The 144,179-nt window shown below is 40.6% G+C and overlaps 1 protein-coding gene across 3 annotated transcripts; it reads right to left on the bottom strand.

Annotated features, from left to right (window-relative positions):
- Positions 1–28,159: 28,159 nt before the first annotated feature.
- Positions 28,160–123,802, bottom strand: LOC124605278 (inositol hexakisphosphate kinase 2-like). Of its 3 annotated transcripts, none has more exons than XM_047136849.1 (8): positions 123,456–123,802; positions 72,130–72,274; positions 67,186–67,312; positions 60,681–60,783; positions 58,419–58,656; positions 51,690–51,895; positions 38,337–38,598; positions 28,160–33,009 (listed from the first exon to the last, which is right to left on the bottom strand). In XM_047136849.1, exons 2-8 carry the CDS (start codon positions 72,241–72,243, stop codon positions 32,821–32,823), a joined length of 1,239 nt encoding a protein of 412 aa, XP_046992805.1. In that variant the 5' UTR covers positions 72,244–72,274; positions 123,456–123,802; the 3' UTR covers positions 28,160–32,820. The 3 variants fall into 3 exon arrangements, with proteins under 3 accessions (XP_046992805.1, XP_046992806.1, XP_046992804.1); XM_047136850.1 differs by lacking the exon at positions 123,456–123,802 and adding an exon at positions 73,216–73,419; XM_047136848.1 differs by lacking the exon at positions 123,456–123,802 and adding an exon at positions 73,066–73,184.
- Positions 123,803–144,179: the final 20,377 nt, after the last annotated feature.

Raw genomic sequence — 144,179 nt, 5'->3', positions numbered from 1 at the left:
CTATATAAAAAACTAAGCTCAGCAATTTACGCTATTCGTGCGATTGTTCCTTCAGTGACTTAAATACTTTGAAAGCTGCCTATTTTGGTTATTTTCACGCCCTGATGGCCTATGGAATTATATTCTGGGAAAACCAGCCAATGGCAAACAAAATCCTCATAGCCCAGGAAAGAGTCACTTGGATTTTGTGTGGTGTCAATTACAGACATTCCTGCAGGAAACTCTTCCAAGAGCTGAGAATACTCACAACAGTATCTCAGTACATTTTCTCTCTCATGTGTTTCTTGTGTAAAAACCATTCCCTTTTTGAAATGAACAGCATGTATCATAACTGTGACACTAGAGTAAAAAATGATCTACATCTCGAACAAAAGTATGGCACACAAAAGAGTACACTACTCTTGCATAAAAATATTTAATGCTCTCCCTCTGGCAATAAAAATGTCAGTTACTGATCCACCTACTTTTAAAGATCAACTTAAACAATATCTTCTAAGTAAAACCATTTACTCAGTGGACAAATTTGTTGTTGTTGTTGTGGTCTTCAGTCCAGAGACTGGTTGATGCAGCTCTCTCTGCTACTCTATCTTGTGCAAGCTTCTTCATCTCCCAGTACCTACTGCAACCTACATCCATCTGAATCTGTTTAGTGTATTCATCTCTTGGTCTCCCTCTACGATTTTTAGCCTCCACGCTGCCCTCCAATACTAAATTGGTGATCCACTAATGCCTCAGAATATGTCATTCCAACCGATCCCTTCTTCTAGTCAAGTTGTGCCACAAATTTCTCTTCTCTCCAGTTCTATTCAAGACCTCCTCATTAGTTGTGTGATCTACCCATCTAATCTCCAGCATTCTTCTGTAGCACCACATTTCGAAAGCTTCTATTCTCTTCTTGTCCAGACTATTTATTGTCCATGTTTCACTTTCATACACTCCATACAAATACTTTCAGAAAAGACTTCCTGACACTTAAATCTATACTCGATGTTAACAAATCTCTCTTCTTCAGAAACGCTTTCCTTGCCATTGCCAGTCTACATTTTATATCCTCTCTACTTCGACCGCCATGAGTTATTTTTCTCCTCAAATAGCAAAACTCATTTACTACTTTAAGCCTCTCATTACCTAATCTAATGTCCCACAGCATCACCTAATTTAATTCGACTACATTCCTTTATTGTCGTTTTGCTTCTGTTGATGTTCATCCTATATCCTCCTTTCAAGACACTGTTCATTCCATTCAGCTGCTCTTCCAGGTCCTTTGGTGTCTCTGACAGAATTACAATGTCATCGGCGAACCTCAAAGTTTTTATTTCTTCTCTTTGGATTTTAATCCCTACTGATTGCTCAATATACAGATTGAATAACATTGGGGATAGGCTACAACCCTGTCTCACTCCATTCCCAACCACTGCTTCCCTTTCACGCCCCTCGTCTCTTATAACTGCCATCTGGTTTCTGTACAAATTGTAAATAGCCTTTCGCTCCCTGTATTTTACCCCTGCCACCTTCAGAATTTGAAAGAGAGTATTCCAGTCAACATTGTCAAAAGCTTTCTCTATGTCTACAAATGCTAGAAACGTAGGTTTGCCTTTGCTTAATGTATCTTCTAAGATAACTCGTAGGGTCAGTATTGCCTCACGTGTTCCAGCATTTCTACGGAATCCAAACTGATCTTCCCCGAGGTCGGCTTCTACCACTTTTTCCATTCGTCTGTAAGAAATTCGTGTAAGTATTTTGCAGCCATAGGATTATAGCTGAACAGGAGGAGAAAATTAGAGCCCTTCAGGCTGATTTGGATAGAGCGAGGGAGGAACTGAAGAGGTTAAGGGGGGAGGAGGGTAAACAGCGGTGGGAAGTGGTAGCTGGGAATAGGGGCCACAAAAAGAGGACAGTGTCTGACAGTTTCCCAATTCGCACAGCCAATATATTTGCCTTGCTACCACAGTTAAGTAAGGAAGAGGCTCCAGTAGAAGTAGATGTAGTTAAGATGCAACAGAATCTCACTAGGAAACCAACTGTTTCAAAAAATGTAGAAAGTTAGAGGAAAGTTCTGTTGCTAGGTAGCAGCCATGGAAGAGGTGTGGGCCAGATTTTGCAGGAAAAATTAGGTAACACGTACCAGGTCTCAAGCTTTTTCAAGCCAAGTGCATGTCTTAGCCAAGTGGTAGAGGATATAAGTTCCTTGTGCAAGGGTTTCACAAAGTAGGATCATGTGATGATAGTGGGTGGAGTGGGAAACAGTATTGATAGGGATCAGGGCTACAGTATTGAGTGTGACCTGGTGAAAATAGCCTTGGCAACGACCCATACCAATCTTGGGCTGGTGCCTGCTTTCGTGTGGCATAATCAGCCCCAGTTGAACGGCTCTGTCAGGAGGGTAAATATGGAGTTGGATCAGCTGCGTATGGCAGCCACTCTGTCAGACATTGGATTGGTTCCTGTCAAGGCTATTGGTGGGGGGGGGGGGGGGGGGGTGTTCACAAGGCATGGCCTGCACCTCAATAGGTAAGGGAAGTGTAAACAGGCAGGGTGTTAGCGAAATCCATAAGGGGGACACTACTACTCATGGCTGTATCTCTTTTTTAGACTAATATCAGTGTCCAATGAGAAGTTCAGGCAGGCAGGTGCTAAAGAGCTCCAAAACTCACAAAATTCTCACAACAGGAAAGTAAATAATAATGTTACCATATTTAACCAAAATATTGGTGGATTAAAGAAAAAAGTAGATTCTCACTAAAGTAAAGTAAAAAATAATGTTACCATTTTTCACCAAAATATCCCGGGACTGAAGAATAAAGTAGATGAGCTCCTGGTTTGTTTAGATGACATTGAATCTTATAATGTAATAGATACACTATGCCTGTCTGAGCAGCACATTGTGTCTGATATGGAAAAGGTAAATATCAGTGGTTATAAACTAGCTGCACATGTGAGTAGAGAGAATAAGGTGAGAGGAGGAGTTACCATATATGTCAAAAATTATCACTGTGTAGAAAGCTTAGATACAAAAAAGTTTTGTCTAGAGGAACATACAGAAGCATGTGCCTGTGAACTTAAACTGAAGGAGGGCTCTTTTATAATTGTAACAGTATATAGGTCCCCTTCAGAAAACTTTCATTTATTCCTGGAAAACTTGGATGCCTTGTTGTGCTATCTGTCAGGTAGGGGAAAGTAAATTATTATTTGTGGAGACTTTAATGTTGATTCACTGAAAGAGTGTAATAGGAAGAATGATCTGGAAGTCTTGCTCGGTTCTTTCAATTTGACATCTGTCATTAAATTTCCTACTCGGATAGTAAAGGACAGCAGCACATTGATAGATAACACCTTTACAGACCAAGATATGTTAAAAAACATAAATTCTTGTCCTGTCGAGAATGGCCTTTCTGATCATGATGCTCAACTAATTACATTATATAACATAGCTCCATTCAGTAATTCAGAACTACCCTCTCAATTTGTGTGTTCAGTTAATGACTCAACAATTAGAAATTTCAAAGAAATTCTTCAGCAGTTAGACTGGGATGAGGTGTACAAGGAACCTGATGCCAATTTAAAATATAGCTTATTTCATGATACACTTGTAATAGAGTTTGAAAACTGTTTCCCCAAGAAAGTAGTTAAGTCTAATTATAACAAACCATGCAAAAAACCTTGGCTTACTAAAGGAATAGAAATATCTTGTAACCACAGAAAGGAAGTGTATCTAACAACAAGAAAGAGTAATGACCCAGAAACAGCCAAATATTATAAAAACTACTGTGCTACATGAAGAATGGTTATTAAAAGGTCCAGAAGCATGTGCATCATGTATGAGATTAATACCTCTGATAACAAAATCAAATCAATTTGGAATATTATTACAAGGGAGACAGGGCAACCAAGAGTACAAAATTACGTGCATTACCATCAAAGCGAATGCAAACTTGATAAACAACAAGCTGGAAGTTGAAAACATTTTGAATAATCATTTTTTAAATGTTGTAGAGAAAATAGGATCTAAATGTTCATTAGAAGAAGCAAGGCAGTTAATGGAAGAGGCCTTACCCACACCATTTGATACAACTGTAATTCCACCCACCTCTCCTTCTGAAATTAGGAAGATAATAAACTCTTTTAAGAATAAAAGCTCACATGGAATTGATGGCATTTCCAGCAGCATAATAAAAGCTTGTTCCCAAGAAATAAGTGGGATTCTTAGCCACATATGTAACAGCTCTCTGAAGCAGAGTATTTTCCCAGACAGACTGAGGTACGCCATTGTTAAACCACTGCATAGAAAAGGGGATATGTCTGATGTCAACCCCATTGGGATTTTTTGTGATCTATCAAAAGCTTTCGATTGTGTGAATTGTGGAATACTTCTAGATAAGCTCAAGTACTGTGGTATGAATGGGACAGTGTTCAAATGGTTTAAATCATACCTAACTAGAAGAGTGCAGAAAGTTGAAATAAGCAGTTCACATAATATATATAAAAAAAACTGGTGATTTCTCAAACTGGGGAACAATCAAGAATGGGGTTCCGCAAGGTTTGGTCTTGGGTCCTCTGCTGTTCGTTATATATATTAATGACTTGCCATTCTATATTCACAAAGATTCAAATCTGGTGCCTTTTGCCAATGATACAAGTATAGGTATCACACCCAACAGACAAGAATTAACTGGTGAAATTGTAAATGATGTTTTTCAGAAAATCATTAAGTGGCTCTCATATAGACTTCGATCAGAAATCGGTAGCTAAGATAGATAATTCAAAATTTCTAGGCGTATGCATTGATGGGGAGTTGAACTGGAAAAAAATATACTGAGGATTTGTTGAAACGTTTGAGTTCAGCTACTTATGCTATTAGGGTCATTGCAAATTTTGGCGATATACATCTCAGTAAATTAGCTTACCATGCCTATTTTAATTCTCTGCTTTCGTAGCCCGCATCTCGTGGTCGTGCGGTAGCGTTCTCGCTTCCCACGCCCGGGTTCCCGGGTTCGATTCCCGGCGGGGTCAGGGATTTTCTCTGCCTCGTGATGGCTGGGTGTTGTGTGCTGTCCTTAGGTTAGTTAGGTTTAAGTAGTTCTAAGTTCTAGGGGACTTATGACCATAGATGTTAAGTCCCATAGTGCTCAGAGCCATTTGAACCATCTGCTTTCGTATGGCATCATATTCTGGGGTAACTCATCATTGAGTAAAAGAGTGTTCATTGCACAAAAGCATGTAATCAGAATAATTGCTAGAGCTCATCCAAGATCATCCTGCAGACACTTATTTAAAGAGCTAGGGATCTTCACTGTAGCCTCACAATATATATATATTCACTTATGAAATTTGTTATTAACAATCCGAACAAATTCAAAAGTAATAGCAGTGTACATGGCTACAACACTAGGAGAAAGGATGATCTTCACTACTCAATGTTAAATGTAACTTTGGCCCAGAAGGATGTAAATTATGCTGCCACAAAAGTCTTTGGTCACTTACCTAGTAGCATCAAAAGTCTGACAGATAGCCGTATAGCATTTAACATGAAATTAAAAGAATTTCTTAATGGCAACTCCTTCTACTCATTAGATGAATTTTTGGATATAGTAAGTGGGTAATGTCCCTAAGCCCCACAAAAGATGAAAATTAAAAAATAAAAAATTAAAAAAGTTAAAAATATTAAGTGTCATGTAATATTTTGTGTAATGTAATATCTTGTATTGATACTTTTTATTAACATGACATGTTCCACATCATTACGAAGTGTCATATTCATGATCTATGAAACAAGTACTAATCTAATCTAATCTAATCCTCAATTTACCACCTTTTTCAGTTTCTTCAGTTTTAATCTACAGTTCATAACCAATAGATTGTGGTCAGAGTCCACATCTGCCCCTGGAAATGTCTTACAAATTAAAACCTGGTTCCTGAATCTCTGTCTTCCCATTATATAATCTATCTGTTACCTTGCAGTATCTCCAGGCTTCTTCCATGTATACAACCTTCTCTAATGATTCTTGAACCAAGTGTTAGCTATGATTAAGTTATGCTCTGCGCAAAATTCTACCAGGCGGCTTCCTCTTTCATTCCTTACTCCCATTCCATATCCACCTACTACGTTACCTTCTCTTCCTTTTCCTACTGTCGAGTTCCAGTCATCCATGACTATTAAATTTTCGTCTCGCTTCACTATCTCAATAATTTCTTTTATCTCATCAAACATTACATCAATCTCTTCGTCATTCTACGAATTTATGTATGAGAATATGTGAATTGATTTTGATGTGTTGTAAGTCTGTTCAATGTAATTTGTAACTTTTTACAAAAAACTTCTTGTAAACATTTTTTTCTATGTATTATAAACAAATGTCTCATACTATTGAAATGACACGTTCTACGCCCAAGCGATTTATCGCTAATGGGTCTACAGAACGCGAAATAAATAAATAAATAACGCTAAACAAGTGTGCCCGTTGCGTGAAGTGTGTTCTGGTTGGTGTAAAAATTACATGTACTTCTGTATTCTCTTTCTTTGAAAGTGAGAACGTGTCAACTATATACTAGTTATTTAGGTACCGGTAGTGATATGTATTCCAAAAATTACTTGAGGAGAATATTCCGCAGTGCTAAATAAATGTGCTGGTTGTGTGAAGAATGTTCTAACATGCGCAAAAAATTACAATCCATTCCCAGGAAAATAAATTTCTTCCTTCCCTCTTGAAAGTAACTGAAACAAGGAGAAAAAACACCAGCAGAAATATGCCTGCACCATTACTACAATATGTTTTGTACATATATGAGCTTAATTTGAAGACTCTTGTTTGGAAAATAAGTCTCCTAAAATAACTAGCTGGTAAATTTTATTCTTAATAGGCGACTGACAGTGAGACTAAGTCACCTTTTAATTCCTTCTCACACTTGTCAGTCTTGTTTGCTTTGGTTCTGATGATGAGTGGTAGCTTGTTTTTAGCAGATATTCAGTGTGTTATGAATCTTCACTCTCACTTCCGTATTTCATGCTTAATTTGTAAGTGACTGACAATGACAAGTCACAGAATCTGTCAGAAACGTGAAGACGAATATTTACATTTTTGCGGATGGCAGGACGCGAACCAAAAATTCCGTACATGCAACTGAACCATATGTACATTCGGTACCCACTACTTCACAGCAGTGATTAGTAACTTGCAACTTTTTTTGTCATATACCTACTGAAACCTTTAAGAGTTGATAACTCAATATTTGACATTCAGTGTCAATGTGCTAGTATTTAGGAACATTATTTATTTACAGGACGTAAATTATAAGTTGGTTATAGTAAAAAAATACACCAAATACGAGATTGACGAAATCCAACATGGCCTCATCCTGGTGCATCAGCCAAAGTGTAACCTTGAAAGGAACGCAACCACAGTTCCTCTCGTGATGTCCTGTACATAGAAATAAATTCTCGTTCCTTGGCAACACGCGGAGCTAACCGCGGTCAAATTTCCGGTTAGCTGAAAACATTTTGCTAACCGCATTTAATGGTGGTGCAGCGAAGAGACAATTTAATCACTATTAAACTTTAACCGGGATCACGGGTCTCTCGATTATCTTGCTTTTTAATGTGCAGTTGGCCATTAGTGATGTTGCAAAGATAACTGGTAATTATTATGAACATTAAAATATGTTACAAATTCGAGGGAATAGTAATGTATTAGACGCATAAAGAAGTTGACGCTCCGCGCTCTGGCTGTTGGTAGCGGCTGTAAATGGGAAATGCCTTTGCCGTCGCTCCCATCAGCTACCGCGCCGAGTGTTAACTTTCTTTGCGCGTACAATAAACTGAAATTCGCATTGCAAATTACAATTGGACTGTTGCGTATTACTGTTTTGCGCATACGCTGTCCGCAGACAGCGGTATGCATTTCACCAGCTGCCTGGTGTACCAGGAATTTGACAATTTTCAACTTTTATTTTTTTAAATACTTGCAGTATGTCGTAGCAGCTAAAATTTTGCAGTTGTGTTTCTTTCTGTGTATTCTTCTTGTGTAAAAAAAACATCAGGCCAGGTTTCGATATGTTGGATTACAATCACCCTGTTAGTTCACAGCCAAATTCATCAATCTTAGTTAAAATTAAACACATCTTAAAATACTGCAGCATCTGTAAATAATTATTGTTTGCTCCTCAGCAGGAAAGCTAGTCTCTTAAGACTACATGTATATTATTATAAAATATGGATGAGACCATAGCCCACACAAATACCTGATTAGAGTGACATGCGGACTGTGGGCTCCAGTTTGACAACCATTGATTTATATACATTACAAACAGCAGAGATCCTATAATACTTCCTTAGGAACACCAGACATTCCTTTTGTTTGACTCGTTAACCTTTCATAAATTACTGCGAACTGTGAGCTTTCTGACAGGAAGTCACGAATCCAGTCACACAACTTAGACAACACTCCTTAAGCACTCAATTTGCTTAGGAGCAGCATCAGAGGAATGTTATGGTAAGCCTTCTCAAAATCTAGGAATATGGAATCAGTTTGAGATCCCTTGTCGATAACACTCATTACTTCTTGTAAATAAAGAGCTAGTTGTGTTTCACAAGAAAGTTTTTCTGATTCCATGCTGACTGTGTCAACAGATAGTTGCCTTCAAAATACAATAGTTCAAGATGTTCAAACAAATATATATACCAAAATTCTACTGGATATTGACATCAGTGAGATGGCCCTGTAATTCAGGAAATTACCTTTCTTGTGTTTGTGTGCTCTGTGCAACTTTCCAATCCTTAGGTGCATATCTTTTATCAAGTCAATAATCGTATATGATTGCTAATTATGAACATTTTATGTTAGCATACTTCAAGAGGATCCTAATTGGTATACTATCTTGACCAGAAGACTTGCCTTTATTGATTTGTGTTACTTCAATACACTGAGGATATCTACCTTTAAGTTACTCATGTTGACAGCTGCATTGTAGAAAGTTTGCTTCACCTCCTTTGGTGAAGGAATTTCAGGGAAAGTAGCTCTGCTTTACTGGCACCATCATCGGCAACATTACCTTTGCTATCATACAGCGAAGGTATTGATTGTTTTGTGAGTTTTTCAAAGCCTGTATTTAGCTTCATCTGACAGTAGCAGTCAGAAAGACCAAGATTCTTATAAATATTGTACAGTATTCCTTGTTAATATCCATAAGTGTGAGGTCTAAGACTGCTGCTGAACTTTTTTATATCCCAATAGTAGCATTTGCCATTAATGCGATGCAAAAAGTATTCAAAATGTATTCAACCAGTGACAAATCCCGGCTTCACTCAGTAGCACCAAGTATCTTTGGTCAGGCAACTTGTCTGGTGTAGCAGTAATGTATATGCACAAACTGTTCTTGTGAATCAGTCTGTCTATTAACGAAAACCATATCAAAATCTTGATAGTATTTTCTGAGATTGGCCTTCACGTAGACAGAAAAATGCAGTGGGTGTTGAAGTGATTCATTTTATTCTTATTATAATTTTATTGTCTAATTGATGTCCATTGTGATCTATTTTTAAATGGTGGATAAAATAACAACAGATGTAACTGAAAAATTGTGCCATTATCTATATACCAGTGAAACATTTTTGTAATTCCAATGTACGTTCACACTGAGAGAATCCTCTAGAACTCTAAATGAGCTCATTTTTTCACAAGGATAACCGTTCTGTCTCCTTATCATTTAATCAATTTATATTGCATCTTTTAAATTGTTTCACTGAAAAAGTAGGAGAGGGTGGTGGTGCATTGTTTGGAGGCAAATGACCAAACACCAACTGTGTTCTTTTGTTAATTGCATTAATAGAAAGTAACAAACCGTCTGAGATATTTTACCTCATCATTTCCTTCGTTGTATGTAAAATTTTAGTGTGTGAATTGCGTGAGTCTGTTGAACAATAACACCAGGCAGCCTGCTCACTGGCCTGATGAAATCCCAATTAAAAGAAAATTTTCTGATGATGGACCATAACCAGCTAATATTTCAGTTAAAGCAAGAGAAGTGTTAATGAACTGTTCTGCGTGATGCTACTTAAAGAGATTGTCCATCATCAATGTGGATTCCCTCCATGCCACAGCAGAGGTCTGATGTGAACTTCCATTACTGTTCGTAATTACATTAATGTGTTTTTTTCTGTTTTGTGCTGATGATCAATACTGGAGCAATAATCCATGTTGTCTGAAGAAAAACATAAAACAGAGACACTGTATTATGAAAGTAAAATAGCAATATTCAAAAAGGAATTTTTATTGTTACAGAAAGAAGTATAATACAGCACAGCAGATAAGTGTAAGGATACTGGTGTTCGGTTTGCTTGCATTTTGTGTGTCAAAATTTTTTCTAACAAATGACTGAATATTTCTTAACTCAATTTTAATCATTATAAGGCTTGTTTTAAAAGATAGCTAAAAAACCAGTAAATTACATTGTTGCAAAAAAATCGTGACCAAGATGTTAGCTATTGAGCAGTGTGAACACAAGATGGGTATATGATGGCTCTCTGTTGTCTTGAGTTGTAGCATTCATCTTGCATTATTGTATGCTAAGATAAATTTGCTGTATGTAGTAGTAACATTTACTATTTTCACCATGAGACGATTAGTATTAACACTAGGACACCCAGCCGTTCCCTGCCATTTCTGATGCCCAGAAGAGTAATTTTGACCCCTGCTTTTTGACAATAATGTTTCTAATTATTATTTCAACATTATGGACAATTATTATATTTTAATGTTTTACATGATTTGTATGCCAATTAAGATATAGAATTGTGAATAAAATGCAACAGAACACAAATAACATCAGTTATTAAAAAATAAACCCAAACAAGAGTAAGAAAGAGGAGGGGTTTTTCTTAGTTCTGAATGCATAAAAAAATCGAATTATTATTAATGTTTACAGCGATTTTAGGTAGTTCATATGTCTACTGAACTTACACTTTTGTATTCAAGTTTTTATCTTTTTCCCAGTAACAGCCCTGAATACTACAGATATACTTATTTCTGCTAGGTAAAGAGTATTGTAGAAGGGCGATAGTGGCCACCTTCTTGAGGAGGCCTTGACTGACTAATGCCTGGCCATTTCGTCTATTGTGTCAACCCTAAACTTTGTCTTGATGGAATGACTTACAGTTTCGGGAGTTTTTTTCCTCACTTGTTCTTATAGCAGCCCTAAGCTGAAGGCAACTCATCGCTAGCATATTGCTTACTTTCTTTCCATGACAGACATCAAGGAAATATCATCACATTTTAAAGTTTTGTTGAATAAAGAGGAGCCCTGGAAGACTTCAGAGCATGTTGTATTTTTCTTCTTGCTCTATTTACTGTACCTACAATGGAAGTTGACTTTTCTTTCAATTTCTTGACAGAATGAGATTTTCACTCTGCAGCAGAGTGTGCGCTGATATGAAACTTCCTGGCAGATTAAAACTGTGTGCCCGACCGAGACTCGAACTCGGGACCTTTGCCTTTCGCGGGCAAGTGCTCTGCCAACTGAGCTACCGAAGCACGACTCACGCCCGGTACTCACAGCTTTACTTCTGCCAGTACCTCGTCTCCTACCTTCCAAACTTTACAGAAGCTCTCCTGCGAACCTTGCAGAACTAGCACTCCTGAAAGAAAGGATATTGCGGAGACATGGCTTAGCCACAGCCTGGGGGATGTTTCCAGAATGAGATTTTCACTCTGCAGCGGAGTGTGCGCTGATATGAAACTTCCTGGCAGATTAAAACTGTGTGCCCGACCGAGACTCGAACTCGGGACCTTTGCCTTTCGCGGGCAAGTGCTCAACCAACTGAGCTACCGAAGCACGACTCACGCCCGGTACTCACAGCTTTACTTCTGCCAGTACCTCGTCTCCTACCTTCCAAACTTTACAGAAGCTCTCCTGCGAACCTTGCAGAACTAGCACTCCTGAAAGAAAGGATATTGCGGAGACATGGCTTAGCCACAGCCTGGGGGATGTTTCCAGAATGAGATTTTCACTCTGCAGCGGAGTGTGCGCTGATATGAAACTTCCTGGCAGATTAAAACTGTGTGCCCGACCGAGACTCGAACTCGGGACCTTTGCCTTTCGCGGGCAAGTGCTCTACCAACTGAGCTACCGAAGCACGACTCACGCCCGGTACTCACAGCTTTACTTCTGCCAGTACCTCGTCTCCTACCTTCCAAACTTTACAGAAGCTCTCCTGCGAACCTTGCAGAACTAGCACTCCTGAAAGAAAGGATATTGCGGAGACATGGCTTAGCCACAGCCTGGGGGATGTTTCCAGAATGAGATTTTCACTCTGCAGCGGAGTGTGCGCTGATATGAAACTTCCTGGCAGATTAAAACTGTGTGCCCGACCGAGACTCGAACTCGGGACCTTTGCCTTTCGCGGGCAAGTGCTCTACCAACTGAGCTACCGAAGCACGACTCACGCCCGGTACTCACAGCTTTACTTCTGCCAGTACCTCGTCTCCTACCTTCCAAACTTTACAGAAGCTCTCCTGCGAACCTTGCAGAACTAGCACTCCTGAAAGAAAGGATATTGCGGAGACATGGCTTAGCCACAGCCTGGGGGCCGAAAGGCAAAGGTCCCGAGTTCGAGTCTCGGTCGGGCACACAGTTTTAATCTGCCAGGAAGTTTCATATCAGTGCACACTCCGCTGCAGAGTGAAAATCTCATTCTGGAAACATCCCCCAGGCTGTGGCTAAGCCATGTCTCCGCAATATCCTTTCTTTCAGGAGTGCTAGTTCTGCAAGGTTCGCAGGAGAGCTTCTGTAAAGTTTGGAAGGTAGGAGACGAGGTACTGGCAGAAGTAAAGCTGTGAGTACCGGGCGTGAGTCGTGCTTCGGTAGCTCAGTTGGTAGAGCACTTGCCCGCGAAAGGCAAAGGGCCCGAGTTCGAGTCTCGGTCGGGCACACAGTTTTAATCTGCCAGGAAGTTTCATATCAGCGCACACTCCGCTGCAGAGTGAAAATCTCATTCTGGAAACATCCCCCAGGCTGTGGCTAAGCCATGTCTCCGCAATATCCTTTCTTTCAGGAGTGCTAGTTCTGCAAGGTTCGCAGGAGAGCTTCTGTAAAGTTTGGAAGGTAGGAGACGAGGTACTGGCAGAAGTAAAGCTGTGAGTACCGGGCGTGAGTCGTGCTTCGGTAGCTCAGTTGGTAGAGCACTTGCCCGCGAAAGGCAAAGGTCCCGAGTTCGAGTCTCGGTCGGGCACACAGTTTTAATCTGCCAGGAAGTTTCAATTTCTTGACAGGTTTGAAGAAAAGGGAAATAGTTATCTGTAGTTACATTTCTGTCTTTTGATAGAAATGGTTCCGTAAGACACATCACTACCTAACATGAAAAACTTTTGTTTTGTCTGTGGACCGTGCAGTATCGTTACCAAGATAAGGGAAAGCACTGAGAATACACTTGCTTTCAATGTCTACAGCTAACCAGTACTTTTGTCCACACATGTCAGGCATCAAAACCATGACTTGGAAAGAATTGCTTATCTATCTGTGTAATAAATTGTGAATTTTTCTAAGAATTTGTTCCAAACTTATCCTGCCCACTGTCCTTCCCACCCCTCCCACAGTGGTATTCCGCCATCCACTGAACCTACACAATATACTCCTCCATCCTTACACAACACCTGCTCCCAATCCCTTACCTCATGGCTCATACCCCTGTAATAGACCTAAATGGAAGACCTGTCCCATACATTCTCCCACCACCACCTACTCCAGTCTGGTAACTAACATCACCTATCCCATCAGAAGCAGTACTGCCTGTGAAACTGGCCATATGGTCTAAAAGCTAAGCTGCAAACACTGTGCTGCATTCTATGTGGACATGAGAACCAGTAATCTGCCTGTCCACATGAAAAGCCATCGACAAACTGTGGCCAAGAAGCAATGGACCACCCTGTTGCTAAACACGCTGCCAAACATGATATCCTCCATTTCAGTGACTGCTTCACAACCTGTTCCATATGGATCCTTCCCACCAACACCAGCTTTCCTGAATTGTGAAGGTGGTAATTTTCCCTGCAAAACATCCTACATTCCTGTAATCCTCCTGGCCTCAACCTTTGTTAGTCACTGTTGTCACCTATCCAGCCCCCTTCCCTGTTCCCATTCCAGCACTACACAGCTGTCATTCCACCATCACACCCAGCGTTTTTATTTCTCTCCTTTTCCTCTACCCCCCGCCCCTCCCGCCACCACCACCTCTCTCCTGCCCTCCGTCTAACCTGCAGCACTTCACTATCTGCCACCCCCACCATATTATACCTCCCCCTCCCCACCCCAGCGTTCTTGTTACCTCCACCCAGTTGCCACTCCCATCATGTGCTGGTGCTGCTCCTCGCAATGTGGTTTCATTTGCCTGAGGCTGTAGTCATATGTGTGAGTTGTGTTTGCGTGTGCGTATGTGTGTCTGTTGTTGACAAAGGCCTTAATAGCCGGAAGCTATAATGGTGAGATTCTTTTTGTTGTGCCTGTCTATGACTCAACATCTCCATTAAATGGTGAGTAGGAACTTTCCTTCTCATAAAATATTACTTAAAAACAAAAAAATGTCATTTTCATCCCTCTGAGTATTCTACTGTTAGATAACATTGATTATTGTGTGGAATAACAAAGACTGGAAGGACAGTACCAATGGATACATTACGTGAGATGAATGCTAAATCTGATGTTAATGGCCGACAATAGAGAATATGAACCCCACCAATTTTGAAGCAGAATTGAATTTACAATCATCACCTAGTGAAGAAATTCCAGAAACTAGTGAAATGTTGATCCATTTATGACTTTGTTTAGAAAAAATAGCAGCAATGATAAATAAGGCTGATCAAGAGTTAGTGACATGAATTTCTGTTCGGGTCAATACTACAATTGCAGAGAATTTCTGCTCAGGTGAGTGCTACACTTACAGCGTGCAATAAAGAGTCAGCAACACAAATGGAAACACCCAGATAAACAACAATTTGTCAAATATTTCAACTGAAATTTCAGATTTAAAGAAAACTTACCTGAAGCCATAACAAAATTAGCAAGTTATAAATTATGTGTCCCTTTGGAAGTCAGATCTGGAAGCTGGAGAGATTGAATAAGAGTCTCTGACCATTCTTTCCATCAACCTGTCGTCTTCTAAAGTTGCCCCCCCCCCCCCCCTCTCCCCACTAGCTCAGAAGACAGCTCGTTGGTCATGGGATCTTCAGTGGAGGCTGCTACACTGTCAATTCAAACCTGTGATTGTGCTTTTTGTGGGATGTGACTTGCACAGGTTAGTCTTTGAATCTACAGAGGGCAAGATCTATAGTATTGACAATGAAGGTAGGTGACACTTCTCATTAATGTATCCTGTTTGGTTATTATTCAAGTATTCACACATTTACACTGTCTTTTACAACACTCAAAATAGCTATGTTCATTGTGTGGTAACTCTTCCACCCAAATTCCAAAATATAATACACATATCCGGCTTTCCAGTACGCACTAGACAGAGTGAGTATTACACATGCACAACTAAGTTACACATGATACTGACATACATGCCAGACCCTCGAGAACGCCCGAAACAGAGGTGTGTGTGGCCCTCCAGAAAACCTAAAACAGAGACTGGTACATACTGTACCATCTGTCACTTGTACTTCACACCACTTCTGCACCATATGCGCCTTCACATGTATCAGGCTGCATCAAGGCGAGCTTCTAGCAAAATAAAATACTGGTGGCCGCAGCGAGGAATATCACAAGGTGATGTTCAGATATTGTTGACAGCTCAGGCTACAAATGAAAGTATAGTGCAGCACCTGTCTCAAGAGTTGAAAATTTAGTACTTGAACAACAAGAAGTGGTATGAGAGCACGTAAGTGCTCAAGGACAAGGATTTTGCAATGCATTTATTAAATGGTTGGATAAAAAGGACAAACTTATCATTGAAAAATTAAATACCCAGTGGAAAGATGCTATACAGAGAACTGGTGCTAAAACATCACCAGTATTAGATACTACAAGTGGAGCTATTGAGAGCAAGTTAGAACACACAAAGCATGTGACAGATTATGACGCAGTGAAGTTCAGAGGATCCATAGCCCCCACCTTTCCAATTAAAACAGGCTTATGACAGGGAGATGATCTTTCATGTGTCCTCTTCAACCTTGCATTAGAGAAAGTGGTACGGGAAAGTAATTTACATCTATACAATGGTCTCCGATTCGAACACAGTGAAGTAAAACTCCTGGCTTATGCAGATGATATAGTGTTGCTGAGTGAAACTGAAGAAGAACTGAAGGACATGTACAGATCTCTCAGGCACAGTGCCAGCAAAATCGGGCTTTTGATTAACCAAGAGAAAACTGAATATATGGAAATAGGTAGAGTCATAAACCCAAATCCTTACTTTGAAATAGACCAACATTCTAAATTCAGAAAAGATCTCCAGTTTAAATACCTTGGATCACGTTTCAACAGTAAAAATATCATAACAATGAATATAAATGAAAGAATAGCCTCAGGGTCAAGAAGTCTGTACTCACTAAGCAACCTACTCAAAAGTAAAGCTTTGTCAACACCACAAAGATGAATATATACAACACTATTATCTGCCCCATAGTACTGTACGGTTCAGAAAGCTGGACGCTTACAAAGAATGAAAGAGAAAAACTGAATGTTTTTGAAAGAAAAGTAATGAGAAAAATCTGGGGACCTGTGTTGGAGAATGGCGTATGGAGAATTTGAAAGAACAAGAAATTTATCAGTTAATGAAGCAACCCACTGTCATCCAGAAATTAAAAAGTAGGAGACTGCAATGGGCTGGACATGTAGCCAGAATGGGAAACAACAGAATCACCAAAAAAGCATTTGCAGGAACTCTCCAGGCAACAAGGCCATTGGGCTGACCTCGTACAAGGTGGAAAGATGACATAGCGAAGGACATCGCAGCATTAGGAATTTCCGCAGGGTGGAGAGAGGCCGTGAGAGATAGAAGGCGATGGAAGCACATCGTTGATGCAGGGCGTGGTCTACAGGGCCTGTGATCGCTGAGATGAGAGAGAGAGAGAAATTCTCTGTTCATGTCACCGACCTTCATCATGAGGTCATAGCTACAAAAGGACTGCCACTTGATGGGTCACCAGCCCATGAAATGTATGAGGCAAGTAGTTCCACCACTGAACTCATTGTGATGAGGCAGGGCGAGTTGGTGCATATACAACTGAATTCATCGGGGGTGACACCCACCTTGAGAGTGATATTTTGAGAAGAAAGTTTATTGAAGCATCACTGGTTTCAAATATTTTCACCAAGAAAGATGTCTCCACATCCAGGTATTTTTATAAAAGCTTTTGGGGATTTACTGTGCAAGTCTTGGAGCAAAAGTAGAAGTTTGTAACGGGACATCCTCCTCTAGCTATTACTTTTCTTCAACAGTAATGTTGATACTAGAAATACTTTTCAAATTTTGGACAGGTCAGTATTATCTCAGCTGTTTTTCTGAAAAATTTCATACACAATAAGTTATATTTCAAGCTAAAATGTATGATAAGGAATTACTTTATTTTTGTTATTACAATCGATATGTACTTGCTCTGAATGTAGACCTAAAATTGTTTTTTTAAGAAACATTTAAAATTACGAAATATTTGGCACACTTAAAATTTCTGTTATTAATTATGCAATCTAGTACTGTTTATTATGTTTGTTTCTGGATTCATTGATGAAGTAATAATCAAAATTAAAATTCATTTGTCAAGAAAAATTGTAAACCCTTTGGAATATTGTTATTACCACGGAGTGATGTAGCAGTAAGCATGCCTCTGTTGTAATCGGACATATTTTTGTATTTTGGGCAAACAGTGTATTTTTCGACTTTGTTAATATGAAAATTCGAAAGCCAGTGTGACATACAAAAATGTGACAAAATAAATTAACATAAATTCTGCAGTGACAATCTTCAAAATTACACTCCTGGAAATGGAAAAAAGAACACATTGACACCGGTGTGTCAGACCCACCATACTTGCTCCGGACACTGCGAGAGGGCTGTACAAGCAATGATCACACGCACGGCACAGCGGACACACCAGGAACCGCGGTGTTGGCCGTCGAATGGCGCTAGCTGCGCAGCATTTGTGCACCGCCGCCGTCAGTGTCAGCCAGTTTGCCGTGGCATACGGAGCTCCATCGCAGTCTTTAACACTGGTAGCATGCCGCGACAGCGTGGACGTGAACCGTATGTGCAGTTGACGGACTTTGAGCGAGGGCGTATAGTGGGCATGCGGGAGGCCGGGTGGACGTACTGCCGAATTGCTCAACACGTGGGCGTGAGGTCTCCACAGTACATCGATGTTGTCGCCAGTGGTCGGCGGAAGGTGCACGTGCCCGTCGACCTGGGACCGGACCGCAGCGACGCACGGATGCACGCCAAGACCGTAGGATCCTACGCAGTGCCATAGGGGACCGCACCGCCACTTCCCAGCAAATTAGGGACACTGTTGCTCCTGGGGTATCGGCGAGGACCATTCGCAACCGTCTCCATGAAGCTGGGCTACGGTCCCGCACACCGTTAGGCCGTCTTCCGCTCACGCCCCAACATCGTGCAGCCCGCCTCCAGTGGTGTCGCGACAGGCGTGAATGGAGGGACGAATGGAGACGTGTCGTCTTCAGCGATGAGAGTCGCTTCTGCCTTGGTGTCAATGACGGTCATATGCATGTTTGGCGCCGTGCAGGTGAGCGCCACAATCAGGACTGCATATGACCGAGGCACACAGGGCCAACACCCGGCATCATGGTGTGGGGAGCGATCTCCTACACTGGCCGTACACCACTGGTGATCGTCGAGGGGACACTGAATAGTGCACGGTACATCCAAACCGTCATCGAACCCATCGTTCTACCATTCCTAGACCGGCAAGGGAACTTGCTGTTCCAACAGGACAATGCACGTCCGCATGTATCCCGTGCCACCCAACGTGCTCTAGAAGGTGTAAGTCAACTACCCTGGCCAGCAAGATCTCCGGATCTGTCCCCCATTGAGCATGGTTGGGACTGGATGAAGCGTCGTCTCACGCGGTCTGCACGTCCAGCACGAACGCTGGTCCAACTGAGGCGCCAGGTGGAAATGGCATGGCGAGCCGTTCCACAGGACTACATCCAGCATCTCTACGATCGTCTCCATGGGAGAATAGCAGCCTGCATTGCTGCGAAAGGTGGATATACACTGTACTAGTGCCGACATTGTGCATGCTCTGTTGCCTGTGTCTATGTGCCTGTGGTTCTGTCAGTGTGATCATGTGATGTATCTGACCCCAGGAATGTGTCAATAAAGTTTCCCCTTCCTGGGACAATGAATTCACGGTGTTCTTATTTCAATTTCCAGGAGTGTATTTAGATCGGTTGAAGCATGAAAACCTAAAATGTGAGAATTTTAGATTCAAGAAACAGACCCCCAGACAAGAACAACTGGAGCCACCTCTACAAGAAAAGATAAGTAAACTAAGAAGTTTATTGTAATCTTACTTCTGTCAAATCTTCAGAAAAGACTTCTCACATTGGTGAACAAGAGCAGCAACTAGGAAGGAGGGGGGTAGATTACAAGTTTCAGTGTGCCACAGCATATATACAGTGTCAGGTAACATTAAGGCTGACTGAAGCTGCTGAGAATTGCATGACATATGATCAGTTTGTGAAATAATTCCCAGCCAAGTACTGGTCAGCAAAATGACTTAGGAAAGAGGTTTTTAACCCAGATACACACAATCCAGAGCAAGGTAGCTTGAGGAAATACTTTAAATGATACATTAACAAAACTTGCTATTGGGACATCCCGTAACCCACAAAGATGTGCTGTGAGTTTTGAAGGCTAAATTATCTATCAACATTCATGAATAGTTAATTACAATACCAATCCATAACCTGGAGCATTTTTTGTTGATCCTGAGTTTGATCAACTTTGATCCAGGAGGATTTCAAGTGCTAACAGCAATGGTGGCATGCAGCCTGTGAATTCCAATGTGCATGCCAATAATCACAGGCTCAGCAATGGCTATCAAGGCAATTGCATGGTGCCTCAGTCTGGACCTGCAAATAAAAACAATAATGTAAATATGCAGAACTTACTGTACTCCTAGAGGTGGCTGATGGATAACAACCCAAGTTCAACCTGGGGTATCGTGCAAACCAAAATACACCCCACCATAACCAATGACACTTGAACTATGGCAACCACTGGTGCCCTAAGGAAGGGAATTTGCCACTGCATCCTGTTCTTAACTGTGAATTGCTTGTTGGGCATGGGCTTCCTGTAAGAAAGGAATCTGCAGAACCCAGCTTCCAAGCGGCCAGTACCATTCGATAGTGGATTACAGAAATGTTGTTTAAAATTTAATTAAAACCAAGACACATTTAGGCAGATCCTGTCAAGGAGTTAGAGTAAAAACCATTCAATCTTGGTTGCTATGCTTGCACAATGATCCTGACTATTCGAGAACTGAAACGATTTCATCAAGTTGTGAGGATGTGCTACGTGAACCTGCCTGCATAAATGAGAAAATCGAGGAAGCTGAATGTTTGTCAGAGGACTAGAGACTTGAGCTGGAAATTTTGTTATTGTGTCATGGTAGTGTCTTCTCCAGTAGACCTGGAGTAAGTAAGGGACATCAGTATCATAAGTATGTGGTTCCCCGTAAGACATATTGTCATGTGACGTTTCCTGCTCTGTGGCAATAGTATGCTGTAGGAATTGTTATTTTTTCGCTTTTTCTTTCTGGTTTAGGCTGCTTATCTCCAGATATTTAGAATTATCTTCAATAATGCTGGGTGTCTATAATCATAAGTTATTCACTATTTTCAATAATATATGTTTTATTACTAACTTTTGTAACTTGCTGAAAATAGGAATTTTATTTCCTTTATGTGTCTTAACATTATACATTTATCCATTCCTTTCATTTCATAAATAATCCTTTTGTATATAAGGCAACTGTTACTTTCAACTATAATTAGGCTAGCAGTGACCTGTATATGTGAAAAATGTCAAGTTGCACCATGGTTCGGAGTCCACTTTAAACTATATACCATCTGTAAATGGAAGCACCTCCAGAAGACAACTTGGTTAGTGAAGCCTTATGGTGTTCTAATGAGCACTCAGATTAAGAACAGCTTCATTTTATCCAGGAACAGCTCAAACTGTTGGCAAAATGAACAAGCAGTGTATACTACCTTTCGCAAACTGATAGTAATGGGGTTCAAATGGCTCTAAGCACTATGGGACTTAACATCTGAGGTCATCAGTCCCCTAGAACTTAGAACTACTTAAACCTAACTAACCTAAGGACATCACACACATCCGTGACTGAGGCAGGATTCGAACCTGCGATCGTAGCAGCTGCGTGGTTCCGGACTTAAGCACCTAGAACCGCTCAGCCACAGCGGCCGGCAGTGGTGGGGTGTCACAAGAGCAATTACTCGACTCAGATTTCCATTGGAGTAGTTTATTTTTGTATGCAGTGTCTCAAGAGGTAAGCTGCAACTTCAGTGTGTTATGGAACCTGAACTAATTAAGATATCTGCACCATGTTTGTCTTCTGTGACAGTCAAACTCACAAAATTTTGTTTGTGTATGTTATAGGCTGTTGTGAGTGAAGCATAATGGCAACAGTTCAAGAAAAGGCTAAATGTGTGGAGTGGTTTATTTAGACCAATTTGGACACACAGGTTCAAAGGAACTTCCAGTCATGGTTTAGGAAGTGCCTACCTTCAGAGATGTCTAAATGCAAGTGATATAGGAACTTTATGCAGACAGGACACATTGACATACTTGTTAGCCTGGAACAAGAGAAGCTGACACTGAATGGATACATTGGCTTTTTAATGTTCGCCATGGAAGTCGCTTTGGAGGGTGTCACAGGAGTTGCAAATCCTTAGGGCGACCCTGCACAGGGTCCTTCAGAAACATTTACAGATGTTTCAATACTGACTGCAAGTGTTGCATGCATTGAAACCAAATGACAAACCACAACACATACATATCATTGTGAACATTCCTCATAATTTAGAGGAGAATGGAAAGTTTCTTAACAACCTACCATTTTCTACCAGAGCATCATATGTGGTAAGGTAAACATTTTGTTTGCATATGGGGCACAACCAATCTGCATACTATGGTGGAAAAGGAATGTGGCAACCCAAAAGTGAATGTGTGGTTGTGTACGAGGGTTGATCGCATTGTTGGACCCTTTTTTTTCCAGAAAAAAAAGCAGTTAATTCTACCAATTACCTTGATATGCAGCAGTTGTTTGTGTTACCACAACTGGCTGACTGCCAAGAGACAGTCATTTTCCAACAAGATCACATTGGGCTCAGACTGTGCAGGATGTTCTAGACCACGTATTTTCAGATTACTGGAGTGCCAGGGATGGTCCAATTCCTTGGCCTCCTAACACTACAATGATGGACTTCTTTCTATGTGGGTGTGTCAAGGACAGAGACTACCCAAACACCTGTCAACCACATCAGAAATTTAAAGAATCGAATTGTTTCTACCATTGGATTTCGATGGTGTTTGTGCCGCCGAAGGCACACATGCTGAAATTGATTGAATGGTATGAAAACTTTGTGATATAGTGTGTTACATAAACCAAACATGGTATGATTATCTTAATTAGTTTGGAGGCTACAACATGTTAAAGTTGTACTGTGCTTTTTGAGACATTCTTTATTAACTGTGGTGTAGGAGATCACCACAGTTCTTGAAACAGGCATGAGCATACACTGGGATTGTAAGCAAATATTCAAAACAGCAGCTTAGGCACTCCCTTCACCAACAGCCTTACGAGGATGATGGACCCTGGAAAGCTTTATAAATTCACTCAGAATGTTTTTCCATTATGTCGTATAAACTCATCTGGTTATCAGTTTGCCAAATTAGGTTACATATTGTTCTGAAGTGGCAGCAACAAACAGAGATTTATAATACCAGTTAGTGAGAAATGAGCCAAGTATTCTGCTTCTAGAGCACGCAACGGGTATGAAGCCTAAACGTGTAATAAATTTCAGGAGTTGCTTTGAACCTGTGAAATCAGTTGCAGACCCCACAGAGGGAGAAAATGTAGGTCTTGCAGGACCAGAGTGCCTAGTGTTGTCTTAAGTTCTCAGCTTCATAGAAAGCTTTATGACTTTAGTACAGTTGTGCATGGCAAAAACTTAAGTGTGTGGCTTACAGCATGTAAACGGTATCGAGATATTACGATATAATTCGTATGTTTTTAATCATAGGTGCTGATGCCAGAGTTAATGATTCAGTGACTATAAGGAAATAGGTAGCAATCAGACGACCCTACCTGTTGAGGTGGAGATTTAGAGTTCCATGGAGCAGGGGTGCAGAAGAACGAGCTTCGTGAAACCTAAGAACATGAAATGTTATCAGTTATGTATGTAGTACAGATAGACAATATTCGAATTGGTAGCTGTCCTCATTTCTCATGTATTGAGTTGGAATTTTGCAGATAATATAAGAAGGTGAACTGCACCAGACTTCTTATTTATTTGTGGAGCAGATGAGAATGAGAAGTTAATTTTCAGCAGCTTTATTTGCAGTCTGTAAGGAGGTGAAGTCTGAGCCAAAGTTGGAGGAAGAAGCTGCATGGATTCAGGGCATAGACTAGCAGGACCCTGATTAATAATACTTAACGGTGACCAGATATTCAGTAAGCAACATTCATTGTGTATAAAAAGTGTTTTCAGGTGGCAACTTATTTAAGTGTTTGGTGCATGACGTGTAATATAACAAACTACCATACACTCCAAGCCAACCAAAACCACTCCATGTGGTGACCTTAGCAGCTAAAAGACAGAAAAAGTGTAACTAAAAAGCCGAATCTCGAGAAAATTTCGTAAGAAAGAGCCAAGGAGGAAACACATTGCCAAGGGTAACAGGAATAAAGCAACAAGACCTTCAATAAAATACTGACATAAAACTGAATCAGAAACAAATAATAAAATTAAGTGAAAAAGGAAGAACTCTGTTGGGGAGCAATGGACCAGTATTCATCTGATGACAGTGCGCCATCTACAAGCAGTCGTCAAAAAACTGCAGTGCACACGCAGTTATCAGCACACTGCAGCCAACATGCAGTTTGTTGGCAGCATGCAGTTGCCCACAGAGTGCAGGCTGCACACAGCACGTTGGCAGCACGCAGGTGTGAGCAACTAGCAGTCGACACACAGTCCATCAACAGAATGCAGTATAGAGATAATGCTGAGCTGCAATTGCAATCACTTTAAAAAGCTGTGTGTGTTGCAAGTGAAACAAGACAAGACAAGACAAACAAGACAAGTATAGAATACAATTAATTTTAAAATTAAAAACATTAGTATAAACAATAGGTGAGTTGAGACGAGAAATAAAATATTTGTCAACGTCTGTCATCACAAGAAAGATGACCACATCAAGAGAAACAAATTGGAAATGATTTTGAAAAATTTTAGAGAGATTAATAATAAAGTACAGTCATCTACAGAGGAGGTCCTTAACAGTAATAATGACAGAATTGCTCAGTTTGATAAGAAACTTGAGGGAGTATTTAGCAGATACATTAGATCATAAATTAAATGTTTTTAAAAACAAAATTCATACTGAAATGCTTCAACAATGTGACCTTGTACATAATGAAATTCAAGAACATATTGGGGGAATTCATACTGATGTAGATAGTTTATGAGAACTTGCAGTAAATGAGTGTAAACTTGTGCAAGATCAGATTTTGGATGCGCAGAATTGTATTGAAATTTTAGAGCAAAGGAACAAGAATGAAGATTCCATTTCTTCTCATGATATCTTTACATGTTTGGAGGAAAAAGTACAGGCCTTAGTAGATCAAAAATTTCAAGAAAGTGCACAAACTTTAAAGTGTCCAGCTTTCCTGTGATGAAGTAACTCATCCAAATACCAAATTTAAACAATTGTGGGATGAGTTAGCTAAAATGATAAAAGAAATCACAGAAAAGTCAGCGTAGAGGGAAATCTATAGATACTTTATTAGAAGAACTACAATTATGCAGTAGCATGAACCTATATAAGCATTTCCCAAAGTTTAAATCTGACAGATGTACACCCAACATACTTCTTATGAGTTTTTCGAAATCTTTGCTTCAAAAATTGGAGGATTCTCAGAAAGTAGATTTTGCATTAAGTTATGTAGTAGGGGATTCTGCTGGATGGAGGAATGCTCACTCAGAAGAATTTACTTCATGGATGGATTTTCAAGAGAAATTTAGACATAAAAACACACACACACACACACACACACACACACACACATGCACAAGCACGTACACGCAAGTTGTTTACAGTCATGCACATGATGTCAAGCAGGTGTGGGGAAACATTATAGGAGTAAATTTTTTTTTTTTTTTTGGGAGTTAGTCTTGTCACTTTTTAGAGGGTAGGAATGAAGGGGCCAGGTGTCAGAATAACCCGAAGATAAGAGCGACAAAGTAACGTGCAGAAGGAAATGGGTTTTGGAGGACAGTAGCAATAGGAAGAAGAGTCAGGCTGGAGAACTGTCTGGAGAAAATCAGAAGTCTGGTGGGGAATGCAGAGATAGAAAAAAGAAAAAACAGAAGGGAGAAATATTGGACTACTCAAAATAATAGTAAAGAAGCTATGTGATGCAATTTATGGAAGTTTATGGGTAAGTTACCCCAGAGAAGGGAATTTATATGAGGTTCGGGTGGACCCAAGGGAGGGAGGGCTCCAACCATTTTATGGAAAGACAGGTACATCATGATAGCAGGGGTACAAAGTTAGAGGGAACAGTATTTAACCCCTCAAAGGGCAGTGTTGAGAAATATTTATGAGTACTATTATTTCAACAAGGGTAGGGACTCTGGATAAGGGAGCATTTCCACCAGACTGATTAAATGAAATTATTAAAGTTAAGTAAGTTACCCATTTCTGACAACACAATGTAATCTCAGAGTGCTCTGACTTTGATCCTAGAATTATAGATAATATTTACCTTCTCCAAGGAATAAAGAGATTTTCGTGATAAGGTATAATGAAATATGCGTTAATGGTAAAACAAAAACACAAAGAAATAGTTACTGCAATATTGAACTTCAAGAAAAACTTAAAGTGATACCGAAGCCATCAAGTCTATTTACTAACACTTCTATAATAATTAAAGCTGAATGTGTATTCACTACATCTTTTCTCTTAGTGGTGTGTAGTGATACATCCCACTCCTTGAATGAGTAGTATCACATCCTTAAATACGTATGTCAGAGAAAAGATGTTCGTGACAGGAGTAGTCGATAAGTGGTGAGCAGCCCACTGTCGGGAGATGTTTTAAATCGTAGGTGCTGACACCAGAACTAATGATCCAGTGACTGCATGGAAATGGATAGCAGTCACATGACCCTATCTCCTGAGGTGCAGATTGGAGTTCGAAGGAGCAGGCGGGTTGGAAAAAAAAAAAAGAGGTCCATGAAATCTAAGGAAGCTAAATGTCAAAGATAATAAATGTATCATAATTGTTTATTATCATGTTGAATATCAGATCTTATGTACATAGTACAGAGAGGCAGTATACGAGTTGGTAACTGCCCTCGATTATCATGTATTGAGGTGTAATTTTGAAGATAATATAAGAAAGTGATTTGCATGTCACATCTTATTTATGTGGTGGAGTGAATGCGAATGAGAACTGGGCCCTGATTAATAATACTTAATGGTGACTGAACATCCAGTAAGCAACGTCCGTTGTATGTACAAGGAGTGTTCAGTTGGCAATCTATTTACGAGTTTGGTGCATGAGGTGAAGTATAACAAACCACCATGCAGTCCAAGCCAACCTAATACATTTCAATTGTACATAAAGAATTAACAACACGAAAGATCTGCGCAAGATGGGTATTACATGTGTTGAATGTAGACCAAAAATTAATACGGAAATAGATTTGTTAGCAATGATTAGACCATTTTACAATGAATCCATCTGATTTTTGTGTGTCAAATTCTTTGTAAAGACAAGATATGCATGAAGTTTATTTCATTCATACAAAGGATTTTGGTCAATGAATACCTTGTATATAGTATTAAGAATTACTACTACAAAGCAAGTCTTTTGAAACAAGTGTATGATAAAAATATATAAGAACAGGTGTGAATTGCAAAATAAGTTTCAGAAAGAAGATGCACCTGTTTTAGCTTTGGTAATGGGAAAATTGAGAGGTAAAATGTGATGTGCATAGTGTTGAAATACCCACATCTTTCTCTTGTCTGCCATCCTGTAATTTCCACCAGTTCCTGTGTCTAAAGAAATCTGTCTTAAGAATATTTTGAGTGTTATGAATATTTTATGCAACCACAAAAAAGAAAAACAAACAAGAGGTTTCAGAGCTTCCTTAATTTTACGTCATGGAGAAAATCTGCTTCACTGGATAAATATGGGTAAAGTGAATTGTCCTAAAAATAAAACAATACAAAAATGCAAGTGAATTTTGAAAGTAAAAAAAAGTGGGCTTATTTATCCAAGTTTGGATTTTGAAGCTTTAAATTTCCTGACCTATTAATGTACCCATCAAATTCAATGATAAAGATGAATGTGCATGCTGACAGTTTTCATTAAAACAGGCGTCCATGTCACTATATGTGGTTCAAAACCCTGGGTGTGAAAGATATGCTTTTTATAAACTGTCTTCTTGGTTCAAAATGGCTCTGAGCACTATGGGACTTAACATCTCAGGCCAAAGTCCCCTAGAACTTAGAACTACTTTAACCTAACTAACGTAAGGACATCACACACATCCATGCCAGAGGCAGGATTCGAACCTGTGACCGTAGCGGTCGCGCGGTTCCAGGCTGAAGCACTTAGAACCGCTCAGCCACCATGGCCGGCTGTCTTCTTGGTCTGACTGAATAATGTATAGCAGAATTTAAGCTTTTACAGACTGAATGCAATACCCCTATAAGGTAATATATAAGCTCTTTAAGTTGTTATGTTATTACACATACGCTTCCTTCCACCATTCCATTGCTTCAAATGTCAACCTATCTGCCCTTCTCTTCATATGTGAGCCTTTACTAATGTCACTCCACCAAGTAGTTAGAAAAGGTTAAGAGGTACTTTTGTTTTCATTTATTAACTTTTGCAAGACAATCAGAAACCTTTGAAAAATATTGTATTGCTTTTAATCCATTCCACAGGACAGACACAGGACTGTAATACACAAATTAAATTATATGTACAATAATTTACCTTAAAGTAGGCAGGTACAAGCACACAGGCCTTCCAAATGCAGTCAATCCTCTTTGCATTGCACAACATGAACAAAGTGATGAAATGCAAAGAACTGCAATTGGGCGGCAAGATATGTGACCACAAATACAGTTTGGGCACAGATAAAAAGAAGAAGAAGAAAAAGAAACAGCCACTGCTCCAGATTTGAGTCTTTGAAAAAGAAACTTTATGTAGACTTATTATATTATACCATAACAACTGTCACATAGTTTGAAACTGTAATACACATTTTTGGGCTCACAATTTTTTATATAATGCTTTATTTTAGAATAATGTCCATTATATTGGACAGTGGCCTGCAATAGTGATCATATTCTTTCATGTTTCAATTTGAGAATGTAATGACATAATTAGCTAAATTCTAGAATTATAGATCTGACAAGCAGTGCATCAGAAGCATGTATAATGTGTACACATGTCACAATAAATGATTGAAATCATATATTAAAAGTTTCAAAAATCATATCTGGACAAAGAGAAATAAGGATCTTCATAACAATGTTCATGTTTCTGGGATATCAACATGATTTGTTATCTGTTCCTTGAAGAAAAACAGCTATCACTTCAAATTTGTTTGAATCTGCAACTAACACTTTTGTATTATTTGGTCTTGAAAATATTTTACTCAACTATTACAGCTAATTTACTCTAACAATCAGCAAATTTAAAAATAAAAAAAGTGCAAATTATTGCCCAGGGTAAAAATCATGACACGTGACCATTACAAATGTGCTCAGTTGTTTATCACTGATTTGACGTAGCAGTAAAATATCACAGCACTAGATACATTTCATCAAATTCCTCTGGTTTAGAAGATTGGATAACATGCAGCTTTTTCCTCCAAAACATATCAAAAGTTTTAAAAGAGAGAAAACAAACCAATATGGTATACTAAATTACTTAAATACCACTAATAAAGTTTTTTGTTATGGAATGCTAACACAGACAAATTTAATATCCTGTTTCTAAAAATATATTAAGGATTCATGTTCTGATAACAGCAGCATTAAAAATTTAGTGTGGTAATGCAATTTTGAAGTTAAACACTAGTCATTTGAGAAATTGAATAACTTTATATCTCTGTCTATACTCTGTTGCAGAGGAAGAAAACGATTAGTGACTTCTGTTTCATAGGTGGGAAATGGGAAGAAGCTGTGGCTCTTTCTTTTATCCTGTTTTTACAAAGAATGGTGCCCATAAACAGGTTACAGTCAGCAAACATTTCTCACAGCATGACCAATGCATTATCACTGGTTAATGCCCATTACATCATATATACAGCATTATAAAGGATAAGTTTTTATAATAGTACAATAATGAAAAAGATGTGTATACTACCACTAGTCAGTACTTCTGTGAGAAACTTAAAGTCTCTTAAAGCCATTGCTAATGCAGCATAATTTATCTTATTCACTGAGACAGAGTTACTGTAGGAACAATGGGGAAGAGGTATAAAACAAATATTTGTAGACGACAGACAGTTACAAAATGCAGTACATGTATCACAAAGACATTATTTAATATTATCATTATTTCAGCAATGAGCACACAAACAGTTTTACAATCAAATGTGGTCCCAATATGGGAATTAAGTATGTCAGATTAAAGTGAAACAAGTATGAGGATCATTACAATTTTAAGCACCACAAGATACTTAGTAAATACAGTACACAAAAATGTGTCGAGATTTTAAAAAAATAATAATTCACAACAAGGCTCCTTCTGAAAACATAGCGGTTCCAGATCCAGCTGGTTAACTATTTGTATATACATAATCTAGTAACCAATCTATACAACCTCTTTAGAATTTCAAAATCATAACTACAAACAATAAATGCAAATTCATGAAGGAAGTGTTCTCAGATCACAAAAGAGATGTTCAAAACACTAAGTGGTATTAAGAAACATTATACATATAGTATACTTCCAACACACATAACTAGGAACAATTCCTGAACTTAAGTAAAATTTAGCACATACATCTTTTTAGAATACAAGACAAATAAAAGTTCAGCAGAAATTTCCAGTGCTACAGTCTAGTTTATCTTATTTGTGTATAACGTTCAATAACACCCAAATGTCAATTGCTGATGTAGTATTAAAGAAATTAATTCAAGCACAAGAACAATGATTTGTACATTAGATGTGATAATAGGGCAAGAAACTGCAAGACAGGAACTTAAAATTGACTGGCTGACAGTAACAAAAACAGACTGGACATTTCCGATGTCACAAAGGGGAAAAAGTAAAGGAAGGTGAAATAGTAAACATTAAATTACTTAGCACATATAGCCAGCAATTATTAATTTGTTTGTTTTCAATTATAATCACATCATTTCAGAAATGAAGCACATTTTGTTTTTGATACATAAAATATCCCTAATCATAAATAAACATCAATAATTCACATCTGAGAGACAACACCTTGACTTTTTAAGTGGTTGCTCTTTAACTGATAGTATTATGTACAGCTTCTAATCAGCTAAATCTACTCTTTATATGCTCTCGTGTTCTAAGCACAAAAACAGCACACTAAAAGGAATGTCTACCTTGATCTAACAGGACACAGAAGAGAGAAATATCCATAGAAAATTCCTGAAGTATGAATTTACAGGAGCAGTCTGTGGTCATAACAGTTATGAAGCTCTTAGGCATGCCATTTGCAGAGTCTTGTCTGATGTCAACCCAATGCTAATGCTAATAAACTATATATATGTCACAATGGCATACCTTGTAAGAGATAACTGTGATATATTTAATGTTTTTTATTTTGTAAACAAGTACAGGATGAAAACTGCATCTATACTATATATTTTTATATCATTATTACCAAAAGGCATGAACCACAAATACTGTACTGAAGTCAATGGTAATTTCTCCCTATTGCCCTGATACATGAACAAAAGAAACTTCTTTTCATACTACAGAAAAGTAGGCTACACAGTTTTGCCAAGGACTATATTCTGTAGGACATGTAATAATATGCCCAATGATATTTCCAATAACGTTTTGGATGTGCTGTTTTGAGCCCGTTTTATGTGATGTCTTTCTTATCTGAATGAATGTTTACTATTTGAAGCAATTTACCTGCACAATGTAATAAAATTTTCTTTCTTTTGTCATGTTAAGTACCTCAGTATAAAGCATAAAATGAGTTTAACCTGTTACTAATAGACTATAAGAAACTTAAACAAAATAACATTCCTACCACGATGAGAAATGAACATGATCATTTATTTGTGAAAATGTCAAAACCTCAAAATTAATATTCGTATAGCATTTGTACAAGACACAGGAAGTCCTTATACCTACTCAATTAGTGCAATGGAAGACACAGACGCTCTCATTTCTCTTCAGATTTCTCAGTTTTTCTTATCAGAGAAGGAAGAGTACTTTCCGTAGCACACAAAACACACAGAAATTGTTTCATCACGAAAGCACTCTGTGTCGAGCTAAAATTAAGGAGGGGAGGGGAGGGGGGGGGGGGGGGAGGAGAAGAAGAAGGAACGGCTACTATTCAAAGTCACATGTAGTCCAGTTAAAGAAACAGTTTCAGATGAAATTTAAAATTTCTTGGCAGTATATCTCATGCTGCTCCATTTCATACTTGACAAGATCACCTGTGCTAATGATAAACTTGAATAAACACTGAAGAGAAGCCACTGCAAGCACTTTCAATCCTGCAACCACTTGATTGCTAAAATGCTGCCAAACTTCCTTCACTACAATCTTAGTACTGAACACAAAGTTCATTCTGGATGTGTTCACTGAAATTGTCAAACACTTTAAACTTCACCAATGTGTCCACCATTCTATAAAAGGAATGTTTTTTATGATAAGTTCAGACAACAGCTGAAACAACATATAACTGCAGCGAAACAACATATAACTGCACGAGGTAAAGTACAAATTTAAAACGAGATTCAAATGAACAGAAAGTGACACTACTGTAAATCAGATAAACAACACAATACAGTTTTAGCTGAAGTTAAAAGGCAATCCTAAGTTGATTTCACTGACACTGGACATTAAAAGTCATTCACCACACAATGCATGAAAAATTACAAACACAACCTACATTTTATTGCATTAATTTTTATATGAAAGTACTTGAAGTGCAGTCTTCACAACGGCTAAGAATGCCTTTGTGTAATTCATCATTTTGATGCAAAAACTTCTGGGCTCTTTCAACATCTTATTGAAAGTGCTCAGTTAATGAAACTGTAACACAGAAAGGAACTGAAACTTAACAGAGTCAATATTTTGAAATAGAAGCATACGGAATTTTGCTCTGAACAAACAAAAATGATTCGTGTAATCCTGTTTGAGCTGGATATTAGTGCCAATCAAGCTAATTTCAAAGAGCAGAATTATGATTAATCACAATGAAACTTTGATGCACTTTTCATGTTACTCAGAAGTATATGCAAAAACAAATTAAGGGGGGAAGCAGACTACCCAATTTTTTATTGTTATATGGTGTATATCCAGATCTGTGTGAACTTAATTCTTTTACATCAATGGTTTAGCCTTCAGCTAGGATTTCCAACAAGAGACGGCGCAGGCTATCCAAGCCAGTCAAGAAACCACAATCTGGTCCCTGATGAACTGTTGAGCCTTGTCTTCGACCAAAAGTTGTGTGTGCAAAGTCAATTACACGGACATCGACTTTTGAGTTCTGTTGCATGTGTGCACCACTCTCATCAGGAAACACCTGTATGAAGAATTACAAATATTTATAAGTGAAATACTGATCATTACACTGATGAATACATAAAACAAATCTCTCTTTCTTTATTCTGTGAATTCTATCAATAAGGGAAGGTAATTATTTTTACTTTGGTGAGATTATTAATATTAATTAATAACATTTTACAAGGAATCTTATTTACCTACCATCTAATCTTAGTTTGTAGTTATCTTATAATGTCCCTTTTTCATCTTCTGCTCATTCTAACATTAAGGACTGGCCACTGTCTAGATGATTAGACCTTAGTTCCAATTGTGTACTTGCTGAATAACAATATATTGGTGGCAGTTCAATTTACAAGGAAAAGGAAAGTACATGTTAAGATTATTTCTCGTCTTTTTGCGAAGGCATACCACCAACGAATTACAGAGTATTTTCAATTCAGTTCAAAAAGGAGAAGCCGTTCTGTGAATAATATTTCAATCTTGAATCAAAAGTCAATATTTTACATTTCATGGAACTTGTTTCTATTGCAAGAGGGGTTTCTGACATCCAGTTACATCATTTTATTTTTAAAATTTAAAATGGTGTTGAATGAGCAGAAAAGGTGGTGTGTAAAACATCTGAAGGAATGCACTTTGTTGATTTCCAGTTCTTGACAGCCTTTGTCTTGGGGTGTCAAACTCTGCTTCGTGAATTCTGTGATGTTGCTTTTGACATCGAGAACACACACTTAAATATACACATTCAGATCTGTTAGTATTCTGAGTCAGGTAAAAGGATGGCAGTGTTCCACAGAACTTGCCTTATATGTTAAAAAATTTTATTTTATTATTTTATTTATTTTTTTAAATTTTACTAACCATACTTATCAGTCTCCACATCAGATATGAGACCTCAAAGAAATCCTTTCACAATCCTGGTTATCATATTCCTCCCAATTAAGTTTTGAGTCAATATGATGTTCTGTAAGTCTGTCAAGTTTAATTTCTATATCTTCAAAGGAATCTAATAGAAGCTGTCTGGTATACAATGGAGTGTAACTGACTGCAGACCATGGCCATGCAGAGTCAACTGATTCCAGTATTCATTATCAAGTACTGAGATGTTGTGATGACATTAAGTGAAGTTATACCGCGAGCGCCCCCCCCCCCCCCCCCCCCCCCCCCCCCCGCCATGAACCATGGACCTTGCCGTTGGTGGGGAGGCTTGCGTGCCTCAGCGATACAGATGGCCGTACCGTAGGTGCAACCACAACGGAGGGGTATCTGTTGAGAGGCCAGACAAACGTGTGGTTCCTGAAGAGGGGCAGCAGCCTTTTCAGTAGTTGCAGGGGCAACAGTTTGGATGATTGACTGATCTGGCCTTGTAACAATAACCAAAATGGCCTTGCTGTTCTGGTACTGTGAACGGCTGAAAGCAAAGGGGAAACTACAGCCACAATTTTTCCCGAGGGCATGCAACTTTACTGTATGGTTAAATGATGATGGCGTCCTCTTGGGTAAAATATTCCGGAGGTAAAATAGTCCCCCATTCGGATCTCCGGGCGGGGACTACTCAAGAGGACGTTGTTGTCACGAGAAAGAAAACTGGCGTTCTACGGATTGGAGCATGGAATGTCAGATCCCTTAATCGAGCAGGTAGGTTAGAAAATTTAAAAAGGGAAATGGATAGGTTAAAGTTAGATATAGTGGGAATTAGTGAAGTTCGGTGGCAGGAGGAACAAGACTTTCGGTCAGGTGAATACAGGGTTATAAATAGAAAATCAAATAGAGGTAATGCAGGAGTAGGTTTAATAATGAATAAAAAAATAGGCGTGTGGGTAAGCTACTACAAACAGCATAGTGAACGCAGTATTGTGGCCAAGATAGACACGAAGCTCACGCCTACTACTGTAGTACAAGTTTATATGCCAACTAGCTCTGCAGATGATGAAGAAATTGATGAAATGTATGATGAAATAAAAGAAATTATTCAAATAGTGAAGGGAGACGAAAATTTAATAGTCATGGGTGACTGGAATTCGAGTGTAGGAAAAGGGAGAGAAGGAAACATAGTAGGTGAATATGGGTTGGGGATAAGAAATGAAAGAGGAAGCCGTCTGGTAGAATTTTGCACAGAGCATAACTTAATCATAGTTAACACTTGGTTCAAGAATCATAAAAGAAGGTTGTATACATGGAAGAATCCCAGAGATACTAAAAGGTATCAGATAGATTATATAATGGTAAGACAGAGATTTAGGAACCAGGTTTTTAATTGTAAGACATTTCCAGGGGCAGATGTGGACTCTGACCACAATCTATTGGTTATGAACTGCAGATTAAAACTGAAGAAACTGCAAAAAGGTGGGAATTTAAGGAGATGGGACCTGGATAAACTGACTAAACCAGAGGTTGTACAGAGTTTCAGGGAGAGCATAAGGGAACAATTAGCAGCAGTGGGGGAAAGAAGTGCAGTAGAAGAAGAATGGGTAGCTCTGAGGGATGAAGCAGTGAAGGCAGCAGAGGATCAATTAGGTAAAAAGACGAGGGCTAGTAGAAATCCTTGGGTAACAGAAGAAATATTGAATTTAATTGATGAAAGGAGAAAATATAAAAATGCAGTAAATGAAGCAGGCAAAAAGGAATACAAACGTCTCAAAAATGACATTGACAGGAAGTGCAAAATGGTTAAGCAGGCATGGCTAGAGGACAAATGTAAGAATGTAGAGGCTTATCTCACTAGGGGTAAGATAGATACTGCCTACAGGAAAATTAAAGAGACCTTTGGAGAAAAGAACCACTTGTATGAATATCAAGAGCTCAGGTGGAAACCCAGTTCTAACCGAAGAACGGAAAGCAGAAAGATGGAAGGAGTATATAGAGGGTCTATACAAGGGCGATGTACTTGAGGACAATATTATAGAAATGGAAGAGAATGTAGATGAAGATGAAATAGGAGATACGGTACTGCGTGAAGAGTTTGACAGAGCACTGAAAGACCTGAGCCGACACAAGGCCCTGGGAGTAGACAACATTCCATTAAAACTACTGACGGTCTTGGGAGAGCCAGTCCTGACAAAACTCTACCATCTGGTGAGCAAGATGTATGAGACAGGCGAAGTACCCTCAGACTTCAAGAAGAATATAAAAATTCCAATACCAAAGAAAGCAGGTGTTGACAGATGTGAAAATTACCGAACTATCAGTTTAATAACTCACAGCTGCAAAATACTAACACGAATTCTTTACAGACGAATGGAAAAACTGGTAGAAGCCGACATCAGGGAAGATCAGTTTGGATTCCGTAGAAATATTGGAACACGTGAGGCAATACTGACCTTACGACTTATCTTAGAAGAAAGATTAAGGAAAGGTAAACCTACGTTTCTAACATTTGTAGACTTAGAGAAAGCTTTTGACAATGTTGACTGGAATACTCTCTTCCAAATTCTAAAGGTGGCATGGGTAAAATACAGGGAGCGAAAGGCTATTTACAATTTGTACAGAAACCAGATGGCAGTTATAAGAGTCGAGGGACATGAAAGGGAAGCAGTGGTTGGGAAGGGAGTGGGACAGGGTTGTAGCCTCTCCCCAATGTTATTCAATCTGTATATTGAGCAAGCAGTAAAGGAAACAAAAGAAAAATTCGGAGTAGGTATTAAAATCCATGGAGAAGAAATAAAAACTTTGAGGTTCGCCGATGACATTGTAATTCTGTCAGAGACAGCAAAGGACTTGGAAGAGCAGTTGAACGGAATGGACATTGTCTTGAAAGGAGGATATAAGATGAAAATCAACAAAAGCAAAACGAGGATAATGGAATGTAGTCGAATTAAGTCGGGTGATGCTGAGGGGATTAGATTAGGAAATGAGACACGTAAAGTAGTTTTGCTATTTGGGGAGCAAAATAACTGATGATGGTCGAAGTAGAGAGGATATAAAATGTAGACTGGCAATGGCAAGGAAAGCGTTTCTGAAGAAGAGAAATTTGTTAACATCGAGTATAGATTTAAGTGTCAGGAAGTCGTTTCTGAAAGTATTTGTATGGAGTGTAGCCATGTATGGAAGTGGAACATGGATGATAACTAGTTTGGACAAGAAGAGAATAGAAGCTTTCGAAATGTGGTGCTACAGAAGAATGCTGAAGATTAGATGGGTAGATCACATAAGTAATGAGGAGGTATACGACTGAGGAGAAGAGGAGTTTGTGGCACAACTTGACTAGAAGAAGGGATCGGGTGCTAGGACATGTTCTGAGGCATCAAGGGATCACTAATTTAGTATTGGAGGGCAGCGTGAAGGGTAAAAATCGTAGAGGGAGACCAAGAGATCAATACACTAAGCAGATTCAGAGGGATGTAGGCTGCAGTATGCACTGGGAGATGAAGAAACTTGCACAGGATAGGGTAGCATGGAGAGCTGCATCAAACCAGTCTCAGGACTGAAGACCACAACAACAACAACAACAACAACAACAACAACATAATTATTCACTAGCCGCTATGTTACAATTATATTTATTTCAAAACAGTTCTGAGAAATGTGCACAAATGTCAGCGATAATTTCATTTACAGTATCTGTATTCATACATTTTGCAAGCTGAAAACGAGTCATAAAATTATGAATGTTCACATATAAAAGCACTGCTATTGTTTTAATACAATTATGTAGTACACAATATAATCATAAATGTGTTCTATGCATTGAATCAATTTTTAAATAAAAGTTAATGCCTAATGCTGTAACCAATAATTTATATATGCTTCAAGCTACACATTATAACAAGAAACACCACTGAAAACTAGTGTGAAATAAATACAATTTCAACATAGCAGCTGTTTATTTTTATCTTCATTAGAACAAAACTACTGCAGAGTCCAATCTTATCAATTTATGATGTTATTACTGAAATGTCAACAGTAGGGAGAGAAGCTTGAACACACTTTGAAACCTTAACATAAAAAGTCAACATGACAGAGATGAAATATTAATATTCTATACAGATCTGACAGATCCTAAATCTGCTGATTTATTTTTGTCTTTTCTATGCCCGGAGTCTAAGTATTGTATCAAACTTCACAGAAAATAATGATAAATGCTTCAATATTTTAAAAAAAAATCTTTTTACTACTAATGTAACAAAACTTCCACAGAGACAAGGCAAGAGCCAGAGGATAGAATGAAAAATTGTGTAGTAAAAGCATATTCATGTCATAAACGCATTACAGATATAACATTTGAGTGTCCATATATTAAATGGCCCAGATTGTATATACAGTGACAGTGGTGATGAGCTTCTACAAAAACATTTCAATAGCTCCATAATATTTTCAGTATCACTGAGAACACAATGAAAGAGGACTTACCGTGTCTTCTGAAATTGGCACAAATCCTGATGAAGCTCCACGCGCTGCTGCTGCCCCAAAACTCTGAACTGGCAAAGGTGCTGGTGGTTCACACGATGAAGAACTGGCTTCCGACAGGGAAAGGGGCATATCAGCATCCATGCTGCAACAGTCTGATGATGAGCCTTGCGTAACTTCATCACAACTGCTGGGCAGCTCAAGGTAACTGTCATGTTCTGGTTCTGGTTCCCACTCACATCCCTCATATACAACCAAAAGTGAACTGCAACATAAATTACAGAAAAAAAAAAACATTTCACTACTTCCACTGTGCAAGAATATTTGAGACGTCATGTCACCTGAGCGTTATTTAGTGATATATGAAAAATGTATTGAAGGTTATGAGAGGAAGGCACAAAAGCACATTTAATAACTGAAAAAGTGGATTCCATTTCATAAAAGATACTCAAGTCTTACTCTGTAATTACATTATTTACTTCAGTTAAATCATTTTCATGTCTGAGATGACTCATCATTCTTTGGTGGTGTCAATTTCACTGTCCATTAATCCACTGATTGTGATTATACCCTAGCTACTGCTAGAATTCTGATAAAGTCTTTGGCCGTGGGGATGAACTACTTCCAGGATACATATTTATTTATTCATTTATGTTCTGTTCCACACATTCAGGTATATGGAACATGTCAAATCATACAAAGTTCAAATACATGGTCCAGTCATATTAATGTGACCACTGCCTAAGTGCAATAACCACCCACAGACAGCAATAACGAAGGAAGGTACATAATGCATGTCTGGGGGACATGGAAAACAGTACAGTCACTGTTATAATGCTAAAATGGAGCAATTTACTTGACATCCAAAAGGGCATGATCATTGGCTTTCGGACCACAGGTGGAAGCATTTCCAAAATGCCTAAGATTGTAAACCCTTTGCATGCCGCCATGATTAAAGCATACTGTGGATGGAAGAATGGCACTATCCAAAACTGGCACTCACGCAACTGTGGTGCTCCATGGGCCATAGATTACAAGGGTGAACGGCAGCTGCGGAGATGTGTGCAGACGAATAGACGTGCAACTGACTGCCCAAATGAGCCCCCGGGGCAACTAACACTCTCTCATCACTAATTGTTCAGTGAAAGTTTCTGTACTTGGGCCTCCACAGCAGACACCTGGTTCATGCACCTCTGCTGACTGCTGTTCATCAGCATCATAAGCTGGAATTTGCACACCAATACCACAACTGGAAATCCACTGAGTAGTAACAGGTGACCTTTTCAGATGAATCATGTTTTATGCTTCATCGGACAAATTGCTGTGGCATGAAACATCTGAAAGCAAACACCCTGCAACAATCGATGGAAGGGTGTAGGCCAGAGGGCAATCCCAAGGCGATCTTGTCATTCTGAAAGGCACAACGAATCACCACAACTATGCATCCATCCTTCAGGACCATGCCAACCCCTACACACTGTTTGTTTTTCCTCGGCACGATGGCATCCACCAGTAGGCAATGCAATGTGTCACACAGCTCGTAGTGTATGTGCATGGTTCGAAGAGCACAAGGATGACTTTACCATAATCCCCTTACCACCAAACTCCTCAGCTATAAACTAAATCGAGAATCTGTGGGACCACTTTGACTGAGCTGTTTGCACCATGGATCCTCAACCAAGGAAACTAGTGCTGCTGGCCACAGCAATGGTGCTGGCTTAGCTCTACATCCCTGCTTGTATCATCCAGAACCTCATTGACAGTCTTCCTTCATGTTTCTCAGTGATCTGCATTGTAAAAGGTGGTTATTCAGGCTTCTGAGAGGTAGCCATATTAAAGTGACTGGGTAGTTTGTAACTTGCATCACAGTAAAAGATAAAATGTAAGTAAAATATCAATCACAGAATATATACTGAATTAATGCGAAATTGTGTTCCACTGAAGAAGGGTGAGTGATACATATACAAGAAGCAAAGTTATGCTAAATATTACATTAAATAACAATAAATACACTAACAAACAAACACAAAAAACAAATTTCACATGTCTATGATAGTGCCCAAAATAACATAAGAATGGTCATATTTCAAACTTATCATATATTTATATAATAGAGGGAAACATTCCACGTGGTAAAAATGTATCTAAAAACAAAGGCAGAGCCACATGTGAAAGCACCCACGTGACTTACCAACTGACATGCCTACACTGTGAAGCCTTCTATGTGGGAATGACCAGCAACAAACTGTCCATTCGCATGAACGGACACAGGCAGACAGTGTTTGTTGGTAATGAGGATCACCCTGTGGCTAAACATGTCTTGGTGCACGGCCAGCACATCTTGGCGCAGTGCTACACCGTCCGGGTTATCTGGATACTTCCCACTGACACCAGCCTATCAGAACTCCGGAGATGGGAACTTGCTCTTCAATATATTCTCTCTTCCCGTTACCCACCAGGCCTCAACCTCCGCTAAATTCTACTTGCCGCCGCCTGTACCTCACCTGTCATTCAACAACATCATTGCCTCTGTACTTCCACCTCGACTGACATCTCTGCCCAACCTCTTTGCATTTACATATGTCTGCCTGTGTCTGTATATGTGCGGATGTGTGTGTGTGTGTGTGTGTGTGTGTGTGTGCGCGCGCGCGCGCGAGAGAGTGTATACCTGTCCTTTTTTTCCCCTAACGTAAGTCTTTCCGCTCCCGGGATTGGAATGACTCCTTACCCTCTCCCTTAAAACCCACATCCTTTAGTCTTTCCCTCTCCTTCTCTCTTTCCTGATGAAGCAACCTTGGGTTGCAAAAGCTTGAAATTTGTGTGTGTTTGTGTGTTTATTGTCTCTATCAACATACCAACACTTTCATTTGGTAATTTACAGCATCTTTGTTTTAGATATATTTATCATATATTTAAGATGATGAAAATATGAGAAATATGAAGCAGACATTGTTGTAGGTTCCACTGTTCTCTAACGGTGAAAAACAATCCAGTGTAAAACAGAATTTCTGACACAAAATTAATTAAAACAAGTTCCAAATGAGTTTTAGGGTTATCAGTGACAAAAAGAGATAAAAAATATTATACAGATATTGCAGTTTACTAATTATTTAGTGTAGCGGCAGCCACTGAGCCGAGCGGATGCACAGCAGAAGCACTTGTGTGATAAACTGTAAATTAATTTACTCTTTGTTTCTTGTTCATGTGCTTCTGCAAAGAAGTGAACTGTATGTGCGTATTTTACTGTGTAGACTAGTGGTTAGAAAATTAATTGTAGTTTTTGTTTTTTGCATAAGTCTTGTGAATACCCTTGTGTAGGGTGGCTTCCTATTGTAGATTTTCCGTGCAGAGAAATCTATTTCTGTTTAATAGGTTGCGGTCTCAGAGTTCAGTGAGAAATCTGTACACCAACTTTTAGTGTTTCTTAATTCTCCTTTGGTATATTTTCAAACTAAGTAGAGCCATATGAGACCTTATATCTATTTTATACACAGTACAATACGGCTAGGGACTGTGCTTGTTGCGAGCGGACACAAGGAGAGGTGGCTGCTGTCCATAAACAGCTGGAAGCTGCGTTAGCTACTGTCGACAAGCTTCTAGCTAATGCTCGAAGTTGTGACGTCAGGGCACCAGCGATGAGACCTGCAACACCTTTGGTGTCTCTGGAATCCCCTGGTGGCCTAGACATCACTTCGGCTTCCGATACGCAACATCTGACCGGTCCGTCCTCACTCCAGAGTGGGTGGCAGACAGTGGTGGGTTCATGTGTCATTGGGAAGGCGAAAGAGGGAGCAGGCCATGTGGCTGGCTCCTTACATCATAGCAACAGGTACAAGGTGCTTCCCAGTGTTGATCATAACTCTCAGCCAGCACGGGATGCCTCTCCAGTTGGGCCAGCAGTCGATTTTCCTGCCCAGTCCGGACAAGTACAGAGGGCGGGTATGCTAGTCATTGGGAGCTCCAATGTTAGGCGGGTGATGGAGCCCCTCAGGGATATAGCAGGGAAGGCGAGAAAGAATTTCAGTGTGCATTCGGTATGTTCGTCGGGAGATACCATCTGTGATGTGGAGGAACCCTGCCGGTGACTATCGAGCGCACTGGTTGCAAGTGCCTGCATGTAGTGGTACATGTCTGCACGAATGACACCTGCTGCTTGGGTTCTGAGGCCATGGTCGGCTCCTTTCAGCGGCTGGCTGATTTGGTGAAGGCAACTGGCAACGCATGCGGGGTGCACGTTAAGCTGTCCATTTGTAGCATCGTACTCAGGGTTGATCGCCGTCCTCTGGTTTGGAGCAGAGTGGAAGGTCTAAACCGGAGGCTCAGACGGCTCTGCAACGTTATCAGATGCGAATTTCTTGACCTCCCCTATTGGGTGCAGAATTGTACGGTTCCCCTTAATAGGTCAGGCATGCACTACACGCAGGAAGTGGCTAAAGGTAACAGAATTAGTACTGCTTATTGAAGGTTATAATGCACAGATAGTATTGAGAACAGAAAGCTGGTTGAAGCCAGATGTCAATGAAAATGAAATCCAAAGTTCAGACTGGAATATTTATCGTAAGGATAGGTTAGTCATCAATAGTGGTGGTGCGTTTATGGCAGTACAAAATTCGACAAAATCTAGTGAGGTTATCACGGATTCTGAATGTGAATTAATCTGGGTGAAACTGAGTATCAAAGAAGTAAAAATGGTGATTGGTGGCTTTTATAGACCACCTGGGTCACAACCTGTAGTTGTAGAGCATTTCAGACAGAGCTTGTAGAATATCGTTAGTAATTTTCCTGATCATGCCATTATAATAGGGCGTTACTTCAACTTGCCAGGTATAGATTGGGAGCGTTATGCCATCAAAACTCGTGCCAGAGACAGTGAATCGTGTGGCATTGTTCTGGATGTTTTGTCTGAAAATTACCTTGAGCAGATAGAGAACCAACTAGTGAGGATAACATCTTAGACCTCCTGGCAACAAACAGACCTGAACTTATCGAATCAGTTAACAAAGAGGAAGGTATCAGTGATTATAAGGCTGTGACAGCATCTATGATGACGGATCATACAAGGAATGTTAAGAAAGGTAGGAAGATATATTTGGTCAGCAAGCATGACAGGATACAAATTTCAGAACATCTCAGCAGTCAGCATCAAATATTCTGTGATGAGGATGAAGATGTGGAGAACAAATGGAAAAAATTCAAACGCATTGTTCAATATGCCCTAGACAAGTATGTTCCGAGTAAGGTTTTAAGGGATGGGAAAGATCCACCATGGTTTAATAGCTGTGTCAGAAAAGTGCTACGTAAACAAAGAGCACTTAATCTCAGATTCAAGAGAAGTAAAAACCTAGATGACAAACAAAAGCTGAATGAAGCAAAACTGAGCATAAGGAGAGCAATGAGAGAAACGTTCAATGATTTCGAAAGTAAGACGTTGTTAACCAACCTGAGTAAAAACCCTAAGAGATTTTGGTCATATGTAAAATCAGTAAGTGGCTCAAAATCATCTACTCATTCTCTCAGTGATCATACCGGCACAGAAATCGACGGTAACAGAGAGAAGGCTGAAATACTGAATTCGGTCTTCTGAAGTTGTTTCACTGCAGAAGATCATAACACTATCCCTCCTTTCAATCGTCATGTGAACGTCGAAATGGCAGATATTGAGATAACCAATTGCAGAATTGAAAAGCAGCTACAATCGCTTAGTAGTGGAAAGGCTTCAGGACCAGATGGGATACCTATAAGATTCTAAGATTATGCGAAAGAACTTGCTCCCCTTCTAGCAGTAATATATAATGGGTCGCTTAAGCAAAGGTACCTAATGAGTGGAGAAAAGCGCAGGTCATTCCCATTTTTAAGAAAGGCCTTAGGACAGATCCACACATTTATAGACCTATATCGATGGCATCAATCTGTTGTAGAATTATGGAACATGTTTTACGCTCAAGAATTATGACGTTCTTGGAAAATGAACAGCTCCTCTATAAAAATCAACATGGATTCCACAAACAGAGATCCTGCAAAACTCAACTCACTCTGTTCCTCTAGGAGATCCACAGTGCAGTGGACAACAGCACTCCTGCTGATGCTGTGTTCCTTGATTTCAGTAAGGCATTTGACACCACACCGCATTGCCGTTTAATGAAAAAAATACGAGCTTATGGAATATCAGAGCAGACCTGCAATTGGATTCAAGACTTTCTTGCAGATAGAACTCAACATGTTGCTCTTAACAGAACTAAAATGGAAATGTAAAGGTAATATCTGGAGTACCACAGTGAAGTGTGATAGGACTGTTGCTGTTCACAATATATATATATAAATGATCTAGTAGAAAGCGTTGGATGCTCTTTAAGGTTATTTGCAGATGATGCAGTTCTGTATACCAAAGTAGCAATGCAAGAAGATAGTAAGAATTTGCAGAATGACCTGCAGATAATTGATGAATGGTGCAGACTCTGGCAGTTGACCCTGAATGTAAATAAATGTGACATATTGCGCATACATAGGAAAAGAACTCCATTACTGTACAGCTACACTATTGATGACAAACAGCTGGAGACAGCATCTGCTGTAAAATATCTAGGCATAACTATCCCGAGCAGCCTTAAGTGGAATAACCATATAAAACAGATAGTAGGAAAGTAGACTCCAGATTCAGATTCATAAGAAGAATCTTAAGGAAATGTAACTCATCTACGAAAAAAGTGGCTTATAAGGCACTTGTTCACCTGATTCTTGAGTACTGTTCATCTATCTGGGATCCCTATCAGGTAGGGCTGATAGAGGAGATAGAGAAGATCCAATAAAGAGTGGCGTGTTTCGTCACGGGATCGTTTAGCTGGCGAGAGAGCATTACAGAAATGCTGAATAAACTCCACTGGCAGACATTACAAGAGAGACGCTGTGCATCACGGAGAGATTTACTACTGAAATTCCAGGACAGAACTTTCCAGGAGGAGTCAAACAACATATTCCCACATACATCTCGTGTATTGACCATGAAGAGAAAAATTAGAGACATTAGAGCCAATACAGGGGCTTACTGACAATCATTCTTCCCACACACTATTTGTGAGTGGAACAGGGTTGGAGAGATCAGACAGTGGTACCCTCCGCCACACATCATTAGGTGGCTTGCGGAGTATGAGGTAGATGTAGAAGTGGTGCATTACAGTCATTTAATATAATGTAATTGGATAGATCAAAAAATCTACTCACCAAGTGGCAGCAGGAGGAAACACACATAAAAGAAGGTTTATTTATGCAAGCTTTCAGAGCCAGTGGCACCTACTTTTGGCAGAAGGGTTTAAGAGGAGGAAGAGCATTTAAAGGAAAGGACAAAAGGAAAAGGGGTAGATGTGACTTCTGAAATTTTCCCGGCGTATTTCTTCTTCTAATAATTTCCGGGTATGCAGCCGGATCCTGTCGACATTCTGCCACGATATTTCGGCCCAGGGACGTCCAGCCATCATCAGGTGAGTACACAACTACTGAAGAGCCCAGGTGCAGTCGCGGTATTTATGCCGAATCTCGCGCATGTGAAATGTACTGGCATCCTTGTCTCTACATTTCAGTAAAAAATTTAGTGAACACAGCAACCTGGCTCTTTTCTCACGTTGAACTGATGATGGCCGGACGTCTCTGGGCCGAAATATCATGGCAGAATGTCGACGGGATCCGGCTGCATACCCGGAAATTATTAGAAAAAGGGGTAGATTTTCGAAAAGTCACCCTGAACTGTGGGTCAGGGGAGACTTCCTCTCATTCTGACCCTCAGTTCTGGTGACTTTTCCAAAATCTACCCTTTTCTTAAACCTCTCCTATCCTTTTCCTTCAACCCTCTTCCTTCCCCTCCAACCTTTCTGTCGGAAGGAGGAGTCACTGGCCCCAAAAGCTTGCATAATTACAACCTTCTTTTATGTACGTGTTCTCCTGCCTCCACTTGGCGAGTCGATTTTTTTTAGCTATCCAGTTACATTATATTTTCAAACATTGATTTTTTCAGTCTTGTTTAAATTAGATATCCTGATAAAGTCAACCAAAACCAGTTCCAGAACAATTATCTTTAGTAGTGATATTAATTTTGTCTTAGAAATTCATCAATTGTTGAAATGATTTCTCGATTAGGTACTCTTTGAGAACTTTTTTGAATCTGGGCAATTGCTTACGAAGAAATACAATCCACACTGTGAGTGCATTAAACAGCTTAATGTTGAACTATTAAACTCCTTTTTGAAGTGGATTAGGACTTTTTAATTCAATGTGTTGACTATTTTTGTTCTTGTATTGTAGCAATGATATCTGCTGTTGTCTTTGTACAGATGAAAGTTGTTACAGATAGAATAAGGACAAAATTATGAAAAGAATAAACTGCTACTCACAATATAGAGAAATTGTTGAGTCGCAGACAGGCACAACAAAAAGACTACTAAACATGAAAGAAAGAAGAAGAGAGGATCACCATCTTTCAAAAAAGATACTTGAAAGAGTGCATATGGTGGACATCACTCATTATAATGGCTGTTTTTTGTGCTGTGACCTTTTTTTTTTTTTTTTTGAGAGGTTTGTTCCCCCAGACTAAAGTAGCCAAAGGAGGACGTCTTAATGGTATAAGAACCAGTAGTGCAAATGTTGCTGAGCTATGCCTTTTACAAATATGAATAATGTGAGTTGACCAGTTACTATTAGTGTCTACACAAGCACCCAGGAATTTTGTATCCTTAACTTTCTACACTGATTGATCTCTACATTTTATTTTAATTTCTTTGGTGTCTTTTGTGATGTATGGAATCTCATATAATGAGTTCTATCTGCATAGAGTGAGAGACCATTTGTAGAAAACCAGTTTAAGGTTACAATGAAAACTCTACTTGCAGTTTGTTCAAAATTGTTATCTGACAACTCATAAATCAGAATTGTAGAATCATCTCCAAAATGATAAATTTACCTTTAGTATGGGTCAAAGTGGGAGGTCATTAGTGAAAATAAGAAATAGCAGTGGACCTAAAACAGAGCCTTGTAACACACCACAACTTAAGGTGTTCCACTAACATGAACCATGTTTTCCAGATGAACGCTTCAGCTTTACTATCTGCTTTTGATCCTTTAGATGTGACAGAAGCCATGAACTGACAGCAATATTTAAATTATAATACTCTGCCATTTTAAAAAGCATGTGATTGTTTATACCAGGGGAGGCCAAGACTTCAGCTTGTGAGTAGCACTCAGTCTTGTTGCCCACTTGCCCCACCACTACAATATTCTGTCTGAGCATGAAGATAAAGAGAGAGAAACTGCGAACATGCCACATTTTAATGGCAATGCAGTTGCACTGCACACAACTTGGTTTTGTATTTTAAATTTCTGAACAACATAGATCACAAATTTAACAAATTTTCAGTGTTATTTATTTTTGGCATGCTGAATCATGACTTATTTAGCTTCATAATCTAAAAGAGGTCTTTCACACACATATGTTGACTGAAATACTGTAGCACTTCTACAACCACATTATGGAGACGTAGAAATAGTACCTGAGTAAAGCAATATAGATAACCTGGACAGCTTTAACATGAGAGGATTTGTCTTTAAAATGGGAATTACATTACAGATCGATCAGTTCCATCTGCACATGCACAGCGGCACTTTCTACCGAAATGGTAAATGGTCTTGAAAGCAGATGTTAGATTAACTGCATCCTCAAAATGTTTAGGAAACTGTCCTTGTAATTCTTTCAAAGCCACAATGAATTCTTCAAAACTTACATTTTCTTTCACGCCATTGAGTTTAGAGAACTGGACTGTGTTTATCACAATGTGTTCCGCAATGTGATTTTCTTTTTAAATGCATCCCCATCAAATAAGAAAGAAGTTGCTTCTCACCTTGCAATGTCTTACTGTGAACAGAATGCAGTCAATTCCACTTTAAATGTGAGGTCTACAATTCACTACGGATGTTCTAATTTTTCTGCCTGCAGTGCTTTTTCCTTTGTAAATTCAACAATAGCAGTATTTAAATTTTAAAAAAATGAATTTTCAAGAATTTTTGAAAATATAGTTAAAAAGTAGGTTGGGTGACAGTCTGTGACATTTCTTTTATCGCCTTTCTTAAGAAGGGGTGTCACTACAGCCCGTTTTAGTCCATCGGGAACAAATCCTTCTTACAGAGATGTATTGAATATGTTGCATATAACTGGTCTTACACATTTATAACAACATTTCAGTATCTTACTAGAAATATTGTTCACACCAACAGAATTTTTATTTTTTATTGACTTAATTATTCTTTCATCTCATTCACTGCAATAGGAGGTTGCTACTAGCTTTCAGTAGAAGAACCATTGCTTTGTCCACACAGAGTCTTTACAGTTCCCTGTTTTTCAGCATTTCCCCTTATATCACATTCCAAATGCCTTTTATTTTGTTTCCTGTAGTTAGCCATGATTTATTGTCAGCTTCTATATGACTTTTTAATTATTTTGAGAAAGGTAGTTCAAAAAGATACATGGATTCATTTAAAAACATATACATATCATCTGTTTCGTGGGAAACTGGACTCCAGTGCCTCTCTTGCAGGCTGTAGCTGAAATTTTTAGAGGTCTCATCATTTATTGTCCTAAAATATTTTCAAGAACATACAGAACTTAAATGAAATGAAAGCCATGCTCTGTGTAGTGTTTTCAGTGCAATAGAGCATTTTATGGCACTCACATTGGAGTATACACCTGCTGCATTCATTATTATACTGTTTAGCCCATAAATTGCTTGGTTGATTTTAGATCTGTCATACCAATAGGGAACAGCAAGTACTATGAATTTGGTATTACTACATATTGAAAATAGTTTTTCTCCAATAACTTTGACATTGTTTCCATTTATAAGAATGTCATACGCTCAATTACATTTCCAATTTAAAGATATTGCAGAGAGGTTTACAGCACCCTTGCTTATTTGAATAGATGAGACTGAAGTTTGTGTCAGGGGAAATAGAATGGGAATGCACCAGACTACAAAAGTATATTAAAAGCACAGGTAGCCCTGATAAGATGTTCAACAGCAAAAGAGAGACAGAAATCTATGAAGTATTTTGTATTACTGACAACACAAATCACACACAAATTCACACTTTTCAACTGTTGTGGCCAACAAATCTTTCTGGTTACCTTAATGTCTTTTCACCTCCTTCCTTTACACTCCATAATCTTTGCAACTGCTGTCTACTTATATAAGGGCCGTTCAAAAAGATACGAGCCGAGTCTGGAATGTGCAAACCGGTGCCAGGAGAGTAATATTGTGGCATGTGTAACGAGGTGCGGTTCTGACCAGAGCATTGAAGTTCACAGTACATCGCTAGAGGGCACGCGTGCACGTCACGTGACTATACACAGCTAGCAGCAGCATGCATCAATCGTCCGACACTGCCAGTTGCAGACTATGCTGACGTTGTTCTTTGACTAAGATGGCCCCCTTCTGATTCACTTCCTGCAGCATGGGACGACAGTGAATGCCCAGCGTTACTCGCAAACCTTGTCCTTGCCAAGCGATCAAATCAAAACGACTAGGTAATTTCACCCATGGGGTCATTCTGCTCCACGAAAATGCAAAGCCTCATACAGCCAACACAGTTGCAGCACTCTTGCAGAAATTCAAATGGGAGGTTCTCGGCCACCCTCCATACAGTCCGGACATCTCTCCCTGTGATTATGCCATTTTTGGTCCCCTTAAAAAGGCTCTGAGGGGCAAACAATTCACCTCAGATGACAACGTCCAGCTGCACATGCAGAACTGATTAACATCGCAGCCCCGGGAATTTTATGAGACAACCGTTCACCACCTTGTGTCAAAGTGGGACAAGTGTCTCAACAGCCAGGGTCAATACTTCTAACATACAGGTACTGGTTTCTGTAATTATGCCTCCAGCTCATTTCTTTTTGAATACTCCTTATATAACAAGGGGAAAAAGCCTTGCACTTAGCACATCTGTGCCAAATGAATGTAACTAGTAAACAATAAGACAGCAAAATACATTCCTTGTGCAGCTTGTATGTACAAGGAAAAAATAACCAACAGTACAACTGAATTTTTCAGTTTTCCTTGAGTTGTGATTTCATTCTGGTATTCCCTTTTCTTTATAGGTGCAGTTGATTTGATCCATCACTTTTACAAATATCTCCATTTCTAACAAATAATAGAATGGAGTGATGACCTTAATTTATTAGATCATCAAAACTGTGTGTGAAGTTGCTAATTGTAGATAGGTCTGAATTGTCCACACTTGTTGAATATAATTTAAGTCTGGCAAAATTGTCAATATGAGTAAACTTGGTTAGGCCTACACAAAATGGAATTTGTCACGATTCTGTGTTTGTCAATCAAATGATTTAAAATTCATTCTTCATCAAAGCAAAAGAACACATCTAAAACTTTCCTGGTGTATAAATGGTTCTCTGAAACTCTGTGCAAACTGTCATATGTCAGTAACTTCTGCCACAAAAAAAGTTAATGACATCCAGCATTTCACCCAAAATTTCATGGAACAAAAAGCACACACTATAGAAACTAGCAACACATATTCTATAAATGTATGTATTATTGAGTCCTACATATTTAAGGTGAATTTAACAAATTTGCTTCCTGCACTGAGTACAAACTTCAACATCATTTCAAATTTACACACTTTTTTGTGTGTCTTAAACATTAGGTTTTTCTTCTCAAGCTTAGACATTAGACTAAAAAAACCTGACAAAAATTGCACTAACAAATCTACATACATAGTCTGTAATCTACTGAAGTGCATGGCAGAGGGTAGCATGGTACCACATGTTAGGGCTTTCTTTCCTGTTCCAGCAGCATATAGAGTGCAGGATAAACAACACCTTTCATGCCTCTTTGAGCACTGTAATTGTGTAGCCTAATCTTATCTTCACAGACTCTATGGGAGTGATATGAAGGAGTCTGAAGCACATTTCTAGATTCTTTAGAGAATACTGGTTCTTGAAACTCAGTAAGGTGGCTTTTGTGGTGTAACTGGCTTCCATCTTCAAGCTTCTGCCAACTCCAGTTTTTCAGAATTTCCATGACATCTGTGGTAAACTGTTTTGCCCTTCTCTGAATACTACCCTCTCCCCCTCTTATAATTACTATGTATAATTTTTTGTCATTTAAATATTAACTTCTGCATGCAGTCTTATATTTTGTACACCAATTCAAAGCAAAACATAAATCAATCACTTTAAATACTTATAGAAATATTTATACTGCATTAAGGCAGCAATATTTTATGAAATCAGTAAATGTAAAAATATTTACCTTTCTTCATAGTTAATTTTCTACAAAAGTACTCAGTTATACTGCTTACCATGAGTAGAAACGGAAGCTGGTTTGTTGCTCAATGGCTCGCCTTAATTCTGCAAGCCTTGTCAATACCCTGCGTATCACGCCAACTCGCAAATGGAACCCATTATGGAAGAAGCGGTATAGGGCACCTTTGAAGCCTTCTTCATCAAGCTCACGCCCCCAGTATTTGTCACGTTTAATGTACTGATCTGCATCAGCCTGGTAAACCTAAAAAAAATGAGGCAATATGTTATGATGACTGAAATTAGCTTATCTCAGTTAAATTGCTCTGAGGATAAATTTTACAAGATTAGTACTTTCAATTTTTCTTCTTGTCTTTTCTGTAGTGGTAAAAAATTTAAATGGAAGGGTTCCTAATAACTGGATGCTGGAGAGAAACACAAAAAAGAGTGTTGGATTCAAGAGGGCACTTGGCATCTGATAGCCAAAAGAAAGATGTTAAAGCAACCGTGTGGAAAAGCTGAAGACTAAGAAGACTTCAAATAGCTAGATGAAAATAGGCTGAACTAGACCATCAAGTCAAAAGCAGTTGTAGAGCTGACAAAAAAGAATGGTTCATACAGAACGATAGAGAGGCACAAAATGCCCCCTCTCGAAATAACACCAGGACATTATAGCGTACTCTCAAGAACATACTGGAGCCCACAGTTCTTCAAATGGCCCCATAAATGATAAAAATGGCAATCTTCTACTTATAAAAGACGAACAGGCTGCCCAACGAGTACTTGAAAGAAACCTTAAACCATCCCAATCCATCTAATACTTGGAACTTCAAAAATTAGCCAAAAATGTAAGAGCTGATGGTAAAAACAGATGATATCGCAAAAGCAGACGTATGTGCAGCAGTCACAACACCTAAAAACAATAGAGCTGATAGTATGGATGAAATTTCAGTTGAAAATCTGAAATATGGAAGTGTGGGTTTTACTCAGCACCTTACTAAACTGTGCAATACCTGCTGACATACAAGGCATGTTGCAGACGTCTGGAGGAAACCTAACTGAATGTACAAATTGGAAAGGTGTCACATTTCTCTTGGTTCCAGACAAAATATTTTGCCTCATTCTTCTAAAAAGGATATAAACAGCAGCAGAATTGTCAACTATGAGAAGAATGGTCTGGCTCTCAAACTAGGAGATCACGCACCAAGAAAATATTTATTCTACAAAATGTAAAAGAACAGTTTACAGTATTCAATTGCTCACTGATTTTAAGAAAGCGTTGGACAATATACCCCAATAATTAGTGTGGAACGTTGTAAGCCTTCATGGAGTTCCTGATCATCTCACTGATGTTTTCAGAAGCCTGTACCTAGATTACAGTTGCTGTACATGAACAAAAGATGGAAACACCACTTTATTTAGTATTCTGACAGGCATACAATTTGTCACCATTTCTTTTCATTTTAGTGATAGATTTCATAATGAGAAGAGCTGTGGGCAACTCCAACAAGGAAATGTGTTTGAATGAGCAATCTAAGCTCATAGATCCAGATTTTGCTGATGACATTATTCTTCGAGCAGAAACGCCACAAAATTTGCAACTAAAGTCAACCAAGCTGGATGAAATGGCCAGCTCTCTGGGGTTAAAAGTAAATATTGATAAAATGTAGACAATGTTCATTTAAAGTGGAAATTTATCTACTCAAATTATAGTGCAACAAGAGGTACCACAAGATATCGACCAATTTTCATATCTCGACAGCCTTATCTGTAATAACAGAGAGTTAGATGCAGACAACACCAGCAGAATGGGAAATGTTCTGCAGTCTTCCAATGAATGTGATCCATATGATAATTAGACTACGTAAGTATGTCCACAAAGCTTCTGCCATACTCCTCTATCAACTTACCAATAGGCATGTGAAATCTGGAAAACAACGGCAAAAAATCAGCACACAAGCTCTATGCTTTCAAGGCAAATTTTGAACGACAGCTATAACGACCATGTTTGAAATGACGAAATGCTGAGAAGAAGTGATCTACACAGTCTCTGTAAAATCGTTGCTGAAAGAAGACTGCAGCCTCCGGTATATGTTATATACATGAGAGAGGTAAGAAACTTCAAATCAGCACTTTTGTGGAAACCAATGGATGGATACAGAAGAGGAGGAAGACCTTGTAACACCTGGAAACAAACTTTTGCAAAGGGAGTTCAATGCAAGGGGAAGAAGTTGAAAACCTGGCAGCTGATCGAATTTGCTGGAGGAAACCTGTTATCCAATATGCTGCCTCGCACTGTAGGAACTAAGTAAAAGTAAGTACTTTCAATATGGAGACCTACACTGATTTGGTCATACATCAAACCCACAAGAAGGCATAAGGAAGGACAAAATAAATTTTACTGTGTCACTGGTGTTGCAGTGAGAGACTGTTCAGGTATAGAATTAAATACTATAACACAGTACAGCAACATAATGCTAATTTATTATTACTAACAAGAGAAATCATATCTGGACCAGTAATCTGACTGGATTCAGTATTTCCTAGGTTCTTAAAGGGGTGAAGCTGTCAGATGTAGAAGTAGGAGTATCCCAAATGAGTGTTATATAAATGATCTGGGCTGCAACATCCGAAGCTTAATGAGTTTGTGATATATAGGGAAATTGTAGCACCAGAAAACTATACAGGCTGTATACGCAGCCAAGGAAAAAAAATTCCCAGATTTTTCCTGGACTTACTGGTTAAAAATACATTTCCTCCTGAGTGGAAATATACGAGGGTTATTCCAAAAGTAAGGTCCGATCGGTCGCGAAATGGAAACGACTATGAAAATCCGATAAAGCTTTGCACAGATGTGTTGGGTAGTGTCTCTAGTATAACCCCAGTTAGCATCACGTCGCTCTTCTCATTTCTGAGCTCGCAGTGAGTGCGTAAAGATGTCTAGAAAATAGTGTTTGCCGCCAAGTACGAGGGCCTGGTGAGAAATTTCGCCTGAAGCTATGCAGCCAACATTACATAACTGTCGTGCTGTTTCGTCTTCACGACAATTCTCAGCCGCATTCTGCAGGGGCAATGAAGATGCTCCTGCATCGTTTTCAAATGGAAATGTGAGATTACCCACAATACAGTCCGCAATTGTCTCCCCCTGAGTTTCATCTCTGGTCACATGAACCGCTGTCTTTGAAGACAACATTTTGACACAGACAACGAGGTGTAGGCCAGCGTGGAGAATTGGCGGAAAGCACTGGCGGCTGCCTTCTATGATGAGGCTATTGAAAAGTTGGTACAACGCTATGACAAAAGTCTAAGTCAGAACGGCGACTACGTAGAGAAGTAGCTGAAAGGTGTAGCTAATTGTTACAAGTAAAACATTTCTGATGTTCACTGTGGTTTCAATTTGGCAATCAATCGGACCTTACTTTTGGAATAACCCTCGTACTTTCCCGATGTTAAGTATACTTTCCACTGGAACTGTAAAGCTTATCAATCCTTTGAATATGGTTATGGTTTTATACACTGGTGTAGAATTTCCCAGAAATTTAGAAAACAGAACTCAGGGGGGAAACATGCATTTTGTCAAGATCTTTGATGTGCAGTAACATGTACGCTGCATATTTTCGTATTACTAAAGTTGAAATTCAAATTCCACAAAACACCGCATGTTACTTTCCGAAGGACTGAAATCGAGATTTATATGTGACTGTATTTTAATTAACTTGATAGCTCCCAGTCACTCCGTTCTTTTTTTTAATTGATGTGAGAGCAGTAAACTAAGAGGAAACAGCAAAATCACTAAATGTAAACCTGTGTTATATGGAGACTACCCACCTCCTCACTACAACACAGATTGCTCTGTACATTAGCCCCAGATTTACAATATTTCTGAACAGGGGCAATACTAGACAGGTTTTTCCCAGATCTTCTGGTTGTCCAGGGTTGTATACACCCTGACTATAGCTAATAACAAGACAGCTTGCACAGGACTGACACCTCATACACCGACCAGCAATTGGCCCTCAACATTAATGAAGTTAACATATTTAATGTAAATAGGCAAAAAGACCAGTTTGTTTGATTACATAAGAGGTAATAACTGGAAACAATAACAACTGTAAAATATGTAGGAGTTTGGAAAATGGACCAACCTAAAGTGGAAAGACTGAACAAACTAAATTTCAGATAAACAGATGCCAGACTCCAATTCATTTTATGAATGCCAAGGAAACAATGTTATGAATCCTAAGAAAATATGCCTTATCTGTACAAGTAGCAGCTCACAAATCACTTGTTTGACCGATTCTTCAGTATTGGTTATCAGACTGAAAGCTTCCCTGTTATGGTTAACAGAGAAGATATAGAAGATATAGAAGATCAAAAACAAGGCAGCTTTCATGACTGACTTGTTCAATTAAGTGTGATTGTGTTCATCAAATTGCAGTGGCAGATACTACAATATAGGTTTACTGTTGAAATCCCACAAGTGTATCTTCCAAGAGGAGTCAGGCAACATGTTACTTCATGCCACAGACATCTCGGAAAATTACCATGATGGAAAAAAATCAGAGAAATTCGAGATCATATGGAGTCTCACCAGCAGTCACTTCCCACAGAGGAGGAGGAGGAGGAGGAGGAGGAGGAGGAGGGGGAGTGATGGAAATAATTATTGGCATCCAAAGTGTCCTAAACCACAAACCATAACGAGGCTGTCAAGTTTCAAAGCCTACCTCCCAGGTAGCCAGGTACCTCCAGGCACAGGTGGGCAAACAGCTGACATACTGGCAGCCACAAAAATAGCCTACACAGCTGGATGACACTGTCGAGCCAATAGGCTCCATGCATTCCCAGAATGTGTGCAGTAGGTATGCCTGTACTTGTCTATGGACATGCAGGGGCACCCTAGAGCCCCCCCCCCCCCCTTGCCCACCCCTCTCCAACCTCCCATCTTCTGAGGGTAGTGTTTTGTGTTGGAACAGGCTGCCAAAGGGTGATTTATGAAGCATAGAAGTATAGAAGTGCTCCTACACTGAAAGGTGTAGAACAAGATGAGCTGTAAACTGGTTTCAACAGGCTTGTTATACAATACTCAGGCAAATTCCACTGAGCCAACTTTGATTGTTTTTCTCATTGAAGTCACAACTATATGAAATTTTCTTTCCTTTTTTTTATATAAAATATTTGTGAACTTTGAAGAAATGAACTTTTATCATGAACTAAGAAGATATGAAACTCATAATAGTTAAATCCATAATGCTTGGTGGGAAAGAAGAAATGGAGAGAATGTACCATAGAATTTAAAATAAAATAATGACAACACCAATATTAAGAAGCTGAGGTTGCTCAGTGGAATTGTGAATAAATAAGACAGAAGGCATTTAGTTCAGACATGAAACGTTTGTCTTATTATTAGCTGGTATTACCTGAAATTGTGAAGTATGAGAAAAAGTATCTTGAGAACTAGTTGAAAAACAAATCATTGTTGGAAATTAACAATGCACAGTACAAAGATCATAAAAGCAAAAATAAATGCTCGCTGTACAGACAATAACACAACATTTTGAGGGTGATATTTGTAATATATTGACCCCAGACTACTAGAAAGCATATGACATTGTGGCTGACTTAAGAATACCCAGCTGTTTTCAGCAGTATTATTCAAAGTGACTGAAGACAGTATATACACACATGGTACACTGGCAATTTTATGGAAGTGATAGTGGAAGCTAGGTGTTGGGAACATGTGAACTTTAACTTGTGCGGGTACCCAACAGTGTCAAGACACGATATCACTTGTGTGCCATGAACATCACTGGAAACATTACTATTTACTGCTGGTAAAGTATGCAACTAGCCACAATACTTAATGCTGCATAGTTCAAGAAGATCCAGCATGGATGAAGTAACATTACTATTTACTGTGAACAGCCTGGAACATCTGCAAGACTGGCCCAAAGCCATCAACAAACCACAATGGCCAATACAGAATCCTAATTTAATACAAAAATTATTTTGCATGTATTCTAAAAGACAGTTATATGGTTTCTACATTTCACATGTTATGAAAGCTGTAGACTCATTGATGTCCCCCCAACAAATCTACGAGCAGCAGGCAACACTGTATCCATGAACCTTCAGTGGACAGAAAGAGTGCAGTTTGGCCAAGTATGTTACAACAGCAATAGTGAACCACTAACGAGCAAATGAATTATAGTGCGGGCTCAGTAGGTCATTTATTTTGTCCTCAAAAAGGTCCTCTGCAGATTGGGGATTGTTCTTTACAACCATTGGTGTTCTACTGTGTAACAGATTGGCTGCAGACTGTCTTAACATGGTCAGTTGATGGTACTCAGTCTCAAGGTTTTTCACATATTCTCAAAATTATGGAATATTACTATCAGATAATGAAGCTGCTCGCAGAGTAAGTAATATCCAAACAGAATTTTACAAGTATCCTGAAGAAAGCATTCAAAGGATGGACAGTCCAGAAAGACAAAGACAAGTGTTAAATAAAAATAGGCTCAATTTTCCTTCATAATCTTACAACCTTTGCTATGCCACTGTATTAAATTCAGTACCTGCTTTGGGCATTTGTCATGTCAGTGTAAAAACTGATTCGTCACAGATTTTAGACAAAAAAGGAAATAAAGAATGAACTATTTACCAATTGCACTAAACTGTTAGCAGCAGTAAGTGATTAAATTGTTAACTGACACACTGATAAACAAGCAATATAAGGGACGGGTAACTGTCAATTGTCCATTATCCATTTGTGATTGAGATTTGCTCCTTACCTGCATACCGCAAAGGCGAACTCCAAGTGATGCAGAGGTACTTGCAGCACATTTAGCCATCTGCTTGCTACGTTTTTCAGCTGATGCATCATCCCCATGTTGCCTGGTACCCATTTTTAGGTCCAGAACACATGGATGTACAAACTGAGAAGTTATATTTTCCAGCAACAGAAAGCACTGTTTACAGCTATCTAATTTAACTGCCTCATCAGGACTACTATTTCGCTGTACCTTCATCCTGAAAAAGCATCAGTTATGAAGTACACAAAATACTGGCATTTACGAACTTACAGAAGCTAGCATTTACTAAACTACACAAACTAGTGGCTTAGGCAAAGTTCTAATTTGTTTTATAAATATTAATACAAGTACATTCTGCTGAAAGTCAGAACCCTCATCATAGCCATCCCTGATGTATCCATGCAACTAAAGCATGCTATGGACTACGTACAGTTCCTATAAGAAAATACATTAGCTACATTTTATTATAATTTTTGTGATAATTATATGCCAATGCATTCAGCAAAAATGTGTTACTAAAACTAAATAATAATAATAGGGCTCAAATATAACAAAACATGTGAGAATTCAATTGTTGCTGAGTTTCTTAAATGTGATTGTCCAAAGCGCTATAGTCGAGATGGTGTAAGAAGATCCCACAGCTTGCAACAATGCTGCCAGCTTTGAACCATGAAGTACAAATGGCTGCAGGTGAAAACAGTATTAGCTGACCACAACATTATTGCATCTACAGGGAGGGCACTTCAGTCAGTTTATTGTGAGTTTTTATTATGATATTTCATGAGGACACATTGAAACACTTGATAGTATATGCACAGCTGTCTGATACCATTCACAGTGTGATGTGTTTTCCTTAGTCACTACTGCACTAGTTTACTGTAATGTCATGGCATTTTTCCAGTGACGGTGATGTGAGGCCAATGCAATAATATCGTGCCCAGGTTGTATAGAGATGTGACAACACTGAGGCATTGCCATACAGACATTTACAAAATCACATTACATGACTGGTTGAGGCAGGCACGCGAAGCTGCCGTACCCAGCCCTTTGCACCCATCAAGGATCCACTAATGCTGATTCAAATGTAGAACAGCAAGAGAGATTCTAACAGATTTAGTACACAAAAAGGTTCCCACATTTTGGGAGATATGCAGTCATTAAACTGTTCAACAGAAATGGAGACAAAAGAAATGTTAATAGCTGCACAGACACGTAACTTTCTCCAGTTGCATATGAGATACCCCATAAAAAATGACAGAATATAATCTAAAGTCACATAAATCAGCACGTACCAAACAAGTTTCGAAAAGGATGTTATGCACAAAAAAACCTTCATCATTACAACTTAAAGTTCAATAAATTGCTAAAAAGTGTTGATTAAATGTTGGCACAACTCATCCCAAATTGAACCACTCTATGGCATGTGCAAGGTGCACTCCCATCACAAAGAGCAGAGATCTTGCATGTGCACCAAGCTCAAAAATCATTTCAATAACAAAGATGGTGCACTTGTGGACAGTATTCTTACTTATTATGAAACCTGACTACATCATGTTGAGCCAGCTACAAAGGGTCAAAGCACGCATTGGAAGCACCCTAAATCAACTTTCCGTAAGAAATTCAAAATGCAACCATTAGCTGATAAGGTTCTGTTAACAATTTTTTGGACTTCCCATGGTACAGTTTTCTTTGACTTTTTGGAGGAGCAACGCAGTGTCATAGTCTGTACTATTCAGACATGAGTAAAAACAAACTCAAGCAACACTGAAGTGGAACTGCTAGAGTTGGCGGAGGAAACGTGACGCTTCTTCTAGATAATGGTCAACCTCAAAAGTTGCAACAGATCCTGGAAATTTTAGATGAAACGATTTGGGATCTGCTACCTCATCACCCTTACAGCCCTAGACTTTTCAACAATGCCAGAAAATACTGAAAAAGATTTCCCACAGACAGAGGCAGAAAATTATGAAAGCACAAAACACTCGAAAACAACACAACAATTAGTAAAGATGCAATTACAGCAGGATTATTGAAATGAACAGAACCAAAGATAAGACATCTAAAGAACAGTGCAGATTCCAAAAAGATTCACTCTAACTATACAGTACATAAAAAGGGGAACAAACAAAATATCAAAAATTAAGGAGATGTGTCACTGCCTTTATACAGTAACTGATGGAGTACATAAATATGCCTTTCAACACTAATCATAATACTTATTACATTTACGTGATCACTCACTTTAACACATCATCTCTCTTCCTCTTCGTTGGTCGTTGGTCCTCTCGGAAACTTGGACTATACTTTTTATCCAGCTTTATGGAACTGGTTGCTTGCATCACACCTGCAATACAAGCAATACGAACTCTGGTTATGACACTATCACAGTTTCTGTGTTTGCCTATCATATTGTGCATATGAACCGCAATACATTTCACCCCATAAATGTTTAGCAGCTTGTTATGGAAATGTGTCAGATCTCAGCCTTCAGAACTGAACTCATAGTACCGCACTAATTTAATAAGTGCCAACTCATCACATTTGTACAACTAGACCAGAATGATTTTGAATGAAAACTAAATGGAAAGCTGCCTTTTAACAAAAAATATTTTAATAAAAAAAACATGAATTTAAAATTTAAGCTCTTGACAATTCTCTAAAAATACCTTTAAAAATTAATTCAAGCTCCTAAGGTAAGTGTTAACATATATCTAGCATGCATCGTTTTTAAGCCCTGTGATATGAGGCTGGATGACACTACTGAGTCTACTGTTTTGCTATGGAAAACTGGGTGCACAAACTGTGGGACCATCTTGAATCACCTGTCTCCCGTAATTTGGATTCACATGCCCTATTAGATTAGCAACAATTGTCAGCTATGACTTGAACACTATCTCTCTCTCTCACTCACTCACTCTTGTGGTGTATGTATGTATGTGTGTCACAATTCTGTAAACTGATCCACAAAATCACACATATATAAAACACAACTACGTCAAAACTAAAGACCCTGTTTTAAACACACACAGAATGGGTTTGACTCAATGGAAAGAATTTGAAACCATGGTAGATCAAGAAACATGATTAACAACAAACTGTGAATCTTGTGATTTGGAAATGGAGGGGTCCTTTCATTACAGTAATTTTTTTTTGAGTCATCAGTCTTCTGACTGGTTGATGCAGTCCAGCACGATTTCCTTTCCTGTGCCAACCTCTTCATTTCAGAGTAGCACTTGCAACCTACATTCCCAATTATTTGCTGGATGTATCAACCTTTGTCTTCCTCTACAGCTTTTGCCCTTTATAGCTCCATCTAGCACCATTACAGCCATAGAGAAACAATGACAGGGGAAGAAAAAATATGACAAGGAAAGGGGAAAAAGGGAATACACTTTATTTGGGTAAACAAAGAACAAAAGTAAAAGAGTGGCCAGAAAAACTACATCAAACAACAGTTTCTGACATAGCTACAGTTATCATCAATCCAAAGTTTGGTTTGAACACCACACCACATCAACCTTTGAACAGACTTAGCCAGCCAGCTCAATATGACCACCGAACCACGATTCAAACTACCATTTACAAACGTTGCCAGAAGTGAAAGAACTGATATGTGGCGGACAAAAGTTCTATGACTGAGTGGGAATCAAACCGCAGACCTTTGGATCTGTAGTCTCTCATCTAACCACTGAGGCATAGAGTACTTTGACCTTTTAATGCATCTATCAGTCATCAAAAAAATCTGGGGTAAAATGAAGAAGCACAAGAAATTATGTAAATAAAAACATAATGAGGAAACAGGAAAGTAAATGTGTCAAAATACTTTAATTGTGTGATTAGTAACACAGCAGTGTTACAGAAAAACATTATATACCAGTATAAAATATTGGGGAGTCAACATACAGAGATAGTTTTGAAAATGGAAGATGGGGAAAAAACAAAAACTGAAATGATGGCATGGCCGAGTGAAAAAAACGAGGCAGCAGCACTGGAAAAATTAGGAAAGTGCGTACTGGGTATGAATAAATTGAGTTGAGTATTCCGCCGATTAATATAACTGGCACACCTATTGAATATAAAAGACACATATGTTTAAATTTACAGAATTTTATGTTTTCCCAAATGGAAATGCAGACAATTAATATATTTCAAGTACTTCAATTCCTACATTTGTGATGATGTTTTGCATGGCCAACAAGAAGTTGTGTGGCTCTTAAGGAGGTTGATGATTAGAGTGTAGAAAGTTGTGAACCATTTGATTGTGAACTGATATGTCACAGATGTGTTTTACTATGCATTATCCTATTCAGGAATTGCCTAAATAGTAATGCAGTTGTAGTAAGTGAAAACAGATCAAAACATCTACCATGGAACGTCTATCAAGGTTTTCATTTCTTTCTCATGATTGTGAGCACTTTATACATTTATTAATATTAAGATAATGTATGAGAACTACAAAAACAATGTATGTTTCAACTAGTCACATGGTACACATAAGAAAACATGAAGCATATACTTCAACTATCAAATTATCCTTTAAAGGGTGGTTGATTTAATTTCCTTTTTCTTCCCTTTCTTTGCAGCTGTACAAACTGGAAATCTCTTGTTGAAGATAAAGATTTCTGTATTCTTGTTAAGAGATCTGTCACAAATAATATCTAATTTTGATGAATGAGACATTACTTGCGGCCTGAGTTTACAATTACATCCGAGAATTCGGTTTGAAACAAATACAACTCCATACAAAAATTTAATTCAGTGAATGTCAATGAAATTAATGGAAATTTAATATTAGACACAAATACTGAGGCAAAACTTCGCTATCAAGTAAGTGATATGTATTCCTATCTACTGTAGTAGTATATGAAACAAACTAGGAAAGAAATAGGCATTTCAGAGGTTGAAAAGAAGCAATAAATGTAATAATTGGCAACATCAGTCTTGTTTTTATTTTATGTTATAATTAATATGAGCATATCTCAACATAATTTCATTTAAGAGATGGCATTGGCTTCCATGGGGGGAAAAAAAATCTTTAGATACAGAACTTAAAAGTCTGAGGCTGATAAATCTGTCACACTCCCATGCAAGCCACCTGAGCCAGCATCACATACAAACCCTCATTTTCATTGTCAGGGTGGAGACCGACCCAATGGCAGGGGCAGACAGACAGACATTTCACTCACAGGCGACCGCACATGGCCCCGCCTGGCTTCTCTATTGGTCCTGTCTTCTCTTCGGTCCTTGATACAACAGGGAGAAATCGAGGTTTGTTGGCATATTGCATTGTGGAAAACAACACTTTCTTCCAAAACAATCATCACTTGTTAGAGAAATTATTGCATACTCAGCACAGAAGAATAATCTACACTTTCTGTGATTTCCTCAGTAATGCAAATGCAGAGCAAGCAGCAATTTATTTCATCTGAACTTCATGTTACTTATTTTTTGTGACCTCATACTTTAAAGCAGCAGCTAACTGCTCTGTATTATTGTATGTTACATACAGATTTACATAATGTTAACAGGAGTGGGCAGTTAATGCCTACGGTAATGCAAAGGGAAAAGTATTGTGTTCTTATTTGGAATGAATTTTCATATTTAAAATTTCTGTGATTTTGCTGACCAGGTCAAGTGGATGCTGATATATTTCTTCCAAATCAATTTGATTGTGGGTGATACATTAACAATTCTAATCTAAATAAATCAATGGGTCAGACTTTGGTTCAAATGGCTCTGAGCACTATGGGACTTAACATCTGTGGTCATCAGTTCCCTAGAACTTAGAACTAATTAACATCACACACATCCATGCCCGATGCAGGATTCGAACCTGCGACCATAGCAGTGGTCAGGCTTTAATGACTATCAGACTATTAAAAATGAAAGATTAAAAACTGAATAAAAAATAAAATAAAAAGAAGCCAAAACATATGGCTGCCATATCTTCACAGTGAATATAGTGTCATCAGAATAATTACTAAGAGTAAAGTATGTCACGCTATTTTTGAGTAGTAGTTCAATGGACATTTGACTGAAATGATAAACAATGAAAAACTAGCATGCGTGGGTGAAAAATCATTTTTTGAGGGCTTTACATTGCAAATGGAGCAGTTCTACAAGTAATAATATCATCAACTGAAAGGTTGATTTGACCACCAGCTTCTTCCTAGCCAGGGTTCGACTGGACACTGAAGGTCGTGTGCCTTTGTTTTCAACCTGTGAACTGGCTTGATATTCCAACATGGACTTTCCATTGCTTGATTTTACCAATGATTTAGCTTGGCATCTGAATCATGGCACAACTTCATTTTTCCATCTGCACAGAGCACTGGGAAAGGGAAATGTTATGTTAATTTTTACAGTGGGGGAAAAACCATGCAGGCTAAATAGGAATCAAACAGCAGGCATCTGGATTTGTGGCATGAGGCCCAATCAGTGTCAGCATAAGGTTCCATGCAAGATAAAAATAATACATAACATTGTAGTGTTGCACAGTGTAAGTCAGTTCATGTGTAACATGAAGTTCAGGTTTTATTTACTCTACAAATACAAAAACTGACGTAAGGGGATAAAACAACTGCAAAGAAGTTCTTTGCATTTCTTATAAGTGAAACTAAATCACTGTCTATGACAGCTGAGTGTGTATACAGACTCAGGTAAAAAGTATACTGTGATCTCTATATAAAGTGTGGTTTTCCAAGCAACTCCCTCATTTAAAACAACTTTTTACTGGAGTACCATTTCCTAATGCAATTTCCACATAATATGCATACTAAATCAATTAAGAGAAGAGACATATTGTAAACAGGGCCAATGTAACTTACACATAAAAATTTTCAAAGAATGTGACATATTGAGAAGCATTGTGTATGGCATAGAAGAAATAATGAAAATCATGTTAATGGATTCTTCCACCGGTGCTTGGTAGAACAATTCCATATTTATCAATGAAAAATATGAACTATGGATGCTCTACAGAATTACTTTATTTTGTCAAATTAATTTTTTGCTTTTCAAGATCATCATCCTACTACACCTATCACCAAAGATTAGAAGTGAACAGCTTTGAAAAGATATGTTTCAAAGTTTATCACTAGTATAAATTAATGGTGTATAACAGTTGCAGTTTCTGTTTCCCATTGATAAAAACTGAACATGTCATACAAATGATAAATTTTTAAAACAATCTTTGATTTCATTCACAGATTACAGGATAAAAAGACTGACTATTGGAGAGTTACACAAAGTGTTAAATGCTAGTCTTGATGAAAACTAAGCAAAAATTAACTTAATAAAAATGTTAGTCCTAAACATTTCAGCTATGAAAAAGACACCTAAAATAGGCAAGTTTTTAGGTCAATAATTTGAACATATGTTACCTGAACTGTAATGTGCAGGCTTTTCAACTACTGCAAGTTCTGAAAATGCAATGTATGGTATGCCAATTCATGAGAAAAATCTTTCCTGGAGGCTGTAAATGTTCCACTGTTACTTAACAGAAGTACTTCAATGATATGAAATCAGAAGTCATTTGTAAAATTTTACACTCTTATGTCAGTAATTCATATTATCAAATGAGAGGCTATGTGATACATGTATGAGGTGAAAGTGTGAGCACAGAGCAACTTTGAACACTTAGATTAACGAAGACAAAAAGTGCCCACCATCAATAGGTGCATTCTTTAATACCGTTTATGAAAATATGTGCCCTACAACTATGTTTAATTCCACTGAAACAAACTTCCAACCACTGAAACAAACTTCCAATCCTTCCACAGACAATCAAATCAATTCATATATGCAAAAACTTTTTCTAAAATTGTTTTTAAATACATTCAACCAAAATTTCTACAACAGACTGTCACTTACTGGTGTATTAATATGACTGTAAAATCATAAAATTCTGTGTTTGAAATATTCTGAAGGGAAAGTAGCTGATCTTCATATTTCTATAAGAATTTGTAGCTCTGGATGTTGAAGCTTTCACATTAATATCTAGGAATTGATATCAGTATTACAAGTAATGTCCATTATGTAACCAAAAGATTCTGTCTTGTTAGAAAAGTAGTGTAATGTTTAATAAATCAAAATGAATTCAAATGAAAACTTGTAGGAATATACTAAGATCACTTGATGAAAACGACATCTGGATACTGCAAGCCAATTTGTAGCACTGCAAGAGACTATGCTGATGTCTGTAATGGGTTAATATCTGAACAAATATTGAAAGATTCCTTACAACCTTCACCTAATTCAGTGAATTTGAAGAATAAATCTGAAACTATTCTGCACACAAAGAAATTTTCTTATCATTTCAATGTGTTTTGACAATTCAGACAGTACAATAATGTCTATCACTTGTATTAAGCACCATGGAATAAATTTCCAAAGCTGACATGACACAAAAGTCTGTGCTAAACAAGCTGTTCACTTATTAGTGACTTCAAGTTCTTCTAACAAGTACATGCTATGTTTCAAACTTTTAACAAGCCTGTCCACCGATACCCCCTCACAGTTCATATTCTGGTTTGCACAAATATATTACAGCTGAAATGATTAAAAAAGGCCTTACTGTTGCTCTATGTATTTTGCAGTCAAACGCTCCGCTACACATTTCCCCTCACACTTAGAAACATATACACATCATCAAAATTACAAGCTGATTAAAATCAGGCCAACCTCACCTAATTGGCTTGTAATACATGCAGAAATTTATCTTCCATACCATTCGAACGCTGCTCACCTTTGTACTTAGGGACAAACATCTGGATATCATGTGGTATGTTCTGATAAAAATCCAGTTCTCTTGGGTTCAGTGGCTTGCAAATTGTACTCTGATTCAGCAGCAGCAGCCTTGTGTGTCCTCCAACCTTTTTCAGAAATTAAAAGCTATGTAAATGACAAGTATGTCTGATTTATTACATATGAGAATACTGGATAAAAGCATAGGTGAGTAGTAGTTTATTCACATGTATGTCAAGAATTTACAACACGAAAAACAAAAATTTTCCAAAAAATTTCATTATGTTATTATTTTAGTACAATAAACTAAATTATATGTGGCAATTGAGGATTTGAAAATTATGGATCATTAAATTCCATGGATAGTCTGCAATTAAAATACACAGCACTGTATTAAGGTTGTTCCAAATCAAAAATTAATTACAATATCATAATTAAAACTACTTAACCAACATTTAAATAAATGCTTCTTTAATCATCATGTTATGTGTGAAAATACAGTAGGCCTACTTACAAAGAATACAGTACAATCCAATTTCACATTAGATTGCACTATTTTGAAACGAGATAGTATTGAACTGATTTCTTCCTCAGTGAGGTAGTTCATCTTTCATGTATTGCACTATGAATTTTATGCATCACCAACTTGTCAGAAAGGGGAGCATCGTCTTGCTGTCCCATGTAGTCCAGTAGCCCTTCGGTCCATTGAAGTGCTGATGTGTGACTGATTACTGTTTATAGAATTAGATGTTATGATCTTCATCACTGTTATTCACCTCCTCAGATGTCCCTTGAACTCGCTTAACAATAGCATTGACACTCAACATCTCATGACTGGCTATGTGGTCAATGTCAAATCACTTAGAAATACTTCCTTTGTTAATAGTTTCACACCCTGAAGCACTTTATGAAACAGAAGCTAATATTGCTAATGAGCAGTCTTCTTTACCATCATAATTTCTTGTTTCATCAATTTTAGGATTAATATTTCCTTGTGACATGGCTATGGTTATTTGTTTTATCTTTTGCCTTCAACACTTTATAAACTGTACCTAGTACAGTTCATTATTTCCACATGATTTGAAGATTGCTCCCCTCATCAATAAGTTTTTGTGGCAGACTTCCTCTATAAATTTTCTTCAAGGCAGCAATGCCACACTGATTCATTGGCTGGATTAAGGCTGTCACATATTTTACAAATACCATCTATCATCAAGAACATTTCTGTTTGGATGAGATTGTGCATTATCCAGTAACCATAAAGCCAATTTAAGTTGACCCTTCAACGTTAAATGCTCTTGCACCTGTGGCACAAAGCAATTATGGGATCATGTTTGAAATATTGTGCAGTTTGCCTAGGCTCCCTTCTTGGGGAAAATAATGAACAAGTAAACTGTGTATTTTTTTAAATTGAAACTGCAATTTTTAGCTTTCCTATTATACCAACCTTAACCTTATGAGTTCCCGCACAACACACCACAGTTATCCTTTCCTTGCTTTTTTTTACAACAGGCGCACTATGTTCTCTATGTCTCTAAAGCTAAAGTCTTTGTTGGCAGACACTTTCAAAACAACCTGGTTTTGACCACAATATATAGTTGCTCCAGCTCTAAATTTTCTCATGTTATAAACTCCTGGAAATCATTACAAAATTCAGAAGCAGCCTTATTTTCTCCTCGCAACTTTTCTCCTTGGACAGCAATCTCTTAGATACCATGATGGTGATTAAATTTTATAACCGGCCAGAAGATGCATTAAAATTTCCTTCAATCCTCAAGGTTTTGAAAAAAAAAAAAAAAAACTGGACCTATTTGGCACATACTGGGCCAGATACTTGTTTGTCCTCCCATACCAATACTATCTTCTTCACGTTTGAGTATAATTTCCAGTTCCTGCTGTATAGTTAATACAACATAGTACCTGTTCACACCACGTAACAAGTTGGTGGCATGAATACCAAGCAGTATGGGACAAACTTAATCACTCAGGCTTCTGTTGGTGCTCTTCAAGCTGAGATTATATTGTGTTATCCTCTGTTGCCTTGATTCTGTTAGTTCCTGAAACTGAACCCACTCCACTTGTGGAATGAGACCTGATGCTTACCTCTAACAAAAGAAATATGAGACATTTGGATATTCACATTCAAATCGAGGTGACCTGTGAATAATGGCACTAAAGTCTGGAACCCAGTAAGAAAGAATGCTCATGATGAAGAACAAACAGAACACCTACCAGTTTTTATGGATGAATTAGTGTGTTCATTTGACACATTCTGGAAAGCTGACCAGAATGCCACAACCAATGACAGCAGTGAACAATTCAGGAAACAGTTGACAATCATTTAAAAATGTATGTAGCAATTTTTTAAAGAAGTACAAACAAGAACATCAAAGTATGCAGGTATATTCTTTAATATTTTGGAATGACATAATGAAGGACATTCTTAATGAGCCTGGCTACGGATGGTGAAATATGAGCTGCTTACACCACACACACGAATGAACCTCTCAGTGGAATGGCAGCAAGTTTGTTCAAATCAAAAATTTATGGCAACTGTCTTTTGGGATGGAATTGGCCTATCACTTGTCGTTTTTACATCTTCAGCTACACGGATACTCTGCAAATCACTGTACAGTGTGTGGCGGAGGATACCTGTACGACTACTGGTCATATCTTTTCCTGTTCCACTCACAGATAGAGTAAGAGAAAAAAGACTGTCTATATGCTTCTGTATGAGACCTAGTTTCTCATATCTTATCTTCATGGTCCCTATGCGCAATGTATGCTGGCAGCAGCAGAAGTCTTCGACAGTCAGTCTCAAATGCCGGTTCTCTAAATTTTCTCAATAGTATTTCTCGATAAGAACATTGCCTTCCCTCCAGGGATTCCCATTTGAGTTCCTGAAATATTTCTGTAACACTTACATGTTGTTTGAACCTAGTGATAACAAATCTAGCAGCACGCCTCTGAATTGCTTCGAAATCTTCCTTCAATCTGACCCAGTCAGATCCCAAACATTCAAACAGTACTCAAGAATAGGTTGCACCAGTGTCCTATATGTGGTCTCCTTTACAGGTGAACCACTCCTTCCTAAAATTCTCCCAATTAACCGAAGTTGACCATTCACCTTCCCTAGCACAGTTCTCACGTGCTAATTTTGTCTCATATCGCTTTGCAAAATTATACCCAGATATTTGAACAACTTGACTGTGTCAAGCTGGACACTGTATCCGAACGTTACAGGTTTGATCTTCCTACTCATCTGCATTAACTTACATTTTTCCACATTTACAGCTAGCTGTCATTCATCGAACCAACGGAAAATTTTGTCTAAGTTGTCTCGTAACTCCCTACAGTCACTCAATTTCGACACCTTACCATACACCACTGCATCATCAGCAAATAACTGCAGACTGCTGCCCATCCTGTCTGCCCCTGCCAAATCCTTTATGTATATAGACAACAATAGCAATCCTATCACACTTCCCTAGGTCACTCCTGAAGATACCCTTGTCTCTGATGAACTCTCAACATCGAGGACAATATGGAAATCTTTGAGCCACTCATGTATCTGTGAACTTATTCCATATGCTTGTACCTTTATTAACAGCCTGCAATGGGGCACTGTGTCAAATGCTTTCCAGAAATCTAGAAATATGGAATATACAAACCAAGGATGCAGCAAAAATCCTGGCATATATTGTGGAGTGTAAAAAACTTCTGGGAGCAATTCACAGTGATGCCTGTTGTCACATGATGACAACCTTCTACATATTAATGCTAGACCTCATCAGGGAAAATAAAGACCACCTTGCAACAAGTCTACTAGGAAAGCATTGAAAATCCATTGAACAGCTCTGATTCATTTACTTGTGAACAAAATCTGTTAAAAAGTTGAAAAACTTTTTCACAGCTATGTAGACTCTTAATGACAGCTCCACTTTCTTTTGTAATGAGTTTGCAGAAGGTGCACAGGAAGTAATAAAAAAATCTTCATTTCATAATATGACATTATGTGTAAACTATGTACAAAAGATTTGATCACTTGTAACTTGCAAATGCAGTATTTACAAAAACTTTTAGTGACACTGAGAGTGATTTTCTGGATACCTTTTCTAGTTGAACAGAATGATATCACAGTTTCACAAATAAAACAATGAAAGTGTATAAACTTTCATGGAAATAGTAAGTGCAGAATATACCATGAATAATGTAGAAAAATAGTGAAGAATTGGTAAATTAGTCCAGAATAATGAGGAAATATAATGTACATGTACTGACAAACACAAACTACAGCATTCACTAACGCTTTTCTACAGTCATTTTTTCTGCAGTCATACTTGAGAGGAAGAGGACAGAAACCCTTTTAACTGGTGCAATGGGAACAAATGCCCTGCACAATTATGGACAGAGCATGGATACAGTGTAGAAAGATGAAAAAAAGCTACAGCACATTAACTATGACTGCTTATGGAACTATGAACTGAAACTGTAAAGCACAGAGGGAAGGCACATGTATAGACTGCAGATTACAGAAATCTGGGATGAATAAAGAAAAAATAAATGAGGAGCAATCCTGGCAAACACACTCATATTTGTGAAAAGGCAGAGACTGAAGAAGGAGGACAAGAACAAGAAGTATTATAAAATTATAAGTGAACCTATAATTGTAACCAAAAAAATCAGAAGCAGTAATGTACAAAGACAGTAACAGCATTCACTTAGTGCTGATTCAGCAACAGTACTTTCTTTTGTTACATCAGTTCTCCTACACATAACAAGCTTTCAAATGACAATACCAGTTTACACAAAAAATTTAATGGAACTACAACTGACTGTCTTTCCTGACAAATTTCAGAACTTGATGTGGTGGTAGCAACTCATTAAACTGTACACAATCTGTGTTTTCTTTTGTTTAGTAAAAAAATGTGGAAAGATCTCTCACCTGACTTCCCAATGGTAACAGAGCAACCTCATCATCAGTAGCAGACTCTCGGCAAAGCACTTGATGAGCCCCACTTTCGGGCTCTGACATGCCCCAACCTCCTAAGTATACCATCTCAGTGCCAACAGAGCATCCAATAGAATTCCTGAAACAATAATTACTATTGTTAATTATCATTACTACTACTACTACTACTACTACTACTGCTACCACCATTATTACTATTATTGTTGTTGTTGTTGTTGTTGCCAGTATAATTTTTATTATTGTTGCAGGTGTCACTAGCTTTCTATTAACTGAACTATGAAATTTGATTCCTGCACATAGTAAATTATTAGATATCATGAGATGCAGAAAATATCCATTGCAGTATGGTAAATCTGTTGTGAATGAATCCAGTGTCTGTAAACTGAGTTAATGTTCAGAATAGGAAAACAGATGTTCATGATATTGACAAATTGTGCTAATGTTTCACTGTGATTAACTAAAGAGAACTAAAAGCCTCCATGCCACTTTAAACTGTTTCAGTATAAGGGACATCCTGCTTGTAAGTGTTCTGCAGATGACGAAAGGTTCCAGGATGCTGCCATGGACTGGTTCAATTGCCTAATGTTAACAGTGTGAATGAGGATTGAGGAGAGAATATTGAAAGTTGGGTTGAGGTTTTTGTCATTCTCACCATTCAAAGTGACTATGCACAAAAGTAGAAAGAGAACATGGCAAATTGTGTGTCTCATCCTTCATTTTCCAAGTTACTTATTGCAAATTACTTTTCTTAACATCCTGAAGCTACAAACAGTATGATAAAATAGGCAATAAGCAGTCAAAGCTAGCAACTTCGAGAAGTTTGCAAGAATTAGCAATTAGCAACAGAGAATTTCTTACTGTTTTTTACTAGGCAATAGCTTATATGAATATTGGTACTGTCATACTTACCTACAGCAGTTCTTAGAAGTTACTTTATCAAATGAAGATTCCACATTAAGATAAACAGATGATGAAGTGCTTTTCCACAACATGTTTCACTACTTAATACAAATGTTCTAAATTAGGCCTACTCTTCCACTTCACTTATTTGCTATTTACCTTCCTAAGAATGAGATCAGCTAATTATTTTTTCCCCTAGCAACAAGGGACGGGAACAAATAAGACCACTAAAACACAAGCCAGCAAATATCATCTGTAATACCACCCTTCACTCCAGATGTACTCAAGAATGTGGATTTTCATCATTTTTTGAACTGGCAGACAGCTGTTACCTATGCAACAAGTGGACAGACACTGACTTAGCAGCTAGCATACTCCCTACACTTTCCTGCACTGTTGCCAACCTCTTTGGATGTCATCCAACTGGCCCTTGAAAATAGCATTCTGCAGGCTGACTGACTACAGTTGTATATCTGTTGCATAGCTGTTGTGTGAAACTGTAAAGCTGTTGATTTTCATTTATGTGCATTTCCTCTCAGTACTATCTCACTACAAGTTAATGAGATTTCCGGTGAACACATAGGAAACAAAACAAGAAATGTGGATTGATGAAAATGAAGAGGAGGACAGGAACAGTGAAAGCACATGAAACTGGAGCAACAGTAGTTAATTCAGTATAAAAAAGTCATTGAATGAGAAAATTTTTTGTTATGTATCATACATTTCTGAATTACTTCACAATTCTACTGAAAGCAATTATAAAGGAATGCTCATGAAATATGAAGCACTTTTGCTCCCTCAGATTCTTTCAGAAATTATAAATGACTGGTTCAGCCACAAAACACAGTCCACATAACTTCCATGATAATGTGTAATAAATATGGAACAAATGTTGCCAACAATGAACACAGATCTCAGACTTTGTTCATATCAATCTGTTGCAGTACCACAAGTTTCATCCCGTCTCCGGCCATCCTGATTTAGGTTTTCCGTGATTTCCCTAAATCGCTTCAGGCAAATGTCTGGATGGTTCCTTTGAAAGGGCACAGCCGATATCCTTCCCCATCCTTCCCTCACCCGAGCTTGCGCTCCGTCTCTAATGACCTCGTTGTCGACGGGACGTTAAACACTAATCTCCTCCTCCTCCACAAGTTTCACTGACGCTCAACCAAGCTGTTACCTTCCAACTTAACTTAATGTACACCTTGAGCTAGCAAAATGAATACTAATTTCTTTTAGTGTCTCAGTCCCTAAATAATTAAGAAAAACATGTGAAGGGAAATAAGTTGATCCCATTAAAAAAACCATGGATGGTGAGGAAACTAGACAACAAAACAAACAATTGGAATTTGACAGCCATTAATGTGTATTATGTTTTGGCATGAGGGCAGAAATGATGCCAACTTGACATTCTTCTTAAGTTACTTTGCCATGTATAAATTGTTCTTGTAATTTCTGTACAGAAAAACATATGCAATGAATAACACTGAGTTCAAGAACTATACTGGCAGACAAAAGAAAGTGAATAACCTAGAAGGGGAGAAAAAAATAAACTTCACATGTTGAGAGTGTAAGTGATGTCATTTCAGTGACTGCAAAATCGAATATAATTTACAAAGAACTTGGCAGTTTGAGCCCTACTGTCAGTATGGCATAGCATCCCACCTGGCCTCCAGTTGGGAAGGGTTTCATCGATCCATTGTATCCTTTCCTGTGGCATAGCTCGCCCACAACTGTTGTGACTGATCCTCAATATCGTGAATACAGGCACTGGGACAAAGTTTACATCCAAGCTGGCCCAATACATGCTCTATTGGGGACAAATATTGGGACTTTGCTGGCTATCACACCAACAATTCATAGAAACACGCACCATGTGTGGACAAACACCATGCTGTAGAAAAATGGTACCAAGGTACTGTTGCATGAGAGGCAACACAAGGGCAGGATGTCTGTGACTTACTGTTGTGCCATCAGGGCTCCTTTAACCACTACCAGCTGTGACCTTAAGTCGTACCCAATGGCTCCCCCCACCATGACACGAGGAGTAACACTGCTCTCCCAAATATTGGAAGAGAGGGACCTCTCCCAAGGTTACAACTGTACCTATTGACAGTGGTCATTCAGGGTAGTGCAGAACTGCAATTCGCTGCTGACTACAATGTGATGCCATTTATCAGCAGTCCATGCTTTCCAGTCATTGCACCACTCCAAACGTAGTTATTTGTGTTGTGGTGTTAATGGCAGCTTATGCATGGGACAGCAACTCTGTAGTCTAGCTACTGTTAGTCTCCGACCAATGGTGCGAGATGACACAGAACGCTGCAGGCAGTCCATTACTTGTTCTCGGATGGCAGATACAAATGTGAAGCAGTTACTGTGTGATTGATGCACAGCACGATGGTCTTCCTTCGTGGTGGTCAGAGCTGGTCGACCAGAACCTTAGCAAATAGCATGGCTACCTTCATGTTTCCATGCAGTCCAACACTGGGGGGCTGTCACAACTGAGTGCCCAACAAACCTGCACAATTTGAACAGATGGCCCAATGGAGACCCACAATGAAGCCCCTTTCAAACCCTATCAGGTGATGGTAACACAGTTTCACAAGAATATGTCGCATCTCTGTGTTTTTCACGGTGATCACTAAGTGTTTGATACTCTTCATGTCCACTAAGCACAAATATCAATAACGTACACTGGTTGCCGTTCTACCTGTCACAAAGAATTGTGACTAATTGTTTAAATAGCCACTGATGGTGTGTATGTGTATGAAATTAGATTGACATCCGTCCATATCTTACGTGTACTTCACCTTCTTTGTCAGGTGTCCAGTTTAACATTTGAGCGCAAACAATAAACCCCAGAGGATCACTGATCTTAAGTGAATGAATCAAACTACGCTGGATCAGAATGTAACAAAAGTTATTTACGCTTGACAACTGAGATTCGAAGGGTGGGAGGTTGTCAGTTCGACCTTATGTGCAAGTGCATGGTAGTACCAGCTATGAGTTTCCACTGATATGTTCCCTGTTGATGAGCAGTACTGAAAGAAAAGGAAGATTAGAGTTAAATGTTCCATCGACATCGACATCATTAGTGACAATGCACAAGGGTGGAAGGATGGGGAAGGAAATCGGCCATGCCCTACCCTGGCATTTGCCTTGAGCAGTTCAGGGAAATCACAGAAAACTTAAATCTGGATGCCGGACGGGGATTTGAACTCTGCAGAATCACAGTAAACTTACCACCTTCCTAGCAATTTAAGTCAGCTTCACTCATTCCGTACAAATTAGAAAGGAGACCATACACTGCTGAAGCAAGACACACAGAGACAAATCGCAACTGTTGTTTTACAGACGCAGTTGTCGTCCACTGGTTCAAATGGCTCTAAGCACTATGGGACTTAACATCTGAGGTCATCAGTCCCCTAGACTTAGAACTACTTCAACCTAACTAACCTAAGGACATAACACACATCCAAGCTTGAGGCAGGACTCGAACCTGCGACCATAGCAGCAACGCAGTTCCAGACCGAAGTGCCTAGGACCGCTTGGCCACAGTGGTTGGCCAGCTGACTGGTATCCAGCAGTTGAGGCAGCAGAGAGATATGAGACTTTGCATCGCATAAGAAGAGTGACCAAAATCTTGTACTGATTGGTTTTTGCTGTGGTAGCTGTCCTGTAAAGAAACTAGCTGACAGTCACTTTGTTAGTGTGAACTAGGTTTGTCGGGGAGGTTTTGTGACGTTTGGAATGTGAGTGTTTAAGAATTACACGATACGCTGAGAGAGAGAGAGAGAGAGAGAGAGAGAGAGAGAGAGAGAGAGAGAGAGAGCTGCCGTCGCGTTGAACGCTGGCAGTGCCGCACGCAGAGGTTCGCCTCGGCAACGGCAGGAAAACCGGTCTCGCGAGGCCGGGGTCGGGCCGGTCTGACTCAATGCCCCGAGGCTGGCTGGGACTCCGGTTGTCGCAACGCCGCGTTCAGCGGGCCCTGGTCTCCAGCTCGCGCGGCCTTGGTGGCTCGCACCTCCAGCGCCTCTCCTGGCTGTTGCCAACTCCCCTTCTGCCTGCCAATACCACGTACTGCTCTCGGGACACATGACGCTTAGCTGTGCCCCTCCTGCTTTGCGATTACAACTGTCTCAGGCGCGGATTCGAGGGGTTGGTCATAGGGTCAAAGGAACAATTCACTATTTTATTTCTAATCAGCTTTGAGTAGTAATGGTGGATGAGAACTACTTCCTTATTTCTTTTCTTGTCATATTGCTCTTTTAATCCTGTTCCTTAAAACACTCATCTTTTGACAATGTTGCCTTTCTTTCTCTGGTTGAGGCTAGGGATATTATAAACGAATTTAATCAGCGAGGAAATTATTCTGGAAACAACAAAAAAACTCTACACAGATTAATAATGTGCAGAAGACATTTAACATATTTTAAAGATAAATTTTGTTTATTATTTATCTTTTCATATCGCTATGCAACTGAATATTAATAATTTCCTCTGAATACTAAAACTTGCAAACGTCGCCATATCTTGTAAGCCTGTACGTAATGGCTGGCGAGTACAGCTATCTTTGTTCGTTGTCTCCGCCTTCGGAAAGGGGGAGATAAACGAAGGGGATTCAAAGATGTATTATCACCACTGAACTACGTATCGTAGATTAAATTTACTAATCATTGCAAATAGCTTTATTTATTTCACAATTACTAAACTGATTTGTAACCACGTTGGTGACAGGTCTCGAATAATCGCAAAGAGTTCCACTTTTTAGTGTCTTGTCTTAGGGCTAAGCCCACGCAGATGGGATTGTGGCCTGAATAACGTACTAACCAGTCAGCTAAAATGCGACAATACACAACTTGAATGTACCTACTGCGTAACAATTCCGACACGTTCGTGAACCCAAGGCAGTTAATTAAAGGAAGACACAGAGGGAAGATAGTTCTAGTAAGACAATTATAACAGAGATATTTCCGAAACGCAGGCGGACACGACCGAAACTAACCGCATTCTCCCTATTTACACGCCTGCACTGCCACTGTCTGCAGACCACAATTCAAAATCTTAGTGCTCAGTGAAATACTGATAATGGTGGGCGCGCACGCTTCGATTTACTGTCTGGTAAGTTACGACGTTGCCAAGGTTAGAGTTTGCTGCTATTACAGTTATTAAATAAACTGCACGACACATCACGTGTAAAATTTTGTAACGGGCCCTTTTCAAATGAATTTCAATTTCTATAATATATTCTTTTTTTTTTCAAAAGATATACATAGTCCTGCTTTCGCAGCTGTTATTGTAGGAGATTCGTCTGCATTGTTACTTGTTCTATATAATCAACTAAGACTGCAAGATCATCTGCAAAAGCGAAACAACCAAAGCTCAAGTATCTCCTTTTCTCTCAGTAGTGATTTTTTAAACTACTCCTTCTTCCGTTCTCTTTCTCTATTCCCTGCTAAGCTTTTCTAGAACACAATTGAGCAGCACTAGGGGCAGCCAATCACCTTCCCTTACCGCAGTTTTCATCTCAAAAGCCTTGGAGGCTTCACTTAAAAATTTAATTTTGCGTTTTGTATTTGTTAGTGTGTTTGTTGTGCTACCCATGCACATGAAAGCGATGTGTACCTTTACAAACGTACTAGCTATTCAGTCAAATGTGATGGAAGCGTGAGGCATGTGACACGTGCTTGAAAATGACTAACCGTAGAAATTAACTAACAGCGCGGACAAAACATTTATTACCGGCTGTTTGAATCATGCAGTGAAACTATCTACATAACAGTGTATACGTTGACGGTATGCAATGTGTGTCTTTTAAGGACACAAACTTGTTCCATTACTTGCTGTTGACATCCTATTTGCTTTACTATCGTCCCAAAGCTAGCACCCAGTAAATGGTAGGTTCTGTCTCGGATTATACGGTAACAATGATATACACCAGTACGGATGGAGTTCAGCGAAGAAGAGTTGGCCGATATGCACCTCGTTCATGGATCCACTGAATGCAATGGAAGAGAGGTATGACGATTTTTGCTGAGTTGTACCCGCGCGGCAGCCACACCACAGTAACTTTGCGTCTGAGATTTGTGTTGTACGTTCTGGAGACTGCATATGATTAGACTTTTCACTGCTGTGAAGGTATTTTCAGAGAGAGAAAGGTAACTGGGCTAACTAATCGAATAAATCTTCGCTACTTTATTACTATGTAACGAGCCATGGGAAACCAAGGGCGCCGCCCTGGGTGACCGAGCGGTTCTAGGCGCTACAGTCTGGAACCGCCCGATAGCTACGGTCGCAGGTTCGAATCCTGCCTCGGACATGGGTGTGTGTGATGTCCTTAGGTTTGTTAGGTTTAAGTAGTTCTAAGTTCTAGGGGACTGATGACCTCAGAAGTTAAGTCCCATAGTGGTCAGGGCCATTTGAACCATTTTTGAAACCAAGGGCCTGTTACACCAAAACACTCCGAAAATATCTCTGAACTATCCCAGAAACCTTTTCGTTGGAGACACACGTTTTTTCGCGGATTAATTTTATAAGAGCGCGAGCGTTAGGCCTCAGACGTAATAGTTTTCACATATTAAACCAGCATTGAGTGAAAAGAACCACATCATTCGCGTCTCTGTGTTTGTTGTGTTGATGTTTACACTCCTGGGCAATAAAACCAGTGCGAATGATGTAAATGATGGAGACGTTTGCAAGCAAACAACAAATCACGATATAAGCGAGAAACCAATGGAAAAAAGCTCTTCGTAATTTTCAAATCAAAAACCATATTTTACCTAAATAAAAGAGAAACAGTTTGATACATTCCTAAAGCAACTTGGGATACCATGGCTGCAAAACTAAGAATACACAAAACAATGTTGCAGAATACTGGTCGTCATCTAATCTGAACACTTACAGGCTATCAACTGGTAACTGTTGACTCTGGGGTCTCCAGCTCGAGACTTGTTGTGTCCCGACATTGGCATAAAGGACTAAAAAAAGTGTCTGCTAAACTCGCTAAGACAAGGGGAGCCTCTTTATGCAAGCTACGTTCTTAAAAAAAAAAAATCACAAAGTGTCACTTTTATTTAAAATAAGGTACTACGTGTTTCTTACGGCTAAGCTTCGAACGTAAGCCGCTCCGCACAACAGCATGGAACGTTCTAGGCCGCGACGAGGGGGAGAAAGCTGACTGGTGACGAAACGAACGGGCGAAAGTTGCTGGCGCCTATGACGTTTCGCTTCCAGCTGTCCCCAATCTTGTGGTGGAAGGGTCTCATGGTTCCGCCTTGAACGCGGCCGTATCAGTTCCACGGACGTCATTGGTTCTGGGGCTGAGGGGAACATTGTGCAGGCTGGGATTGCGAAACCACTAACAGCTGCTGGGGGTCGCTATCAGAGGAGACGTCCCACTAAAGTTGCTTCGACACATTACTGTGATTATATGAATGTGTGGTGTCTGTTCTTTCGGAGATATACGAAATAACAGACACCACACAGAATCCTCAGCTGTTATACGTCATATGTAAATTGAAGGTGGAAAGGGGGAGAAAGGAAAGGGAAGGGGATAACTGCTGTCAGGTGCATCGGGACTTTACGCGGAATCAGCGGCGACGAATGAAAATGTGTACCGGACCGGGATTCGAACCTGGGATCTCCTGCTTACTAGGCAGGCGCGTTAACAACTGCCCCATCCGGGGTGCAGCGTTATCGCAACTGCGCGGACTATCTCGGCGTGGCTCACGGCCGATCCACATTACCAGTCCGCAGTCTCTGTCCATTTCCTCCCTTTTCGCTCTCTGAGATTCCCGTAGGTCCGAAAGAACAGACACCACTAGTTCATATAATTAATTGGTGTAACTGGATCCACCTCCAATACATCCGACCTCCTGGGGGAACCTCAGAGAGCGAACATGGGGAGGAAATGAACCGGACAAGGAATGCGGATCGGCAGTGAGGCGTGCCGAGATAGTCCGTGCAGTTTCGACGACGCTGCGTCCTGGACGGCGCAACGGTTGCCGCACCTGCCCAGTAAGTTCGAATCCCGGTCCGGTACACATTTTCACTCGTCGCCGCTGATTCCATGTAATCCCCTCCCTTTCCTTTCCTTTCTCCCTCTTCAATTTCCACATTACAGTGACTCAGAGCCACATCTTGCATTTGCTTGCCCAGTTAGTTTTTCATGACACCACTGTACTGCATAAAAGCTTCCTGGGCCTTTTGCATGACAACAGATCAGAATGTGGGTGGAGTGCGGGGGGAGGACGGGGTTCCAGTCCCTGTCCAGTCTTCTGCGACAGTTGTTTCGTGGTTCCCTAAATCACTCCAAGTAAATGCTTGGCTGCTTCTTTCAGTAATGCCACTGTTGTTTCCTTCTCCCATCCTTATCGACCAGAGTTAGAGTTCCGTTTATAGTTACCTTGATGCTGCACGTAACACTAACCTTCATTCTTTCACTGTTATTACGAAATACTATTGCAATGAAAGACGGCCCTTCAGAACGATCTTGGAGAAAAGTTTTTCGCTTTCTACCTACCGTTCAACGCCATGTACAAAACGTGACTGAAGTAATGCTGAAACTTCCTGGCAGATTAAAACTGTGTGCCGGACCGAGGCTCGAACTCGGGACCTTTCTGCAAGGTTCGCAGGAGAGCTTCTGTTAAGTTTGGAAGGTAGGAGACAAGGTACTGGCAGAAGTAAAGCTGTGAGGACGGGGCGTGAGTCGTGCTTGGGTAGCTCAGTTGGTAGAGCACTTGCCCGCGAAAGGCAAAGGTCCCGAGTTCGAGTCTCGGTCCGGCACACAGTTTTAATCTGCCAGGAAGTTTCATATCACCGCACACTCCGCTGCAGAGTGAAAATCTCATTCTGAAGTAATGCTCTTCGCCTAAAGCTCAAAGAACGTCGATATGTACACAAGTAATCAGCAAAGCTCTACTTCTGCGCTCTGCTGTTTGTAATGGCTCACAGTTAGGTGAAACTGCATTCACTGAATCTTAATAAACACGAAAAGTTTAATGTATTCAGTTAAGTAAAAGAATCACGTGTACTTACTTAGGTATTAGCATTTTTCAGCGAAAGTCACTAACGAAGAGCTTAGTGTTCAAGACATTGCATACGCACCACTACAAAGCTGCTATAAAACTATTTTGCTGCAAATCCGTCGGATTAATTGGTCATTTGGCAAAGTTTAAGGTTTAAAATGGTACATACTATGTGTCCATTATTGTATAGATCGTGAAATACATAATGCATGCAGCGGAAGCATGTGGCCCTGGTGTAAGGCATGACATCATCCAACATCCAAAACGCAGCTGCTCGTGTTTTGGATGTTTGATGATGCACTATACACCAGACCCACATGCTTACATAGCATTAACTACATACTCGAAATATAATAATGGGAACATCGTATTTTCCATTTTAAGCTTTAATGTCTGCCAGATAACAAATTAATCGAAAGTATTCGCAGCAAAATAAAGCTTTGTTTCAGCTCTTCGGTGGTATTCACTGATAAGCCAAAATATGACAACTGCCCACCACGACGTTGGATGCCACCTGTTGGCGTTGCGGGCACGTGACGCGGTGACAAAAAGTATGTAAGCGGAGAAAAATGGACAGTGGATCATCCTGGCTGCAAATGAGAAAATGGGGAAATCCACTGAGATAAGTGGCTTTGAAAAGCGGCACGGAAGCTGGTCTAATGTTCATGTGCTACTGTCGTGGGCATCTACGGAAAGAGGTAGGAGGACATTGGAAACTGGTCGAATGTTGACGTGCTACTGTCGTGGGCATCCACGGAAAGAGGTAGGAGGATAGTGAAACTACCACTAACCGCTAAACGGTTGGACTTCCACGACTTCCACAAAACGGAGTTTTCAGAGGCTCGTTTGCTCTGTAAAGTGGCATCTATGCCGAAAGAGCACAATGCTTTTGCACGCACAAGTGTTTGGATCACACCGATCATCGTACATTGTTGAACATGGAGCTCCGTAGCAGGCCCCCTATGTGTTCACATGTTGACCCAACGACATCTTCAATTGCAATTGCAGTGGGCACAGGACTATCGGGATACGATCGTCAATCAACGGAAACGCTTTGGCTCTTCGGGTGCTCCACCAACGCCGTCATCTAGGTGAACGGCGGCTCTAAACACGCAGCGCGCCACGGACGCAGGGTAGTGGGAGCAGCCATATGCCTCCACAAACCTGCCAACAAACTGTCGGATCCTGATACGCGGAATCAATTATATATTGCGATCCAAAGATGGACAAACAAGCTATTAAGAAGGTGGTCTTAATGTTTTGGCTCGTCAGCATATATCGCAATGTCTTCTATAACCTGAAGATGGTCTACTGGACAACGTCGTAGTAGAGGTACGATTATGTGTGTTAACTAGGATATGCAAAAGCATTATGAGGTAAAACAGTCTCTTCCGAAAGCGCGACATGTTTTCACGTGATCACGCATATAGTTTTGGAAAACTCGAGCAACCATTCGAAGTCAAAAACGAATCGCAATATTGGCTAAAGAGTTCATGTAATCATTTTGCCACACACTTATATTAGATAACCGCAACATGATAAGCACAAGCAATGTTACAGACTATGACGGGGCACCTGTAGTTGGATACGGACCATTCATCAGCAGCAGGATGCCACTTAACATGCTTCTATCGAGAAGCTACGTCTTACATGCACCAAACACCCTTACACACTTCTTGACCAGTTTTTGAATACGGGTGCAATTATTACGAAAGATGATAATGACTGTGATTGTTCAGCACGCTGTGTATGTATTACCCAACGCAAGATTTGTAACTACGAAAACTTCTGCAACGTTTGTAGCAATGAATTGTTGAGGGATTCAAAAGCATTTTACATAAATCGATACGAAAACGAAGAAGGATTAGTATTTAAAGTTCCTTTGATAATGACAATATTAGGCGTGGAGCATAGGATTTTATTCGTCAAGAAATGGGCAGTATTTCGGCTGTGGCCTTTTCACAGATAATCGTATAGCTGTTCGTTTTAATGGGAACTACAGAAAACCTACATCTGAATTATGTGACCCTGATTTGAAACTAGCTCTTCTCGAATAAGAGTACGGTCCTTCGACCAGTGCACCAAATCACTCGCTTTCATCGAACAGGGCTGATGCAAGAAGCTTAACGAGAAACAGGACGGGATTCACATGAAGAAGCAACAAGTCCTCTTACCGCACCTGCTTCTCTCAGATATTACACGCGGCATAGATGCATTGCAGTACAGACGTCTAGCGCACTTCCTAGTGATTTCTCCAATAAATATCTACTGAAACAACACCTCTTGAGTGATCACTTTCACGACACATGTGATGTAGTCCTTTTCCTATACGTGACAGCTAATGAACCGTTTCACTACGCCATTGAGCTGAAAAAAAAAAACCCCTAACTTGTTATACTCTTGGCATTTATTTTGGCGCTGAAGAGGTAACACGAACTATGTGTTGTCTTGCTTCAGACTGCCACGTTCTGTGGCAACTGATACTGCAACTTTTTTCCCATCAAGACAACTTTATAACTTCGCGCAGTCTCAGCATTTCCGATTTGGAGTTGACTATATTATAAGTGCCAAAAGTCATGGAGTAGCGATATGCACTTATACAGATGAGTTGTATCGGATACACAGGGTATGAAAAGGGCAGTGCATTGGCGGATCTGTTACTTGTACTCAGGTGTTTCATGTGCGGAGGTTTCCGACGTGATTACGGAAGCACGACGGCAATTAACAGACCTCGAAAGCGGAATGGTAGTTGCAGATAGACGCATGGGACATTCCATTCCGGAAATCGTTAGAGAATTCAATATTCCGAGATCCTCAGTGTCAAGAGTGTATCGAGGATACCACATTTCAGTCATTACTTCTCACAACGGACACCGCTGCATCCGACGGCCTGCACTTACTGACCGAGAGCAGCGGCGTTTGCGTAGAGTTGTCACTGCTAACAGACAAGCGACATTGCATTGCGCGAAATAAGCGCAGAAACCAATATGGGGCGCGGGATGAATGTATCCTTTAGGAGAGAGTAGCGAAATTTGGAGTTAATGAGATACGGCAACGGTTTACCGACACCAGTGCCTTTGCTAACAGCACGACATCGCCTCTAACGCCTCTCCTAATGAGCATATCGGTTGGACCCTAGATGACTGGAAAACCGTGGCCAGGTCAGATGAGTCCCGATTTGAGTTAGTAAGGGCTGATGGTAGGTTTCGAGTGTGGCGCAGACCCCATGAAGCCACAGACCCAAGTTGTCAGCAAAGCACTCTTCAAGACGATTGCGGCTCCACATTGGTGTGGGCTGTGTTTACATGGAACGTATTGGGTCCTCTGGTCCAACTGACTCGATACTCGATTACTGACTGGAAATGATTATATTAGGCTACTTCGAGATCCTTTTCAGCCATTCATGGACCTCATGTTACCAAACAACGATGGGATTTTTATGGATGACAATGCGTAATGTCACTGGACCACAATTATTCGTGACTGATTAGAAGAATATTCTGGGCAATTCAAGCGAATGATTTAGCCACCCAGATCGCCTGACATGAATCCCATCGAACATTTATGGAACATAATCGAGGGGTCAGTTCGTTCACAAAATTCTGCGCCGGCAAAACTTTCGCAATTATGGACAGCTATAGAGGCACCATGGCTCAAAATTTCTGCTGGGGTCTTCCAACAACTTGTTGAGTCCATGATATGTCGAGCTGATGCGCTACACCGGATAGCGTGGTTATGCAAATATATAGAAGAAACGAGGCTTGTGTGCATGGAAATTTCCTGTAAAATTTTGTCGTAACTATAGAACACAAAAAAATCTTACTGCTCACCTTAATGTGCTAACCTGTAGGTCTACGCAAGAGGAGGTTTCAAAGTCATCTTGAGACAGACACAAATGTATTCTATTAAAACAAAGACTTTAGACGGCTTATTTCTTTATACTGAAGGGTTTCCAGGAAATAGCAGCTTTCCCGGCATAGACACTAATACAGAAATCTTATGAACCAACTTACGTAACAGAACTGTGGAAGAGAGCAATAGTTCTGTGCAGAGAGAGTACCACCAGGCGAAACTGTAGTGTGCTGCAATAATCACTTTGTCAAGGTGTCAGTGGAAATATAGTGAAAAAGACGATTTTATCTACATTTCCACACCCAATGATTGCCGAAAAGTACATCATTTAAGAAAAGCCCTTTCGCTAAATGTTCCCACTCCCACCCCCTCATTGTTACGAGGGTTATTCTGAAAGTAAGGAACGATCGGTCGTGAAATGGAAACCACGGTGAAAATCCGATGAAGTTTTACACAGGTGTGTTGGGCAGTGTCTCTGGTATGCCTGTCGATCACATTACGCCGTTCTTTCTAGTTCTGAACACACACATAGCACATAAAGATACCTAGAACAATAAAGTCTCCCGCCAAGTACGAGGGCCCCGCTGAGAAATATCGCCTGAAGCTATACAGCCATTACATAATTGTCGTGCGTTTTCTTCTTCAAGACAGTTCTCAGCCGCATTCTGCAGGGGCAATGAAGATGCTCCTGCATCGTGTTCAATTGGAAATGTTTGATTACCCACAATACAGCCCGTAATTGTCTCCCTCTGAGGTTCATCTCTGCTCACGTAAACCGCTGGTTATGAATACATCATTTTGCATAGGACAACGAGCTGTAGGCCAGCTTAGAGAATTGACGGAAAGCACTGGCGGCTGCCTTCTATAACGAGGGTATTGGAAAGTTGGTACAACGCTACGACAAACGGGTAAGTCGGATCGGCGACTATGTAGATAAGTAGCTGGAAGTTATAGCTAACTGTTGCAAATAAAACAGTTTTGATTTTCACTGTGGTTTCCATTTCGCGACCTATCGTTCCTTGCTTTCCGAATAGCCCTCGTACATAGCAATATAATGTATTAATACGATTGGACCACCACACAAGACATCCTGTCGCTCGTATCACAGTTATTCACACACTGTTGGGACGACGATAGAAATGAATATTCCTGCCGAGCAGCCTTAATACGCAGCGAACTTTTTACGGCGGAACAAATTCTGACAATGTGGCAAACAGAAGACGTTCTAATTGTGAAGTTTACCAACGGAAAGACAACCGCGCCACGTAGTAGCTGATGTGGTACCACCAGAGAGACACTAGATGCCACTAGTAGCACGCAGCGCGAAGGAGAACGTCAGAGATGACGTGCAAATCTGCGCCAGACAGGAGAGCGCCGTAACGCGTGTGCCGTAGCGGCCGCCATTGCAGCTGGCAGACAGCCCCGTCTGAGCCCCACAGCCGCCGACCTGCCCCAAGTCGCCAAGCAGTCTGTCCGGTCACACGTGGCGGCTCTGCAGGTCTGCAGCAGACCACAGCGTCTGGGGTCGCTGACACCGAGGCAATGCTGGACCGCAGGTGCCTTTGAGCAGCTCGAACAGCCTTGCAGAATGCGCGTTTTCTGCAAACGCTCAGGTTTCATGCTTACTATGCCGTGCCCGAGACGGGAATTCCCCAGTCGCTTGTGCACTAGTCGGGTTTTTCGGATTGACCTGAAGATGCGGCGGGAGAAAAAGCCGCAGCAAGTGATGCCATACTCAGCTTGCATTAGACTACGGCAAATTTGGTTCTTTGTATCAGAAGGCTAACAAAAACGGGTTCCACTTTCAACTCCAGCTACAAAACTCTACTGTGAGATCTAGGGAACCTTTCACTCATTCATCTGTAATGCATTTCGACCTTTACACAGGCACATTAAACAACGAGTATCCACCTGCCTGCAAATTTAATATCCACAATGGCAAAGTAGTCCATCCACTGCCTTGCATTTTTCTCCAGCAAATATTTTGGGACCACGAACGATACGGCAATACGGTCACCTTACAATTTTCTGTAAAGCTTGGACAGATTTTTGTACAGACGATTTTTCTCCTAATAACGTAATGTTGATATCTTGTAATCACTAGTTTGGGAAGTTACACGTAACTATACCTAAACATACTATAAACAATAAGTAGCTGCAATACTGGACAACTTAAACAGTCTAAAGAAATCAGAGAAGTCATTTTAATGATTAAATCTAAGCATCTCGATCTATCTAGACTCTTCAATAACAATTTAATCCTCGTTTCCTTTCGTCAGTGGAAATTCTTGTCCTATCGATTTTACACACATAGCGTTAACTACGGTATGAGAAATATAGTTTGTTGATGACAGGAAGGGAAAAAAATGAGGATTCAAAAATTAAAACTGATTACGAATATGAACCACATGGTTTAGTGGATACATAAGACTTTCAAGGCGTTGAGTCTTCATGATGGAAATGATCAGATCGAAAATACGCTAACATGTACGACTACTTCGACAGGAAATAAATTCAGTTTCACTGGCACAGTTTTCGCGTGATACGAAAGTGGCAAGCAATCCTCGGCTTAATGCGAATTTCCTCTGGACATGTAGGGGAGTTGAGATCACAAGCAAGAGAGATAAGAAATCCTCGCAGCCTTATCTGAATCACCGGGAGATAAGTTAATGTGGAGAGGCTGTGATACTTCTAGAAAGATTTTCAGTCGACCTTGGGTATTTACGTTCCTGGCAGTCAAGCCACTAAAAGACTCACGACGTTAGAAAAACAACTGCCTCTAACGCGACAGTTTGAAGTTTGTTGAATTGCATCCCTCGTTCAACAATGAAATAAACATCTGTTACGCAGCAGTTTCCATTTCGTTTCCAGTCCGATTATTTCACTGCAATGAATGAATGTGACCGAAGAAATCTGCAACTTTATTTCACCTGTCACCTTTGAAAATGTGTGTATTTAAGAGTCGGCGTAGCACTACCCGTTTACTTCATGTTTTAGTAATATAATTTGAGGCGTCTTCGACGTTCTTTGCATTGATTACCTACGCGAAGAGTGTTTTAATCCTTTAAGAGTTGACAGTGACTCACTTCAGACGCTGCACGTGTTCGAGAATCCCGAAGTGTAAAAATGAGTAATGATACTGGGCAGACGATCATTCTGGTATAAATTACTAGAATAAAAAAGGGAAGCTACAGAAAACAAAACAAAACAACCATAAGGGAATTGAGATTCACACTCCCCCATAATATGAATACAACGTCCATGGCAATCCGTAGCTCAGATATCTACGGGGTAGGAGAATGTATCAAACAAATACGATTTCAGTTTGTGGCTGAAGTTCATTTTATATTTTTGTTCATCACTGAGAGGCTTCTTTCTGTGCCACACTAAGACAGTAGACATGGAGCACAATCGGTAAGAATGCTGAGAAATTAACTGTATGGTTGAAATGGCTCTGAGCACTATGGGAGTTAACATCTGAGGTCATAAGTCCCCTAGAACTTAGAACTACTTAAACCTAACTAACCTAAGGACATCACACACATCCATGCCCGAGGCAGGATTCGAACCTGCGACCGTAGCGGTCGCGCGGTTCCAGACTGAAGCGCCTAGAACCACTCGGCCACACTGGCCGGCTAACTGTGAGGGCCACTGTGGAAAAACTGCTTGGCGTTCATGTGAAGTGGGTTATGTTAGTTATGCTTGACTTCAGTCAATATAGCCGGACGATGTTTCCTATTCTGCCCCTTAAGGGAACGAATCCGTTGTCTTAATGTCTGTGCTATCTTCTTCGGCAGGAAAAAACTGGTATTTGGAATACACTGTCATAAACAAGGTTCTAGGAAGGTTCCACCGTCTTTTTTTTTATATCATACTGCAATTATCATGTCCACCAAATACCTTAATTATTCGGCCGAAGCTGAGACTTGATTTTCGAATTTAGCTACCACAAATCGGCCTCTTGCGACTACACTATGTTTACCATCTGCTAGGTGAGGCTGCTATAGAGGTTGATATTTAATTGGAGAATTCAAGCTACGAAGGTTCCTAAGAATTTTACTGCATAAAGGAAATCGACAACGCCTGCCTATTTAATAAATCGCGTTTCCCGGGCACTGGAAGTTGCCCGCGCATTCGCTGCCGCACATCGGTGACGTAACAAGTTCTCGGCTGACGTCAATAGTCTTCTGTATAATTTGTGAGGCTCAGCGAATAGTCCGGGCCGCCCAAAGCTCGTGAATCACGGACTCACGACCTCGTGCGAGTAAATCAGTACGCGTCACCCGCTGCGCAAGCGCTGCTAGAAAATTCGTCTAGTTTGCGACTTGCACTTCCGCCCCGTTCGGGATCAGTACCACCTTTTTTCTTCGAATGACTTACCAGCTGTATCATGACTCATTCATTCGTACTTGAGGTAGCCAACAGAAGCATTATAGCTTGCGCTTAACTCCGATTTCGAATCCAGGTGGTGGGGCGGCAGGAGGAGATATAGTGGTTTCAAATATAGCTTTTTGTTACCAGATCTTGTGCCGTGCTGGGTTAAATAACAAACTTCTTGACAGTATCTGCTCCGGGTGATACTGTTGACAGCCGTCTCAGCATCTGACTTTTGCTCTCTCCCCATACTCTATAGCCGCCGATCGTAAAGGAACTAGGGCGGTTTCGGCACATGAAGGGCCCCGGAAGAACCCCTGTTTTTCGTCGGAAGCAAAAACGAAGGATTTTTATTTTGTTCAAGTCTGTCTCTGTTGTTTCCAAGTTGAGGAACTGAAGACAGTCATTTCGTTTCACTCCGTCTTTATAATCGCGGAACTAACCAGCCACAAGGAAATGAACGTCAAAACTTCTTCAAAGCCCTTGTGTTTCTTATTGGAAAACTCGACCAAATTGCCAACGCAAAGGAACATTTGAATGCTTGAGATAAACAGTCTTTGAACAGTGAGGTGTACTAAAATAAAACACCAAAAGAACAGAACTGTGAACAGGTGCGCAGCTGTTGGAAGTGTCTCCACGTCTGAGATGCGAAGACCCCTGTGCCTGCGCAGAGTGGTTTGTGCGCACAAATCAGAGGCATGCACGTCCTTGCACCATTGTATGCGCCATCTTTCCTCTTCGTGAAACGGCACATGCATCTACTGCACACGGAGAGTTGCACAGGTACAAATGCACCTTAAACAATTATACTGCTATCCACAGTTATCAGGTTAAACGGTAACTGATGTTCATCCGCATGGGACCATTTCGCTAGAGACAAACTGAACAGACTTATTCACCGTGCTTAATACACCCGCGAAGTGTAAGTATAAACACGTAATTAATGCCGCTGTGTCACCCACGGACACGACCGCTCTTTGAAATGTTCCGCACTGTAAATTATTTTTTCAATCAAGTTTTCCAAAATTAGACACCTATGTTGTTGTTGTTGTGGTCTTCAGTCCTGAGACTGGTTTGCTGCAGCTCTCCATGCTACTCTATCCTGTGCAAACTTCTTCATCTCCCAGTACTTACTGCAATCTACATCCTTCTGAATCTGCTTAGTGTATTAATCTCTTGGTCTCCCTCTACGATTTTTACCCTCCACGTTGCCCTTCAATACTAAATTGGTGATCCCTTGATGCCTCAAAACATGTCCTACCAACCGATCCCGTCTTCTGGGCAAGTTGTGCCACAAACTTCTCTTCTCCCCAATCCTGTTCAATACTTCCTCATTAGTTATGTGTTCTACCCATCTAATCTAATTTTGGATCGCGTTTTGATGGAAATGGGTGAGAGATTTCATGTTGCGAAAAGAAAAAAAAAAAAGACTTCTGTTTGCCTTCATTTTGTTTGCCTTGCCGATACCACAAAATTTGAAGACCACCACCCACGTTTTCCTTCTAATGAACTTGAAAACTCGCAAAAAAAAAAAAAAAAAAAAAAATTAGTTTACTATAGGTGTCTCCCCCCCGTGAACCATGGATCTTGCCGTTGGTGGGGAGGCTTGCGTGCCTCAGCGATACAGATAGCCGTACCGTAGGTGCAACGGAGGGGTATCTGTTGAGAGGCCAGACAAACGTGTGGTTCCTGAAGAGGGGCAGCAGCCTTTTCAGTAGTTGCAAGGGCAACAGTCTGGATGATTGACTGACCTGGCCTTGTAACAATAACCAAAACGGCCTTGCTGTGCTGGTACTGCGAACGGCTGAAAGCAAGGGGAAACTACAGCCGTAATTTTTCCCGAGGGCATGCAGCTTTACTGTATGATTAAATGATGATGGCGTTCTCTTGGGTAAAATATTCCGGAGGTAAAATAGTCCCCCATTCGGACCTCCGGGCGGGGACTACTCAAGAGGACGTCGTTATCAGGAGAAAGAAAACTGGCGTTCTACAGATCGGAGCGTGGAATGTCAGATCCCTTAAGCGGGCAGGTAGGTTAGAAAATTTAAAAAGGGAAATGGATAGGTTGAAGTTAGATATAGTGGGAATTAGTGAAGTTCGGTGGCAGGAGGAACAAGACTTCTGGTCAGGTGACTACAGGGTTATAAACACAAAATCAAATAGGGGTAATGCAGGAGTAGGTTTAATAATGAATAGGAAAATAGGAATGCGGGTAAGCTACTACAAACAGCACAGTGAACGCATTATTGTGGCCAAGATAGATACGAAGCCCACACCTACTACAGTAGTACAAGTTTATATGCCAACTAGCTCTGCAGAAGACGAAGAAATTGAAGAAATGTACGAGTATGATGAAATAAAAGAAATTATTCAGATAGTGAAGGGAGACGAAAATTTAATAGTCATGGGTGACTGGAATTCGAGTGTAGGAAAAGGGAGAGAAGGAAACATAGTAGGTGAATATGGATTGGGGCTAAGAAATGAAAGAGGAAGCCGCCTGGTAGAATTTTGCACAGAGCACAACATAATCATAGCTAACACTTGGTTTAAGAATCATGAAAGAAGGTTGTATACATGGAAGAACCCTGGAGATACTAAAAGGTATCAGATAGATTATATAATGGTAAGACAGAGATTTAGGAACCAGATTTTAAATTGTAAGACATTTCCAAGGGCAGATGTGGACTCTGACCACAATCTATTGGTTATGACCTGTAGATTAAAACTGAAGAAACTGCAAAAAGGTGGGAATTTAAGGAGATGGGAGCTGGATAAACTGAAAGAGGGTCTATACAAGGGCGATGTGCTTGAGGACAATATTATGGAAATGGAAGAGGATGTAGATGAAGATGAAATGGGAGATACGATACTGCGTGAAGAGTTTGACAGAGCACTGAAAGACCTGAGTCGAAACAAGGCCTCTGGAGTAGACAACATTCCATTAGAACTACTGACGGCCTTGGGAGAGCCAGTCCTAACAAAACTCTACCATCTGGTGAGCAAGATGTATGAAACAGGCGAAATACCCTCAGACTTCAAGAAGAATATAATAATTCCCATCCCAAAGAAAGCAGGTGTTGACAGATGTGAAAATTACCGAACTATCAGTTTAATAAGTCACAGCTGCAAAATACTAACACAAATTCTTTACAGACGAATGGAAAAACTAGTAGAAGCCAACCTCGGGGAAGATCAGTTTGGATTCCGTAGAAACACTGGAACACGTGAGGCAATACTGACCTTACGACTTATCTTAGAAGAAAGATTAAGGAAAGGCAAACCTACGTTTCTAGCATTTGTAGACTTAGAGAAAGCTTTTGACAATGTTGACTGGAATACTCTCTTTCAAATTCTAAAGGTGGCAGGGGTAAAATACAGGGAGCGAAAGGCTATTTACAATTTGTACAGAAACCAGATGGCAGTTATAAGAGTCGAGGGACATGAAAGGGAAGCAGTGGTTGGGAAGGGAGTAAGACACGGTTGTAGCCTATCCCCGATGTTGTTCAATCTGTATATTGAGCAAGCAGTAAAGGAAACAAAAGAAAAATTCGGAGTAGGTATTAAAATCCATGGAGAAGAAATAAAAACTTTGAGGTTCGCCGATGACATTGTAATTCTGTCAGAGACAGCAAAGGACTTGGAAGAGCAGTTGAATGGAATGGACAGTGTCTTGAGAGGAGGATATAAGATGAACATCAACAAAAGCAAAACGAGGATAATGGAATGTAATCGAATTAAGTCGGGTGATGCTGAGGGAATTAGACACCTATAGTAAACTAAAATATCGGCTTCCGACGAATCAAAAGCATAGTTTATTTGACAAAACACGTTCGTCTGTCTCAGTTTCTAATTTGATCGTCGAAGTATAGTTTTTGTTTCAATATTATTCGGCCGTAAAGCGCATCAAATCATGCAGACAAAGTTTGAAAGGAAGTAAATCAGCGTACAATGAGCATTAATCCAGGGGCGGCTATCCAAGAATAGGAGGTGAAGCGGCACTTTAGTATTTTTATCATGTCGCACTTCAAAAAAATATTGCCTTACCACGTATGCTGGTTTTTACTCCATACGTATTTCCCTGTTTCGTAGTACACGGAACACTCTTGTGGCAGCAAGCGCGCGATTCTGACCGGCCGAAGTGAAGTAGCCTTTCCGCTTTCTCGCAGCTCAACCTCATGGGCTGAGCAAACGGCCGACATAACTGTATGGTTGCTGTAGTAACCATTACGTCGCTTGCTTGAGATTGTCTGTGGAGGAGCATGCGGTGAAGTAGATGGAAATTTTATTCCCGACTACTTCCAGTACCAAACGGCAGTGCGCCTGGAGCACGCTTCCATCTGTAGTACATTCAGAGCTATATGCTTTAAACATGAATTCTGCTTATGATACAGTGCGTTTTAATTAGAAACACCCGTTTTACGTTGTATCGAGCCTTGTATTACGAAATTTTGGATCGCGTTTTGATGGAAATGGGTGAGAGATATCATGTTGCGAAAAGAAAAAAAAAAAGACTTTTGTTTGCCTTCATTTTGTTTGCCTTGCCGATACCACAAAATTTGAAGACCACCACCCACGTTTTCCTTCTAATGAACTTGAAAACTCGCAAAAAAATTTTTTTTGGCCTTTATTCTCCAAGGAACAACGCTTAAGAAACGAATTCACTGTTTTGTATGCCAATAGAAAGTATTCTACTTTCACAAATACTTATAAACTGTCTTTCCTTATTCTGTCCATCTGATCTACCGCAACATCTATGGAGAGAAGCTTTCCTTGCCTGAAGCATAAAAAATACATGAGGAATGTAATTTGAGAAGACACACCTTCCTCTTTATCGAATATTTCAATTTAGAAACAATTTCTAGCGCTGTAAATAAAAACTCAAAATTCTATGAGCACATTACGGAGAAGTCTGCAGCCTCAAAGGAGCGAAGGACTGATTTGGTGTACATGAGTTTGATAAGTCCAATTATTAAGAAATGCTTGTATAGGTGTATTTCTTACCTGCTAGCTCTTCACCTAAATTCCCAGCCATGAGCCGCCACTGTATCGAGATGGCGCCCAGGGCAAATTTCCGACTATGTGCACCCCATCCCCCTACCCTCTCCTCTCTCTCTGTCTTTATTAAATCCTCGTCGCTGCTTGCCTTGTTTATTGCCTTATTGAAATCAACAGTGCTTTACAATGGCGTAAATGGTACACATTACAATAATTACTTTTTGGTTAATAAAACTGAAAACATAAAACAACAGCAGCCCATTGCCACACTGCTTGCAATATACGGTTATTCCGTCTCCATTGTTTCACTGCCGATAGATGCAACACCATGAAAAACGTAAAACGAGAGTAGCTTCCATACAAGCGAAAGATCTGTCTATAAGGATGTCCTCGCGCATTCCTTTCACACATCTCAGCCCATTCCCATTTGAGAGCTCTCCAATCCATTCTTTTCTTTTTCTAGCACTTCCTTCCTCCGTACTTCGCCGTCCCTCTTCCTCTTTTCTGTTGCCCTTCCTCCTTCATTTTCGCCTCTCGAAAGACTGCGCCAACCACGAAAACGAAGGCAGAATATGCGCTGTGAGTATCATAACTTAGTTATGTCACTGAATAAGGATAACTATTTGCCTCCGCTTTGAAAAGAGCGTTGGTCTAAAAATTTAGAGTAGCTAGTACCTTTTCTTTCCTGGTAAGGACTTAACTTGTTTACTTACGCTACAAAAATCGGGTCGCTGAACTCATGGCAACGGATACAATGAAAAAGACACGAAGCAGGCTGAATCGCAGCAGAGTTTAATTATTCACGTCGCTGTACAAATAAACTGTCTTACTGCGACAGGTATACACAGACGCCGGTTGAATTTCAGGAAGTGGACATGGCGTGCAAACCCAGCAGCCTTTACACTTCGTAAACTGGCCGTGTGGCGCTGCTATTCGTTTCTGACAAGTAAGAACGAATATGCGACAAGTCATCGATTCAAGATAGTTCCATGAAACTTACCAAGTAGCAGATAGTGACGTTATTTTTTCAGTCACCAAGTTTATCACTCTCGGTTCTTGTTCAACAATTCCTGACACATCCTCGGCGTCTTTACTTTGCGCTTTTCTTTTTGTCTTTATTTTCGTCTTGCACAAATTTATCTAGCTTCCTTTCCACAATTTTATCATATTTTTCCTTTAGTCAGCTTGGAATTGAATAACTGTAATTTCCAAAACAACTAAACTAGACATTTCATTTTCACACTTGTTTATAACAGGGATACAAAGTCAACACGATCGTTTATTGCATCTGTTATGTCAGTATATGCGTTTTATCATACATTTCTCACATAATTCACTAAATGCAAAATCAGCACCGCCATGCACATGGCGGCAACAATTTGGGAACGCTGCGGAACGCTACACCAGCGACAGTGAGCGGTCTAGATATCTTTAGAAACTTTATGGATGACATGCACTTTCCGCTTCGTAGCGACCACTGGACACGTAATAATGTCTGTCCGGCTTCCGGTTTTCATTCACTTTTCGCTGGCTACGTTGAATGCTAAAACTGACTCAGTTTCATTGTTCAACAGCAGCGTAACTTTGTTAAAAGAAAGGAACAATACGTCAGTATGTCCTTGTAACAGCAAAAACAAAGGATTTCTGTAATCAAAGACAAAACAGCACTTCCCGATGTACGGGCTAGACTTTGAGTAATATTCTATGAATTTATATGGGTAAGTTTAGTAGCGTGTTATCTACTTTCTTAGCTCCCTTATTTATTGTAAGGTGGGACGTAATAAAAAGTTTACATTTCAAATAATTTGTACAAGTAGGACAATATTTCAAACTGAAGTCACCAGCTACCCGTAAACACGGATCGTTTGCGGACCTGCGTTTTATGGGGCGTTTCTGCTTCCGCTGGCGTATATTGTCACCAATGTTGGATTCGCTGTTAATTACGATACGTTCTGTATAACCTTCAACTGTTATTTAAAGACTAAACGCAAGTGTTCCGTCAATTGTAAATAATTGACAACGACAAGAACGCCCATAAGATAGTTTGTAGTGGGAAAGGGGCTAGACCTGGGGTTGTGGAGTATTTTTAATACTTTAGAAGAGTGATAGCGATTCGTAAGTAGTCATAAAAAAGTTCCAGGTGCGCCCCCGTTAAAAACCTGCGTAACACCGACTTCTAAAACATTTCTTCAAAGAAAAAGACGTGACTACACTATATTTTCCCCTTTCCCTGAGATATGTAGGGGTGCCGCCCCCCCTCCCCCCCCCCCCCTTGCCGACGGGCATAGGCGCCCTTGAACAATAGCACTTCAGCAAATCAGAAGACGTAAATATTACGAAAACAGCCACCCCATCAATTCGCGCTTAGATGAATGTAGGAAATAGGCTACAACTCATACTCAATGCATCTGGAGTTTCCATTGTTTCATGCTCGTTATTTCGAGTAGGCGCCCCCTCCCACTTCCCCCTCCCCAAGTCATATCCACATTCCACCTCGTCGAATTATGCAGGAAAGGCGAGAAGTACCCTTGACTGAAGCCGAAGAGGAGACGCGGGCATTCTCGTTTCCGTTCCTTCGAAGATTATCTGGTGCGAAACAAGTGGGAGCTGCTGCCAGTAAATTCTGCCTTTGTGGTAGGCGGCCTTCGTGCAACGTCTCTGCGTATTGAGCAACCGTCGCCTCTAGCGGGCAAAGTTCGAGGCCTTACTTTGTCTGGAGCTCGTCAAGGGGATGCCACATCTTAGTGTCACTCTGCTCCTATCGTGCTTTTCACTCTAAACGACCTGATCTGTGGATTCAATTCCATACACATCTGGACCTCATATATGCATTCCAGTCATGGTTGCAGTTGTTTCGCCGGCCAGTGTGGCCGAGCGGTTCTACGCGCTTCAGTCTGGAACCGCGCTACCGCTACGGTCGCAGGTTTGAATCCTGCCTCGGGCATGGATGTGTGTGATGTCCTTAGGGTAGTTAGGCTTAAGTAGTTCTAAGCTCTAGGGGACTGATGACCTCAGATGTTAAGTCCAATAGTGCTCAGAGCCATTTGAACCATTTGCAGTTGTTTCTCCCATTATATTATACTACTTTAACTTTTTCCGGTTGGCAAACAGCTATGACACTTGCACAATCAAAAGATAAAAATGGGTGGTTGAGTGGAAGTATGTGTCTCAATTAAGTTGTCCACTTTAAATTTTTTGATAAGAGATACCTGCAATTTTTAATTATCAAGATATAGAAGCAACTATGATTTTTGTTTGAATTTAACTATGTACTTCCCGGAAATATGTAATTTCTCTAAGTCTTAAAGACGAGTGTAGCCATACGACGTTTCGTAAAGATTGCTGTAAAACTTTCTGCAAATTTGAGCACAAATGTGAAGGAGAAAATGAGAAATGTTTGTACCTGACCCATTTGGCGAGAAGTTGTTCGAAATATGCGTATCTGTTCAATCACTGTGTTTGTCAAGGCGCTGGAGCATACAGCTGCTATGTGGATTACTACTACTATGTATGCTCCTGGAAGCGAGATTAGTCGATTTCAGAACTACCATTTTCGACGCGCCAAACACTGGGAAAACAATAGAATGAGAAGAATAACTGGACTGCATTTAAAAATCGGTTACCAAGGTTATAGCATTAGGCTTCGGCTCTGAGGACAGAATTTACGGGCGAAGGAGATGCCCATTCCGATTCAAGTTTTCCACAATATCTACGAACTTTGAGAGATTTCCTTAGGGAGACAACGAGCAATTGTTTGACACGACTGCCTAAAAGGAGCTGACGTTAATCAGCTTCTGATAAATCTAAACTGAAAAACCCATCAAAATATATAATAAATGAGATAATGTAATGCTATACCGAAGAACCATAAGTACGCTAATACAGTAATCAAATAGTGTTAACAATGCGTGCGGTGGAGACTACGCTTCATCGAAAGATTTCCCTGAGATTACCAGGTTACAGTTCTCTCTCTCTCTCTCTCTCTCTCTCTCTCTCTCTCTCTCTCTCTCCCTCCCTCCCTCCCTCCCCCCTCTTCTTCCAACTCGCCGCTTCTTCCAACTTGCATTTTCTTCCCGCTCGCCTTACGAATGAAAACAGGAGACCGTATGTACTGGTGACTTTATAGAACTCTAATCTGAAAGTTAAATGTACAGTAACTTACCACAGACGGTGTGGCGGCGAAGCGTCTACATTATCTTTGATAAAGGGCGCGGAAAGGAACGGAAGACTACTCTGCGGACACCATTGGCGGATCAGTCCACCATGAAATATTGACGAAGGGTACTTTTCATTCTTGTCGGCGGCTTCATGTCTCTCCGATTACGTAAACTGTTACGGAGACCCTCCCGTCCTGTCCCGATCACCACTCCCTTTGCTGTTTAAATAACACAACTATCAACTGACTATTAATCCCAGCAAAAGAGATAACGATTGCGTTCTAATAACAACGCTGGAATGTAGTTGATACTTTTTCTCGATAAGTCTATGTTCTTGCCTAAAGCATGATCATGCTTAATTCCTAGTGGAAGCATTCACCGATCAGCTACAGCCATTTTTATTTTCGAAAAGTGATTTATATTAAAGTTTCTACTGCGTTTCCAATGGGAAACCAACCAATAAAGCTGCTTTGGTCTACAGTGTCGCCGGCCGTTCTGACCGAGCGGTTCTTGGCGCTTCAGTCTGGAACCGCGCGACCGCTACGGTCGCAGGTTCGAATCCTGCCTCGGGCATGGATGTGTGTGATGTCCTTAGGTTAGGTTTAAGTAGTTCTAAGTTCTAGGGGACTGATGACCTCAGATGTTAAGTCACGTAGTGCTCAGAGCCATTTGAACCATTTTGCTCTACAGTGCGCCAAATATTGAAAGATATACTGAAATTACCATTATGAGGGCGTGCAGAGTTCATGTTCCCATCTACGACGAGACCACTAGAGACAAAGCATTAGATCAGCTGGACAAGTAACGCTTTATGCTAGTTCGGCTATTTGAATTACATTGCTCGTAAAATCACACTACAGTTTTGATAGCCACGTTTACTAAAACACCGGGATTAGGTCCTCAATTACCCAGAAAGTGATGCAGCGTGCTCTGTTCCATCAGGGAGAATTGGAATTTAAAGTCCTGTCGACGATGAGGTCATAGAGACGAAGCGCAACCTACGTTTGGGGAAGGATAGGAAATGATACCGACAGTGCCCTTTCGAAGGAACCATCTCGGTTTTCGCCTTAAGTAGTTCAGACAAATCACAGAAAACCTAAATCTGGGTAACCGAACGGGGATTTGAACCGTTGTCTTCTCGAGTATGAGTCCAGTGTCGTAACCATACCACCACCTCGCTCGGCTTTCCGTCAAAAGCACTCCATCAAACACAAGACTATGAATCGAAGGAAAAGCAGACAACGGCTACTAGTGGGCACTGAAATAAATGAATGGAGAAAGCTAAAAATTTGTGCCGGACCAGGACTCGAACCCAGATTTACAGCTTTTCATGAGCGATTGCCTTAATCGCTTCGACCATGCGGACACGATCCCTGACCGACGCAAATTTCCAATTTGTCCCCGTCCATTAAGCTTCAGACTTGTCCGAAAGAACAGACGCCATATAAAGAGGACTAGGCGGCCCCAGCAGCCCCTGCTGTACAGACGCACACATATCCTCGAACTCATACGGGAATCAGCGATTGCTTCAAGTATAGATGCTTAAATGGGCAGGGGCACTATGTCAGTAGTGTGAGGATAAGTTAGAAATTTGCGTCGGTTAGCGACCGAGTTCAGGTGGCCGAAGCAGGTAAGGCAACCGCTCATGAGAGGCGGTAAATCCGGGTTCGAGTCCCCGTCTCGCACAAATTTTCAAATTTCCCCACTGATTTACTTCAACGTCCACTAGCAGCCGTTGTCTGTCTTTCCTTCGATTCATATTCATATGAAGCTACAAAATTAAAACCAATGATGTCTGCTTTTTCGGAAAAGTTCGAAAAAAAAACAGACACTATATCTATATATTTGATGTACAATGCAGCCAAACTTCCGAGGCAGGAGCTGTACGTTTTTCCTGTCAATGGTCACTGAAAAGCGTGACTTAGACACAAATATGTAGAATATTAACGTGTTTTGCGAGCTATCGAGGAATACATTACTTTTTTCTGTTGGAATTATTTGAGAATGGGTTCTGATACCTGAAACCGGTCATCAAATAAAATCTGAACTTCACAACTGTGGCTGCTTTCTACAAAAAAAACTACTTAATATAAGTTGCTGTCCTGTCACGGACACAGCAAACACAAGACTGTTTTCTTGGGACGTTCGATTTGACGTAGCACTTGGTCAGCTGTTTCATTACACGCCGTCCTTCCAAAACGTTCCGAGACCGGTCCTATTCTTGGCGTGTATGCGATGCCGTGCAGTAACTACGGCGGCAGCTTGAACAAACAACTGTAAACAATGAATGCGCATTGGACGACTCTGTTCAGTTGTGAGCAAGCAGTGGCCGCAGTGTCAACGTTATGTCACAAACCGCAGTGGAGCAACATCCGTAAATCAAGTGTTCACGACATTCTCCAGAATGTTTTGAAGAATAGAAAAGTGTGTGCAAAGTTTGTATTGCACACCTTGACTCCCGAACAAATACAATGGCGCCTGGACGCCTAGTGCGCCGTAACTGAAATGCAAAACGCAGACAATTATTTTTTGGGAAAAAGGTCACGAGTGGTGCGACTTGGTTTTATCAATATGAACATACTACAAAACGACAAATTTAGAAATCCACATGAAGAGTCAACGCTTTGACAGTATAACCGTGATTCTAGTTGATGTTGCGCATGAGCTGAACAACTCGAGAGTGGATTGATGTTACGAAAACAAAAATTGTTTCTCTCGATCGAGGTCCGTGTATTTCGTCCGACAATATTCCACTTTTTATTTTCTCAGAAACAAAACTTATGTTAACTCTAATTATCGTTTACAGCATACCTAATCTCTTTACACCTTCCGCCCACACTTGACAAAACACGTCGGAGATGTCCGCACTGAGTGCCCCAGGATAATGCTGCTCAATGTGATAGTTACCGGCTGCCCTTTTCTTGCATTCCTAATATTGGAGCGAGCCAGCTACTGGTTGAAAGCCATTACATCATCGTAGGCGAGCGATCTTGGTCATCGAGTCACGTGCAGAGTTGCCACAAGCAGGAAAATTAAATCCACCTCTAACCCTTTCTTTTCGATGCATTCAGTGCTGGCAAAGCAGGTCACGGAGCGAGACATCGCAGGCGACGCCTGGGATTACAGCAAACTTCCAACCGGACAGTCGTGAGAACAGGTCATGACTCACTCGCGGCCGGTTTCGCGAAGAAACAAGAGAAGTGCTGCATAAGAACAGCAACGAAACGGCGTCAGCAGCGAGGTTCGCCAGCTGTGGGATTTCAGCAGCAACTGAGCCCAGATGATGGGCGTGCTGCTTCGGGTGATATTCACCACCGCCCACGACAAATGTGCAGTGCCAGCAATGACGCTTTCATTCACTTTCAGCACGGAAACGCAGGAATGTACATCACGACCGTCAGCACCTAACTGTATGGCCAATCGTTTCCTTCCTTTTTCTTTTATCACCAACGCAAACTGATTCAGGTCACAGGATCGTTTAGTCGGAGGGATAACTTAACAGGGATGCTCAACAAACTTCATTGGCTGACGTCACATGAGGGGCGTTGTATATCAGAGAGAATTTTACTATTGAAATTTCGAGAGAGCACATTCGTGGAATAGTCCGACAACGCATTACTTCCTCTCACATACATACTGCGGAATGATCATGACGAGAAAATAGGAGGAATTCCCCTCGCGCGCCATTCGCGAGTGGAACAGAGAAGGGAAGATCAGTTAGGGGTGTCAGAAGTACTCTCAGCCACACACAGTTAGGTGGCTTTCGGAGTATGATGTAGATGTCACAGAATGCGAAAGTAGCTAGGCATAATTTTGTCGAGACTGCAGCAACAGACTCTTTTCGCTTTCGAAACGGTAATTAAGCAGCTGGACGTCTGTCAGACTTCAAGACCTTAAATGATTACTTCCTGTCCAAAACTACACTGCGTTATTAACTGAGATGACAAACTGAACATCATGTCCATGTACGTCAAATCCCAAATGCTGCGTATTGCTCAAGTGACAAGGCCACACAAAGAGCAGCGAGATTCATCGATGAAGAGTATATTCCGCCATACATTCTAGTCAAGTCTCCACGTTATTAGCTAACCAATAAACGATCGCTAATAGAGCCCTGAGCTACAACAACAACAACAACAACAACAACAACTACTACTACTACTACTACTACTACTACTACTATTTCTAATAGTAGTAGTGATGCAGCTCTAACTTGTGTAGACTTCTATCATGCAAACACCGTTTATTTTATTGTGCAGTTAACAACACAGCGGTCGAGTCTGTAGTTGAACTACGAGTCGTCGGCAAAGTCTTGGAGCTACATTTTGCGTTATATATTCAACGCTGATAAGTTTGCTGTGTGACCTGGCGACCAAGGATTTCCCTTGCGAAACTAGATCAAGTTGGCGTCTACGTGTGATTACCCAGCGCTCCACTCACGGCGAAAATGAGAACATGACTGAATTTTTACAACTATAGTACACAGCTTTTCGTTATACAGTCACATTAATGTGACCACCTGTCAAGCCGGCCGTTGTGACCGAGCGGTTCTAGGCGCTTCAGTCTGGAACCGCGCGACTGCTACGGTCGCAGGTTCGAATCCTGCCTCGGGCATGAATGTGTGTGATGTCCTTAGGTTAGTTAGGTTTAAGTAGTTCTCAGTTCTATGGGACTGATGACCTCAGATGTTAAGTGCCGTAGTGCTCAGAGCCATTTGAACCATTTTGAACCACCTGTCAAAAGCCTACATAACCTTCCTTTGCGGCGCAAGACGCGCAGGAAGCGAGACAATGAGAGTATGGAAGACAGCGACAAGATGTGGAGCTATGCCGACTCCAGTGTCGTGGCTAATTGCGCCAGGTTTCTCGGTTGAGGATTGATGGAGCGAATAACCCGATCGAGGTACTCCCACAGATTCTGCACTGTGTTTAAATTCGAGGAGTTTGGTAGCTAGGCGAGTACGGTAAACTCACCCTGATGCTCTTCGAACCATGTGCGTACACTACAAGTTGTGTGACACGTTGCATCGTCCTACAGGTACAGTCATCGTGCCAAGAAAAAGCAAACTGCATGTAGGGGTGGCGGGTGGCCACGGTCCCCAAGGATAGATGCGTACTTGTGTTGATAATTGTGTCTTCCAGAATGACGAGGTCACCCAGGGAATGCCACGAAAACATTCCCCAGACCATAACTTTCCGACGATTGTTGGTGTTTTCTTTCAGGCGTGAAACTCCATCTGTCTGATGAAACACAAAACGTGATTCATCCGAAGAGGCCACCGGTCGCCTCTCAGTGGAGTTTCAGTTGCGGTATTGGTATGCAAAGTCCACGATGAAGGGAAGTCAGTATGGGTGGATGACCCAGGCGTCTGCTGTGGAGGCCGATACGGGGCAACGCTGAACGCTCGTTGAGGAGAGCACTGCTGGTAGCCCTTCGGTTCACCTGGACGGTCAACTGCTTAACAGCCGCACGTCCATTCGGCCATATACATATTCGCAGCCGTCGTTCACCCCCGTCATCTTCCGTGGTGCACCACAGTTACCTAGGCGCCAGTTTTGGATCGCCTCGTTTTTTCCTGCACAGAATACTTTAACACGGCGGCAAGTAAACAGTTAAAAGTTTATCCGTTTCGGAAATGCTTCAACCTTTGGACCGAAAGCTAATGATCACACCCCTTTGGACATCAGATAAATAGCTCCGTTTCCGCACTACAACAATGACTGTACACCACCCACTACTAGTACTGCTACCTGCCGTCTGACTGGTTGTTGCACGTTGGCGTCGAACATAGGCAATGGTCACATCAATGTGATTGGACCGTGTAGTTGCATCATACGCCTTATCTGAAGCAGCTACATATAACAACTTCGGTTTATTGGGAAATCTAGACGGTCTTATTCAGTGAGTGAATGTTCACTTTTTTTTCTATTTTCTTCTTTTCCGATTCCGACACTTGGGCCTCCAGCGCTTATGAAATTACCGACGAAGATTCTGAAACTGGGCGCCTGGAACAGAAATGAATGTGAAAGGTACCTAGCAAGGGCGGGTGTCGTCGGCGGTGGCGGTACGGAGGGAGGGAGGAGGGGGGGGGGGGCGTAATAGGACGATTAGAAACTGAAAACATTCTTCGGAATACAGTTTGAGAGATGGATATGGAAAACAAATTGTTGATGAAGAAAGAAATACTTACGCATTATACTTTCAGTACACATTGTTCAGTTTCTTGTCTGAATTAGATACTAGAAAGGGACCAGGGCTCTCTGTTTCACAATCCATATATCGCCTTACCTGCCTCTTTTCTGTGATGGCGGGAGGAAGTGAGAGGACACACGTATAACGCAGGTTCATCACCGCTGCTCATTGTGTGCGAACGTCCGGCTTCCACAGTCCCAGAAATACCCGCGACCCGCGCGTTAAAAATGCCCCCAGCGCTGGGCGGTGACGCCAAACTTATTTCACCAGAGCGGGCGGGCGCCCACAAAGAGCGACGAGTGAGCAGTAAGTCACCTGTGCACCGCGAACAACGGTGTGCTGCGATAACGCACCGCCGTATCTCTGGCTGCAGCCGAGATAACACCTGGCCTGCTCCCAGCAGCCCGCCCGGCAACACGCCTTATCACTCACCGCATAAGGCTGTCTCACGTTTCTGCCCACAGGCAAGGCGAACGGTCACGCCATTCTGAGGCGCAGCTCGCCGCGCTGTGGATTTACGCACAAAGCAAAAAGCCACGTTAACACAGATTACTAGCACACGGAGCATTTGGTCTGTGGCTGTGGCTAATACCATGCTATATTGAGCACACTCCTAATATATTTTTGTATGCATAGATGTTGATAATGCCCAAAAGGGACGAATATTTTTCTCGTCTCCATTACTTTGTATCATTTTGCCCGCCGAGACGGCCGCTCGGAAAGTATTTCTTTAATTTCTTCCTGGAAACAATGGAACCATTACGGTCGCTTATTAATTATTATTATTATTATTTTATACATTGACAAAGTCACGTGAACGTGACTACAGCTTGTGTTCGATTTCAGCGTGCAATAACGACTCACAGACGGCAGCACTAGCAGTGGAGGGTACATAAAGTGCGTTGGGGGAGGGGGTACGCGAAAAATAGTACAGTTGCTGTCGTAATGCGGAAACGGAACGATTTATCTGATGTCCAAATGAGCATGATCATTGGCTTTCGGGCGAAGGGTGGAAGCATTTACAAAACAGCAAAGTTCGCAGACTGCTCGTGTGCCACCGTGATTAAAGTATACCGGTGCATGATAAAATGACGCTGTCCAAAACGGCGCCAAGACTGCTTGTGGTGCACCACGGGCCGTAGATGACAAGGGTGAACGACGGCTGTGGAGATGTGTATGGGCCGATAGACGTACAACTCTAGAGCAACTAACCGCGTAGATGTATCAAGGGGGCTACCAAGTGTCTCCTCAACGACTGTTTAGCGAACGTTGCTGTATATGGACCTCTGCAGCAGGCGCCTGGTTTATGCACCCGTGTTGACTGCGACGAACGTAACTCGACGTCAGCTGAGTAAGGACAGATGGCCTTTACAGAAGAAGCACGTTTTGTACTCCATCGGACAGATGACCGTGGCGTATTTGGCGTGAAACTTCTGTTCTGAAAGCAAACACCCTGCAACATTCGTCGGAAGGGCCCAGGCCGGAGGAGGGAGCCTTATGGTCTGGGGAATGTTTTCGTGGCAGTCCCTGGGTGATCTCGTCATTCTAGAAGGCTCCTTGGATCAACGAAGGTATGTAATTTTGCTTGAGGACCACATCCACCCCTAAATACAAGTCTATTTTCCTCGGCACGACGACACTTACCAGCAGGAAAATGGAAAGCGCACAAAGCTCGTAGTATACGTGCGTGGTTCGAAGAGCACCAAAATGAGTTTACCATGCTCCCCGGATTTAAACCCCTCGATAATCTGAGGGACAACCTCGATCGGGCTGTTCGCGCCTGGATCCTCAACAGAGAACCTAGCGCAGTTGGCCACGGCCATGGAGTTGGCGTGGCTCCACAACCCTGTCAGTACCTTCGAGAACCTCACTGACTTCCTATACGCCTCGCAGCGGTCCGCACTGCAAAAGGTGTTTGTTCAGGCTTTTGACAGATGGCCACATTAAATGACTGGACAGTGTATATAAATTTCCAAATGCCACCACTTTATATCAGAAATGCATGTCCACCTCTTGAACGTAACGAGCAATTAAACCGTTAATTTCGAGAATGCTGTCACTCGTTAGTGTTGTAATATTGATTGGCAACGAAATCCGCATTTCTGCGATATTTTCGCACAGTTTCTTTTGATGCGGAGCATACTTAGAGCATCCTAATATGACTAGGCTTACCTACGTCGTCTTCCAGATGTTCACTAGATGTGAAGAGTTCATCATTTCGATCCTATAGAGATGCGCAGGGAAACATGGGTCTGCCGACCTCATACGATTAATTATTTTCCTGTGTCTTCTCGGAAGATGAAAATGTTGTTATACACTGAGTGTCCAAAACTCATAGGAACGCACTGGGTGGGACGCCGGCCGTCAGATGCTGAAGCACATTCGGTGCTTGTATTTCCGTACAAGCACTGAGTGTATATGGGTCACTATGTCCATTATTCAGCTTGGTGATGATGTGGCTCAGAGGAGACAGCCCACAAGCCCGCATGGATACACTAGAGCCACACGCGGCATGTAGCCGCAACGTTTGGGCATCAAACACGCAAATCTTCAGATGGAGGCAATCATTTCGGCGAATTATGACCAACTAAGTTCATATGCGAGCAGTAAAATATGCAAATCAATTCTGATTAGATTTTTCAGAAGTTCTTGTCACGAAATACAACACATTTTGTTGTTGTTGTTGTTCAGTTTTACATAGATTTTTCATTCATTTTCTACGAGTGGTGTACTTCCGAGCTGCAGAGTCATCTGCTTTGTATGTGACAGGGATCGCCAAATACTGTAGCGGACTGTAAGTCGCAGTCGATTGCCGTTAACTGCAACAGCGGATAGACAGGCTACAGTGGTGCAATTCGCCACGGAGATGCTGGCCAACAGCAACGTGCAATAAGAAGTCACACCATCCACAATCACCTCAGCTGTGAGATGCCGATGCTAACGACCCACATGTGGAACTCAGCTTCACATACATGTCAGAGGATAGATATTTGCGTGGGGGTCAGGTAGCCCGTCCCTGGGAAAACAAAGAATGGGAAAAGGTCGGTTTGGCTGAGCCGCGTGGCACGTTGCACGGCGTCTGAGAGCTCATGGATCGGGATGACCTTCCAATGCTTTCGGTATCACATGGAATCCAAACCAAGAGGCACTGCAGCTGTAATCGGGACGAAAAGTGTGTTGCATGATACTGTGTCCGATGTAAATTTCAACTGCTAATATGATTGTACATTGCTTCCCAATTGGGGGGGTACCACGATGGAAAAAAAAAAGATCGCTTTAACTATATGAAATATCTTTATTTATGATCCAATTAGTTTCGCAGCGTTGAAGCCACATCTTCGGGGATACAATTTCACAATTTATTTCAAACGATAACCAGTAGATGACCCAACATTCTTTGTCCACTTCTGGTAAAAATGTTCAACCGTCAAGAGGTTGGTAGTCACAAGTGGACGAAGACTGTTGGGTCACCTACTGGTTACCGTTTGAAATAAGTTATTTAATAAATATGTATCTCTGAAGATGTAGCTCTAACGCTTTGAAACTAGTTGGATCATAAATGAAGATTTATCATACAGCTGAAGTGGTCTTTTTCATCATGATACAGTTCCACAGCTGTGAATGTCCATGGCATAAAAGATGGGGGAGGTTCTGATCGCTCTATCCGTTAACAGAACAGAAGTTATGCAGCCAGGTGTTGAAGGAAATTCTGTTTTCCCCGTCACTGGTACATGCATCATCTATCGCCTTCATAACACTGCCCACATTTATTTGTAGCGTTACCTCGTGAAGCTGTATCAACCGGGTCATTTGCACCATGGTTTATTTATCTTACTTCTTTGTTTAGTAAACTTCCATCTTTTGACAGAGAGATGCTATGGTTTCAATGCAGCCGCCGAAGTACGCAGTATTCAGAATACGGCGTAGGTCCTTGAGGGAACAACGGAAGATGGTACTCAACGATGGATTTGGGCGAAAAAGTTTAGGATGTCAAAAATAAGGTTTCCCTCGCACACTGCATCTACATAACGGGGTAGATACAAACTTTATATGTATGAATGGTAACAGGAAGATTGTAATTTACCGTCCTGTCGACGACATTGTCATCAGTAGAGACGAAGCAAAAGCTCGTACCAGAAATGGGTAGGGAACCACCCGAAACTTGCCTGAAGCGATTTAGGGTAGACGCGGGAATTGGAACCACCATCCTCCAAAATACGAGGCCAATGTTTCACGAAGTCCAATGCCGTCATACCAACGTTCACATTTAAAAATATCCCCGTTTAATGCTACTGTCACGGAGAAGCCTGTTCTGACGCCAGCACTGTCAAGGGTAATTGACGCCGTACGTCCTGCATTCCTACACGGAGCTAACCTGAAACCCCGTGGCAGTCGTGTACCGCCCACGAGCCCGGCTGGTATCCGCCTACCTTGCAGCGCGTGGGCGCATATCGCCGCTGGCGACACAACTTGCCGCTTCAGCGAGGGCGGCGCATGTCGCGACATGGGTTACAACTACGTCGCCGTCCTGAGGCCATACACGCTATTTGGGTACCCTCGCCGAGACAGAAACGCCGACAGTTCAATCGAGCGCATCCAACGCTGAAGCATCTGAAGTGCAACTGGCCACCCACGCTTGCGGTAGCCGTGGGAACAACAGGACGTCGCCTGGCGATTGTACACACAGGCATTCGACTCACACAACTGGTCGTCTTAATAAACGGGAGGAGCGGGGAGGGGGGATGGAGACTGAAATGAAGCTAGTGATTTGGTGATTTCGTTAGTACCGGAAGGTTAATGCAAGTTAATGTTCGATCTTTCGGACGTCCTAGAATAATTTTCAGTCACATCTTTCCCCTAAGGAGGAGAACACGGCTTTGATCTTTGGATTGCGCTTTGTGCGTAAGAAAAATGACGGGTTGCCTCGTGGTTTGGATCCCACATTGAACTACGGCATAATTGTACCAGTGGAACAGACCGCCCGAATGCAAGAGAATAACTCCCCATCCAACAAGACGATGGTGAGTTAGTGTTTAACGCAGAAGTTTTAGCAAGAAGTACAGGGCAAAGACTGAATCTTTGTTTCAGGAAGGTCAGTGACAGACTGAGCGAAGTGCTCATTCACCATTTTCTTAGACTGGTGAGCGGGCATTTCGTCCTTTTCCGGCTTCGCTTGAGCTTTCAGTTCTGCTTCCCTTATCCGGTTCAGGAATAAGCATAAAATGGCTTTTAACCATTTAATCGGCAGCGACAAATATATTAGATTACAAGAAACGCTTTATTTCTAGAAAAGATAGAAAATTACAGTTTATGTTGAGCCTTGTGTTAGGTCAAATCTTCTGTGTCTCAATTTATATGTATTTACTTGTAGACAATATGTAAAAGCAACGACGGAGGCATATGTTAGGTTACAATCATAATCCCTTGCCAAGCCTTTTGGGTTACTCTTGTTGTAATCTTTTAAATATATTCTGAAGCTAAAGCAGTCCAACATAATCTATTAAAAACTAAGGCAAAAATACCTGATCACAAGGAAGTGGGGTATCGATACAAAAGGCTTTCACTAATACAGATTAAAAGCAAAATCCAGGATACCTATTTATTTGCCGATTTTATAAACGTGAAAACACCTCCAATAAGAACGATAATCAAACAGACTTTCCCATGAGCTCTAATGATTATCGCGGCACCAACAGGTCTGTGTAATCAAATAGTAGCTTCGCACTCACGCTTCCAAAAATGAAATGTAAACAACGGGTGCTCTTAAAATGAAATTTAACCTAACGCTTAATGCTCGTACTTTCAGCTAACAGTTGCAACAATGTATCAATTCTTATCTCGGGAGTGACCTAATTATGTGCATCGTTCCACAGGAACAATGGAAAACTTCCCTACGCGGCCAACAAGCCACGATGTACGTGCGATCAAGTAAGTCATCCTATGATCGCTTGTGGTAGCGTTTGTCATAATGAACAGATATTACTAACGGCGTTGTAAGTTCAGCGTTTACTGTCAAATGATGGAACATAAACGTGGAGCTGTGATTTCTTTTTCTAATTTTTAACGTACACGCCCTTCTTTACGCAGCACTATTAGCGCACGCTTGTAGTCCAGAAGTGGTTCTCCTCTTTCTTGTTGTTTAGACCACTGTTTGTTAAAAGATGGTTTTTCTGTAAACGCCATCTCGCTACCTCAGCCTCTAATCTGTTGTCACGGTTATGGTGAAAGCTATGATGTAGAATTATACCCTCGCTTAGTCGATTTCCTTGCCATTGTAACATCTGCACTGTCGAAGCCCTTCCAGACGATTCTTGACAGGCTATGGCTGACAAACTGACCACCGCATGCTACTCTGTTAAACGTGGGGTAGATTAATGGTGTCCTATGATGTTTACGTATCTCCCTCATTACTTTACATGATTCTGTTAAAACAAAACATGCATTTTATTGTATTTTGAGTGAAAAGTGTCATACGAAACGCCTTGGAAACCGACAGGACTTCGTTACGCAAAGCAGACGCGTATTGGGATGGCGAGGGTTTGCCTGTCTACTATGTATTGGCCGTACGCTGGTAGGTGCAGTCTGCCGTGAAATGTCCCCTTTAAAGTTGCGGGCACGTCGCGTTCCAGGAACGCCCATGTGCCAACAGCATTGTGATACAGATTCTGAGAAGCGAACTTCACAGGCTTAGCAACGCTGCACATCTGGTTACTGATTAATATAGCCTCAATGTAAAAACACACTGATGCTAGTGATTTATTTATATGCATTAGTTTGGAATTAAAGAAGTATTCCACGATGGGAACTGTGCACAGGACTCTAACAATAAAACAAGATTCTGCAGCAAGATATTTGATGCAGCGGCATTTTGTCACAAGTTGTTTAAACTTTGTGTTGAAATTACAAGCAGAAATCTTTTTTCTTATGAAGATTTTATAAAGTTTTAAACAGACTCTTTGTGCAGTAGAGACTGAAACAGAACAAAACTGGCTAGAAACATATCTAATAAACAGAGTGAAAGCGACTCGCATAATTTTCACATGAAGCAATATCATCAAGGCATCTACCAATGCTCATGCACTATTTAGTGATTTATTCAGTAAAATACATGGCACAAAGAGATTCCAATCAAGCAAATGCGTTCCTACACCTTTTAAAGCCGGACCTGCACGCTTTACTTACGTTTCTGTTGTAAATTCACAAGTACCGTATGATAGTGTTGGCTGGAGAGCCATATGCGATAGCTTCAGCTGCATATTTGTAACGTTTCCTTCTTTTGCGGGCGGTGGGACCTTTATTTCACGAAGTTTGACTGTCGGGTTACGGGTTTCAGTTTGGCGAGGTCATATTTTCAAAACAAGGAACTGCCTCTGTGATCGAAGTATCTAAGGCGATGGCGATCCACTTAAAGACAGCAAGTCCGATCCCCCAGGTGGTGGGTTGGTTCAAATGACTCTGAGCATTATGGGACTTAACATCTGCGGCCATTAGTCCCTTAGAACTTAGAGCTACTTAAACCTAACTAACCTAAGTGCATCACACACATCCATGCCTGAGGCAGGATTCGAATCTGCGACCCTAGCGGTCGCGCGGTTCCAGACTGAAGCGCCTAGAACCGCTCGGCCACGCAGGCCGGCCCAGGTGGTGTGAAATAAGTTAAAAATAATTACTACTGTTGTTCTATAAGACTGAAAATGTCACGTCTTATTCCTCTTGTTTCTAGCGACTGATCAGTAATCACGGGGATGATGCCCTTTCTTTTACAGTCGTCAATTAACCCAAGTGAGGCAAGTAGTATATCTAATCATTAAATCGAATAAACTGTGTTCTATGTGTCATCGTATTTCAACTGTTTGATATTCGTGTCTCCTGAGCCGAAGATTGGGAAAAAACCCCTCACTTGTTAAATGTTTGTGTAAAATCATTTGTTCCTCTCCCTCCATCCCCAAAATGTTGTACTCGGTAATTCAGTTCGCTAATTCCACGTCCAGCATAGCCAGTAAGGTGCAAGGAACTAGTTTTACTAGTACACAGCACAGGGCGAAACAACCTCTACTGTCCAATTGAACGCCAGATGCGCGCTTTCGAATGACTCAAGATGTAAGAAGTGGATCTCACCTCCAAGCAGCATCAGATAAGTACTGTAAACTGTTCATCGCAATTCCAGGTCCCGAAATCTGGAAGCAGTTAATTCCCCGGCAATGCCACGCACACAGTTTGTGCGTCACATTCTAGCAAGGTCGCCTGAAATCTACTGATGGCTGTGTCGCTGCTCTCCCTAGCGATTGTAAATCCAAAAGCCATTCGACTATCTTGTGATATTCTCATACATTATTGACAAACGAGTCAGAATACAAATATCAAGTTTATTTGTTTGATACACGGTTAGTTGCTGAATGTTTTTATTTTATTTTACAGTAGTGTGACTTTCATCTCTTGCAATGATTTTCGAATTTGGAATATTTCAAGCTAAGCAGTAGTACGTAAAAAAGCGGTAAAGACGTCATAAACTCTAAGCTTTGTTTGAACACTAAAATGCTTTACAAGGTATGGTCCAGTAGGAAGCGGTCGCCTTCGACTTTGAACTGACTGATCCAGCCAGTTGTAACAATTGGTGCAACTCTGAAATTTTCACATTAACTAACATTGATGATGGGTAAGATGATCGCCTTGAAGGTGCCGCTATCCAGCGTTTAAGAATTCGTAAAAACTTAAAACACTTTTTGATTGAAAATTTCTTTAATTAATTTACCGCTTCCGATTGTTAACGATCATCATCAGATTGATATGTCTCCTTAAACTTAGTAAAAGACGCAAATAAAATTTTTAGCAATGTTTTGCATCGTCATAAAAAAAGTGTCAGAGATGAATAAAGCGATAAGTGCAAATAAAAATCATAGAACTACACAGGGATCGAACATCATCAGACCTTTGGATTTGTGGTTTGCCACTTTAACAATTAGCCACCGAGCCTCGCCAATTAAAGTTAATAAGTAAATTTCTCAACTACTGGATGAGTGACATCCTCTCGTCGGAGGAAGGCAAGGATATACCCAGTAGCAATAGGACCAAGGCTAGTAAAGCAATGTGGCATTGAAACAGTTAATTCAGATTTATTTTAATGCCATAACAGCGAGTAGACACGAAGTGGTGACAGATCGTAGAAAGATCACGCACCATATCAAAACTTCTGATGTTCGTAAACAGCTCAGAGTCGTGTGTCGGTGCTGCTGCCCCTCGATCATTCGTATGTGGGAGGAACCTCAGAATCCGCCCATGTACGTACGAGCTGCCCATATATATTCCAAAACCGATTTAGAAGTCAACACATAATAAAGAAGCATTTATATGTTGTTGATTAAGAAGGTGGTCGGCTTTACAGACAAATGGTAAAAAGATACCGCGTTCTTTCACAATCCCATATATGGAACCTTTGTCCTGCATGCAGTCTCCATAAAGCATATTTGGGCGTGTTTCTCACAATTGGGTTTGCGCAGCTTGCACGTGTTTACCGACAATTTAGATGCACAGATGGCGATAAAAATGTATCTGAGATGTTTGATACGGACTGCCAAACGTATTAGGTATTGGATTAGCCCTCACAGTCGCCTGAGGCTAAAACTGCTGAAAATGTATGGTATCAAACAGAAGTTGCAATGGAAAAAAAGGACTTCACTTTGACACAGCTGTCAACGCATTTGAATGTGGAGGTCTCTCCCACGTGAATATACGGAAAACTTGGTATCAAGCATGCTTCGGAGATGCCAACCAACTATATGGGAACTGACTCATGAAACATCACCGCCATGGATAAATAAGCTGCGATACTTTCTGGTGTTGAACGACTGTTGTATGTATCATTTTTACTGGCCATCACTTTAATATCCGCGTGCTGACCACATTCGTCGAAAAATCACGCCGTTCTTCTTAGCGTCTTTCCAACTGTTCCACCTTCGTGACTTGAAATACACAAAGTGTGTTTGTTATTTGAATTTAGCTAAAACTAATATCTTATGGCCTCGTTGGGGAACAATTCATCATGCACAAAGGCACAGGAAAATCACCGACGCAAGACGGTCACATCACTGATCGTGGTCGAACAAGCGTCCAATGAATTCCGTTGCTCAGCGAGAATTACACACACACACACACACACACACACACACACACACGCACACACACAGCTTGCCTCTCTACCGAGTATGAGTGCACAAAATAGTAGCTGCAGCTAGAGGGAAAGATCAGGGTTTAAAATTCTGTCGAGGACGAGATCATTCGATACACAGAGGTAATGAGGTATACAGATACGGTGATGATACAAAATCTGTAACGTCTGCTTGCAGCGAAAAATAAAGATCGGTGACGGTGTAAAAGTCTTACGAACAATCGTTGCGCCTGTCACTAGCTACATTCTACATGACTGTCGGATGCTTATGTTTAAGTTAAGATTGCAGAGCATGGCTTTAGGGAGAAGAAATCAACTTTCCGGCAACAAGTTTAACATTCCCTCTTTCTTTCAGTACTACATTCTGAGCCTCAGAAGCACGCTTGTAACATAAAATAATCTACGCTGTACTCATGCGGTGCAACACACGAATGTCGGAGGAAGGCAGTGGCAAACCACATCCACTGGCAGATGAAGGCGCCACAGGGCTCGGGGATTCTTATTCGCCAGGGCAAACCGGACGATTCTCACTTCACAGTATCAAGTACAGACGGATACTTGGTAACTACCAGGAATTAAAAACTTGATACAAAAGCAAGCCAAGAAGAACTGGCAAGCAGGACGTTGTATTGGAAAGAAAGGGAGAAAGGACGGGTAATACAATGCAGATGACGCAAACGTACTTTTGTCAAAGGCTATCACAAAAAAATTTAACCACAATGTTGTCGCTATTGAGAGGTACGGGAGTTAGGGCAAGCGGTTGAGTTCTCAACTACGAAAATTGTGGCAGTATCTCATGTTGTTGCAGTAAATTCCAACGGCAGAAAAGCCACTCTTGCGTGTCTTTGCACCAGTTAACGTACGCTGACTACACGGTGTATTATACAAGGAACAAGCAGTTCCTCGGTAAGAAAGGAAGATTTGTTAATGCAGTTGCTCTGCAAGTAGACAGCCAGAGACAATGAAAAATTTCGTATTGGAAAGAACTGGAAAAAAATAGACCTTGACCTATCAATAAAAACCGTCGTGGCATTCAACTGACTTCAGGGAAACTACGGAAAGTCAAATCTGGATGGCCTGGCAGGATTTAAACTACGCCCCCCCCCACCCCCCACCCCGAATGCGATTCCAGAGATTCAATCCTTTCGCACGGTATTCTAGAGCAGCGATAATTTGGGCGATGTCCAGTGAAAAGTCCCAGGTTTTAAAACGTATGCGTGCAGAGCATTCTAAGGAAGTCCGTCTAAAACTGACACGCGTTACTTTGATGTTTTCTCCAGAACCTGCGCTGCTGTCTCAGACGTAGATTGGGAACCTTTCAGTCGAGAAACTACGGACTATGTTAGCCTATTACTGTTGAGCACTCATCGCCGAACCCTCGGGCATTCGCCATCAGGCAAAGTGAATGTACCGTCAGTGACATGAGCTTTTAAATGTAGTTCTGAAAAGATATAACGGCTAAAATCCAGAGCTGAACTTGCTTCGTGATGGTGATAGTTGTGTACAGTACCATAAAAAGCAAAAAAAAGAGTAGATGTTTCCATCAATAGTACAGGAAAGGAGTTAATTTGGATAGACGCGTATACGTAACTTGTATTTTGAACGTTGCTTGCTCATTATGCATCAGTACCATTATTAGCCCGTTAAGACCAGACAGGTGAGAAACTGGAGGCGACTGCCTAATATACAAGGTTAGCTGCGCCCTTTGGTCGATTTCTCGGCCGGGAGTCTACGATAACCCGAGAACCGAGTATAACCGGTTTTCGCCGTTACGTAACGCTCATGTACATTACGTTTATCCGATGGCCTCAGCGAGAGGCGACACAAAACCTTGCCCCGGACGCAACATTTCCTGCCTTTCCATTCGTTTGTGAGAGACAACCTAACTTCACGTGCAGAATGACTCTGATTCTGCCCCCAGACAGAAACATCTCACAGCAAACACATCCTTTCGTTTAAGTATTTACTCAAATGGGCTGCCAAAAAGCTTTTGACATCGACGATTTATTAAATCGAAAACGCAACTAGGTAAGTGGTTTATACCCAAATGAATGAAAATAGATCAGCAAATTCTCATAAAATACGACCGAAGTGGAAAGACGTTACAATTTCTAAAACTGTTATACGCATTCATATAATTTCTAAAACCTAGATACGAGTTAGAAACGCCATCATAATTTACATAACTCCCAAAGTAAACATGACGCGATTTCTTTTCTAATTTTTTTGATCTCGGGTAGTTATGATAACACGCAGCATCTTAAGACGTAAGAATTCTGATAGGAGTCTTTAAAAAGAACAAATATGACCAGCTTCTCAGCTACAATAATCACCTCCATTCGTTACATATAATTTCTTTCTTACAAAGTACACAGGCCACACTTCCCTTGGGTTGTTTCACTGCCCTGCGCAATGTGTATGTGCAGAGAGATTAAATTGTGCATGTAATATTATTAGGTTAGTAAACATTCATTCTATCTGTGATTTGCAGATTTTGAAAATAAGCTTCTCGCTCAGTTTCAACAAAATCCCAAATAACTTCCCTCGAGCTACAAGAAACTGATTTCACTTTATCTCAAGCTGAGTACTCGGCGTTTCCAGTAGATGTACAGGGTGTACATAAAGTCCAGGAACACTTTCAATTATTCATTGCACAAGAACCAAACATTGTACAGATATCGCACATATGTCATTTTGAAGAGAAACCCTGAAAGTTTTCTTTTCATGTATACTGCCTTAGCATAGTTTGGCAATTTGCCGATAGTCAACGCTAGACGCAAACATGGCGAGTTCAGGTGCGGAGCGAGCTTTCTGTGTGTTTGAGTTCGACAAAAACAAGTGTCCTAGAGCTGTTCAACGGATGCTTAGAACCAAGAATGGTAAGATGCCACCAACAAGGAAGGTCATTTACCACTATCACAACAAATTCGTTACGACGGGTTGCTTGTGCCCGGTAAAGAGAGGCGGACGTCCCAGTGTGAGTGAATGTGGAGCGCGTACGAGAGACATTCATAAGGAATCCAAAGAAATCGGTGCGTCGTGCATCCCGTGAACTCGAAATGGCTTCAATGACAGTTTTTGTTTTGAGTTTTGTTCGCAGTTGCAACAATTGGATGAGGATGTCATTGTTGATCGCTTAATTTTTAGCGACGAAGCCACTTTTCACACTAATTGGAAAGTGGGCAGGTATAGTTGTCGAATCTGGGGTACAAAGCATCCACACGAATGCACTGAATTTGAGCGTGATTCCCCAAAGGTAAATGTTTTTTTGTGCCTTGTCACGTCGGAAATTGTACGGGCAGTTCTTCTTCGCCGAGAGCACTGTCACTGAATATTCCTACTTGGACATGTCGCAGCAATGACTGATGTCTCAAATGCAATCGGACTCTCCCGTCATCTTTCAGCAGGACGAGGCTCAAACCCATTTTCACCGTTAAGTTTGTGGGTACCTGAACACGGAGCTGCCGCATCGCTGGATTAGCCATGCTACAGAAGGGGACAACTGTTTCATGAAGTGGCTTCCCCAACCACCAGATCTCACTCTGTGTGACTTTTTTCTGCGGGGCCACTTTAAAGATCTGCCACTACCACGTGATGTAGCAGAGCTCCGGGAGAGAATACGGGAAGCGACTGCCGTAGTCGACGATGCCATGCTGGGACGGGTATGGCAAGAATTCGATTACCGTATAGACGTCTGCTGCGTCACTCATGGTTCGCATATCGAATGGTTGTAAAAAAATAATAAATAAATAAAAAAACCTCTCAGAGTTTCTCTTCAAAATGCAAAATGTATGACATCTGCACAGTGTTTAGTTCTTGTACCATAAATAATTGAAAGTGTTCCCGGACTTTATGTTCACCATGTATTTATTCCAATCTTCTATGAGTCCACCTCCTGCCACTCTCTCTGTCAATTTGCTCCTCCCCATGTCTCCGTTCATCTCATCCCCTCACCTCTTCCTTTTCTTCTCCTCCCTTTTGTGTCCATCTCCCCCTCTTTGTCCATCTCCTCATCTTCCCTCTCTTTGTTCTTCTCCTCGTCTCTCACTGTCCATTCTCTCCTCCCCCTATCTGTGTCGATCTCCTCCTCCTCTCTCACTGTCCATTTCCTCTTGCTCCATCTCTCCACGTTATCACGCTTACCGCAGCAGGGGGCTAGTGGTTCTTACCTCCACAGTATTTCTTTCCAGATTTTAACTAATATTTGTACCTAATTTGGCTGCAATCGTTCCAGGAGTTTAGGATGAGCTTTTTACCCTTACCCACACATGCTAAATATATTTAACATATTCCACACGTATTTGTACGCATGTTTAACCTGCATCTCTAGCATTTTCATTTTCACGCAGCTCAATGATGCGCTGTACAATAATATAATTTTGCAGATACATATGGTATATGTAGCTACAGTATGCGAAATGTCTTGTGAATAGAGTCAGAAGCAAAGAAGTAGTAGACGTCATGCTTCATGTGGCGGTTTTACTACATGAGGAAATGTAGTAAGCGATTATCTTTTTCCCTTTCATCATTGTGCGAGTCATCAGCGAGAAGAAGTTTCGTTAAGGTTCGAAATTATGTGTGAAGTTTGCTGCAAGTCTCTAATTGTGCTCATTCTCAAATACTGGTTGACTAAAGTATGAGTATCCGTGCGTCGTTGACTACAGTACTATTACATCTCCACCCTCACATCTTTGATAGGCAGATGATTTCCAGACAATAAGTGATATGTGTGCCAATTGGTCTTGTGGTTTAGGAGGAGATATGGAGCGAACATACATACATAGAAAAGACAGGTAAAGAAACAAATGTTTAAGGAAAATTGGAGTCTGAAACTCCAGATGTATAGCCAGTTGCGTAAATGGAAGATGGGCTAATTAAGTTGTTTCGGATTCCAAGAAATAAAACCATGATTAACTGGGGACAGGTGGAAGTAAACAAACATGCTGGAGAAGCATGGATAGTCGTACCTATCGTGGAAGGCAGTAATGCGTGGAAAAATAGAGAGACCTTTACCCAGCAGAAGATGTAATTTGGCTGATTAATGACTCTACCAATATGAGAAACCTTAGATAAGGCAAATTCAGAATCGTAGCGAGTTTCTTTCAAACCCAAGCGAACCGCTTTTTCATTAAATGTAACTATAAAAGCTAAAGCTTTGTCTCAAGTTACGTTTCTCTGTAACTAATACAACAATGTACTAGTAAAGGCATTTATCCTTACAGACATCAATAAAAGTACATTTCCAAAGTTTTGAAGGGAGTGTATTTTCTTGACACGAATGTCTACGGAACTTGTATGTACAGGCACGTTTTGTCCTTTGTGTTTTCCTGTACTTGACATCCTGTCTACAATCGTACGTTGTGGATAAATATCGGTTAACGATGATTCGGCTTGTTGTGCTACTTGTCACTTTCGAAGGGAAATCAACGATAAATGGTGATAAAACTGCTCTTTTGAGTTGTATTAGTCGCAAAAACAACATAATTTATTGCATCATGCTGTGGAACAGCACTTCAAGATCCTATGGAGCTCAGTATTTTTGCAGGTGCAGTGAATTAATTACATGTCAAATTCATCATCACCAGCTGCGAAAACAATGGAAACGTTTTTTTTCTAAAATCTGTAGAGTGACCGTTTCTCATTAATTACTCAAACGTAGTGCTCCTCAAATCCCATCGTGATGGGCAGCCTTCAAGGTTTGACAACGATTCAGTCTACCTCTCTTGCAGAATTTGCCGCTGAAAAATACTTCTGTGAAGCATGCGGGGCCTTCGCTCTAGCAGGATGCGATTGAACGAAGAAACAGTATCGATACATAGGACATATTATCTCAGAACAAACAAATGTGTTACTTCATTTATAGAGGTTAGGCAGTTTGGTTTTGGGGTGTCATGTGGTTCGATGCTCATATGTGTGTTGCTTCATTTAAGAGCACGAAAGCAGGTGCTCACTGTGGACAGCCAGTTAGTGCTTCATTCCACACGAGTCCCCTTCGGATAACCCACAAAAACCCTATTACACCTAGTGCTAATCCGTTCACATGAATAATTATGGGAATTACTACAAGATAACTTCATTATATTTTTAGCAGAAAAGCCAAAGTTGTTCCTCTTAACAATATTCAGCTGATGTTTTTAACACTTCAATACAAGGATATTTATAACTTCACACAGGACACTCGGCTTATCTATATACGGTACTAGTAACATTAAAACCTACTACATAGCTGCACGGTTATCAGGCTTAAAAAAGGCCTGTTAGCGGTAACATAACTTTGTATACACAAACCCAAACATTCTGATGAATTACGGAAGCATCTAATAACAAATATGACACGTATTCACAAAGTCTATACGGCTTTAATTTAATGTTGTTACAGATTTGACTTCCGCCGTATAAAAAGACTGCAGTTAGTATACCAATTACGATACAAGGCGTGCAGGACGTAATTTCTAAGTGTGCTCACCCTCTGCGACACATAGTATCGTTTCTACATCTTAATCTAGCTTTTCGACGCACATTAGTGTGTTGTTCTGAAAACCAAACCATCATTTAGTGCTTGGAAATTAACCTGTACATCGAACGAATTGCTATGAGTTTTGTGAAATGACTCGCTACCTGCTAAATTATAGGCGAGATAAAACGAAGAACAAGAAAATAACATTTAAGGTACTGCACGTGAGCGATCACATTAGGCAAAAATTGCGTTTAGCGCCAAACGGTTAATTCCGCACTTGCACGCTAGATGGAACACCAATGCATTTAATATTCTCTAGCCGCGGAATACAATTTCATCCAGAGAGCATCCAAAACGCATTACGTTAACAGCAATGTAATGTAGAAATCAACAACGGGCAAACAACATAATAAAAACAAAAGGCACAGCGCTACTTGTGCCCTTGAACCAATAATAATAAGGCTCGTCATGTTCAGAGTAAATCAGTTAACTTTCTAACGCTAGTAAATATGTTACCTGAACAATTCTTCAAATACATTACGTTTCTGATAGTAAACAAATTTTTCTTAAATTACGGTCTTGATCGTAACAACGCAGGATGGTTTGGGGTTGACTTCTTAGGCCATTGTTTATGCTGAATTTTATCCTCCATAACCAGACAGAAAAAAAGAATATTAATGTTTAAGAATGTATTTTAGAATGTCAGCAGGAACGGAAGTCACATGATTTTACTGAAGTACGATAGTTCACTTGCTCAAAATACTTGGACCGCTTTCAGATCAACGCGCCTGCTGACCATGCAGTCAGCTGAACGAGAACATTTCCTGTCAACAGTCCACTGACCTGGTTCTACATACGGATAAAGGAATTGTTACAACTAAAGATATGAGAAAACTAGGTTTCTTATTTACAACAAACCTACTTCAAGAACGAGGTTAACGCAAATATTGGATATAAAATACAGGATGATCACAATATATACGAGTATGTAAATGCAATGAAACAATACTGTAGAAGTTCCATGCACGAAAGTCAAGCTTTAACAGTAACAAATCGCAAAAGCTAATGCACTGGACTGACATAAATACTGCATGAACTGCAAATATAAATAATGTACTGCACGTAATTGAATGAAATTCTGATAAAAGATATGTTTAAAATATCAGTGTTGTATTTACCTGCTGTTCGTGTTGTCTCCCCTCGACGTAAGTTACGAAATTATTCCCTTCTGGATCCTTAAAAGCGTAGTTCTGCTCTCCTGTGTGTGTGAAACTCCTCTTTCATTAAGAGTTCTTACAAGCTTTGCGAGTAACGATCGCTTCCCCAGTAAAGATGGCCGCCAGTTGCCCGCACAGCACAAAAATCAACGCTCACCCAGCGACGCTCTTCAAGACTGATTCAAAATTTTTTCAGACCACAGGTGCCAACAATGCTTTCTCAACAGAAATGGAAAACAAAGAGGATAAAGAGCGTTTATTTGTTTGGGGGTCAAGCAGTTGTCTGATACTTCCAACCACGTCGAGCTCTGAAGACAGACTGACGGCAGGCGGCTTGGTGCTGCGACCTTCAATGCGCATGCGCCGCTCCCCACCACTAACCGGAGCTCAGCTGGTAGTCACGTGGTACGTCGGCGGATCACAGTCTTTCTGTCACACCATAACAATAACAGTTTCTTTGCGTAGGCGCGTTCGCATTACGTGGAAACGCTTAGGCCGCCTAGGCGAATCAACTCTTTTAACGTTCTGCGAAATTATTTGATGTTAAAAACTCATAAACACTTGAAACAAGGTTTAAGAATTGCGTACATTTAAGTCTGACATCTGCAATACTGCTAAGCTTTTAAAAATTGGTCCCGTTTGCTCAGTACACGATATATTGATGTATGGGTCGTTACAAATAGAACAGATTTTTTGTGAATTTTTCAAATTCAGGTCAACAAAAAATATAAAATAGTTATGCGGTTTACTATGCGTAACACATACAGTATAGCAGTCGAATCTGCGTTCGCGTAAAAGGAGTGGTGCTGATCGCCTCACCAACACGTCGTCTTAGAAACAACTGCTGCAAACAAATAAGTATGTGTTCGTCTTCTAAAGGAAACGTTAACGACGATTCAAACCCGGCCGTCCAGATTTAGGTTTTCCATGATTTCCCTACATAGCTCCAGGCGAAAGCTGGGATGGTTCCTTTGAAAGGGCACAACACATTTCCTTCCCCATCCTTACAGCTCTCCGGGCTCGTGCTCCGTATCTAATCACCCCAATGTTGACGAGACGTTAAACCCAATCTTCCTTCCTTCCTTTGCCGTCCGTGGCCGAGCGGTTCTAGGCGCTACAGTCTGGAACGGCGCGACCGCTACGGCGCAGGTTCGAATCTTGCCTCAGGTATGGATGTGTGTGATGTCCTTAGGTTAGTTAGGTTTAAGTTGTTCTGAGTTCTAGGGGAATGATGACCTCAAATGTTAAGTCCCATAGCGCCCAGAGACATTCGATCCTTCCTTCCTTTCCTTTGACATCTTAAGATGTAATTTACATTATGTAGGGGGTGATGCATTGGTTAGCATATAGTTCACTGGAGTCGCATACGGGGGGACGACGGTTCAGATCCGCGTCCAGCCATCCAGAGTTACGTTTACCATACACTACTGGCCATTAAAATTGTAACACCGAGAAGAAATGCAGATGATAAACGGGTATTCGTTGGACAAATATATTATACTAGAACTGAGATGTGATTACATTTTCACGCAATTTGGATGTATAGATCCTGTGAAATCAGTACTCAGGAGAACCACCTCGGCCGTAAAAACGGCCTTGATACGCCTGGGCATTGAGTCAGATCTTGGATGTCGCGTACAGGTACAGCTGCCCATGCAGCTTCAACACGATACCACAGTTCATCAAGAGTAGGAACTGGCGTATAGTGACGAGCCAGTTGCTCGGCCACCATTGACCAGACATTTTCAATTGGTGAGAGATCTAGAGAATGTGCTGGCCAGGGAAGCAGTCGAACATTTTCTGTATCCAGAAAGGCCCGTACAGGACCTGCAATATGCGGTTGTGCATTATCCTGCTGAAATGTAGGGTTTCGCCGGGATCGAATGGAGGGTAGAGCCACGGGTCGTAATACATCTGAAATGTAACTTCCACTGTTCAAAATGCCGTCAATGCGAACAAGAGGTGACTGAGACGTGTAACCAATGGCACCCCATACCATCACGCCGGGTAATACGCCAGCATGACGATGACGAATACACGTTTCCAGTGTGCGTTCACCTCGATGACGCCAAACACGGTCGCGACCATCATGATGCTGTAAACAGAACCTGCATTCATCCGAAAAAATGACGTTTTGCCATTCGTGCACCCAGGTTCGTCGATGAGTACACCATCGCAGGCGCTCCTGTTTGTGATGCAGCGTCAAGGGTAACCGCAGCGATGGTCTACGAACTGATAGTCCATGCTGCTGCAAACGTCGTCGAACTGTTCATGCAGATAGTTGTTGCAAACGTCCCCATCTGTTGACTCAGGGATCGAGACGTGGCTGCATGATCCGTTACAGCCATGCGGATAAGTTGTCTATCATCAGTTGGGATCCAGCACAGCGTTCCGTATTACCCTCCTGAACCCACCGATTCCATATTTAGCGAACAGTCATTAGATCTCGACCAACGCGAGCAGCAATGTCGCGATACGATAAACCGCAATCGCGATAGGCTACAATCCGACTTTTATCAAAGTCGGAAACGTGATGGTACGCATTTCTCCTCCTTACACGAGGCATCACAACAACAATGTTTCACCAGGCAACGCCGGTCAACTGCTGTTTGTGTATGAGAAATCGGTTGGAAACTTTCCTCATGTCAGCACGTTGTAGGTGTCGCCACCGGCGCCAACCTTGTGTGAATGATCTGCAAAGCTAATCATTTGCATATCACAGCATCTTCATCCTGTCGGTTAAATTTCGCGTCTGTAGCACGTCATCTTCGTGGTGTAGCAATTTTAATGGCCAGTAGTGTATTTTCCCTAAAGCACTTCTGGCAAATACTGGGATGGTTTCTTTGAAGGGGCACGGCCGATTTCTTTCCCCAGCCTTGACACAATCCGAGCTTGTGATTCGTCTCTAATGACCTCGTTGTCGACGGGTCGTTAAACACTAATCTCTTACTCCTCCATCTGGAGGACACATTTAGAAGTGCACGCTAAGCTAAGAACTGTATTGTGGTAGGGTACTTAATAACTGGAAATGGTCATAGCGCATGGAAAAGACATAGTATCTCAGTTCATACTATACATGCATACAGCGTTTCCCTATGAATTAAAAAACATTGATGAACTGCACTTCAACCTACCACGAAGGCAGCGTAGAAAGTGAATGTTTGGAAGAGGACCTACGTTTCTCTACGCAAGGGAAACACGTTCTTTCAGTGTACGTAATGGATGAATAGATGTCCAGCTTTAGTATTTAGAACAGAAATGCTATAAAATGCCGAGAGCCTCATTTTAGCAAGGTTTAACAACGGTGATATCATGAGTCTTATATGACTATTAGGATCTGGTAGGCTCGTGTATCACGGACAGTGTTTCTGCTGACCTGGTTTCGAAGCATATTGGAAATAAACTGAAGCAGTGTGTTTGAAAAATGCGGTCAGAACAATGCTTTTACCTTGAGGTTTAAGATGAGTGCACAACAGTTAGGTTGAGATGCGACTGGAAATTTATCAAAGAATTTTGTATCTAGAGGTGCTTTCACGAGAGCCAACGGACGTAAAAGTGAATGCTAAATTACAATCCAGTAATTGTAAATAATGTAAATATTAAAGTAACCTGAAAGTGCTGTCATGAAACACTACATATCTTAAAAACACTTATAATTAATCAAATAGTTATCTCCTTTATTTATTTATAGATCTTGAGGAGGTTCTCCACTGAGCAGGCGAGGAAGGACACATGTGGAAAACAGTGACAACAAGAGGGGACAGGACAATATGACATGTGTTAAGATACAGGAATAACTTCCATGGTACTGAGGGAGCAGTAGATACAACAAATAATGGAAGACGCTGGGTGCAAGTGTAAGTTAACGCAGGAGAGGAACTTACGGGGGGCCGCATCAAAATAGTCAGAAGACCGGTGACCAAAAAAAAAAAGAAAAAAAGCCCACTCAAAGCACCTAACACAATTAGATAAAATACGTTTTATAAAAACAATAATAAAAATTTGTTTCCAAAAGACGAATATAATTACTCTTATGTTTAAGTCAAACAGCAGTGAAATAGCAACTGAAGAACGGTTGCAAATATTAGCAGCGTAGGGCTATTAACCCCCCCCCCCCCCCCCTGGAAACATGGACCTTGCCGTTGGTGGGGAGGCTTTCGTGCCTCAGCGATACAGATGGCTGTACCGTAGGTGCAAGGACAACGGAGGGGTATCTGTTGAGAGGCCAGACAAATGTGTGGTTCTTGAAGAGGGGCAGCAGCCTTTTCGGTAGTTGCAGGGGCAACTGTCTGGATGATTGACTGATCTGGCCTTGTAGCATTAACCAAAGCCGGCCTGAGTGGCCGAGCGGTTCTAGGCGCTATAGTCTGGAACTGCGCGACCGCTAGGGTCGCAGATTCGAATCCTGCCTCGGGCATGGATGTGTGTGATGTCCTTAGGTTAGTTAGGTTTAAGTAGTTCTAAGTTCTAGGGGACTGGACCTCAGCAGTTAAGTCCCATAGTACTCAGAGCCATTTGAACCATTAACCAAAACGGCCTTGCTGTGCTGGCACTACGAACGGCTGAAAGCAAGGGGAAACTACAGCCGTAATTTTTCCCAAGGGCATGCAGCTTTAGTGTACGGTTAAATGATGAAGGTATCCTCTTCGGTAAAATATTTCGGATGTAAAATAGTCCCCCATTCGGATCTCCGGGCTGGGACTACTCAGGAGGACGTCGTTATCAGGAGGAAGAAAACTGGCGTTCTACGGACCGGAGCGTGGAATGTCAGATCACTTAATCGGGCGCGTAGGTTAGAAAATTTAAAAAGGGAAATGGATAGGTTAAAGTTAGATGTAGTGGGAATTAGTGAAGTTCGGTGGCAGGAGGAACAAGACTTCTGGTCAGGTGAATACAAAATCAAATAGGGTTAATGCAGGAGTAGGTTTAATAATGAATAAAAAAGTTGGAACAGGAGTAAGCTACTACGAACAGCATAGTAAACGCATTATTGTAGCCAAGATAGGTCACGAAGCCCAAGCCTACCACAGTAGTATAAGCTTATATGCCAACTGGTTCTGCAGATGACGAAGAGATTGATGAAATGTATGAAGAACGAAAGAACCCAGGTGGGGAGACATTTCGGCTATGGGTAAGACAAGACAGAAATTTCGGGGAACTCTTTTCTGAACTGACGTCAAGTGCAGAACGGAGCACATACCTCTCTGTACGACGCAGAGGAGTAATTTGTGTGAACACTGCGTTCACAGCGGCTGATATCCAGCTAGAAATTAGCTGTAGCATCGTTTACCTCCAACTGTGGAGAAACGAACCAGCCAAGTAGTTAATTGCTCTTGCAAGAACTGACAGGACATTATAATATGCACGCTGCTCCAACCATGCGCGTGTATATCGCCACATTCTATGACTAGGGATGAGTACATGTTCTCTCGCATAACGAGAAACATAGGGAAAGTTTCTGCTGGAAAATGCAACAGAGGTGTAATTAGTTTCATAGGAATTTCAGCGGAAGCGAGCGGCCTAGCAGACGACAGCTCATCGCAGCTTAAGGTAAATACTGCGTGCAGAGGCATAAACTTGTTGATTCACCAGCTTGCGTGCACTGTAATCTCGAGCAACCGTGGGTAATCTTTTGCTCAATTTCTCACATAACTAACCATCCACTGTAGACTTAATTGTCATCATTGAACCGGAATCGGACTGTTTTCCTAGTATTGACCAAAATCATAACGTAAGTGTAGGAACAATTTTGTAAAGAAACTTCCAATTAAGCTTTAATATTGTCGTGTTTAGGATAATTTAACCTTCTGAGAGTTAATATTTAATATTGTTGTGTTTAGAATAATTAAACCTTCTGAGAGTGAATAGCCGGCCGGTGTGGCCGCGCGGTTAAAGGCGCTTCAGTCTGGAACCGCGTGACCGCTGCGATCGCAGGTTCGAATCCTGCCTCGGGCATGGATGTGTGTGATGTCCTTAGGTTAGTTAGGTTTAATTAGTTCTAAGTTCTAGGCGACTGATGACCTCAGAAGTCAAGTCGCATAGTGCTCAGAGCCATTTTTTTGAGAGTGAATATTTAATATTGTTGTGTTTAAGGTTACTCCATTTTTTTTATGTTGACGAGATGCGTTATCTTGACGACTGTTTTTTGTCTCACATTGAAAAGTGTGTAAAGGCGTGCATTTTTGTGCTAATATTGCGACAGTAAAGATGTCATTTCAACTTACACAGTTGTCTTCAATCCTAGAATAAGTAAACCACAAATATTGTATCTTACAATTATTTTCTGAAATAGTAATTATTTGTCTGTCGGTACATGTACACCACATCTGCCGATTTTCGTCTCATTCAGATAATTCCTTCGTGGCGCGTCGTTCTTTTGTCTTAGAGTGTAATTTCTGGATCACCGCGTGTCTGCATCAAGGGGAAACCTGAAATCACGTACTGTCTTTCTGCAGTCGCGGAAAGTGAGTTAGCCCGTCTCGAAGTTACTTTTGTCAGAATGGTTACAAAGAAACACAGATCAGACGCGCGTTGCGCTGTCGAACAACGATGATGTGGGTTCGTGATGATATTAATGAGGTGGCCTGACGTCTGAGGCCTTCTTGCCTTATGCAGGCAGTATTTCCAACAGAAGGAAACATGACATGAAATGTGTTTCTCGAGCACCATCTACAATTAGGATAATCTTGGTTTGCATGAGGTGGGTGTCCACCGTATGCCTTGCAGTTCTGGCACGTTATACAGTGTTCACATCATCAGGGCCATGGAGGAGCGGTGTACCGAGCATAAGCGTCACACGCTTACAAAAGCAGAGTAAATCTCCTATTGCAGTATATTTCTTTAGTCGAAGACGTCATCCGGATGCATTCCCATTTTTTTCGTTGTTTGAACATTTTATACGCCGAGAGAAACTTAAGTTTCACATTATGAGAAGAGTTTGAATGTGTAATGGCCGGCAGCTGTGGCCGAGCGGTTTTAGGCGCTTCAATCCGGAACCGCGCTGCTGCTACGGTCGCAGGTTCGTATCCTGCCTCGGGCATGGATGTGTGTGATGTCCTTAGGTTGGTTAGGTTTAAGTAGTTCTAAGTCTAGGAGACTGATGACCTCAGTGCTTAGAAACATTTGAACCATTTTTGAGTGTATAATGACTGCAAGACGGACAGTTTGTTATTAGGTGTCACTTGCGGATGCCAGCTACTGCAGTCGGAGCCCACGGCTGAGCGTTCAGTCCCGTGCAGTAAGAACGCTGACATTTCCTTTTAATGCCGTCGTCTGAGATAATGAACGCTCGCAATAAAAAGGGGAACGTTTCAGGCTGTTGTGGAAGAACACTGTCTCGATAAGATTACGAGAACACATTGGCATTTCGTCCTCTGTTTCTTCTTAGGTCAAGAAATCGAGCCACTCTAAGAAACGGGGGGAGTCCCCGATTTCTGAAGTTGTTAATTCACATCCCCGCATGATTCTCTCGTATGACAAACAACGCTGTTTCGAAATTTTCAGAAAGAATTTAGAAGTAACAGTTTATGTTAAGACACTGAAGTGTCATTTGAATTAGAAGTGCAGTAAGTGAGTCCTGTGAAGGAATTATTTTGAGGTTTTTCGCCGTATTATCTGTGCTTGTAAATTATATGTAAAACATCACCTTATTTGTTGAGGGTTAGTGGGGCACATAGGTTCTGCTAAAGTCATACGCAGTTTTGAGCTTTGGGACGTCTAATCCCGTACTTGTCTAGTGTTGCCATCTAGCTAGAAGTTTTCAGAACTTGGAGAGAAATAGTACGGGCCATGGTGTTGATACATCGAAGGCTATGAGCGATAAAATGGGGTGTTTTCATCCACAGTGTGACCGTTTCACGAAAATCAGATCAAATCACCATCTTCTCTGTTCCGAAGAAATGTAATTTCTTTTACATCACAAACATTATTTTGAAAAACTGCTACAGCCCTCAGTAATTTTGATGATTTATACATAATTTGTATTTAGTGGGAGGTGTACGCCCATGCAAACTTCATAGAATGTAGGAAATATTGGTATGTGACACGTGGAAGCCATTTTGAAATGTTATGTTGAAAATTTGTGTCTGATATTTCATGTTTTTGTCATGGGTATAAATTTGTTTTGCTACTCATTTGCTATACCTTTTTCCTTAACTGACATTCTGATTAAACCACTCTATAAACAAAAATCTAACTTTGAAAGTCTTAGGTTCACATAAAAAAATGATCTAATTATGTTCGCGGGACACATGTGTCCTACCTCACAGATTTTCAGAATCAGTCAATTTCAAATTTTTTTGGTGTTGAAAGAGATAATATTGGAAGACAGTTTTTCACCTTTTATTTTTAAAGGTACGCAAAATAAATGTCGCACACGAAATGGTTTACCCATTTCCCAGCCCAACCGAATTATAATTCCCACCGATTTCATAATTTTACTGTGTTCACGGTAAACCTTCCTACCACTTCTAAAGAGAGCTTGGAGAATTTGCATCAAACAATGTATTGATCGCTACTCAGTGTGTAATGATTCTACCACAAGGAGAATAAGCTATTCTCAGCTTCATTCAAGACATTCAGTACTTGGTATAATTGATAATGTTTTCGGCGCATTGAATCTAATCAACGTACTGCTACAAAATTTAAATTATCCTGTTAGCACAGTGAGATCCAATCGTATGGGGCTTCCTCAAATGACGAACCAGAAACATAAGTTGGAGATGGGGGAATTTCGGTTTCATTGCAAAGATGGGTTTGTTTGGAGCCGTATTGTGGAACGACAATTAGTGTGTGACAGTTTTCATATCGGACAACACTAACTACAACACACCTGTCTCCAAAACAAAAGGTTGGAACCAAAGCGGTAGAAAGCTTTCTACCAGCTGTTTCCAGTTACAATGAGATCATAGAAGATGTTGATAACTTCGATCACGTAAAAAACGCTATACTATCGCTCGGTGTCCCTACAAACCGTAGCTTCGAAAGTTGCACTCACTGACTTGTGCTATTGGCGTTGCTTTCTTATATTATGGATGCTATGTAATGAACATCAGTATTGCCAAGCTCAAGTAAGTTTTCGGCTGCGATGACTTGATGATGACGACTTCACATTCAGAAGCAGAACGAGAAAGAACTAATTTTTTCAGTAAAGAGACTGCAGCAACAGAGAATATACGACTTGACAAAACAAGAGAACGAATGGTCGTCTTGAAACAATCAGGCAGATGTTGTCGTTTGTATTCAACGGAAGTGACAAACAATAGAACAAGATATTTATGCAGCTGCTGTCATGCATCTCTTTCAACTGAACCATATTTGTCTACATTTCAGGAAAAATAGTTTTTTCACAGTGTCAGTTTTTAGTTGAAAAATGAGGCAATAATTTTGTTGAAAATGACTGAACGCTGTCCTAATCTTTTACTGATGAAAATATCAAATATTTCGTTTTTTTCGTGCCTGTATAAAAAGTCGCCCACGAACGTTTGAGAGTGCTTTGATGCACATGGAAACAGTTTCCGTATCAGCAGAGATGGTCGAGTTACATGTACTTCAAAGTATCAACGGCTCTGGCAGCACAATGCTTGTCATAAGGAAGCTGTTAACATAAATCCGTATCAAATTTAAAAAAAGATGTCTAGAAGCAATGTAAATCAGTCCTTACGTACTACTGACAAATTTTCCAAGGGTGTTATGACACTCTGTTAAGTACAAATGGCACAAGAACAGTTCTGTAACGTAGGCTCATGATGGAGCAAGAAGGGCTTGCTACTGTGCGTTTCTAAAATGTAGTCAAGGGCCCGAATTAGGAAGGACGAAACGTCATGTCAGCGTCGAAGTTTTGAGAGACCGAAAACGAGCTAGGAGAGAGAAAATATTCTTCTCAGATGATTCATAGAAATAATGGACATAAATTGTTCGTCTGCTCGGTTGCTGAAGATGTTGATACAATTTGTTTCACTGGAAGATAGAAATTTACCGAACAGTTAAATGTTGCAGTTCTGATCGAGTGCTAAGAGTTGATAAGTGTTTAGAATAGAAGTATCTTGTGCTACAAACACTGTATTACTGTTGCACAGGTAGACAGTTTGAAGAGTTTCAGATGAACATCTTTAGTGGGAGGAACGTCCCCGCTCAGGTCGAACTTACTCTTGATACAAAGTCACAGTAATATAAAAATTCGTCGAGGAGGACTCATGTCCTATCACAGCGCCAAATACAGGAATCCTTAGGCCTGTCTGCGTCTTCATACCTTTCCGCAAGAGGGCATTAACGTGAGTGCTCTTTCTCTTTTAGAGTTTAACATCATTGTGAGAGGAGCTGATGGTACGCTGTGTATAGTGGTGCAAATAATTCTTAAAATAGTTTTTAATTGGCGAGTGTTAATTATCTGTTTCGCGGAGCTGCTATTGATTGATTCTTCTAAAGATATATGTACCTTTTTTTTTTTTTTTTTTTTTTTTTTTTTTTTTTTGCAGCATGGACAACTTGTTTCTGAAAATATTTATTACACGTTGAAAAAAAGTTCTCATGTGCTACCATTCTTTGTTTTTATCTTCTTACCTAAACAGCATAGTGAACGCATTATTGTGGCAAAGATAGACACGAAGCCCACGCCTACTACAGTAGTACAAGTTTATATGCCAACTAGCTCTGCAGACTATGAGGAAATTGATGAAACGTATGATGAGATAAAAGAAATTATTCAGGTAGTGAAGGGAGACGAAAATTTAATAGCCATGGGTGACTGGAATTCGACAGTAGGAAAAGGAAGAGAAGGAAGAGTAGGTGAATATGGACTGGGGCTAAGAAATGCAAGAGGAAGCCTCCTGGTAGAATTTTGCACAGAGCATAAGTTAATCATAGCTAATACTTGGTTCAAGAATCATGAAAGAAGGTTGTATACATGGAAGAGCCCTGGAGATACTAGAAGGTTTCAGATAGATTATATAATGGTAAGACAGAGATTTAGGAACCAGATTTTAAACTGTAAGCCATTTCCAGGGGCAGATGTGGACTCTGACCACAATCTATTGGTTATGAACTGTACATTAAAACTGAAGAAACTGCAAAAAGGTGGGAGTTTAAGGAGATGGGACCTGGATAAACTGAAAGAAACAAAGGTTGTAAGAGTTTCAGGGAGAGCATACGGGAACAATTGACAGGAATGGGGGAAAGAAATACAGTAGAAGAAGAGTGGGTAGCTTTGAGGAATGAAATAGTGAAGGCAGCAGAAGATCAAGTAGGTAAAAAGACGAGGGCTAGTAGAAATCCTTGGGTAACAGAAAAGATACTGAATTTAATTGATGAAAGGAGAAAATACAAAAATGCAGTAAGTGAAGCAGGCAAAAAGGAATACAAACGTCTCAAAAATGAGATCGACAGGAAGTGCAAAATAGCTAAGCAGGTGAAATACCCTCAGACTTCAAGAAGGATATAATAATTCCAATACCAAAGAAAGCAGGTGCTGACAGATGTCAAAATTGCCGAACTATCAGTTTAATAAGTCACAGCTGCAAAATACTAACGCGAATTCTTTACAGACGAATGGAAAAACTGGTAGAAGCCGACCTCGGGGAAGATCAGTTTGGATTCCGTAGAAATATTGGAACACATGAGGCGATACTGACCCTACGACTTATCTTAGAAGAAAGATTAAGGAAAGGCAAACCTACGTTTCTAGCATTTGTAGACTTAGAGAAAGCTTTTGACAATGTTGACTGGAATACTCTCTCTAATTCTGAAGGTGACAGGGGTAAAATACAGGGAGCGAAAGGTTATTTGCAATTTGTACAGAAACCAGATGCAGTTATAAGAGTCGAGGGACTTGAAAGGGAAGCAGTGGTTGGGAAGGGAGTGAGACAGGGTTGTAGACTCTCCCCAATGCTCTTCAATCTGTATATTGAGCAAGCAGTAAAGGAAACAAAAGAAAATTTCGGAGTAGGTATTAAAATTCATGGAGAAGAAATAAAAACTTTGAGGTTCGCCGATGACATTGTAATTCTGCCAGAGACAGCAAAGGACTTGGAAGAGCAGTTGAACGGAATGGACAGTGTCTTGAAAGGAGGGTATAAGATGAACATCAACAAAAGCAAAACGAGGATAATGGAATGTAGTCGAATTAAGTCGGGTGATGCTGAGGGAATTAGATTAGAAAATGAGACACTTAAAGTAGTAAAGGAGTTTTGCTATTTGGGGAGCAAAATAACTGATGATGGTCGAAATAGAGAGGATATAAAATTTAGACTGGCAATGGCAAGGAAAGCGTTTCTGAAGAAGAGAAATTTGTTAACATAGATTTCAGATTTAAGTGTCAGGAAGTCGTTTCTGAAAGTATTTGTATGGAGTGTAGCCATGTATGGAAGTGAAACATGGGCGATAAATAGTTTAGACAAGAAGAGAATAGAAGCTTTTGAAATGTGGTGCTACAGAAGAATGCTGAAGATTAGATGGGTAGATCACATAACTAATGAGGAGGTATTGAATAGAATTGGGGAGAAGAGGAGTTTGTGGCACAACTTGACCAGAAGAAGGGATCGGTTGGTAGGACATGTTCTGAGGCATCAAGGGATCACCAATTTAGTACTGGAGGGCAGCGTGGAGGGTAAAAATCGTAGAGGGAGTCCAAGAGAGTAGTACGCTAAGCAGATTCAGAGGGATGTAGGCTGCAGTAGGTACTGGGAGATGAAGAAGTTTGCACAGGATAGAGTAGCATGGAGAGCTGCATCAAACCAGTCTCAGGACTGAAGACCACAACAACAACAACAACAACCTAGTAAAATATCATATTGCATTTTAAAGACAAGAAGTGTTCCGGGTGTAAACAGACTGATGAAACGAAAACAGTTCGTTAATAAAACTCTTAAGTAAAAACAGTAGTTCCTAGTGCGTGACACCATCAACTTGGGTGATACCGAAACGAAGAATGGCAGACTACTCTGAACAGAAGTCGTTAGAGAAAAAAAGTTGAGTGAAAAATCATTTTAATAGAAAATTTTCGGTAGGATTCTAAATAAAGATCAGGTAATAGCAAATCTGAGAGCTTTAAATTACCAACTGTTGGAGCGCCCGTCCTGTTCACCGAATTTGGCACCCTCTGACTTCCACCTGTCCCACACGAGAAGAAACGTTTGAAGGTAAGGTGTTTTGAGTCCATTGTACAGCAGATGTTATGACAGCCTTCGATGATTTTTTTTGCAGACATTGCTGTATGACTTCTTAAAAAGGGATCTATTCTCTGGAAACATGCTGTCACGATTTGACACAATCTTTCTTTACATGAGGGAGAATTTTTCACCTAACCCTCATATGCCTTACTTACAGGAACCAATTTTCGGATGATACTTGCAGCACAGCCATTAGATTACAAGCTATCTCTGTTATCAAATAGCCCAGACCGTTTATATCTTAGAAGGCAACAAGTGCGATAGTACATTTCTAAATACAAGAGTACGTGACAGTTCGAATGTTTCACTTCTTCGATATCGTTCAGATGTTAGCTGTCACCTTTATCTCGGCTTTGCAACTATTAATAAAAACCTGTGTCTTGATTTCAAAGCATGTAGAGCACTTCGCAGTGGTTTTACAAATAGAATGTCTGTCGCGTTCGCAAACAAGTTGTTTTACTTGAGTTCACGCCATTAACATCTTGTATCTTATATTTTCTTCGAGGTCGCTGTTGATACTCCGTACCTGCATTTTTTGCATCCAGACTCATTAATAATCTGTGATACAGTTTTCAGTTTCTCTCTACCTTTGCAACATTTGTTCTCTATATTTAGAGGGTCATTCAATAATTAGAGACAAATTTGTCTGGGGAACAAACTGTTAGTAGGGCAAGTTTGGTACTTTTATGGCTTTAAGTTGGCATCACTGGGATGAGCCCTGATCAGCTGATGTATCAACATTGGTTTGTTTGGAACCTGAAAAATACATTTCAAGATGGCGAGTCCGCTTGAAACGTCCACGTCAGTTGAACAACATTCTTTTATTTGCTTTTTACTTGCTGAAGGCGAGAAACCAGTGAATATATACTGGAGAATGTCTAAAGTCTATGGTGAAGGTTGTATGAATCATGCAAATTTTTACAAGTGAGTAGAGCAGTTCGCCGGTCGTTGTGGCCGAGCGGTTCTAGGCGCTTCAGTCCGGAACCGCGCTGCTGCTACGGTCGCAGGTTCGAATTCTGCCTCGGGCGTGGATGTGTGTGATGTCCTTAGGTTAGGTAGGTTTAAGTAGTTCTAAGTCTAGGGGACTGATGACCTCAGATGTTAAGTCGTATAGTGCCTAGAGACATTTGAACCATTTTGGTAGAGCAGTTAAAAAATGGTCGCGACTCAGTGGCTGACAACGTTCTGTTCGACCAGTTGCAGTTTCAACTCCCACACTTGAAAGTCGAATTGATGACATTATTCGTACCGACCGCCCTGTGGCTGTAGAAATGATAGTTGATAGAGTTAAAGTTAGTACTGGTACATTTCATAACATTATCTGTAACAAGCTGAAGTACCGCAAAACATGTGCAAGATGGGTCCCAAAGGAGTTGACGTGGGTACACAAGGAAAGAAGGTTAAGAGTGTGCACAGAGGTAAAGGAACGTTATGAAACAGAAGGCGAGCACGTCCTCAATAAAATTTTACCTTGTGATGAAACTTCGGTTCACTATTATGAGCCAGAATCTAAAAGACAAAGCATGGAGTGAAAGCACACCAACTCACCTGTCAAGAAAAAATTCAAAACCCAAGCATCAGCAGGAAAAGTCATGGTTCAAATGGCTCTGAGCACTATGGGACTCAACTGCTGTGGTCATCAGTCCCCTAGAACTTAGAACTACTTAAACCTATCTAACCTAGGGACATCACACACATCCATGCCCGAGGCAGGATTGGAACCTGCGACCGTAGCAGTCGCACGGTTCCGGACTGCGCGCCTAGAACCGCGAGACCACCGCGGCCGGCGGAAAAGTCATGTTGACGGTGTTTTGGAATGCTGAAGGTCCAGCTTTTTTTGATTATCTCGAAGAGCAGCGTATAATGAACAGCCAGTATTACTCGGATTTGCTTTCAAACAAGGTGAAGTCAGCCATGAGAGAGAGATATCGTGGATCTCAGAGGAGAGGTATGATTCTCCAGCAAGACAACGCACGTCCTCATATCGCTCAACCAACTCGTGAAATCATCGACAAATGGGCTGGAAAGTACGGCCTCATCCCCCTTACAGTCCTTATTTAGCTCTTAGTGATTTCCATTTGTTTGCTGCACTGAAGCGTGGATTACTTGGGAAGAGGTTCCAGTACAATGAGGACGTGAAAAAGTTTGTGAGAAATTTCGGCAATTGTTGCAGCCGAAATAAAAAAGCTTGTAAATCGTTGGAACAAGTGCATAAATGTTCAAGGGGATTATGCTGAAAATTAGAAAAAGTATTGTTTTGTAAAAATAAATGCCTTTTTCTCCAAACAAATTTGTGTCTTTAATTATTGAAAACCCCTCGTAGTTACATCTGTCCTATTGACTCTTTATGGACGCCTAGGCAGATATCATCTAATTTTGTACCACACACTTTTTTCTTCTTCGATTTGGTTTGAAAAGTGTTCTTTACATTCTGTACAATAATTTATACTAAATTTGTACTATCTTGACATTATATGGTCTTGCAACTTGGTGAATGCGAAGGGCATCTCAATTTGTTTTCGATATGCACGACACAGATACTATAACGCGGTCGATAAATGGCAGTTGTTCAGTTATTTAAGACGTTGCTGACTGTTTATTTCTTATAATACGTACACCAAACAATAAAATTTTGACTGAACAGCATTTCAGGCATTATTACTAGTATTTAAACACATAGTATCCTTGATCTACTTCTAGCATAGATCCTCATGTTGCCAAAGTAGCGCCCAGATGGAAAGCTTGCACCAGGCCACTGCGCCGTAAGACATTATTACATAGCAGTAATAGAACAAATCGTGATTTATACATCATTACAAATGAAATTTATTACATACTGCATAATCTTTCTGGCATAGCTGCGTTAGATATGGAGATATTATCTACTGGTGATACATGAGAATTTGTGGCGGACCAAGACTAGAACCAAGGTTTTCCGCTTTTTGCGAGTGGTTACCTCAGCCACTTTGACTTTCCGAGCAGGACCGACCCAAACTGCCACACGTCGTGCTATCTACTGTCTCATCGCTCGCGACTTTACTTGGATTCCCGCCACACGGTTTCAAGGAAACCAATATATTCAAAGTTTGCGTTTCGATCGTCATTTTGTTCGTCGAGACCTGCAATGTTTATTTTCAACAATCTCTGAAGAAGAGTCGGTCCAGGGAGCGTGCTCGGATAGCCAAAGTTGACAAGGCGACCGTTCGCGACGAGTGGGAAATCCGGGTTCGTGTCACGGTCTGGTAGAAATTTCCACGTCACCAATAGGCAATATCTCTATAACTAATGCAGCTAATGTCAGGAAGATACCACAACTGCGAATAAATTTCATAAATTTAGTGTTGCTGCAAGATCGTCACAAATGACAGATGCTTCAGGCACTTTTAAAAATAACTCTAATGAATGTAAGTAGAAACCTTGAATTATTGCTTTATGATGATTTCCTGTCATTGAAGTTGTTTACACGGTGTATGACCAAACCTTTCGCAGACATTGCTATGTCCAAGAAAAATTAACCAGGTATGTGAGGCGACGTCAACTTGTTTTCGGCAATTATTGCAAATAATATCGTATTTACTACTGGGCCGGTGCTACGTTCATATCTTTACGTGGTGTTAAGTCACCCTTCTCCCCGTCGAGGAAGTCATCAAGTTCGAATTTTGATTGGCTAGGAACGTTAACTGCCATCTTTTATTGGTAGCAGTTTTCATTTTAATGCCTATTAGCTGTTTCTCTTAGACAAAACTTGGCTAGCGATTCTTCAATATTGCTCATCACTCTGGGATTCTTACCTGGGTGAAAAATAGGATAGATAATATCCAACGAAGAGCAACACATTTCGTCACGGGGTCGTTTAATAGGTGTGAGAGCTTTATGGAGGCTCTCAACAAGCTCTTGTGGAGTTATAAGAGAAATTACTCATAGAACTCGTGGAGGTTCAGCAACAGTCATTCTTTTCACGAGCCATTCACAGGTGAAACGGGGGGAAGAGGGGAGGGGCCAGTGGAGGAGAATTGTATGTGAAATATTCCCTTTTTGCTTATAAACTTTATGTTATAGTCGTTGATGAACACTACTCCTACACATTAAGAACGAATGTCATCAGTTACATCTTCTTTACACCCTTCTAACTGGCTTTCATTCGCTCCACAATCACTCGCCACCCGGTATGGTATGGGGCACTACAAGTTAATGTAGCTAGGAATTTTTACATTCATAAAAACTTTTTCAGTGGAGAGAGGAACAAGAAACGACAGATCATCGACGTAGCATGTGATGCTAGAAACTTTTATTTACTTTCTGCTGTAGCAGTTTCTGAGCATTTCTAGCGCTCTCATACAGTTTGACAGGCTTTTTCAAACCATCTTGACCGTGTCAACAGTTTTGACGTGCCAAATATCACACAGGCAAACGACTCTCAAACATTTGATTGAAGAGTATTCTTAAACTAATGAGGGTCACCTTAAATTTTTTATGAATTAACCCCAGCCTGGCGTTTGTCTCGTCCATTATAAAATTCATATCTTGATAGAATTCAAGTCTGCCGTCCTGTCGAACTATTTAACTCTGATTCGAGTAACATACTATTTTCTAATATGTACTTACGCACGTTATTTTGTTTTTTTTCTGAAATTTAAGAATAACCAAAGATTTTTTAAAAGAATATTGTCATTAATTTGACAAAAATTTCATAATTATTACGACAACCATACCTTCGAAAACTCTTAGAGATCCACCAACGTTGTCTACTAAGATAATTACACAATTTGTAATACCAGTGTTCATGTAACAGTTTACTGAAACTACTTACTTGTTTAATGAAAGAGTGTCTTCGCTGAGTAACACAACTTAAATTGCAATAAACGCGCAATCGATAGCGTTCTAGACGAACATAAGAAAACGAAGAAAGACGATACGCAATTGCCGAGATCCGCAGTTCTCGTGATAGGAGGAAAGAGCGTTTTGAGTTTCATGTGAGAACTGTTTCCAAATCCAGACGAAAATTTCAAAATACGAATAGTTATCGTAATATGCGTTGTCCCAAAGCTTCATAAACACTTGAAAAAGAGATAGAAGTGGACAACTGGTTTGTTATGTCGATTAACGTGAACTCTCTTCTGCGAGCAAGGAGGGACGATCTGTAGCGTAAACACTACACCAGATTGGTCGACGTGTGTGTGGGCAAGGCAAATCAGCGAACGCCGATCCACATTCTGGAACTGTCGGTGCTAGCATAATTCGAAAAAACAGAAACTCACTGTCTGTCGTCAACTACTGGTCCTATATGGATTGAGAGTAAACCGAAGAAGGACGAAAGTAACGAGTAGTAGCAGAAATGAGATTTCGCTTTACCGGTATCACCAAATTAATTTATCATCTTCGGAAGCCTAAAATATTAGGGATAATATAAATCATTAGATAATGACCATATACTTATGTAGAATATAAGAAGTGTTTTACAGAAACTTACTTAGTATTGATTTAGCAGATATCAGTATCTTCTTTACAGAATAATAATGCCATGACGTGTCCAAACTGTACATATTGTATGTGATTATTGTAAAAAGAGATTGACATATTGAAAATTTACAGTAAATGAATCGCATCTATGCATGCACATATCAAGCTGTTGTGTCAGAAGCAATGAACTGAAATAAAAACATATAAAAATATAACTAAGTTATACTTTTACTATACCTGGGACATGGTTGAAATATCTAAAAGGAATGGGTTAATTTTCACATTTTATAAGACGTTATACACTTCATTGCCGAGATCTGCAATTCTCATGAGAATTGACAAGAGCTACAAAATGGGCCTTTTAGAAGCATTAAAAATATACAGAGTGAGTTACTGACTATTGCCGCCTAGAATAATTCCGAAAGTATGATAGGAGCTGAAAAGCTTGTGGGGTAAATGTTGCATGAGACAACGGGGGCCATAGTATGACGTTTGTTTTTTGCTGCTAGATGGGGTCACGTCAGAGATATGAAGGTCAACTTTGTTTTCTTTTTTTTTTTTTTTAATGGGATGCTATAGTTTGGTACTTATTTTCTGACAGCGGCTATCGAGTCGAATACCATTATATGTGACAGTAAGGTATTTGAAGGTCAACGAAGGTCAAAAAGGTGACATGAACGTCCATTTACAGAAGTTGTTCGAAGTGATGACAATTGGTATCAATGCAGTGCTGCAATCCTTTTATCAAGGATTTAGTAGTATTCCTTATCACATCGACACTTATCGAAGCACAAGCTCTGACAATTCTCTCTCGCACATCGTGCAAATAGTGTATATTCGCCGAATATGGAGTGTAGATCTGACGTGCTACTGACATGTAAACACCATTAGATGGTTTCGTAATACAACACTAATAGGAATGGTAAGAGTAGTATCGTCGAATCAAGCGAATGTGAATGATGTATTCCTTTGAAGAACAGGTCGATATGCTTCTGATTTACGGAAAATTACAACGAAATTCAGTTAAAACTAGAGGCTTATACGCCGAAAGGTATCCTCAGCGTACTCACCCTACACGTCGTACATTTAAATATGTTTATGGTAAATTGAGAACAACTGGACCTTTATCGCACCGGAAACATATCCGGCAAAGGAAAGTTACTAACGAGGAAACGGAAATTGGTACCCTTGCCACTGTGGTTCGAGATCCTTGTGTTAGTTCGCTTCAAATCGCAAGGGAATCTGGCATGAGCCAGAGTAGTGTTGTTCGTGTTCTGCATCGCCATAAATATTATCCTTACCATATCAGTCTCCACCAAGAATTAACTGGTGCGGCTTGTATGAGTCGAATTGAATTCTGTCGATGGGCTCAACTTCAGATTCAGAGGGATGACACAATTATTAACCTGATTTTATTTATTGACGATGCTACATTCACGAACCATGGAAATGTTACTTTGCATAACATGCATTACCGGGCAACTGAAAATCCATGTTAGCTGCGGCAAGTTGCACACCAAAAACCGTGGTCAGTGAATGTATGGTGTGGGATTCTGGAGGACAGAATTATAGACCGCTATTTCATCGAAGGAAATCTTAATGGTAGGAAGTACACCACATTCCTGCAAGAAACATTAGATCTGTTATTGGAAGATATACCTTTAGGAACAAGGAACAGAATGTGGTATCAACATGATGGGTGTCCGGCACATTTTTCGCTGATGGCTAGAAATGAGTTGCAGAGACAATTCCCAAATCGTTAGATTGGACACGGAGGAGATGTGTCGTAGCCGGCTCGTTCGTCAGACTTGACGCCTCTGGATTTTTTTCTTGTGGGGATTCGTAAAAGATATTGTTTATAAAGACGTCCCCACTACACTTGACGATATGCGAGAGTGAATTGTCAGAGCATGTGCTTCGATAAGTGCCGCTGTGATAAGGAATACTACTAAATCCATGATAAGAAGATTGCAGCACTGCACTGATACCAATGGTCATAACTTCGAACACCTTTTGTAAATGGACGTTTATGCCCCCTTTTTAACCTTCGTTGACCTTCAAA

Source organism: Schistocerca americana, chromosome 3, assembly GCF_021461395.2.
Source record: "Schistocerca americana isolate TAMUIC-IGC-003095 chromosome 3, iqSchAmer2.1, whole genome shotgun sequence".
NCBI lineage: Eukaryota > Metazoa > Arthropoda > Insecta > Orthoptera > Acrididae > Schistocerca > Schistocerca americana.
The sequence above is the reverse complement of the archived record's forward strand: the minus strand, read 5'-3'. Positions and strand labels throughout refer to the sequence as shown.

What these genes read in the sequence shown, in the direction of transcription:
- LOC124605278 (XM_047136848.1), bottom strand. Translation starts at nt 73,148, where the DNA reads ATGTTGTGGAAAAGCACTTCATCATCTGTTTATCTTAATGTGGAATCT. An exon ending in TGTTACCATTGGGAAGTCAG is followed by an intron (nt 67,313 to 72,129) that starts GTGAGAGATCTT and finishes TTTCTGAAAAAG; the next exon opens with GTTGGAGGACACACAAGGCT. An exon ending in AGCTTCCGTTTCTACTCATG is followed by an intron (nt 38,599 to 51,689) that starts GTAAGCAGTATA and finishes TTTATGTTGCAG; the next exon opens with TTCACTTTTGGTTGTATATG.